At 43.8% G+C, this 144,179-nt stretch overlaps 1 protein-coding gene across 4 annotated transcripts; it reads left to right on the top strand.

Annotated features, from left to right (window-relative positions):
- The first annotated feature begins 44,869 nt into the window (after positions 1-44,869).
- Positions 44,870-107,309, top strand: FAM107B (family with sequence similarity 107 member B). Of its 4 annotated transcripts, XM_075144248.1 has the most exons (5): positions 44,988-45,074; positions 47,033-47,156; positions 97,696-97,879; positions 101,961-102,114; positions 104,118-107,309. In XM_075144248.1, the coding sequence occupies exons 3-5, from the start codon at positions 97,752-97,754 to the stop codon at positions 104,232-104,234; spliced, it is 399 nt and encodes a 132-aa protein (XP_075000349.1). In that variant the 5' UTR covers positions 44,988-45,074; positions 47,033-47,156; positions 97,696-97,751; the 3' UTR covers positions 104,235-107,309. The 4 variants fall into 4 exon arrangements, with proteins under 4 accessions (XP_075000374.1, XP_075000349.1, XP_075000364.1 ...); XM_075144273.1 differs by lacking the exon at positions 47,033-47,156 and having other exon boundaries at positions 44,870-45,074; XM_075144263.1 differs by lacking the exons at positions 47,033-47,156; positions 104,118-107,309 and adding an exon at positions 102,308-102,794 and having other exon boundaries at positions 44,991-45,074.
- Positions 107,310-144,179: the final 36,870 nt, after the last annotated feature.

Here is a 144,179-nt window from a genome sequence, read left to right as displayed (position 1 = left end):
GATCACTTCCCTTGGTTTGTGACACCTTTCTACTCTAATTTGGGCGAGTGGCTGACGTAGGCTATGGAGCCTCACCAAGCCCCATAAAGGTCTATTCAGCAGAAGGACAAGAGTCAATCAACCTGGGGTGCTCCGTTAGCACGGATGGGAAAAGATAATGTGTTTGAATTGGCAATTTATGTTCAAACGCTTCCCAATAACCCCCAGTGTGTTTCCTAAAAAGATTAATTTATATTCTCTCCAAGCCGAGAAGTGTAACCATTTGGGGATAGAAAAGTGTTTCTAAGAAGATAAATCAACTTATAACGGCTATCTGTAGGCTTATTTAATGTGAAGTGGGAATAAGTGCCTGGGGATGTGGAGGGAAGCCTGCGTGACTCGTTCTTTGTGAAAAATTTGTGCAAATACTGTTACTGTGATAAACATGATCTATTTTTGTGTCCTCTATATAGAAAAGTATACGTGTGTCTGCTACGCGCAGGTAGCAGGGAGACCTAGCTCATCCCTCTGCCTGTGTCAGCTCCCATCTTAAATTTCCCCTTCCCTCCGCCCAGAAACTCCAGCGGTACTGCTGCATTGACATCTTCCTGCCAGTTTTTGGATGGATCTCCTCTGCTCTGCCTCTGCCCCACGCTTTTATGCAGAGAAAGCTTTTACAAGGCTGCTCAGTGACAAATTCCTGGCCATATCTCACGGCCTCATTTTGCTTGAGCTGTTTGCCACGTGTAGCACAGCGGGTTAACGTCTCCTCTTTGGCACCGGACTGACTCACTGTTGATTTTTGTGAGCTTTATCCTCCCTTTCTGATTTGGGGAAAATTCATCACAGGGCTGTAAATGTCTTAGAAAAGGGATATAAAGGGATTTCTCTTTTGCACAAATATTAAGCAATACTTTTCATTGTAGCCTCCTGTCTCCTTAACTTCCCAAAGTAATGACACATAGCTTTAATCTCTGCAACTCCTTCTACTCTCTTCATGGCTTTGGCCACTCTATCATTATTAAAAACGTGGCTATTCCAGGCGATTGTCATAAATTGTGTCTTTGGAGAGTGGGATCAGCCCATAGCCAGGAGTTTGTGTATGTCGTTTTGCAAGCACAGAAGCAAATATTGCAGGAAAGGCAGAAACCAGGATAGTAAAAAACATCGAAATCAACAAGTTGAGCCAGGGAATGTGCTGTGTCGTGGCAATGAGTTGGTTGTAGATGAGCTGTCTGAAAATCACAGTCTTTCTGGTGGGTATTTTTTCCTGCGAAATAAAAAGAAGCAAAATTTGATTTTGCCCCAAAGTGGTCCAAAAACAACAGCTTTCAAAATTTTCCACAAACACCCTGCATTCTGCAAGAAACCTGTAAAATGCCAAGTCCCCAGCAAGGTTTTGCTTTCTTTTTCTGTATTTATTATAAGACCAGACATCTTCCCTCCCCTTCATTCAGTTTGTGTCTGCAAACTCTTTCTCGGTTTAGAAAGACACAAAAATTGCTGACCCAGCCTAATCTCAGGGCCACCTTTGAAACCTAGAGGGTAGAAGACTAGGAATGATTTTCTATTTTTGACAAAAAGGATGGAGACTGGAATATGATCCCAAGCTGAGACATTAGAGTTAAGTGTTTGAGTGGCCTTTTTTATCTTGAGGTGGAATTAAAATTTGTTGATGCATCCAGTGCATTTTAATACAATCAAGAGGTTTAGAGACAGCCAAAGTGAGGCTTTTATTTCAACTGGAAAGTGGTTTCTGCCCAAAGAAATTGTGAGAAAATGCTTCTGTAAGGAGACAAAGAGGTTTTCCAGGCAGAAAGTACAAAAGCTGTTTATATGGGCTTCAGCATTTGATCACAAAGCCCAGGGCAAGGCTGGAGTGAGCTTGTGACAAAGCATTCTTGCTTGAGGAAAACCAGCAAGAGGGAGCGAACGACAGGAAGAGATCAGGCACGACCAGTTTGACCAGCTTTAAACCCCCCTAAAATGCCTCCCCTCTTTGTAAAAAGCCTTTCTACCATAAAGATGAGACTTTGCAACGCTGGCATTGCAGCTAACCTCGTAACTCTACCAGCCAAAAAATAAATGAGGTGAGGAGTGAATCCTCTCAAAATCAAAAACCTTCTCCCAATACAATTTGGAGAAATACTATCTATTTCTATACACATATTTGTATATTAAAAACAGGAGGGAGAAGCAAACAAAAGTCCAGGAAATTTCCCAGTGACTTGCTATCGATCTTTTGCAGAAAATGCTCAGATCCCACAGCAATGGGCAACGTACATACAACCCGTAACACATCTGGAAGCTTCTTCTAGAGCTGAAAACCCTGAGCCAAGAACAGCCTCTGGCTCCCACATGCTTTTGGGCTGTGTGACTTGCATTGTTTAAAGAAAAATGTGCCTGCCTTAGACTGGCACCCTAAATAAAAGAGGAGGGGAATCTCTGCTTCTCAAGGCCCTCTGACCTGGGTGAGGGATGGATGGCCGTGTGGTCCAGTAGCTGTCTTCTGACCTTAAGGTGAGGCTGGAGCCTTTGGAGAGGACAACACATGGAAGTCAGTGTTGGTGGCAGACCGCATATGTAGTGCCTTCAGAGCAATTTGTCCCACCGCGAGACTGCATGGTCAGCAGCGTACAAAGGCTGAATGTAAGGATCAAGATGACCACATGGGTCCCAGATGATGGGACAAAGTGCCCCTTAAAAACAGAGGTGTGAGGAGGTGTCGCTGCTGACACCAACTGCTTCTGCAGAAAAGGCGAGGTCAAGTGATACCACAGGACTTCTACTACTCCAAAATGGACTGGAGACCTCCGAGGGGAGGAGGTGGGTGACCAGGTAGACCAGTGCTCATTCTTGTTTGAGACAGCTGGTGGTATTGGTGGTCTCTGGTGGGTATCATGACAAGTCCGTGTGTAGTCCTTAAGCGTTTTGCAAAAGAAGGTAAGGAGCCAGCTGACATACCTGGGAGAAGTCAATGGCTCAGCACTCCTCAAGCCAGGTTCATTTAGGAGCCTGCCTCTGCATTGGGAAGACCATCATTTTTGGTTAGTCTTCAGCCTAGTCCTCAGTTGCTATGAAGGGGTGCAAAACGTTGCAACGGTGGCTAACGTGTAAGTGTACCGATGCTGTTAACTTCTTACAAGCTAATGATCAAAGCAGCAGTCATGGTGTCTCTTCTCTTCTTAACATATTTCTGCCCCCCCCCCCCCATTTCTGCATGTTTTAGGGTTTTGTCAAACTCACTTGTCAAGGCTCATTAGTTTTCCTGATATGAGGCCGAAGTGGAGAGTATTTCCTAAAAATTTTCAAGACTTTTTTGTTGAGGGAAAGAGATGAGAATTTTTTTAGTTTATATCAAGTTTTATATGCATAGAAATAAACTCAGTTACGCCTAGCCCAGTAAATCCAGCCGTATCGTTCATCATGTTGAGAATAGTGTGTTTGTTGTTCATTGATACCCACAACTTAGAGCCAAAAAAGCTCGGCTACGAACCGGGCAGGAGGGGAGGTCATGCAGGTACGATGATATGCAGAGTGCATGGCCCATCCTCAGCATGAAGTGTTCATGGCCCATCCTCAGCATGAAGTGAGTGCCTGATCTAGGCATCTTCAAGCCTACAAAGGCCGATCTCTGGACGGCCAAATGCATGCTTCTGATGGACGCAGCCCGGCCCTCCTGCGAGCTACGCCACCAGCTCCGCTGTTCTCCATGTTCTGACACCTCTCACCTCTTCATCAGGCTGAAGGAAAGCTATGATGGATCAGGGAACTGACTGACAAACTATTATTAGGCCCTGACAGCAATTGTCTGGGGACGTTTTCAGGGATCCCAGTAAAGCCAGTTGTAATCCTGATCAAAGTTCTTACATATGAGTTCATTAAGGTAACCCATACAAACAGTGCCAGTCTGGATGGATTAGAGATACTCAGCTCTCCACCGTTTTGAAGGTAGGAGATTTCAACTGACACCCAGAATGAGACTGTTCCTATGACTTTTGTTAGTCTGTGGCACCGTGGGCAGCACATTCCCACAGGGCCTGAAGCTCAGCTGCAGTGACACCAACTAGCAGTGAACTCCAATGGGGCATCTGCATTTTGGTGATCCAGTGTTCCAGCAGTTCTGTTGGCTGTCATGAAACCCAACTCCAGAGATATTACTGAGCACTTCACTATAGATGTCCAGACTTTATCTGAGTGATGCAGAAAATCCAGAAAACAGCCAGATATGGTTAGGTAGGTTTCCTACCCATCTCTTCATCTTTCCTCCCCTTCTTTGTGGAGAACCATTCAGATGGTGGGGAGCCAATGTAAATGGCTGGTGCTGTGCCTCACCTACTGGGTCCTGGATTAGGGAGACTGGTTTGGCTTTTGTCACCTGTCGTGTTGTCCTTGTGGGCAAATTCAAGTTTGCATGAGCAATTCACAGACTGTTCCAAATTATTTGGAGCTCAGTGTGCTGATGGTCCATGCTGTAAACATGGGATCCAAAGTCACCTTCACGGTGGCACCTTCCTGCCACTCCAAGGAGAGCTTCCATGAAAGGGACACTCGGAGCTTGTGTCTGTGTCAGGCTTCAGGGGTTTGGTCAGGATGAGCCAGAAAGTCCTTTCTCCTCAGGAGGAGTAGTTCTGGCCGTTCTCAGAGGAGGATGTGGACATTTTGAAGGCAGCTGCTAATCTCCAAGCGTTTGTGTGAAAGGGCAGTGGGGTTCCTTTCTGGGATTTAGGAGAGCCTGGGAGCGGAAGCTGGGAAGTGTGGGTGGGTGTGATGTCTCCCGTGGCTTGTCCGGGCTGAAGAAAACCATCTGTCAGATCAAGCGCTCACTGCTGCCCTGGTGGGCAGTTAAAAGATACAGCAGACAGCATGTATGTGAACACCCATCCTCCAGCCTCCCTGTGCATCCCATTATCAACGGCTTTTTCAGGATCCCACAGCTTTCTCCAAGCTTCACTTTTCTCCCTGGAGACTGGGTGGGTTTTGCTCTGTGTCAGGGACCAAAGAGACACGGTCTGAGTTGCAGAGATTTTCTGCCGAGGGGAAACTGCTGTGGCCTGTCCCTGCGCAGCGGTAGCACCTCAGAAAGAGGTGGTGATCGAAGCTGGAAGTCCAGCCAGAGCCATAGTCCTCATATCATGTCTGCTTCCCCTTGAGCTGGGCTTGGAGAGGTGAATTAGGAAGGTTTAGTGATCCTTTGTTCAAACTTAGGGGATGGTGACTCATCTACCACTTACCACATCCTTGGGCTCCCTTTTCAACACGTGTGACCTAGGTGAGGTGTCCCTTCCAGAGTTGGACCACATCTCAGGAACCCACTAGACATGCACATCCTGGCATACAAAATGTAGTCCTGTATCACAGGGAGATGTCCAGGGGCCACCAGGTTGGGATCATTTGCTTTGACCTCTAGGATAGACCTAGAGCTTTTAAAAAAATACTTCTTATTGGGTCTGACAGGGACAGGTGAGTCCAGCACCTCTCCAGTGAGCACTGCCAGGGAATGAGGTGTGACTGCAAGGCTGAATTTATCCAGCCCCAGCTTCCAGCCTCTGAATCTTATCAGGTCTTTGTCCATGAGCCTGAAACACCCCCAAATCTGATCTGGGGAGAGGGGCACAGCCCTCTTCACATGGGGGGAAGAGTGGATGCTGCTACCACATCCCACAGGGCCAAGGAGCAACCCCAATGGAGCAAGGGAATGACTCTGGGAAGAGAAATAAACCTCTCTGATGCCCCCCACCCAGTAAACCCCGTGCAGGCCATATTTTTCTCAGGCATTTCTCTCTCTGACCAGTCTCCTCTCCATCTATTAATTGGCCTGCACTGAACAGCATCAGTTTTATACCCCAGGTTTTGTTTCCAGAACATTTTTTTAACCCTCTTTTTCACATCTTTCTTGACGGGTAGGCACAGAAAGACCTATGACAGGATGACCCTACAGGTCGTCTTAGAAATACGGTGCAGAGGGGCGTTATCACTTTCCTTTCTTTATTGCTCGGTCCTGTAAATCTACAGACCCCATCAGCCTCTGCACGGTGTGTGCAGCTCAGGCCAAGATGCCCTCAGCATTGCTTGGCTGAAGTCTTCAAGGTGGGTTTTGCCAACGCTGCTGAGCTGACCCCCAGCTGCTGTTTCAGAGGCTCCGGTCTTCCTAGGCAAGACTTTTTTTGCCAGGCTGCTTTTCCCAGAGGTGCTAAGCCAAGATTTTGTTTTGTTTCTGAAAAAACAGAGCACGTTCATGTAAATGTTTCACTGCACAGCCTTGCAGCTGTCCTGCTCTGTGCATGGGTACCATCGCACGGTCTGAAGCAGGAAAGCTGAGGGAAGGATTATTTACCCTATAGCCTCTTATAGCTCCATGCTGCATACCAATACAATACACTCACGCGAATGCACAGGGAAGGGATCATCTAGCTCACATCTCAAGCTGAAATAAACTGTTGACAGCCAAAGTGAAGGAAGCCCTCTGTCCAGCGTGATCCTGGGTCTGTCACTAGAAGGTCCACCTCGACTGCAGGTTTGGATTTAACCCACGGTTGTAAGAGGCAGCTGAAGATGCTTCTTCCCCAAGCAGACCACTTCCAACCTCTGTCTCTCTCTGGGGCCAGCTCATGGGGGGCAGAGGGCTCTGCTCCCCGGGGCTCTCCCCTTGTGTCAAACCTCTGCCCAAATTTGCAATGAGTTGCAGCTGTGCTGCAGGAGAGGGATGGAGACGATGAGTGCCTGTTGGATATTTTCCCAAATAACTCTCATATGAGATGGGTGCCACTGAATTTAAACCAGTTGTGGCGGTGGGAAACCAGAGGTGACTTACTAGAGGAGGTGGCTCGGGAGAGGGGAGCTAACCAGCCAAGTCCTGACCTGAGAGACGTGCACCCCGCTGCCAGAACCGTGGTCCGCTCTCAGCCGTATGGTGACTTCTCCGCAGGGCAGTACAGCTGCATGCTCTGCTGGGCCGAGAAGAAACACAGAAAGATCAGCTGTAATTATCAGAGCCCAAATTACACAATGGAATAAGCTGATCATGTAGCTTGTGTCTGTGTCATAGTTGGCATGCGAAGCAAATACACGCATTGCTAAGGATTATGGACCAGAAATGTGGCTATTATAAATCCTCTTATCTATCCCAGAAGGCCCATAAGAAAACCTTTTCTTCTTATCTTGGAAGTGCTGAAATATGTATGAAATGTTACTTGCCCTGTACACCCATAAATATGGCTCTTGCCTATCACCGTGCTTTCATTCAAGACATTATTTCATCCCCTTGGCATGTCATTAACCACGCCGTCCCTTCCTTATCAGCCCAGTCCTAACAGGGAGGAGCGCTCGTGTACTGCTTGTCCTCCTTCATTTTCCAGTCCATTTGGGTTGGGCGCCTGACCCTCTCTCTGAGGTGAGACACAGGGTTTAGTGCTTGCAGCCTCCAGAGTCTTTGCTCCATTGGGAAAGTTTCTCTGGCACCCAAGCCAGGCTAAACCTTTACTTGGCGTAAGCACCAGGGTCATGAGCATCCTCCTTTCTTTTGGAAGGGTCCTTGGACCAGAAGCTGGCATTGAGAAGACATTCACAGCGCTTACTGGGCAGGGAATATGTTACTCCATGTACCTTCTCTCCCAGCTTCTCTTTATTGCCTGAGGCGGCTGCTTTTCTGATAGATATAAAAATGCATTTATTCTGCAAAAATCGGAAAAGTGACAGTCTCTCCTCAGATCCGCCCAGCAGCTCCTGCCTTGCTCTTAACTCCCACCAGCACCGTGATCCCACTGACGGTGGAAGACAAATAACCTGTGAAGCAGTCATAGAAAATAAGGAAGGGAAAAGGTCTTCCCAGCTGAGCAACACACTGGGACTGGGTCACTCTGCCCTGCGATCCCAGGAGGTGCATGGAGAAAGTCATGCAAGACCGGCGGCTGAGTCCTAAAAAGGTTTCACAATAGCTTTTTTGTTTCAAATGCCTAGATGTGCGCTCGCACGTGAGCGGCTTTACCGGGAATGAATCATTCTTTTAGATGTTGTTAAAGCTGCACCTCCAACTACCTTTATATATATACATACATATATATCAACAGGAGTGGGAAGCACAAAGGCATTTCTTGCAATTAACTTTTTGCTGCGAGCTACCAAGATGGCAATGCTGTTAATGATCCTAGACACAACCTAGAGAGGAGATTTTCTTTCCCTGTGATGCCCTGACAAAACCAGCTGGGATATTTGCAGAGGCTGGTGTCTGGTGCAGCATCAGTGCTAGTGCACGGCAGGTACAAAGTGCTAATTTTAATGGATAAATAACAGGGACAGTAAATACTATTGACTTCCTTGATTACTGCTCTGTTTTAGACACTTTGTGGCTGGACACTGCATCTGGCTCTAAGCAGATATTATTTCAGTGGTGCAGTGTAAATTGAAATTTTTGCTTACAGTGAGAACAGGCAGGTGCCTATGGTGCATCCCCACATGCTGCAGTCGCCTCAGGGATGGTCTGAGCTGGAGGCGGTTTCTGCGTATTCGGGAACCCCCGACCGGCTTGTCTCCTGGCTACTTGCCTAGCTGCCCCGTGTGAAGCCACTCATCTTTTGTATCCTTCCTATTGCCCTTCGCTGAACCTTTTCCAATCCTGTTATAAGTATATAAAATGGAAATGTTCTTCAGTTCCCCCATAAAAAGGAAACACTCCATCGGTCTGAGATACTTAAGTCTGATTAAACTTTGTCAGGAGGCAGTGGTGGCCCTATTTAGTGGGAAGCCACATTTGTTTGGATGCCTTGATGTTACATCTACTTCTGATACAGAATGTCACATCTTGCAACTACAAGAAATGCCTCCCTTACTAAAAATTTTGGTATGCTGCAACGAAGAGTCGTGCAATATTGTTCCTTTACCTCAGGTCCCCACTGCATCCTGATCTGTATCTTCCAGGATACCTGGCCTTTATCTGCCCAGGTGCTTCACTGCCTGAAATTTCTGCTTCCTGAAAAAGGGAGATGGTTCTGGAGACAGAGAATCGCTTGTAAGATGACAATGGAGCATTTATAGCATAACCCACTCGTCTATAAGCTCAAACCCAAACTAAACGCCCATGAGGGATCTTGGCAACATTTCCAGAGCCGCTGCCACCGCCTTCAATGTCTGATGAATATTGTTGGTTTTTTTCATTTTCACCAAACACGAAGAATTTTCCATTGAGGCTCTTTCTATGGGGAAGGTTCAAACTGTAGCGAGTTAATGGTGGTGTTGTCAAGGTGGCGAGGCAGCTGTCAGGCAGCTGCTTGGGGATGAAAGATGAGGGGCATGCAAGACCTTTGCCTGCAGGTAGTGTGGCTCCCTCCCTGTCATTTGTCCTTGCGCTGGACACCATCGGCTTTCACCTATTAAAGGCACCGTGGCCAAGAAATGGCACAGCAGGTGAAACCCAGTGTGCTCCAGAGCAGACACAGCAGTGGAAAGCCAGGGAGATAGCAGAAGCTGGTGGAGCCTTCACCCAGCGTGTCCAGCAGCATCACCTGCTCTTCCTCTACATCATTGCCATTGCCACCTCCTCCCCTCCACCCCCATGATTCCACACCTCGCTTGTCTTCCCCCCCCATTCTGCCTCACTGAAGTGGTTTTCCTAAGCAAAAGAAGGGCTTAATTCTTATTTAGTCATATTTCCCCACCGCAAGGTTATAAACAAACCTCCAAGTGGACGTGAACGTTTGCTCCTTGTCCCCCCCACAGTTGCTTTGTGTAGTTTCTGTCAAAACAATGCTGAATAGCAAACTGTTCACTGACCCGTCACTCGAGAGGCTGTTGTTGTCAACAGGTTCTCCATAACCGCCTCATCCATCCTCCCGCTCCATGTGGTGGCTTGGGCGTGTGACAGATTTGCAATCCACACTGCATCTCTAATAAGCCTGTCCTCCCTCTTTGGACGTCAACGGCATCGTTCTGAAAGTCAATCTCAGCCTCTGACCTCTCTGAGCTTCCCTCTTATATTTAATCTGGAAATACTACTCTGAAAGACGAATATGATCTCCTGCCCGCTTTATGCACCGGCAGCTCCTCCCTCGCTTGCCAGCAGCTGGGCGGCATCTCATCATTGCCAGCACCGAGTCCTCCGGGCTGCATCGCTCGCATCGTGTCCATGGCCAGCTCACTGCTGTATTCGCATCCCGAATACACCTGGTGTAGAGCCTGCAGGAAGGCTGTTGGTTTTTTTGCTTGTGGGTAGAAAACTGAGGCATGGAGAGCTGGAAGCGTGGGAGCAGGACAAGGTGAAACCTGGTCTGCAGGTGGACTGCTGAGCCGTGCCATGGTGAGCAAAACACGTTGACGTGATGTGTGATCCACGCTATATTCTTTTGCCGTTGCTGCTGAGAAAGCTCTGCTGACGGTATTTTTGTCTATCTTGATAAGTCGGATGAAATCACACCTTTTTGGGTTTCTTGCTGAATATCTGCCTGGCTGTACTTGCTGCACAAGGTCAAGCTGTCTGTAATGAGGCAAAATAAAGCAAAAAAGGCACTTGGTATTTTAAATACAAGTAAGTGATTTACACCAAGGAAAGGTCTGTGTTGCCAAAGCTGCTCTGAGTTCCCCAGAACAATGTTCATCTTCCAGCCTGGCACCATGAAACATGCTTCCATCACGCACTCAAACCTCTGTCCAGATCTCTCAAACGTCTCCGCCCGCTTTTCCCCTTTTAAAACACATGGATGTTTCTGACGGGGCATTACGCCAAAAGACTTGAAAGTGCTGAGAGAAAAATGTTGATTTCTGCTCGTCTTCAGTTGCACCTCATTCCGGTAATTGCAGACTAGTTTTCACTGTATCTGGCCGCAGTTTTGAAAAGCTGCAAAGCTCCATCCATGTAGCATCTGTTCAGTGCCCAGCACTGATTTATGTCACAGTAGATGGCAAGGTCCATCTGATCTTGCTCAAGACATCTGACAGCTCTGTGTCTGTCCCAGGATAGTCTCTGGTGTTCATCCTAAACTGTCTCCAGACTCACCTCACCTACCTTAGGTGACTCTCTCAGATGGGACAGGTCACCAGCTGGAGGTACCTGTCTCTAGAGCCTACAGGGCAAACCTAGAGTAGACTTGAGGCAGATGAAACTGAGGAGAAGGGGATCCCTCTTGGGCCAGCTTGCCCAAAACTTGTAAGAAGGCTGATGTGGAGCCAGAGACTTGCATTGTCACCTCCACAGTCTTACGGTGACCTTCCATTCCCAGTCCCACCTTCCCCTCGTTCTGCAAAACGCGATGACAAAGCTGTTTCCATCCCATCGAATGCAGCCGTATGTACACTGCTCAGACACCATTGCTAATATAAATCTATTTATGGGAAATACTAGGTTGCTTCTCTGAACTAAACTTTGGGAGATGACGAGTCAGAAGTTTAGCTGTGACCAGATTTTTCCTCCAAATACTGAAGGCATTCACTTCCCAAGGGGGAAAGTCTCAGAAGAAAAAACAATTGTGCCTTTTGCTTTGTTCTGCATTTGGCATCAATGGGATTTTCAAATGAATGGAGTTAGTATTTTAATAAGGAAAAGTTGAATAACTCTAGTAAAACTTTATTTCTCTTCTGAAATGGACAGAGAAGCTTAATGTCTTCAGCTGGAGCATAAGACAGGCAACACTGGCTTTTAGTGTCAAAATTAAATCTTGGATTTTTATCTCCAGCCAGCTCTACCATTCAAATGCTGGGTGGGTTTTGTGAGGTTTCACATGATTTCTGAGCTTCAAATTCTCCATCTCTATTAGCGGCATTATGGGGAAATGATGTCTGACACAGAGCTGTTAGGAGATTTGCTTTCATGCTAGGCATGAATTACAAGACTGTTTGATGAAAGATGTTTTTAATGTAATTCATGTTTCTATTTGTTATTCGTATCATTCAAAATTTTCTGTCTCTTTTTGACAAACAGTTTAATGATTTGCGTTTTCTTTCTTTTTTTCTGCTGTCTCTTGGAAGGAAGAAGACGAAGAAGAAGAGGAGTCACAGAAGGAGCAGGATTTGCCAGTCTTGGAGAATGAGCCCTTACCAGGTATAAGTGACGTGTGGAGCTTGCTTCCTCTCTGTGGTGCAAATTAAAATCTGTCTTTTCTAAATTGGCCTGAGCCGGGATGATAACATGATGACATTCAGATCATGGCAAATGAGAAAGAGAGATATCTGTGATAACAGACCTGGGACTTGTTGCGTGTCTATTAGAGCCTGTCTATCGTCTTGGGATTTTATTTCAGTTTGTTAACACAGTGCTTCTGTGCCTGTATAACAACAGGACAGGCACTTGCAGCTAATGCAATTAAAAATGTCTTTGACCTCATCCCTTGCAAAAGACAGTGATTAAGGGGACGTGCAGTATTTGTTCTCTCCTGCAATCCATACACCGCAGAGGCATGTCCTTGCAGCAGGAATGAAGAGAAATTTAGAATCATAGAATCACAAGAATGGTTTGGGTTGGAAGGGACCTTAAAGGTCATCTAGTCCAACCCCCCTGCCATGGGCAGGGACACCTTCCACTAGACCAGGTTGCTCAAAGCCCCATCCAGCCTTGCCTTGAACACTTCCAGGAATGGGGCATCCACACCTTCTCTGGGCAACCTCTTCCAGTGCCTCACCACCCTCACAGTAAAGAATTTTTTCCTAATATCTAATCTAAATCTACCCTCTTTCAGTTTAAAACTGTTACCCCTCATCCTATCACTGCACACCCTAATAAAGAGTCCCTCCCCATCTTTCCTATAGGCCCCCTTTGAGTACTGAAAGGCTGCTATAAGGTCTCCCTGGAGCCTTCTCTTCTCCAGGCTGAACAACCCCAACTCTCTCAGCCTGTCCTCATATGGGAGGTGCTCCAGCCCCCTGATCATCTTCATGGCCCTCCTCTGGACCCGCTCCAACAGGTCCATGTCTTTCTTGTGTTGGAGGTCCCAGAGCTGGACGCAGGACTGCAGGTGGGGTCTCACCAGAGCAGAGCAGAGGGGCAGAATCACCTCCCTCGACCTGCTGGCCACGCTTCTTGTGATGCAGCCCAGGGTACGGTTGGCCTTCTGGGCTGCGAGCGCACATTGCCAGCTCATATTCAGTTTTTCATCCACTGATACCCCCAAGTCCTTCTCGGCAGGGCTGTTCTCAATCCCTTCATCACCCAGCCTGTATCCATGTTTGGGATTGCCCCAACCCAGGTGCAGGACCTTGCACTTGGCTTTGTTGAACTTCATGAGTTCATGAATTTGTCCATCTCCCCCTTTAAAGAACTTCATTCTCTTCTTGCTTACAAGAAACGATGGGCCATGAAATCTCTCTATAAAGTTTTGAATATGAATCACAGCCAGCCTGAAGGTTGTTCACTCCGGTTTGGTAGAGCTGGCTGTTAAAATCATTGGCAGTTCCCAAAACGTCTGTTAAAAAGGTATCCAGCAGTGTCCTTGCCACTCCAAGCCTGTTTTGGTGGGAATCTCCTCCTTCTCCTACCCTTGCCTGCCCAGACTTGTTTTCGGGAGTCTTGTGCACCTCCTGCTCCCAGACATGCACTGGGGGGAGTGGACAACTGGTATTCCCTAAAAAGAGAAGACTTCAGGCCTGCTAAGAGAGCATCCATCATCAATATTACTGTCACTTATCAGGTCTAGCTGCTGCATCTGCTTTGTAGACTCAAAACTCAGAAGGGTGGTTAATCTGGTCCTGTGAATAACACTGCATCTAGATGAGCGGTGGTTTGGTAAAGCTATATGAACTCTGTTAGTCACACTTGATGTGGCAGCTGGCTGAGTGGAAGGAGGTCTCAGTGAAACACCCTCATCCTGGAGACATGGACTCCACCTGCCAGCAGCGAGAGGGCTGAGATCCTAGACAAGTGTGATCCCAGATGGGTACAGCTCTGAACATCCATATTTCTTGCACGGATGCTTACATCACAGATTCCCATGACCTTTACAAGTGCTGAGCACACGTCCGTGCCGCGGGAGCTCTGCGTGTGAGGTTGGACCCAGAGGTATTATATCTTACCCTTGCGGCTTTCTAGATAAGGTAAAGCAAACAAGAGGTTTCAGCTGTGTAGGGTTTCCTCCTCCTTTCGCTCCCTGCCTGGTTTGTTATGAGCAGAGCAATAAAATAAAATGTTCTCAGCAAACCTGCGGTTATAGATTGAAGTGGGGCCGGCATTTACCATGGGCCCACCCAGAGAGCAAGCGAGAGATCAGAACTGGAAAAGGACCCTGGAAAAAGCTGCCCGTGCATCTATTTGGAGTGTTTAAAATTTTCTGGGCACGTGAATTAATTGCCTGGAAATATCCAGTGCTGGAACGTACGTGAGCTCTAACCTGAACCCCCAGTTTATTTATAACAATACAAGCCCTTGTGTAAATGGTTGTTACCAGCCGCAGATGCTGAGATTTAGGATGCTGGGACTGGAGAGGGGAAAACGCCGCAGCACTGACTGAGCCGGGGCAGGGTCCCCGCTGGACAGAGGCATCCCAGCTCCTCCAGCGGGGCTGCCCGTGCCAGCCGGGGCAGGGCAGCAGGACAAAGCTGCTGAGGGATGGCATTTGCACTGATGCAGCCGTGGAAAAAGTACAGGGAAAAGAAAAGCATAAGAAAAACGCTCTCCCTTCATCCCCAGTCATGTCAGTGCTGAATCTGCAACGTCTGTGCCATGTCCTGGAGGCAGCGTTGTAAGGAAGCATCAATGAAACGAAACGTTTTTACCGATGTAGCTTTTACCCTTCGTCAGTTAGAATCAGTCGCAAGGTTGCTTTTATTTTTGGTGGCAGAGAAATGAAAGTGAACCTCCTGGCTCTTGCATTGGTGATCCAACAGACAAATTAGCGAGCAGAGATGCTCTGAGTAGCACACAGCTCTGGGACTGGTGTGTGAAGAGGCAAGTGGAGATCAATACTGAGCTGAAGAGTTGCCCTCTGGATTGTGAGTTATCTAAATTCTACTAAAGAAAGAACCTGAGCAAGACATTTAATTCTCTGAGCAGAAGAATAGCAAATATTTTCCATGTAAAGTCTGAAAAGTTCAGACATGATTTTGTTATTGTTTTTTAGCATCGCTCACAGGAATGTGTCATTTTTGAAAATGAAAAAACCACATATTTTCCTGGCTTAGAAACAGGACGGCGCCAAAAGAAATGCAAGTTTGTGAAGAAAATACTCTTTAAAAAAAACCAACAACAAAAGAGTTGTTTTTCATAAATATCTGAGCAAAACCCAGTTCAGGATCAGCAAGATGCCAAGAGGAACTGGGAGGAGAGACCGAAGCTCTGGGAACCGCTTTGATGTCCAGCTGCCATCCGCATCTGTCTGCAGATGACTCTGCAGCAGAGAACAGCCTTTCCCCACCGGACCCCCTGCGAGGTGGGACATGATGCTGGTGTGAAGCTGGGAGGAGATGTGCTGGATGGCTCTGAAGCTGCTTTCTGGGCTCTCCATGCTGAGGCAGAGGGAGTTTTCCCCTTTGTACTTCCTTAGACTTACCTCTAGGAAAGGACTAGATTAATTTCTTCCACTGCTGCGATTGCTTGTGACCTGGGACTGGCAAGAAGGGGTTAACTCTGCCTCCAGGCAGTGCCCGTATATTGCTGGGGTGGAAGTGCAGGTCCCAGAAAGCTGTGGAGAAGGGAGGGAGGAATGGAGGAAGCAGCAGCTGGGGTTCATTGCACCCTCAGGCAGAGCCAGGAGGAAGAGGAGAGGCAAGCAAGGGGAGGGGAAGCTCTGCCACAAATTCCTCATCTTAGTGTCTTCTAACCTTGTGACAGGAGGCCTCCTCCATCTTCACATGTTGGGCTCAAGCAGGCTGTCACACCGTTCCTCCTCTTGCTCTCCAGTGACAGGTCCCTCCTTAGCTCTGGGCCATAGCTTAAACATCTGTGGCATAGGGATCCGTGCTAAAGGCTTTGGCGTAAGCCCCGTGCAATGCAAAGAGCAAGTTTCGGCAGCCTTCTCACCACCTTCTCACCACCGCTTTGCAACTGCATCTTCACAAGCCCCATCGTTCGGCACTTCTCCTGGCACAGATGCCAGGAGCAATGCCGGCACCGGCTCTCAATACCACAGGGACGTGGCATGAGGAGAAAGGTAAACTCCACAGACCAGCCGAAAACCATCCATCCCTCCTCCACAAACCTTGAAAGGAAAGCCATAGTAGGAAACCAAGGGAAACGAAGAAAAAAAACAACGTTCTGGCTTCTTGCTAAAGAAAATCCACAGGGTGGCTCCTCTCTTCTTGCTGCCATGGTGTGGTTACCCGCTGCACCACAGCGAACTGGCCGTCGTCCAAGCAAAGCAGAAAGCACATTTCTGAGCAGAAATCAGAGAGTTCGCAGGTAACCGGCAAGTGGATGTAGCTGCGGTAGTTTAAAATATTAAGGACTCCAAGTGGATGTGCCGCTCATCTGTCAGAGGTTACTGCTTCTGCGCTAGGGTTGGAGAACAAAGATGCTTAAATCATCTTATAGTGATAAAGAAGGTGGAAATGCCAACAATGCTGGATGGTGAGCTGCCCAGTAAGACATGGGCGTGTGTTCATTTCTGCTGCCTTTCAGGCCAGCCTGTGCTGCTGGTGGCACTAAAGCAAACATTTGCACCGTTGCAAAATGATTTATTTTAAATGCTTTCCTTAACCCAGGCCAGACTTCCTTCAGTTGCAGCAGGATCAGGCCACAGGTATTTTTAACCAGCGCTGAAACAACTGCATTGTTGCTCAGCTGCAAAATGGACGCGGTTTTCTTGGTTCAGCAGGTTCTGTCCTTCGCTCACGGCTTTCGGCTGCTCGCAGGACTTCTCCATTAAGCCACAACTTCCTTCTTCAGCTACCAGAGGATGAAATATTTTGTCATCTGGAACTTTTTCCTTTTCTGAGATAGCAGCTTACACGAGAAAAGCCTACGCTGGCCACGATGTTTATATCCTTGGCAAAAAAGCTGCTTGAGCAGAAGTGGAGCAGCAGGTTAAAAAATGATAAACGGAGCAGGGTCTAAAACATATTTTGCTGAAGCAACCCACTGGTGCCAAGCAGAGTTCAACCAGATACGAATTTGGGTTTTGCAAACCAGAAAATACCCCACGTTTCAGATTTACCTCCCTTCCACTGCCCCCAAGCACACGTGCAATTTTCTCTGTGCCTGCAAGGGGACGGCGCGACCGATGGCAGAGCCAGTCGTGACCTTGCAACAAAAACGTGAGGCTGTGGGCAGGAAGATCTGGATTCTGTTTCCATCCCTTTTACATAGCACCCACATCTTAGGGTCTGTGTGTGTTTCTCTTTGCAATGCCACCAACAAACGGAAAGCTGAAAAATCACAGGGAATGCTGGAAATAAAGGCGCAGGGTGGGTGTGGGTTTTATTACAAGGAACTCCCTCAACGTGGCTTACCCTCCAGTAACAAAAATTAAGTATTTTTTCGCTCAAAGCATTGGCAGCATCACAGCTACCCTTCCAAACTATAGCCCATTTGTTTACATTGAGATAAAAATAAGAACTTAAAAAAAATCCCTTCCTGCAGTGCAGGATGCAAATATACATAACACACCTTGAATGTAATTTAAAATAACAACCCGTGGCACATGTGACTTGGTCCAAAATACAAACGCCGCGTAACATGTCAGGGCTCAGAAAGCAGATCCCTTCATGTTATTTGCAGGCCAGCTACCCCCTGACCTGACCATCCTGAGAGCAGGAGCCTTTATCATAGCTCATCTCAGGGTGAACAGACGGAGGCAGGGGTTTCCTTGGCAGCCCCACCAGATGCAAGCACTGCCGAGGAGCCGGGGATGTCCCTTTGCAGGGTCCCTTCCCCTGCCCTCGGCGGCTGGCATGGAGAAGGTGCAGGGCATGAAGCACCAGCCAACGCAGGAGCAAACTGCGTTGGGCATCGCTTTTCAAAAAGCAGATGTTTTGCAGTTTCCCTTTGGTGTGGTGATAAGCAAGGAGATGTTGGAGGATTTATCTGTGTTTCTTGAAATGGCCAAGTGGAGCTGGGAATCTGGAGGGATTTCTGGTATTTCCTACTTCCAGACAGGCTAAATATACTCAAGGATGACCTTTATCTCAATATCTTAACCCTACCTCTTCTAATCCTAATGTGAAAAACAAAACAAAGAGATTCCTGGAAATATGGGGTTAAAAAAAAAAGGTGCTGGTCCTTCTTTTTTCCATCTCTGGAAAGGGAACGTGGTCATTAAGGGGTTTGGCAGTTCAGCCTGGTTATTATTTTATTCCATATAAATCCAGAGCTCTTTCATTGTGCTCAGTAAAGCTTTCCTCACCTCCTGCTTTTTTTTATAGAAAATGTAAATCACTTCTTTTTAAATTCCTTTCGGACCACCACAGATCCCCTGCCATCAAAAACGTCTTACTGGAGAATCTAATGCTCTCTGTTAAAATACCAGTATCCATGAAACAGAGTCAGCAAAACTTCTGACCGTTTAAAGCATTTGCTTTTCATCATAAAAATTGTTTCCCAAGGCAAATTCCAGGGGAGCAATCTGTTGTCAGCATGGCCTTTAGGTAGCATTGAACCTTTGGCAGACCTGCTAGATAGAAATCCTCTTCTGGAAGCTCCTCCAAGGAGTTTTCCTCCAGCCTTTTGTACCCCGCAGATTTTTCCTCTCCAGAACTAGGTCTTCCCTGTGCTCAGTGGGGAGATCAGCCACTTTGCCACTACAGACTTGGTCCAGGTATCTATCTCTCACTTTGGGTTCTCCAGCAGCTCCAAGCTAACAGAGTTCTTAGAAGAAGACTTTAAAAAAGAAAAAAATTGTGGTTTTATATTAAAAATATTGCATGCCGTGACATACTTGAAGAAAGTCTGTGTGCAAGGATCCAGATGAACTTTCCTTCTCTGAGTCTCCTTGTGTAAGGAGGGACATTCCTTACATGTGGGAGAGTGGGACTTTGGGCATATTCCTCATGCGTGTCTGCTAGAGGCTGCACCCGGCGATGGCCACATCCCAGCAAACACTCTTTGCTTCTTTCTTACAGCCCGATATCAGTCTTTTATTTCTTCCTCTTATAGTCTCCTTTCTTTTAACTCAAGATGATGAAGTAGTATACATTGAGGAGGTAAATGGAGGTTCTTATAACGTTCAAATTTCTCAAATTCTTCAGTCTTGAGTCCTTTTTTTTTTTGTTGAGAGATACAGGGCTTGTATGGGGCCAGTTATGGCAGGAGAGATATAAAAAGACCAAATTTAAGGTTTTTTAAGTTATCAGCACTTCTAGAAGAGAAATATAATCCTCATGGCTGAAGGGATATGCTTATCTGCTCTTGAAGCCATTGGTTTCGGCCTTATTTGGAGATTGGATACTGGGCTAACTGGACTTCAGATCAGATCAAGTGTAGTGATCCTCACGTTCCTTCTTTCCATTCGTATGCCACATTCTCTGCACTAAACTCCTCCTGATAAGTCGGGTTCGTACCTGTCGTGGTTTAACCTGGCAGCAGCCAAATACCACACAGCCGCTCACTCACCCCCCCCGCCGGGTGGGATGGGGGAGAGAATCAGAAGGGTAAAAGTGAGAAAAACTCGTGGGTTGAGATAAAGACAGTTTAATAGGGAAAGCAAAAGCCGCGCACGCAAGCAAAGCAAAACAAGGAATTCATTCACCACTTCCCATCGGCAGGCAGGTGTTCAGCCATCGCCAGGAAAGCAGGGCTCCATCACGCGTAACGGTGACTTGGGAAGACACACGCCATCACTCCGAACAACCCCCTCCTTCTTCTTCACCCAGCCTTATATGCTGAGCATGACGTCATATGGTATGGAATAGCCTATTGGCCAGCTGGGCCAGCCGCCCTGGCCATGCTCCCTCCCAGCCCCCTGCACATCTGGCAGGGCATGGGAAGATGAAAAGTCCTTGACTAGCGCAAACACTACCTAGCAACAACCAAAACATCAGCGTGTCATCAACATTATTCTCACACTACATCCAAAACACAGCACTATACCAGTTAATAGGAAGAAAATCAACTCCATCCCAGCCAAAACCAGGACAGTACCTACATTGGATCTGGCCCTGCTTCTCTGGTCTTACAGCACCAGCCTCTAAACCCAGCGCCTAAGAAGCAGAGGATGTGTATGGTCTGCAGAGCGGGTATGGAGCATGACCCCAGCCCCAGCCGGGGCTTTAGGGTGCTGCTGGAAAGCAAATTATAGTAACAAGGAGCTATATGCACGCAGTTCAAGGATTTGGCAGCCGCTCTTACCCCAGTCAGTAGAAAAGAACATCATTATCTTCCAAGCTTTGAGTATTGCTTTGCACATTCGGTGGCACTGTGTTTACTGGTCAGCGCTGGTTTTATTTGTGAAAGGGGAGCTGCAAACAAAGCTCCAGCTATCATCTCTGGGAGCGGGGGAGGCTGGATTTCCTGCAGGGAGGAAGCCGGACAGGTGGTGAAAACTTTGGGGAAAGATTTGTTTTGCCAGCTGCGGTGCGGTGGGATACATCCCAAACACCCCACACCGACGGTGCCTGCTGCTTGTCACGCAGCGAGAATAAACCCCAAAGTCTCTCAGGGTTTGTTCCGACTGGAAAGTGCCTCCTTAGTGCCAATAAATTAGTAGAGTATTTCCTGCATCCACTCTGCAGAAAGCGGGGTGTCGGGGAGCGGCAGCACATCTCCTCTTAGGGAAAACCACTGAGATGTTATACAGAGCCCAGCAGTAACGCTGGAAACTACGAAGAGCTGGAGGCTGTGTAACATCTGCAATGTAAGGACTGAGGAGAGCAGAGAGAGATGAGTTTCTATATTTTCTGCTATAGGCAGTATAAAAGCACCCACGCTCCCCAGCACCAAGGCATGCCCTGGGCGTAGGAGCAGTTAGTTAGCCCAGGCAGGGATGAAGGCTCTGGCGGTCAGAGCAGGCAGGACGTCTGCTTGCAGGGCTGCTGCCCCCAGGGGTGAGCATGGACAGGTTAAACGGGTCTGCAAAAAAATTTCATTCTTCCCCTCAACCTTCTGTCCCATTTCAGTGAGGAGAGTGGGAGAGAGGATAAAAGTGACGCCGAGAGGTACCTGCAGGTCATCCAACAGCACTGATGGAGGAGTAAATAAAGAAGCAGTGAATGTAGGTGTTTGGTTTTCCAGCTCATGCAGTGAAAAATGTGTTTTTCCTCAACTGCCTGCTAGAGAAAGGGCTCTCCTTGCTAATGGCTGGAACTGCATGAAGCCCCCCAACCCCAGGCTCCTCCTGGAGCGAGGTAAATGATATGCTTTGTAAAATATGGTCAGACTTCAGTATCAGATTGGCGAAATATGCTTCTGAGGCAGCAGGGTCTTCTCCACGCTAGACTTTGCTGATGTGTTTAAAATAGCTCCTACGCTTCAGCAAAAATGGTTTCCTGCTCTCGCCGAGGCCCCTCCAGTCCGTCTGCTCAGGCTGGCAGAGCCCAACTGCAAGAAGCAACAAGTTGCAGGACCATCTGGCTCCGAAACACCAGTGCCAGGCACAGCACGGTCCAACGCAAAGGAGCAAGAACAGGAGTGATCGCTGTGGCCACCGAGGGTGGTCTGTGGCCACCATGTTCCAGCAGAGCCCATGCAAAGTGTCCACAAAGCACATCTACACCTACTTCCCTGGAGGATACCCCAGGGAGGCAGAAGAGGAGAGGTCATGTCATCCAGGGTAACTTTAGGGTATTAAAGCTCAGAACAAATAAGAATAACACTCAGTGCTGTTGTGATTTGCCCCAGGAAAACCGATCTCCGTGCCACGAGCCCCAGGCCGAGGAGGGACAAGTCAACTCCTCTGTGCGTCTCTCAGCACTGGTGCAGGGATAGATTTGGGCCCAGTTGCCTGCAGGGAACATCAAAAGCTACAAAATAGGACATTTTTTCTGTTTTCAACGTGAGAAGTACTCGCTGTGGCATGTCAAATAGATCCTGACTCTGTGCTGATTTCTATAGTACTCCTCCTACACCTGGCAATAAGGTGAACATCCCAGGCCATTGGAAGGGCAGGGCCACGGGTGGGAGCATGGTCCAAGGATTAGAAGAATAGCCTGGGGACCTGGGTTCAGGTTTTGGTCTGCCGCAGACCCTCTGTATGAACCAAGAGGACAGAATAGGCACACGTGCTTTTTTGTCCAAGAGACGTCTAAGCTTGGTGTCTCCGAAGCACCAGGACACATACAGAAGGCAGATGGGAGGTGAAGCCCAGCATACCTGAACATCACCACCCAATTCATGTCTTACTGGCCCAGTGCTAATGGAAGGCAATGCCGCTTTCCTTGCCAACAGGGATGTGGAGGAAGAAAGACCTGCAAGATTGCAGTAGGAGCACAGGACATAGCTAATGCAAGGAAGCTGAGGGCGTACAATAAATCCGGCCCCGTGGCAACTTATCTGGTGCTTTCTTACATTTCCACTTGGCTTCCTCTCCCGCCCCAACCCGGTTCCCCACCCTCTCACTGAATATCTGATTTCCCAGCTGGTAATCCTCACTCCATCCACACCCCCTCTGAATGTGGTCTAGACACTCTAATTGTATATAATCCTAGAGCTATAGTGAACACCCCACATTAAGCCCTGCAGTTCTGTGCGTGCCGGGGATTCATTTGCACTTGTCTTCGCTGAGCATTCAGAGCATATCTCGTTAAAGAGAACATCGGGGATTAAAAGGTCGGGGCGAGGTGAAGACGAAAACACATCCTTTGCAGCGTGTGATCAACAACACTGCCTCGTACTGATTTTTGCTTATGAAGCGACAAGCGTTGAAGGGAGTCACGATGTTATCTCAGAGCACCTTGTTGTGTCCTTGCTCCGCTCTTTGCATCTCTTGCTCTCCTGCGTACCTTGCGCGCTCTCCTCCGCTACCCAGGAGTGAGGATCTGTGCGCGCTCCGCCGTCTGCAGGAGGGCACGACACTGCCAGAAAGACCTCGATGGTCTCCCTGCACGCCCTGCCTGCCTCGCAGAGGAAGCCATTGGGTCCTTCCCGGATGCAGTTGGACGTTGCATTCTCATTTTCTGCTAGAAATCTTCTAAAATTACAACCTCTTTCCCCTTTTGTCTCCTATCCCTTGCTGATGAGGGGAGTCAGCCTTCAGTAGGGCCCCCCCTAAGCTGCGCTGGGAGACCCGAGGGCTGACCTCTGAAATGACACCCCAGCCTCCGCCGAATTAGCGTTGTCAAGGTGCCGTGTGAGATTCTGGGACAGGCTGTTGCACAGTGAAGACCCGGCTGGTGTTTTTGCTTAACCCAGGCTATTTTTAATCACTCTCAGCAGCGTGCAAGTTTCAAGTTTTGGGAAGTGTGAAAACGAGCTGGATGAAATCAGGAAGGGAACTTATCTGGCTTTGCAGTAAGAGACAGGGGCCAGATGTCTATAGGTTACCGGGAAAAGAGGTTTTGAATGACAAGTGTTTATCTTTCATTGCTCATAAACATTCTTTGTCGGGAGGAGATGGGTGGGGAAGAACTACGTGTTTTTCTATGCTTTGAAGCCTTAGAAAAAGAAAGACACCCTTGCTACGGCAAACACACTTGCGAGATGTGACAGCCACATGCAGCAAGGAAGCACTGGAGCAAGCGGGAGAGTTCCTTGGCAGATCGTGTTGGGGGGTAATGCTGGCTGGTGGCACCCAAAGCACGCAAAGGTTGAAGGGGAACATCATGGAAGTCAGGGAGAGAGGGCTGAGAGGGACCGACCTTGCCTCAAGGCTGGGCTCTTTGGGGTGCGACAGGGAAGGTGTTGGAGTCATTCCATCCAGGTGATGGACCTTTAGGGACCGTCCATAGCAGGAATGACTCAAACACGTCTCCTCCTGCAGAGAGGATGTCCTGGAGGAGATTTATGAAGCAGATAGAGGCTGCCAACAAGGGCTCTTGGTAGCGCTGATCTGTAGTGCAGTGTGATAGGACAGCCAGGGCATGAAAGAGCCAACTCCTTACGCTGCCATGCACAGCTGTTGAAATATTCCTGGTGAGGCCAGGTTTCATTTTTTTTCCTTCCCTTCACTGACTTCTTTTTTTTTTTTTTTTCTCCTCTTTTCTTTACTATACCCAAAGTAAACACATTCTCCGTTCAGACTCCCGCCCTGACACAGCAAGTTGGGCTGGCTTTAATAGCAATCCATGTTTTCAAAGCTCCACGAGATGAAGTGTGAAGGACTTCCAGCCCTGCTTGCAGGCTGACTCCTGGAGGGGTCAGTGGCTGGTGCACGGAGCAATGCGTTTCCTGCCCCGTGGCAGCGAACAAGAGGCGAATGGAGGAAACAGATGTGGAAAATCCCCCCCGCCCCCAGCCTATCGCTCAAAAGCAGCAGAAAGCAGATTCGGGCTCTATTTCAGTGTGGTGGTAATGACTGCTTAGTTTTGCTAACGGAAAAGGGCTGCTGATCCTGATAGTGGGGTTATCATGTTGCCACGCAAACAAGCAAGGGAGGAGGAAAACAGATTTTGTTTTGTTCTCTTGCTATTTTTCTGGCTTACCATCAGTCAGGTAAAACCTTCACAGGGCGCCTCGGTGGGTTTCTCAGATGCAGACAATGGAAACACTCTTCTCGTGTACCACTGACTGCAGTGGCTGGATGTGATGACTGTTACTTGCCTCCCGGCTCCTTGCAATGACAGCTAAAAGGCTACGAGTTAGGTTCAGCCACCTGAAGTGGGCAAAGAAGGTTTTACCTCCAACAGAGGTGAGCGTTCATTGCAGTCCGTCTGTACTGTCAACAGCTCAGCTCACTACAAGGGAATAAATACACCGCTTACAGATAGAGCGATTGCCTAAAGCCTGGGTGCACAAACCCTGAAACACTCATTGAGGTTTCCTCTGAAAAGGAAGTTCGACAGGACTAAGCTTTTTTGCATACAAATTCCTTAAAGACAGGGACTGCACAGCTCTGAGCAGAGGTTTGCTGATGCTCAATAAATAATATCGTGTATGTTATGACTGATGCACATGCTGTTCCTCTCATCCTAATGTGTAATACCTAGCTGGGAAAAGCCATGATGGAAATTCCTGCAATTATTAGCTATACACTTGTATTTAGTCTCGGTTTGTATTGGATCAGGAAAAGAAGTCTGATAAGGGTTTGGGAGAGGGTTTACATTCATCAGAATATTTTATAGTGAATAAAAATACGAGGGAATATACACTGATTTTCTGTGTTTGTCATGTTAGAAGGATGGTGGTGAAGATCACAGCTGCTCCTGTGCAGCCAGGATCCAAGCTCCGCTGTACAGATACAAACTGGGAGACGATCCTAAGGATCCCACTGTCTAGTAAAAGTAAAAGAAAATAATCACCCCATTTTCCCCATGGCAAATTCAGTCAAAGACATCCACAAAATGTAACATCCCTTCATGCAATGCTTACGAGATATACGAGTATCTTGTATCTAAGGGAGCAGGACCCAAAACCTGGGCCAGCTGTTTTGCACAGCTGGAGGAGTCACTTTTACATAGCCAGTTGGCCAAATCTTTGATTACAGGAAAGCCTTGATGCATATTGTGAGTCTTTTGGTTAAATATATGCAAGCGATCCCAAAATAGCTGTGTAGCTCTTACTTTTGGTGAATTTCCCAAAGAAAAACCCGTTAGTTGCTGTAGCCCCAAGCACCTGGAAACCCAGAAGGCTCCCAGCGCATCACTGGTGCAGCCGCCTTCCTCTTCTCCTTGCATTCATCATGGACAGGAGAAGCTTTATAAGCCAAAATGCAAGCACCAGAGCCAACGGAGCTGGGATTGCTGCCTGGCTTAGCCTATCAATCCGATAAATAATTACAAAATGAAGAAAGCTCTGCTGTAGCTATCAAAACCAGTGGAAATTTTATCTTGGATTTCGCAGGAAACTGGATGGGCCCCTTAATCTTCCTTACTTAGGGAGGGGTAGGGGTGGGAAAATACAGCTTTTGTTAAGGAAGAAAAAAATGATTCAGATAATGTGTAGTGTTTTTGTCAGGCCCTTGATTGTTGTTGCCAAGGAAATGTATCCTCTTGGGTCAGGGATAGTGTAATGACAAAATGCAAACAGCTTGATTCATGTTTATAGAGAGACGGAGCCAAAGTCATCCCTGGTGCAACTCGGCCGAAATGCAGAGAGAGATTTGGCTCGTTACCTAACTAACAATTCTGTATTAACATGTTCTCCCAAGCTATTTTTAAAACAACACCTAATTTATTAAAAGGGAAAGTTTAGGAAATGTTTTTTTCATGATTTATTGCTACTTGCCTGCCAGTTGTTCGAATAAGGACTCCACCAGTCTGTTCTTCTTTGCATTTGTATGTGCTAAAACAAATACTCTAGCTTTGGGATTTCGAATCTGCCTCAGCAAGCTTTTAAATCAACAGCAGTAATCCCTTTACCCTTGATTATCACTTACTTCTATGTCTTTTTTACAAGACAAGATTTCTAAAGTAATCAGCGATTATTAAACTCCCATTTGCAACATCGCACTGACTGTGCAATACTTTTATTACAAATTTGCAGTATAAATTACCACTGTAGAACATGGTTACATTTTTAAAGCAATGGGTTGTAATTAAAATACTTATAAAGCTCTCTTGCGCGTTAAGTGTTTTCTCAGCCCCAGCTCATTCCTCATGCCCTCACCCTACATAATGAAGATCAACGGGAGCTTTGCCATACATGTAGGATCACGTACACGGATCCGGGCCGTGATCATGAAATAAGCTCCAGGTCTCTGGGTCTGCACAGGATCCTCTTTGACTTCAGCACAGCCCTAAGCATGATTCAGTCCTTGTTTTGTAGTTTCTGTGCCTCAGCGCTGCTCCTGTGCTGGGTGTCTGCACCCAATGCCTCTTCCTTTGCTCCACAAAGTGGGAAAATAGGAGCACTCGGCTTGCAAAGACAAGGAGTTCGGGAATGCTCAGCCACTTGGCTTTCAGATCAGGGCAGGTTCATGTCCAGCCAAGTTAAAGAAGAGCTCAGATCTCTACGTACCTCTCCTCGTGCTTTGGGGATCCATGCAGCCCTTCATCCCCTAGCAGAGTTTGCAATCGCTTTTTCCAGCAAAGCAAAGGTGACATCGGTTCCTCCTGCTTTTCCAGCAGAACTGGAGAGAAAAGCTGGGCTTCTCCAAAACCAAAATGTGTTTCCAGGGGAAATATATTTTCCAAGAAACTTCTGATGTAAATCTCATAGAAAAAAAAATGTTTCAAGGTTTGCAATACAAAACTGAAAATTATCTGATTCTAACCCAACATTTTTTGATTCTTTGGGTTTACAAAAAGCCCCAAAGATGCCTATAGAGAAACATCCAGTTAGCAGTTACCGGACTGGATTCTTGCCACTCATGTTGAGTATTGATACGGAAACTGTTGGGATGGCTAAATCTTTCTCTAACATGCCAAAGGGGAAGCAAGCTGAGGAAGAAGCGAGGGAGGGCTACGAACAGATTATTCTGAAGAGAGCTTTTAGCTGTGAAATGAACTTGCAGTGCAGTTAGGGGAGAGCCTGGATGCTATCTTTAGGAGCCAGGAAGCAGGAAAGATTAATCTTAATCTTCCAAAAGGCCTCGCCACCCCAGCAGAAAATGATAGACGCTGTTGGAAACTCGACATTCTTCGCTCTAATTGCCACCAAAAACGTCCACAATGTTCTTGAGAAAATTACAACTGGAAGCAAAATTAAAAAAAATCCATAAAATTAATCAATATATACAAAAATAAGCTGAAGACTCTGAGAAGTTCAGTGAGGACTTTTACATCTGCTTCATATGTTATGTGGAAGATGCCCGAGCAGTGCAGAACCTGATGGCAAGTGAAAGTGAAAGATGGGAACGATTCCCCACCAACTCACTGCAGGGCATCTTGGGTTGCAGCATAGTTGATGTTTTACATAGTTTCAGGAACAGGAATGTCACCGCAATCTTTCTTACGGATGAAAGGCATTTATAACCAAAGCGGGGATTTGTTGCTAACCTGTCCTTCACAGATGTCTGCTGTTATTTTTTGCCCGTATAACCCTAACGTTGTATATTTTGAACCTGCTGTTTACTGTTATCTGTTGCACAGAAACACTGGAGAAGCAGAATTCAAACAAATTCAGTTTTAAATAATTTGTGATGCCCTGGAGAGATCTTTATATTAGAGGTTTTGTTTTCGGTTTCAAGAAGCTGTTACATCTTGCAGACATGTAATACCACATTTAAAAAAATAAAAATCCAAGATCAAATTAGGCTGGTCATGGGCAAATTTAACAAAGTTTTTCTATTTCCTGTCAGACACACAGACTGTTCTGCTCAGGAATTTGTGCCTTTCAGTCCACATTTAATTTCATTTGCTGCCTGATTTCTGTTTATAATGCACAAAGCAATATTATTTGCCAGTAATACTTTAAATGCCAGCAATATACTGCAATGTGAGCAGTACAGGAAAGAGGAGAAGGCCTTCCTAAATAAGTTAACTGACTAAACTTCTGTCTTGTTTGGATACTCAGGGAACCACAGGAATGAATTAGAAGTATTCAAGGTTCGCAGTGGAGCCTGACAATTCTGTGTTAAGAAGAGGCTGGGGAATAAAGGTTCTGTTAACTATGTGGTGGTGAGAGGAGGGATTCCTTCAAAAGGGACCTTTTTCCTTCAGTTTTCGGCATTCTTATGATCTGTGACTTTTCTTAATTCTGCGTACACATTCGAATCAAACTGTTGCAGACTACACAGGTAAAAGCAAAGTTCTTGGACCATTGAGCTTATGACTGAATGTTTGTGTCTTCTCGTCTCGAGCAGATCCTTCAAACGCATTGATTCTTTCCCCACGGGGAGTTCAACTTCAGGTTTGATGGTCAAGAGTAAGAGATGAACAAAAAATGGGATAGTTGGACCTCTGAGTCGAGTCTCAAGTATATCATTCTGTCAATTAAACTATGCTACAACCCACACCTAAAAGAAGAGGATATCCTAAATACCATGTAGGAAGCGTAGTGATTGGCAAAGAGCAGATACAAGACAAACAAAAGGAGACAGTTCTTCACACAATATTCAGTTGAGCTGTGGGATGTTTAGGATACCAGCAGTTTATGTGAGTTCATTAATGGACAAATTCATAAAAATCACAGAAATCACTGAAGTTTACTAAAACACAAAGCCACCATCCATGGCTCAGCACATGGCATAGCTTGTTGAGGACTGGGAAAGCACTACAGCTTTGCTCTGCTCCTGCATTCTTCCACACACCTTCACTGGTGACCGTTGTTGGAGACATAAACCAGAAAACAACCGTCATGAGACCAGTTTCATCTTTTTATGACACTTAAATGACAACTAAATCTGAACTTCATTAAACAAAAATACTGCATGCTCCACATCCTCAGAAATGGGAGGTTAAACCAGTGGCATCTTACACAGGACGACTCTCTGTCGTTGGCTCTGCTGCTCCCTTAGGTCGACTGCTTAACAAAGTTACAGTAATTCGGAGCAGAGACACTCACAGTCCAAAGCAATTAGCTCTTAGTCAGGAAGTCCCCCCAATGTCAAGAGCATAAATCTCCCGGCCCACGCAGAGCTTTGCATTCCTGTAGCACATGGGGCCCATTAACGCCCCTTGCAGCCCTTAGGAATGGCAGTGCCGGAGCAGCTCCGCTCCAGTGTCTTTCAGCTGCTACATCTGCCCTGTTTGCCCCTGGTCCTTTTGGGGCTATTTCTGATTTTGTTAGTATGCCAGACACTATCATGATGGCAGATCCCTTGGAAAAGCCTTAGCGGATCTTCTGCACGGACCCCGAGCCAGTGCCAGGTGCTGCAGGAGGGGCTGGTAGCTCTCTTACTTCTCTGGCTTTGAGGACGATCACAGTGTTGAATTGCTGAGTGCTGCCAGCAAACCCTGTAATTTTGACTCATTATGTTCTAATTAAGCAGGATGAGACAGATCTTCAATTTAGTGCTGTTCTTTTTCAACAGGCTGAAGGAGAAATGTCATCTGTCACTGAGCAATGAAGCTCAGAGGACTCAGCAGTGGCCAAGTTAAGATTCATCCTGTTCAGATTAGTTCTTTAGAAGTAAGAGGCTCTTACCACAAAAAAAAAAGTCCTTCCAAACTTCTCATTCTTTTCACCAAAGCTTTTCACCACCATATTTATGAATAAGTCAGGACTACTCTGCAGCTTCAGTGGGGGAAAGTGCTCTGGTACCTGGTCCTGGCTGTCGAGTAGCACTCTTGAATCTAAGAGAGGACATCCATGATGAAGGACCTGCATCAGCAAAACTTTGTGAAAGATAAGTCTCACTCCCTGCCTTGGCCTCATCTCCACACCTCAGCTGTGCTGCAGCATGGAAAGGGAAGCAGGAGCCCAGAGTAGAAGTGCAGACACCTCTTCATATGGCTTCGCTATCAGGTTTCCTTCAACTACATCTGGCCGGGGCTATTTGTTGGAGGCTACACCAGCTAGTTTCTTCTCATGTGATTAGTCTTCTAGGTAGAAGGAAATGGGTTGTAAAAGATGTGCACCTTTTTCTCACATGGAGAAAAATGCATGCATGTGTCCTCCTACTGGAAAAAAGGAGGCAGATATGGCCCCCAGCGTATGCATGGAGTACCTAGACCCATCTGGACTAAGCCTGCCTGAATTTCAAGGTTATTTACAGTTAATGACAGGCATTTTAAGAAACCAACACTAACAAAGCTTTCTTTTGCTCCTCCTCAAGGAGGTGGGATGCATGGGGCAATGCATAATGTGTTTAGGGTTTGAAAAGTTTTATATCATTTTCAGTCTGAAGGGTTTCCTCTGAAGTCTCCGGGCTTTGCCTGAAGGTAATATGTTTTTAGGTAATTGCATAAGATGTGAAGACTATTGGGAGCTTCTTTGCTCAGCGTGAACACCTCCAAAGCCCTAAGCCAACGCTTGGAAGGAGGCAGTCACCTGGAACCTCAACTCAGTCATTTATGGCTTGTCAGGAAGGTTTGGGGGTGCACCATCTGGGACTTCGCCCTGTCTAAACGAAGACCCAGCTGTGACCTCCAGTCTTAATAAGTCCTGTGAGTACTAAGGCAGAGTCAGCCAGACTTCCTAGAGTTGACTCAACATTTTAGATGAGACAACTTCAATCAAAGACATTGGGAAGGAATCACTGGTAGCCTTGCAGGAAGGGCATGCACTGGAGATGCAAGACTTCAGAACCAATTATTTGTTCTGAATTAAGCAAAGTGAGATTTGACATCGGCACCCACATCTTAAGTTAATGCTCTAAATTCTCAGTTCTTGCTATTCTGAGGTGGGAAAAGCTGATTATCGTTTTGTGTGGTTGTTCCCAAAAATGCCATCGTTGTTGAAACACAAATGCCATTGTGTGTTGAAACACATCGTTGTGTGAACATTCCCACAAAAAACCCTCAGCTCAGGTAAATCAGTTTTGTTTTCTTTGTTTCCCAGCAAAAAGCCACCTCACTGGAAAATTTCCAATCTTGTCTAAGCATTATCCTTTTAATTTGCACCCATGGATACATAATTGCAGGTGCGTTTTGTTTTCCAGAACTGGGCACAAATGAAGCAGTGCCTGCAGTTTTGCTAAGCCCTCTGAGAGGCACAAATTATCCTCCTGTACAACCGATGACAGAAAATCAGAGTCATCTGCAGGTGCAAAAGAAGAAAAAAATGAAAAAGGAAGAAAAAAAGTGAAGGCCCTGTCACAGAGCAGGGACCCATGTCTGCCAGGTTCAAATGCATATTCAGAGTGCGAAAGGGCACAGGGAGCGAAAGGAGAAGGCGCGGGTGAGAAAGAGAAGTAGCTTCATCAGCACCGTGAGGAATTTAAAGCCGTGTCAGGAAAGCAGGAAAACAGGAAAGCAAACTGAGAAGATAAAACACAGTGTGGAGGGCTGCATGCTGACTGATGAACTCCTTGCCCTACTGACCAAAGAGACGGGCACAAGAATATCCGATAGCTGAGCCTTTGTGCATACAGCAGTTAAATCAGATTTACTGTCTTTTTTGAGTTTCTTTCATTCTACTAATGAAAGTAGTAGAATTCTACTCATTCTACCACTTTTAATTCGTAGCATTTCTGATGTTGGGAAGCCCAACTCCTGCAGGACTAGCAAGGAATCCATGTACTAGTCCAAGCACATGAGCAGGGATGTGGGATCTGACCTGAACTGTTCAAACCAAAATCAAGGTGGGCAAATCTATGATGGTGTCATTCACACATTCTTCCACACCTGTGCAAGTTTATACAACTTGGACTCATTTTGTTTACAGGTTAGTTATCCCGTGTGAAGGGCACCCCACGCCAAATGGATTAAGGACATAAGAAATGCCTGAATGCTCAGATCAATGGTACAGTTGCAAGTCTTTCTCCACCACCTTCTGGCCACGACCATTGTTTTATCTGGGAGGCCTGCTTGCCTTGCCTGGTGCTGTTGTGCCCCCGGGCAGAGCACCCTTGGCAGCAGTGCATCAGCTCGGTGGATCCCTCCAAGAAGCAGTTGGTCCTCTTGGGGTGCTGTACTAGTTATAGTATCGAGGGATGGGTGAATAACTTTGTTCTTTGACCTTACCCACCACCTTTGTGAGCTGGTAGACCTCAGTCATATCCCTTCTCAGCTGCTTTTTCTCCAAACTGAAGAGTCCCAGCCTTTCCCATCTCTCCTGGAAGGCAGCTGCTCCATTCCCTTGACTTCAGCTGCCTTTCTGTACCTTCTCCGGCTCCCCTAGGTCCTCTGCTGTCTTTGATACATCAAAGCTTTCAGTTCACTGCTGAGATGAATTGTGCTGGTTTTAAGTCCTGCAGAGCCATCTGACTTGTGTGACAAAGCTACACTGTGCGAATTATGACAGTCACAAAATCCTGGTTGATACAATTTGGAGACCAAGAATTATCTCTAACTCATAACATATTGCATATCAGTTATTCCAATAATGAATAAATGTTTTCTCGTTTGTTTGCTTGTTTTAATTTTGCAATCTGTTCATGAACAGTTTGTGAACTTAAATGGTACAAAATCCATGGAAGAAATTATATCCTTGGAGTTATTTGCTGAGCTCTATGTTTGCCATGAGTTTCCTGCCCTTGTTTTAGTTAAGTTCTCATTTTAATTTCTTCAGCATTCCTTGTTTTTAATCGCAACCTGGTGAGAATCCCCTGGAAAGACCTTGCTTGCCGGTTCCTAGCACACAGATCAGCTTGCAGCTGGGTTTAAGTACAGTTGATGAGAAAAGCATTTCATTGTTTCCGTCTAACTACCCCCTTCTCCTTGTTTCCTTCCACTGTGAGCTCTCTAGTTAGCAGATTATTTCTTACAGCAAGAGAGCCATCAGGCCTTTGGTAAGGCTCCAGCTCTGCTAGGAAAGCCGATGGACCGAATAATTCCGGCTCAACCCTTTTCCTCTGTCCTTTCTTGCCACCACTTCAGCACATTCCCATGATCCCAAGTGGATTTGCAGACCTAAGTCCTGTATCCTGTAGTCGGACATAGAGCCCTATCAGGGGATTTCAATATCCAGTAATTTCTTTAGGTGCTGGTTTATTAAGGAAACTGACTGGAACTATTGCATCATATATGAAATACGACAACCTCCTAACCCATATGTGCAATTTATTAATGATGGTTGAGATGAAAGAAGGTAAAGTGACAATACAGATATTCATGCTCTGGAGGTCTGAACCATCTAAAATGTCAGAAGCACTGAAATTTAGTCTGCTTCTGTAGATCTAAATAGCTCAGGATTGTTTTAATTGGGTTATGTATTTAGTTTAAATGAGCATGGGATGACTCTAAGCAGTCGTTGAATAATAAGATTAACAAAGGAGATGGATTGAAACCAGAACCATTTAACTAACACCTCCCAGTCAGGGACTTTTGATTACAGACTTTGGATTTTGCAAAACAAAACTCATCTGGCACACGCTGTCATATACAAACAGGGCTTCAGATTCGGTGCTCGGACTGGTAAAATCATGTTTGTATGCAAGACATGGCAGGTCCTAGGAGAGCTGGTGACACTGGAAGCTTCAGCTTGCTCTCTCTGATCCCCTGATCTCAACAGTCTGTGAAATGAAATGTGCCATGGGCCAAACTTTTGCCAGCCTTTTTCCATTCACTTAATTACTAACAAAATGTGTGTCTCGACTCTGGATGCTGTGAGACCAGGACAATGAGATCAGTGGACAAAACCAAAGGACCATGACTAAACACTACTGAGCTTCCCTCTCCAAAATCCATCCTGCAATACATACACAAACAAAAAAAACACATTGATTTTTCATTCTGTCTCTCTGGGAAGGGACATATGGAAAAACACCGCTCATTATAGGAGATGAATGAAATATCCCTCCACTGCCATTAAATCCAGGGACTACAGATAATGAGATACACACAGGGGAAGACTTGGCCTTACGCCACTTCTCCAGGGCTTAATGCATAGGAGGGCCCCATAAGGTGCCCACAAGGAAGAACAAACTGAGAATCACCCATGTTACAGGGCCTGCCCGGGATAACCAGAAGTCTAACATCAGTTTTTCTAGAAGAATTGGTATCTCCAAAAGAAGTTTTTTTCCGGAAACGTGTTTTTAGACTAAATGGAAATATTTGTCAAAAGTTTTAGGAAGGCATGTGGTTTTTGGTTAATACATGAACAAACCCTGAAAAAATGTTTTATTTTAAACTAAAACAAAATTGTTTTCAAGTTTTCATTTAAATACTTTGCAAGAAAACCAGAAATTATGCCTAAATAGCTCCTTTTATCAGGTCAGAGTCAGCTTGAGTATTGTACGTGCATCAATAAAGACATAAATTTGCAACTCAGTACGACAAGGCAGAGGAGTTTATATAAACTACTGCCAAAACCCCACCCTGTAACTATGTCCATCCAAGCGGTGTGCGTTCCCCTTGTGATTTCCACAGTACAAGGACATTTAGTGTGAGTAAGGATTAAGCGCTTTCTGCAGGGCTGTGACGGTGAGCGAATGCACTGGGAAAACTCCATTCTTCTCTACAGGCAAGATGTTTACTATTTCCCTTCTAGGACTCTATTTTTGTAAAGGTCCGTTTCTGATGTTTTCTAACTACCCTTTATTTCTACAAGACACTAAAGCGAATTACTTCACTTCTATGCTTCCAGGAAAAGCTAGCAGGAAGCTTTTTTGTTTCCTTTTCTTCCTCTTTTGTGCTTATGGGGATTTATTTAATACAGCTGGGAGGCCAGGGCCCCCTGAGATCTATTTGTACGTAACTCTACAACTGACTTGCATTATAAAAGAATGCAAATGCAACACATATTGACTATATGGGTCATGGTGGCACGTCTAGTTCGGGGAAATATTGAAGTTATCTGTAAGTACATATATAAGGGAAGTATACTGTATTTACAGGGTACTTCTGCCTTAGTTAATAGCACAGTAGAAAAGAGCTGATCAAAATCAGAATACAAATGGTATAAATTTGAGGGAATTACAAGGAGATCATCCAGATTTAAATCCTTTGATAAAAGGGGACACAATTTAGCTAGATGAGCGCTGTAGCCGTGTAAATGAGAACAGAGCTTTTTACTGGACCTATTTGTTTCCGTAATTGTTTGTAGTGGGGCAGCCCCACTCACCATTCATTAGCATTCATCCTTTCATCTTTCCTTAAGAAACACTCTGTAGCTTTTTTTGAAGTGAAATCAATGTTTTGATGAATCCTGCTGGAAACCAAAGCAGTATTACAAAGCCAGACTGCATTAAAGGATACTGGCTACTCAGGAGAGGTTAAATCTCACTTTGACTAAGTTCGTAATTTGGAATATTTTTTTCTGGCAGCTAGGAATTGTGGACCTAACTAAAGTTAAGAATCTCTTGCTGATTTTGAGGGGACTTGGGTTAAACCATATTGCTGAGATCCAACACCAGAGAAGCCTGTAGAAGTTTGCCTCCATTGATTGTAGGATCATGTTTCCTGTAAGAAAAATTGTATTAAGGGATAGTGATTACCATTTACAAAACATATTTCTAACCAGTGGTAGCACAGTATCCTCTCCCATGAGAAGACTATTGAGCTTTGCAATTTCTTGCCAAAAGATACTGCCAAAATCTTACATGAATTTAAGGGGAGGCTGGACAGGTTCAAGGGAAAAAGATCTATTGAGTCATTTATAGAAATCTACATCTATTTGTAGAAATGAGCAGAAATCTACATCCAGTTCAGGAAGCTGTGGGTGGCTGGAGGCTGTGATTGGGATATCATGTATGTTTGCCCTTTTCTTGTAGTATTCCCTGGGCATCTACTTTTGTTCACTGCTGGAGATGGGTCTAGGCAGATTTGTAATCTGAACACTGCAGCCACTCTTACGGTCTTTTTATGTCTTCATGCTATGACAGATCAGGAGGAAGTCCAAGAAAAGAGGTTTCCAAGAGGATGATGTGAGGCCCATCCACAGGACAGACAGTGCTTCCTTGGGCTGGCAATGTAGGTTGAGGTTGAGGAAGGATGATCTGCATGTAGTCCCACCGTGTCCTCAGATGAGTGCTCCTCCTTCTACCATCTGACATCCCAATCTAGCTTGGCACAAATTAATGATCTAACGAACAGCACACATAGATGATAGCAGCAATGAGACAGCTTGTTCATTTCCTACCAGAAATGGCAAAATTCACCCAGCAAAATGGAGCTGGGTGAGTAATAAACTTCCCTTAGACAGAAAGAAATGCTGTGGAATAAACATAATCTGGGGTTTTAATGCACAATTAGAATAAGTCATTAATGTTACATTGAATCAACCCTTGGCTTGGGTTCACGGATGACATTCATTAGTTGCTAGATGCACATTTGCCCCTGAATGAAATAAATCCTTCTGTTTCTTCCTATTTATCCAGATGAAAATACAAAGCTGTAAATAAAAGTCATCTATCTACTAGTGCTCAAACATACTTTTTAGATTTGTATAAAGACAATATGCAACTTAACCCTTTCTCCAGTGAAAGAGTGCTCACAAAAGGCGAGGTTCAAGAAAGGCCAGAGCTGAGGCAAAGCTGGACATTGGTGCTGTGATGTGTGTGGAAGGCCACAGAAAGTGATAGCAGTTGTCTTAGTTACTGGAACTTGGAGCAGGTACTGACCCAACAGGAGCACTAACAGGCTCCTTTATTCACCTTTCATTCAGTACGGTAGGATGCTTCCACAACATGAGATATTTTCGTTCATGGAGCTATAAGCTGGACCAACTCATCTCCATCAGCACTGATGTGTTGAACTCATGCTGGAATCCAGGACATAATTTATCTCCCTAACATGCAAAAATGTTAAGATAAGCTTGTTCCTTTTCCATTTGCTCTCTGACATTCCTTGACCTCATAACTGAAATGTCTTTCCTGTATCTTGGTGTGGAGATGAAGCATCTCCCAAGGCTTTCTGTGGCAGACTGGGGAGTCTAAAGCAAGTGACTTACCCAATACATTTCCTAGGGTTGTCACCTGAACGGTCACACACGTGGTTCTTGCCGACAGAAATACTTACAAGTAGTTCCACTGACCGGTGTATGGACATCCAATTTTTAACTCAGTTTGTGGTGAAATAACACCAACATTAACTGGAATGGTGATATGTAATTCTGTTGGAAACCACATGGAAATCAGAAGGAGACTGGCCTGGAAATGCTTAGTTTCACTCCTGAGTATTCGTGTTTACCTTACTTAGGAATAGTTTATCTCATTTCATGTTCACTGGGGAAGCCACTTCTTGAATTGTACTCTCCAATAATTGAAGAGACATGCAGGATTAGATCAGGTTTTATAATGAAGGCAGAGCAGCCCTGAGGCAGATGCTCTTAAGCAGAGCTATAATTTACTGGCAACCTTATCTGAGATATGGTCAGTCAATAAGAAAGCCTCAGAGGACTTCAGGGTAGCCACAGCCTCAATCAACCTGCTGATTTCTTTATAAGGAATGCCAGCTGGTTACTAAACCACAGGGAGCAGATAATAAAAATGAAGAGTTAGGGACAGAATAATGATTTATTTCAAGTGAGAAACCAGGAAAAAAAGTTGAAAATCCATTTCTGTTAACTGCTTATTGCAGTTAATGTTGCTGTCATTACTCTTTGTTATTATTTATATTAGAATTGGTGACTAGAGACTCAGCTGAGATCATAAGCTGATTAAGCTGAAATGGATCTCTTTTGCTCACACTGTGCCTTCACTACCCACTGCTGAAGGCTCTGATAGAGTGTCCCCCATATTTTCTTTCTTGATCATACACGATACGCTGTCACCCGGCTTTGAAGCCATGGTTGGAAGGGCAGGCTATGGCTCTGCTTTCCCCTGGGATGCTAACTCATTTACTTTGTCCTTCAGTTTCTTCCCACAGTTTTCCCCATGTGTCTAGAAGACGAAGACAAGCACTCTCGTGATGAATGACTCACTGAGAAAGAATCAGAGAGACTTTGAACTTATTTTAGCACAACTTCCCCAGGAAGAATGACCCCAGAAGTCCTAGTAGCATGCAGGGCCAGAGAGAAATGCAGGCAGAATTTCACGGTGCAACTGCCTAAGACACGCCTGAGCCAGCCTGAGATGTCACACGCAGATCACAGACCTCAACCAGTTCTGGGGTGGAGACGCACACCCGTGTGCAACCTACCTGTTACTGGGACAGTGAGAACCAGGAGCTCTGACTCCTGTTCCCAGAATTGCTACTAGCCCAGTGTGTTGCCTTGGGTGTCTCTGTCAACTCTACCACTTCTCTAAGTCATCTGCCATCCTGTGGCTTTTTCTGTTTTTCTAGGAATTTATGGAAAACCAGAGCAGCTTGGCTAATATTAAGGATTTCTAAGTGCTCAGCGACTGTTGTAGTATGATAAGCAGGGCTCATCTGCCCATGCAAGGGGACTTGGACACACTTAAAACTATTTGGGCATGCTGTGCATGTACCCAGTGATTTTGCAGAGCTTACATAGAAGGTCTGCGACTTTGAGCTTGCACAAGACTCGCTGCTCTGCACAGTGTGACCTGTGTTCATGGATTTCTGCATAGGAAATGACACATAGAAATACAGGGAACTCAACACCTAGAGGTTAAACTTTCTGCTTTTGGAGGTCAAATGCCAGCAAGTATGACGTGCTTTTTCTTCTCTTTTCCCACTTTATTTTCAGTTGTGGTGATCTCTAAGGCTCCCATTAACTTCAGCTAGGGTTGGCAATTCTCAGAAAATGAAAATCTGTAGTTTTTCATCTCTAAATTAGACATGCTTATATATTCTGGTGATAGACATGCTGGAAATGGCATGGTTATTGATTTCTTACAGTTGTTAGGTTTAACCAACACTTTGAGATCCTGTGATGGAAGATGCTGTAGAGTCTTGATCCATGTGCATGTTCCTCTGCAAGCGTGTATGTGGCCCATGGAAAGTCTTTGGAGTGCAATCATTACTACACGAAAGACAGAAAAAAAGCTACTTGCCACTTGCAATTTGCATGTACTTTATGGTTCAGAGCACGGAGAATATCTGTCTGTCTTTTCTTTCATGGGGGAAAAAGCACTTGATTATTTGCTTTAGTGGGAAACGATACGAGACTGTCTGCTTCTATTGCCGTAAGGCCACCCCGAGTACAGCCTGCTAACAGCCTGTCATCTTTGGTACATAAAACAGCTTGGAAATGGAAAAATTTGCCCAGCCTGCACAACAGTCCAGATGTGTCCTGGCTGGAGGTAGGGACAGACCTCCTCAGAGGCTTTGTCTCACGTTTTTCCGTGTCTCCAGCTATTGCAGCTGTATTTTTATGGACTTTTTTGTGTCATCCCTGGGAAGACAGCTGGGCATGTCTTTATAGGCCCAGTCCAAGCAAAATTCCTTGTGATCTCCACAGGAGCAGGAGCAGTTTCCAAGCCTTCATCAGGCTTTGCTGCTTCATCTCGTCTAGGAAGAAGGCAGAAATGAGGGCTCAGTCTAAACTCCAGGCTGTGGCAACTTTAGCAATGGCTTTAATTAGCTACGGATGAGGCTTTCTGTGTCAGACCTGACTCTAGAGAAGTCAAATGGGGAGGAATTCTGGTATTATTAATCGCAACACCTCAAGGCTTTAACCCTATAGCAGATGCCGGTGACGTGTTGTTTGAGCCTGTTAAAATGTTCTGCATTACGACTCTGAGCCCACCTATTACCATATGTTTGAGGATCTGATTTCCCCAGAAAAGTGCCGCGGAGTGCTATGCACTGTGTATTTGTAATATATGGGATATGTATCGTGTCCACAGATCCTGTGTCCTTCAGGATCAAACTGACACATAGGCTCAGAAGCCTTCATGCCTGCTTCTCTCTGTATGCCAGGGCCAGTGGTACAGTTTACGTCATTAGAATGATGTAAGATTACTACAATGACATGAGAAGGCAAACACAATCTATGGCATATAAGAACTGCAAGATTAGGGGAGAAGGTGGCCAGAAAACCATGATCCAAGCGCAGCTATGATTTTTGACCCAATCTTGTGAGACTTCTAGATTCTAGAGGTCAATATCTAATTTTGTCTGAAGATGCACCTTGTTTAGTGTCTTCTATCTGCAAATTTCAAACTGTGTCAGCAAGGAAGTCACAGTTATTTTTGCTGTTCTACTAGACCAGAAACTGAGGCAAAATGACTTATTTCAGGTTGCCCAGCGAACCACTAGTGGAGGCAATACGAGAAGCTGGGTCTTAAGAGTCCTAGCTGAGGAAACGCAGAACAGCTCTTCAGAGGCCAACCTACAGGCAGGGATAAAATCAGTCTCCAAAAGAGTGATCAAATGAAATTCTGCTGTTGGAAGGTAAATTAAATCCTCCTTTTTTCTGCAGCCTGGGGAATGAGCATGTTTTGGATCCAACTGTGCAGCATTAATCACAATATGGAATATTTGAGCCAAAGGTCAGCCACAGGGGGCCAACTATTAACATATGGGATTTATCTGTCTCCTTCTTCCATAAAGATGCAGCACGCTGGATAATTAAACTTCTGAGTGCCAGCGTGGAGTGTAGTCTGTTTTTTTCCACTGCTCTTTGTGATTCGATCCAGAACCATTTCCTTTCACTGTATGCTCAGAAGGGGAGGAAACAAAGGTGGCATCCTGATCTTCATTATTAATACACAGGAAAACTTGGAGGAAATCCCTTTTATGCCCCTGGCTTTGTGTAAAGAAACCCCTGCAAACTCAAAAGTCATATTGTTCAGCTCCTATATATATTTATACATCTATGTGCATAGCAGATGTTTCTTCAGATACTTAACTGATGTTTCTCCAGAATTATGGTATGGAAAAACCTTCATAGCAACCTGCATGCCAGTTGATTTACTTTGATTAAATTAAAAATCTAGAAAAAAACATGTAAAGTGGCTACATTGGAATAAAGCAAACCACATTCTCCTGTGATGTAAGTCAGTGCTTCTCCATGTTATGTGGAATAAAAATACTGGTATACAGGCAGCGCTCATCTCTTGTTTACAAATGGGAGCAGGTAATGGAGGTAATGGAGAGGCATTTTGCCACTTTGGGTAAAGGAATTACACACAGCTAAAGAATTTCTGAGGAAGGCATCTAGCTGAAGCTTGTCAGGCCGCTGCCTTGTATAACCAGCAGAAGCACTTCCAGAAGCAATTAATCCAATTCTAATACAGACACCTGAGGTAGGAGGCATGAATCTCCCTCTGGAGGTACCTATCTCTCCCCCAGCCTACCTGACCTGCTTAGACGAGACGTCTGCTTTCAGACAGCTAAAATTAAGCAAGGGGAATCCCACAGCAGCTGCCTCTGTACTCCACTTTGTTTCTGCCACAGTAAAATTGTTATTATTATTATTTAAGGTTGTATTATGGTAACACTCAAAGGCCAGGTATGGTACAGGCATGGAGTAAAATGCAATTCCCCACCCCACAAAGAGGACAACTCAAGTAATTAAAGGATGATTTTGCTTTTAATTCTGCAGTTAGGCTGAAAAGAAATACAAACACCAACAGGCAATTAAAATACATAATACTTGATTCATAAGATACCAAAATACCAAACTACATACTACATATGTCCCATGACACTTATACAACAGAATGACTATATACTTTTGGCTATAATGTTAATAAAAAAGGGATTTATCTTGTTAAGTATTTCCAGTGCATCATTCTTTCTGAGAGTTGTTCTAAAGTGCAGCCAGTTTATTCATTTTTTGGATTCCAATACACTGCTTTTCATTTAAAGTAAAATGGTAACGTCTTACATTTATATAGTGCTTTTCAACTAGAAAGATCCCTGAGGCCTTCTCAAGTGCATACTGGAGTTTCAGTACCCACAGTTCTGGAGGAAGAAGGCTTGTCATGAGTAAAATGCAGCTGTGGCCAAATTTCTTTATCGCGTGAACCACGCACTGTAATTTTCATGTGGTCAAGAGGCATGAGGCACATACGATGTGCCTTAAAGAAGGAAGGGGAACACCAGGAACCTGAGTGGCTCACAGATGGGAGACAATACTGACTCCTGATGTGTCCCTGTTCCTCACTTAGGGGCTGGAACTGAGCTGGTCTGACTCACTCTCTCCCCAACCAGGGATTTGGGGTACTTAGCAGCTCTTGCACCAAAAACAGCCAACCCGATGACACAGGCTATCCCTTAAATTACTTGTGAGATGTTTGACTCAGAGCTATCGTTTGACCACTGTCTTGTAGGAAGCACTGGGTAAGGAAGTAAGACTCTAGGATAACAGGTTGAGCTCAGCCATCGCTGGTCCTCAGATGTGTTCTTGGTGAGTCCTTTCAACTTTCTGCCTCTCTCCCAAATCTTCCTCTTTCTCGCTTATGTCCAGCAATAGTTTTCAAGTCTAGATACAACCATGGTAGCTTAGGGGTTGCACAGCACTACAGTCATTTCATGGAGCACAAGCTGATAGCATGTGTGGGGAGGGACTTTGCTAAATCTGCAGCTGGCATAGCCAACAATACCACATAACCACACACTTAAACCGAATGTAACACTGGAACAAAGTAGCAATCACAATAAAAAATGCCTTGATTCCTTTGACAAGCTGTGGCAAGATACCCAGAAAGTTTTGGTAGCTTCAGCAAAGTGTTACATTCCATTTAAAGGTGTGGATGTGCAGGGTCTGCTGGGGAGACGGTGCATGTCGCAGCAAAATAGTTGTCTGAGCTGAGAAAGGGTTGGGAAACACTGATGTAAAGTGTCAGATTTCAGAGCAGGGACAACTGCCTGTGCAGTGTCTAAGGCAACGGAGATAAAAGCTTGATCAGGACTACGAAGTGTCTTTAGAATACAAATGGTTAATGCTTACATACAGAAATGATATGGAGAGGTCCGTAAGGTCAAGAATGCAAAAGATAGGGAAATCCAGCATTCCAGCTGGCCTTGCAGTTCATTTTCTTTCTTTGCTGTTTGCAATTCCCTGGTCATACATCATTTCCCCCTCCCATGCTTCAAATGGGGGGTTGCTCACAGAACAGGGAACTATTCCGTATTTATACTCCCTCATTCATCTAGGCACATCATTGTATTGCATTTAATAAAAAAAAAAAAAAATCAATTTTTATGAGGTTTTTCTCCATACAGTATCCATGGGCTCCACATGCAGAACAACTGTATCTCAGAACACCCCTGTGAAGGAAAGGGCACCTGGGGAATGAGGCTGGCCACAACCAGGTCTGACACTGTGAACATGGACAATACAAATGGGTGCCCAACTTGTGACGCCATTAATGACTTTTTGAGGAGCGTGTAGTATTTTATAACATTTCATTTGTCCACAGCATAGCTCTGGTTGCATATGTTGGTGCTCAGCAACAGACTCAAAGTGAACCAGAACTGATAGTGGCCACCCACACTCTGCATTTCATCAATTTGTTTGGTTTCACCCAGGCTGCCGTTTTTTCCTCGTGAAAGAACAGCCACACACAAAGACCTGAGCAGTCTTTTAGTATGTACCAGCACTCCGGATTTCAGCCGTGCCGCACGGAAAACAGATTTCTCCTTACCCACTCGCTCCCCTTACCATGCTGGGGCAGTGGGTTATTTAGGGCAGATTCGGTGAAAATAGCACCATCTACTGAGCACCCGATATCCTTCCTGCAGGGACTTCTTGGGGTTGGGGGTTTTTTGGAGGGGAAGGGTCTGCCTCCACAGCCCAAGCGACGTTGAATGCTCAGCTCCTTAAGTTACTGAGCTCCTCAAATCAGTCTGAAGCTTTCCATCTCTGGGATGACTCAAGTTGCTTCTGTCACTTTGCTGTGATTCAAGTCATCTGCTCTGACGAAACGCAAAATAATCCTAGTGATAAATGTACAAAAGAAATCGGTTCAATCCAAGTATGTACACCAATGTATAAATACACATGTCATCCCCAAAGGTCTTTCTTTTTTTTGTGTTCATTCCCAAAGTCTGTGCATGCTGTGTTGTGTCCCAGGCTCTCTGTCATGCCGCCATCGCTTATTACTCACTACGAAACAGATTTTGGGGCACGCTGAGGCACGTTTTGACTGGCTGGCCATGGTTTCTTGGCCTCTTACTTGGATGGGTCCGCTCGCAGAGTGGGGACCGTAATTCCTTCGGCGTGACCAGTGGAAATATCCACAGGAGACAGGGCTCCGGGCCACGGAAAGGGAGAAGAAACCACTCGGGGAAAGTTAAACGAAGGCACAGCTGGGAGATTCCTCTTCCACGAAGAGAGGGGTGGCTCTTGCAGGTGAGCGGGGCCACTCAAGAGGACCAACGGCCTCGGCAGGCGTTCGAAAACCGCCCGTGGGCACCCCACACGTGTTGTCCTTCCCGGGGGGGGCGGCCTGGGCCCGGCTGCAGCCCCCCGCCGCCCCGAGGAGGCAGGGCTCCGCGGCGCTCACCTCCGCCTCCACGCACCCCCTTTTTTTTTCCCCCGTTTCTCTCGGGATTTCCACCCAGCCAAGCCCCCCCCCCCCCCCCGGATTTTTCCACGCCTGACAACAAAGGAGGCGGCCGGGCGGCCTCGGCGGTGACTCAGCGGCGGGCCCGCCCCCGGCCCGCCCCGCCGCTCCCCTCAGGCGAGGCCGGGCCGGCTCCGCGCGTGTGGCGGGGCCGCGCCGGCGGGCAGTCAGTCAGTCAGTCAGTCAGTCAGTCAGCGAGCGAGCGGGCAGGCAGGCGGCTGCCGCCCTCCCTCCTTCCCTCCTCCCGCCGGGCGTCTCGGGGTCTCCCTGCCCTCGTCCCCCGCGCTGCCGGGCGGGGAGAGCCGCCCCGGCGAGGTAGGTTTTGTGTCTCCTCACACAAAGGCGCGGCGCTGGCGGGGTGGGACGGGACAGCCGGCGGGTGGCTGAGGGAAGGCGGCTGCCTGTGAGGGTCCGCGGCGTGAGAGGGGGGTGTCCCATCACCGCACCCGCTCCCCGAGCTGTCGGGGTGCCGCTAGCGGGAAGGGCTCTGCGGGGCGGGAGGCGGCGGCGCCCCCGGGCCGTGGGGCTCCTGCGGGAGAGCCCCGTCTCTGCGCCCTCATTCCTGAGGGGAAACCTGGGGAGTTAATCGTGGCTCTGCAAAAAAAAATAAGGGGGGGAGCGAAGTAGAAGGGCGCCCGGGGGGGGGGGGGCTGCGCGGAGCCGCGAGGGAGCTGCCGGTCCCGCCGGCCGGGCGCCCGCCGACCCCCGCGGCCGAGCCGTTAGCTGCTGCTTTGCGGGTTCCCCCCCCGGGTCGCCGGGGCTGCGGAGCCGGGGGGGGGGAGTTTCGGCTTGCCGGTGGGGCAACTTTTATTCTCTGGTGACTTTTTTGCTGCGGTCGGGGCACCCCCGCGGGGTCCGTGGGCTGCAGCCTGGTGGGGCCGCGTGCGTGTGGTGTTGGATAGGAAGAAGAGGTGGAAGAGGAAAAGCAATTCAAAAATATACATATTTTATTTTCTATATGTCCTGCCCTGTTAAATGTGAATTTAGAGCAGCAGAACTTCAAATGTCCAAAGTATGGAGCGTGGCTGTTTCCTTATAAATCTTTAAAAAAAGTAAAAGCCCCGAGGACTTGCGCTGTCTGCCTGTGCTTCCATCCCTCCCGGAGTGGTTCTGTCAAAGTTTCCCTCAAGGGCCCCGAGAGTCCAAATGTCCAGATTTTCCTATGCGTTGGGTTGAAAGGCAGTGCAGCTGGCCAGTGTAACTGCATGGATAAATGTCTTTTGGGGGTTCACAAGGGGAAGAAGGGGTGCAACACAGGAGCTCTGTGTAACTTGTTTGCTTCTTCGGTTGGATTTTTTTCATAGCTTAATGAGTTCTGGCATAAATCGATACTGTGCGAATGCGGTGTACGGCTGTGGCTGGCGTTGGAGCAGAGTCTGGTCCTGTAAGTTCAGGGCATGCTTGTAGCAAGCTCGAGAGAGAGGCAGGGACATGTGAACTTTTTGGGTTTTGCTGAGAATTCACATAGTCAAACAAAAACGCGACAAAATGAGGAAAAGATGCTTCTGTGTGAGCATAACGTGGTCGCTGTGTATAGTTTGTGGTGGGAGTATTGTTGAATAACTAACTCTGGCAGTGGTGCTGTTCTGCGTTGTGGTACGTATACGTGTGTGCTAAATCCTGTAGCACCAATGAGGATATTTAGCTTTCATTGACTTGGCAGAGAAGTAGGAGCATGGAAGAATGTTGTTTAAAAATGGGAATAATTGCTTGTGGATCTTGTAGGCATTTTGAGAGGCATTTAAACTGTCTTTAATCTCCTATGATATGAACAGGATGCTGAGAATCTCTTGCTTTATTGACGGTTGTTTTCCTAGCAGTATATGGACAGACAGCATGTACTGTGAGTGTGATAGCTGCTTGCTTATTGTCAGCGATATTTGCTGAGGAACAATAAACAATTGTTTGCTGGGCTTTATTAAAAAGAACCACAAACGCCCCATATCTCCTACAGCAAAGCCTTTATTGTCTTGAAGCAACTGTGGGCCAATTTCATGCTTGGTGTAGTTCCACTTATGTCAGTGGAGTTTTGCCAGGGATGATTTTGGCAGGTGAAGTGTTACTTGTGTCTTTCAGAGTCCAAAATACTCAGGAGTAATGTTGCCTCCAGCACTTAAGTATTGTTAATTAAAATGGTATGCTGATGCTTCCCAAAAGTAAGGGGTAGAGGTGTGAGAGTCATCTCATCAGGTCTTCTAAATACTTTCCCACTTACTTCTCCTTTCTGCTTCAGATCTTATATCCCTTAATTTACTCTCTTCCTTCTTTTTCAGTCTTGGCATCTTTTTTCTCCCTTCAAAATTAAGAAGTTTCTCTGAACTCCAGCTCACCCTTGAGCATTTAAAGGTTTTGAGACTAACTGTGTTGAACTGCCCTACACCACCACTGCACGGCTAGGTAAGTGAGTGTGGCAGCTGCGGTTTGGAGAGCTTTCTCGCACATGCACACGTCTCTTTTTTACAAGCTGATTTGTGTGGTGGCTATGGTCGGTGCATTTGCTGAAGCGGCAGATTGTTTGACAGAGTCTCGCAGGCTTGAGAGAGACTGAGTGAGTAGACCGGGCTGGGGAAGTCACTGAGTTTTTACTTGTGACATTGAGAAACAACTGGTTTTGAGTATACCCCTTCATAACATCAGTAAGGATTAGAAAATAATATAAAAATGGGAGCAGAAGAAAAATTGGGAAAGATAGAAGCAAATACTCTTGTTTACTAGCTGTGGGAAGAAGAGTGGAACTGTTTAACTAGTAATTGACTTTAACAGAACTTTGGCTCCATCAAAGTTTCAAAAAAAAGATCTTATTGAATAAAACACTTATCTTTTGTATGCAGTTAACAGTATTAAATACACGTGGCCAACTCTAAGGCTGTTCTGGCACTGTGGTAGTTTTAAACAGAAAAAGTTTCAATGCTCAGCTTTGCAGAGTCTGTCTGAGACATTTTTGTATCCAATATCTTTGCACTGTACAACTTTGGATCTATTTGCATCTCGTAAGTAAACAAAAAGAGCATATCAGACACAATTCACAGATGATACTGTTCTGACACTTCTGGAAAAAGCAAGCATCAAAGAGCAAGATACGTGCACTGTCTAACTTTGGAGGGGAAGAAACGTGCTTAATGCTTCTTCAGTGCAGTGATTAGTCTAGAGTTTATTCTGGTTTGACCAGACCTGGTGTGTTCTTGAATATCAGTGGAAGTATGGTTTGCAGCTTAATGTGAATGTTGCAAAGAGCCTGCAACTCTTCCGTATTTACTTAAAGAGCATGTAAATTGGTGTTTTGATGTTTAAATTTAACATAAGCCAATGGAAGGATTTAGCTGTGGAAAGGGAATTAGTCACATGCTCAGCTGAATATAGAGCTGCAAATTTGATAGGAAAAATGTTTTTTGGGAGAAAGATCAATTATCTGGCTAGAACTACATTTCTCAGTGGTACTTCCTCTTTCCATGTCTTGTGTGTTCTTGTCAGGCTTATCTTTGTGCACGCTTCATTTATATTAATCCTCTCAAAACCGTGCTGAAGTAGAAAAGTGGTGCGTCTTTCCAGTGTGGGGAAGACACCTTCCCTTTGCAGATGGGGAATAAAAGCACAAGAAAGTAAATGGGTCATCCATGACTACAGAGGAACTGTGTAGTGATGCAAGAATTTGAACTCATGTCTCCTGAACTATTGGCTAGTATTGAAATGGAAGAACTTGCCCCTGCACAAATGAGTAGGAGAAGAGAAGAGGCATGGTCCAAAAGGCACAGTATGAAAATCAGTTTGGTTACCTGGCTGTGAGGCAATTAGTGGTCGACTGCTCTTCCACCACCAACATGCATGTTGGTCTTTGTTAGACTATGAAAAACAGGAGGTTTTTGTAATGATGAGTGCTTAAACAAACATTCAGCCCACGTATGAGAAAAAAAAATGGTAAGGATCATTTTTCTTCTCCTTTCTACACCTGCCTTTAAATAATGGGTACTGTTTTTAGAGATGGTTCTCTGGATGGATCTTTGGGGAGGTCCTTCATCTGGCCTGTTGTACAGCTGCATGTGAGCAGGTGCCAGCAGAAGGGAAGAGAAGGCTTTGCGGAGCCAGGAGGGTCGTGGTGAGACCAGGGCTGCCTCTTTGTGACCCCAGCAGCCGGGTAGGGTGATGCGAGTGCAGATCCCCACCCTGAGAGACAAGGCTTGTGCTGCTTCTTAAAGGTGGTTTCTAAAGGGGTGGCTGTTCTTCCTTCTGCTGTGCACAGACACTCACATAGCTGACGTTCTTACCCTGGTGCTCTTCTGCTTCAGGGCGTTGGTGCGAATGTTGCACGACAGCAGGGAGCTGCGTGTGGCAATTCTCTTGTGGCAGAAATCTTGTAGTGATTATATGAGCAGGGAGCACAGGCATCTGCAAGAAAAGGAAGGATGTGGTCAAACAGAACCTTTTCTTCCCCGTTCTATGTAACTCAAAAACACCAGAGGGTCCCTGCTACCTCCATGTTTTGTCACACTGGGAAAACTGAAGTTTGAAGTAACACTTCTCGTTACAGCACTGTGTTTGGTAGTTGACTGTTATAATTGCAAAGTCTGTCACAGTTTTAACTTTAGTTTCAAAACATGTTTCGAGCTGGCAGCCTACTTCTTGTGTTTAGGCCAACGCTGTAAGTTTTGTGCAATGAAGGGTAGGAACTCACAGGTGGGAGAGCAGCATTTCCAAGTTCTGTCTATAAAAGAATAAGCCGCAAAGATTTTGGAGCATTGTGTGCAGTGCTCTCTCCCCTGCTCTGTATCACATGTTAAAATAACATTTGAAATCAGTAGTTACTCTAATTTTTTAGCCTGGGTCTATAGCTGAAAGGGCAGGGTTTGTGGTGGCTTGGTGCAGTTTGCTTTCTAGTATAGATCTCACCTGGCTTGGAGTTAATTGAGTCTTCAGCAGGTCATCAGCTTGCTTAGATGAGACGAGGATTCATGATGAGAGCAGGGAGACAAATGCAATAACCTTTGCCTTATTTAGCTTTATTTATCCTAGAAGCAAAACTCCTGGATTTGCTTACATTTTTAAAATTTCTCTGGCAACATGAAGCCAGAAGATTGCCTTTTGTGCAAATACATGCTCTTCTTCAAAGAGAGGAATAGCGCAGTCATTTAGGAACAGGGGATAACTTCCTTTCTTTTAGATGAGATCGATTTCTTTATTTTTACATTTATACTGCAATTTCAGGCAGCGAATGTGCCTCAGGGATGAACTGTAAAACCTCTGTTCGGTCCTTTAGCAAATCTCACCCTCCTACATTTGCTTGCTCCTCTGTATGAGCTGCATTAGAGTCCTGTAGAGAACTGTATTTATGATAATGAAGCATGAAACGTGCTCTTGCTATAAGGGGTGCTTTAATGTCCTGGACAGCAACCTTGCTGCTTTTTGTGGTGGGATTTTTTACTTTGTACCCAGGAATTATTCACCGTTCCTGTAAGCTGGAGAGCTAAAAACCACAAATGCTTCTGAAGGAGAAACTGCCTTCATGTTTGACTTTGATTGAAGCAGTCCCTCCACTTTGCAGTATAGTATATTTTAGGGAGGGGAAACTGAGTCTTGAAACTCTTTGTTATTGTGTAAAGGGAAACCCACATTAAGCTGCTTTTGCTTACTTGAATATTAAGAGTTCTGTCCATCTCAGAAGGACGTTCAGTTCACCATGCCTGTGCCAACTGGTGCTTAGCTAACTCACTGGGTCTGGTGGTGTCTGCTCTGAACGGGAGCCGAACACTGCCATTCAAAGGTATTTCTATAGCGATGGCATTTAGTGGGTCTTTCGGTGGGTTGGTGAGAGGAGGATGATGATGGGAAATAATAGAACGATTCTTTTCATTCCTTGCCTGTATAGTGAATGGGCATTCATAAGACCTCATGTATATACACAGGCTTTTGTTCTGGTGCTAATAATAAATCAAAGTTCACAGCTCTGACTAGTCAAGATGATGCGATGAGAAGTGGGTCAGGACCATTTGTGTGTGCATAACTGCACTCCTAATCTAGGCCAGTGTCTGTGCTGGATGTTTCTAAACAAGCTGAAAAGATTTCAGGGGAGCTGGAGTTTATGCTGTCAGATGGGTGAAGTGCACCTCTAGCTGAGCAGAGCACTTAAGGATGGGGATCAGAATGGATAGTCTTGAGTCGCTTTGCATGTTAATATGACCATAGAGGAAAAACTTTACTGTTTAGTACCTCTGAAGAGCAAGGAGCTTAGTTTGAGCCGGAGGAAATTTTCTTCTTTCTGGCAGGATGAGTTGCTGAGCAGCCCTCCAAATATGTGCACTGCTCTGCTGTTTCAACTGAAATACGTCTCTGTTACCTCAGTTTCCTCTTAAGTGTCATTGGGGAAAAAGATGATGTGCTGAGTATCCCACTGCGTTGCTGCGATGTCCTTCAGACTTGCTGCGGTAGTTGAGCTCCTCAGTGCCCTTCAAGGAAGAGTGAATGCCTGGACTCTCCCTGAGATGCAGTTTGGTTCTTGGCTGTTGGTAGAGGAAGAAAGCCAATTTTCACTGAAGCCACTGAGATTGGGGGGGTTATTTTTGGAGAGAATAGGGAGGAGTTTGATTGGGTTGTGATAGCCTTCGCATTATATTATGATTTTTTTTTTTTCCCCCATCCTAGAGCTTTCTGAGGTAACTTGTCCTTGAAGATGAGCTATGTCATATAACGCAAGCTGTAATACACATGTTGAACTCTCAATAATACCTGGCACATCACCGCTGCCCCTGAAAACAGTCTGGCAGAAATTTACAGCCAGGTTTGGGTGTCTTAAGAGAGTGGAGGAAAGGATGGGGAAAGAGTCGTGATGGTTTGGGGATTTTCTTTGGGTGGGAGGTGGTGTTTTGGTATTTCTAAAAGTAAACCAACGTTTTCCTCCAAGCCTTTGAAGTACCTTTGAGGCTCTCCTTTTATATAACATGCAGAAGCAAACCAGAGCGCTGTGGATTGTAACCGACTTCCCGGTTGTGCTGGCAGTAGGTTTTGCAAGGTGAAGAGATGACCTTTCGTAGGTGGCTGCTAAGGTAAGGGCGAGCAGTAAGCACAGCTTGCCTTGCTGCTCTCCCTCCTTTCTCCTGTGTCCTTCGTTGTAGTGAGCTGCGCAACGACACGCTAACTGATCAGAAATGCTCGGGCGCAGGGAGTCTTTTGTATTCTGGAAGGAAGCCCTGGCTGTGCATGGGATTGTCCTGTGCGTGCTATTTGTTATCCACAGCAACTGTGGGGAGCAGGATGGCTCTTGGGGTGAAGCTGTACCCCATTGACAAGATTTACAAAAATATTTTTCTGAAGTTCCAGCAACTAGAAAGCCAGCCTTGAAGCTCGTTATGAAGACTGTAATTTATGAATGTCCATGCCAGTCAGCCTCAGGTGGAGGATTTAGTTTAAAAGGCTGAAGCACGTGTTACAGATGCCGTTGTATCAAAACACTCTTTTGAGAAAGCTCAAATCTGAATTCTTGGGTCTGTCTTGCTTTCTCTTTAGTTAGTGACTGATGAAACTCAGTGAAAAGAGGGAGAGGTTGGAAGCATCAGCTGGGCATGTGATATGCTACATCCTTTTCGTAATTGTGCAAAACTGCTGTACCTTCAAAGTTTCCTTTATAAAGCCAAGAATTTACTGAATGTGCAATGACTTTGAATTTTTTTGCAATATAGTATGTAAGCAGAATAACATAAGTTTCCTTGCTCGAGGATGTGAGGACAAGTTAGCACATCAAGTTAGAAAATGTGTGCCAACTGTTGTTTTGTTTTCCAGTGTCCTGAGGGCCCTTCCTGCATAGCACTCCTAAAGAAACAGTCTCTGCCCTGAGGAACTTACAATTTAAGTAGGGAAGAGAGAGTGGACATTAGAGACGCAAAAAGGTGAAGCATGGGGGGTTTTTTTTGTGACACCAGCTCAGTTTTTTTGCAAACCTGAAGTAAAAAATTTCCTTGCATCAGAGATCAGTTTTGCACTGAATGCAGCTGCTTTGCTGGAGAGCCAGGTTTTTACTGAAACTTCCAGTGTAGATGTAGCTGTATGTATCCATATAAAGGTGCTTCGTCACTCATGTTTATTGCATTACAGGAACAAATTTTAACACTGTGAGCTGCCCTAGAGGGATCTATATACTTTACAGCTAGTTAAGGTCTACTTTTTCTCTGTAGAAGCACTGAAAAGGCATCTCCTCAACCTTGTTACCTGTTTCCAGGTAACTAATAGGATTAACAGATCCAAGACAACATGTTCCTTTAGCTAAATGTAATCCATTTGCCAGCTTCAGCTGAAAATTATTGCAGGGAGGAGAAGCACAGGTCTATTTAGTAAATGTCATTTTCAAAGGAAACAAAAAAAAATTAGATCGGTACTAGAAAATTTCCACAACTGATGTCACTTTTATTGTGAAATTTTATAGTAGACAACTCTAAAAATGGGGGCCAGTTTGAGATGCAGTCAGAGATCGGTCTGGTTAGTGGTGCTGGTAAACGAACTGGGTGAAGAACTTCAAAAGCGGGGATGGTATTTAAATCCTGGGAGACTTCTTGCATGCTGTAGCAGTGGGCAATATGGGTACCTAAGTAGCTAAATTTTCTGCTCAATTTGTTTGGTCTTTTCCTAATCCACTGCCGTGATTTCCGATGGCTAAGTAGTTCTTCCTTTCTTCAAAGCTGTCACAGTGTTGCTGGCGCGGGATGACTACAGACAGTACCTGCCAGGGAAAGGCTCTCATTTCCGTGGTGCTGAGGTTGTGGTCAGCTCAGTCTGTGATGTACTTAGCTTTGCACCCAGAAGGATGCCCAGGTTTTGTAATGCTATGCTAATTAAGGTCTTGGTGTCTGCTGTACAAAATTCCTAATTGCTGAAGTATCCCAATATCAGATTTCAGTAAAACTGTTTTTTGGAGCCTTTTTTTTTCCTCCCTCAGAACTATGCAAAAAAAAAGATTCTCTAGCACAATACTATCACCTGTTTTACTTTCCTGTGTTTTTTCTGTATTGATGGAAGGCTTTGTTTTAATGCTTAATTCTTTTGACTGCCATCGTCTGGTAGCATACGGGGGAGGGCTGCATTTGTAATGCCTGTTCTGGGCACTGAAAGGAAAGAGTTTAGTAATGAACTTTAAGGTAGAGGAGTGTGTGCTTTCAGAGAGCTTATTCCTTCCACCATTGACTGAAATTGAATTATTGAAGAGTCCCATCAAATTGGGCATAGCATGCATTGATAAAATGGTGCTTCATTAAATGACTGGTCTAACAAATCATTTCGATCTCTTCCTCCCATTTTAGTATTGGATCTTAATCTCCTTATTACAAGTAACATCAGGACTAGTAGAATTAAGTATTAAAGTTTGAGCCAGTGGTGAGTTCATTTACTCCTTTTTTGGCTGTAATGATGAAGAAGCCTCAGCTGATTTCCTGTTCAGGTCTGATGCTTCACAAGACTTGAGATTCATCTTTATTTTATCTCCAGAATCACACTTCGGTTTAGGGTATTTTTTTCTTTCTAATAGGAAGCTGATTAATTGACTGCTAAAACAGCCACAGATGTAGTTAATTTACTTTCTAAGTGCAGATGTTTAGAGTGCTATGAAGTCAGGCAAAGCTTGGATTTAGAAAGACTACACATACTAGTCAACAAGACATCGAATATCAGAGATAACTCACTATTGTAAAAGCAATGAAATAAGGAGCTCCCATTCCTACTGGGTATTTTCCCCCAGGAAGAGGACTAGAAAAAAATCCTGTACTCTAAAATACAACCATTCAGATTCTTAAGATTAAATGTCTTTGTAATCAATGTACTGTTTCTTTCTTCTTTTTTTTTTTTTTTTTTTAAACTGCCATTGTTAAGATGCCATGAACTCAGCTTTGGGTATCATGGTGCGCCAAATGGGAGGCTTAGAAGCGTACTGTTGGAAATGGTATCCCTCAGGAAGGAAGGGATATGAAAGCTCAACAAGCAATTTACAAAAATCACAATCATTCCATTTAATGTGTCTAAACTAGGCAATTTCTGCTTAGAATTTTATAGAGTCATTGTGTATTTGACAAATAAACTGTGTCAGGGTAAACAAATCCTTCCAATATCTATTTAAAGTAGATAAATATTTATTACTGATTGAGAAACAAAGGCTGAATTGACTTGCCTACAGCTATAACTAATTAGTGTAAGGATAGAATTTGAACTTGGGACTTTGAACCAAGAGAAAAACAAACAAGATGAAACATTGCAAACGGAAACATGATGAAAAGATAATATAAACTTTATATTTCAAGCATAAACTCACTACCCCAATATAGAAATCATCTTCCCATAAAGGCCTTTAGGCAAGTAGACAGCCTAAAAAGCTGCTTCTTACTGAAAACAGGATCTGGTTAGACCATGATCATTACCTTACTTGCCAATTTTGTGTGTCTTGCATTACCCCCATTAAGCTTGTTGCTTCTGAGAAAATTCCTAAAGACAAATTGGAATTCAAATTAAATTTTCAAGTCATTGAAGTTCAAATGAGGAGCACCAGGCAAATTACGTTTCATCTTGAAAAGCTGCAACAAAATCATGCTAGAGATTTCCTTTACTTATCTCCCAGATAGATTATTGGTGTGAGTCACCCGAAGCAGTTGTACTAAATGTGGAAACGTAGCTGACTCAAAGACAAGTGATTGGCATCGTTTTATGGGATGTCACTAACTGCGGTTTCATTATATTGCAGTTTTCCCTCTGGCCTGGTCAAATGTTAATTTTCATTACAATTTGGGCTGAGCATAGAATAAACATTTCTTTTTTGCCTTTGGTAAGTCCTCTGGATCACATGACCTTTTGTTTTTTAATGTAAAGGACAATGCATCTTAAAGCACAATGCTCGCTTGCTTCTCTAACTTGCGTGCTGGAAGGGCGGTAGCACTCACACAGTTACTGCACCACTTCAGTATTTGTGCATTTTGGGAGAACAGTTGTCCTGTAACAGGGTTTGGGATTTCCGCCTTTTCTGGAGGTGGAAAGCATTTAATTCGTTGCAGTACCTAGTCATTTCAGTCAATGCATTTGCTTCAACGGATGAATATGAAGAGACAGGGAGTTTTTAGTGGCATTTCTGTATAAACTTGAGGACTTTCAGACTTTCTTAATGATTATTTCTTGTTTCTAAACATGCTCAGTTAAAAGAAAAAGCAAACTTTTCTGGACTGTTAAATGCTTTCTGTAATGGATGCTATTTCAATCGAATTCCTTTGCCTTAACTGTCTTGTGTTTGCTCTGGTACTTGTGATTCATTTGAATGTGAACTAGCCAGCCCTTGACTAATGGAAAACCTAAAGTAAATAAGTGATAGTGCATGCTAGAGAATGGAAAGGTCCTACAGTGAGCCATGGTGCTCTTTAAAACAATTTAAATATCCTTCTGTAAACCAATTGTTGAATGAAGAGTGGATGAATGGAAGTTTAAAAGCTTGAATCATTAAAGTTTAGGATATTTAAAGCTTACACTAGATTTAAATGTTATTACTTTGAAGTCCTTAATGGAAGGGGAGTAGAAGGGCATTTTTAAAAGGGCTTTCTCTATCTTTGCCTAGGGTTTATAATTGAATCTAGGGCTTGGAGTTTGCAGGATCGGTTTGGCATTGGAGCGGGAGTATTGACATACTATTCAAATTAAGGTGGTCAGCTTAAATGATCAGATCTTCCTGTTGTCTTCCTCTCAACTCTCAAACAATTTAGTCTTCACTCTGAATTGTTTTTTTTCTGATGTGCGTGTTTTTCAGGTCTCTTTTATGGGAGGATTGAATTTACAGTGCAATTCCTCTCCCCTTCGCCTGAGTAGTGTTTGTTAAGAACATAAAACTTTTTATCCAGAACCAGCTGTTTTGAAGCTGAAAACCTAACTTCAGAAGTTAAAGGCCCTCGGCTGAAATCCGGCTAAGGTGTACACATATGTGTGCACTAAATAAAAGCAAGCTGCCTTGCAGCTGTTACTCCTGGTGCCACCAGGCTTTCTCTCCTCCCAGCCCTGTTCTGGACTCCATGTGTTGCTTTTCATAGGCAGGGCGTAAAGCACTGAGCGAAGCTGCGTGGCTTCGTACAAGCGTGTATGTATCTTCCAGAGCCAAATGATGATACTGGACTGCAGCTGGGTCTGTGTCTGATTCTACTCTAGGCATGAACAAAATAAGTGACAGAAGTAACGGCAAAGTAGACGGTAACTGGAAAGACTTTTAGTGATATGACTCGTCCTCAACTGGCCTGGGATTAAACTGGGTTTATTCTCATTGCAGCAGGGTTAGACCTTGTTGCATTATCTCGTATAAGACAATTTGTTAAAGGTTAATAGTTTACTTTTTTTTTCCTAAAGTGAAAGACGCTCTAGATTATAGGTGTCAATTATGTAATTGGCAAACGACAGGAAGTTTGTAAAATGACCAAAAGTGATTCTTGCAAGAATCTGAAATTTTAATCATGTTCATCACAATGATGGTGTGTTTTTCCTAATAGAAGAGGTCTTTGTACTTAAAGCTGGAATAGTTTGGGCTTTTGGGGCTTTTTTGTTTGTTTTTTTTGTTTTTTTACCTTTTCTTAAATGTGCCACAGAAGCCAGAGGTATCCTACAAGACACCTACTTTCAGAAGGAATGCAGGCAGGTGGGTACATGAGAGTGGACCTTTTCATCATCATCGTGTTTGATAAATTTTGACCTGATCTCTGGATTGGGGAAGAAAATGGGTCCGATTGTGGCAGTAGACTGGAAAGAAAATGAAATGTGAGATAATTAAAAAAAACAAAACAAAACAAAACAAAACAAAAAAAACAACACCAGAAAATTTGTGGTGTATCTGTTTGTACCATATGTATTTCTGCTACAAATCGAAGCTGTAAACTTTCTAGGTGATCAGCACGAGATAAACTTGTCTGAATCTTTCACACCAGCATCACAAGCTTGAACTCCTCTGTGCTGCATAACTAAATCCCTGTTGTCATCCAGTTCACATGTAGTCAACGTGAGGATCCTCCAGTTTTGCCTTCCATAAACCTTGGTTTTGTTTTCCTGACACTTCATTTCCTGTTGATTCAAATTCTTCGAGTTGTTTTTTTTTAACGTGCTTCCAAGGGCTGTCTCTTGCAACTGTTGTCTATCAGCACTGGAATGAGCCCTGTCAGAGCCTGGACTCCTGGCTGGAGTCTTTCATTACTCAGACACCAGTTTACATGACATTTAGGGGAGCTTCATATCTTGGAGGCTTCAAACCCTTTAAAAATTTGGCTGAAATCAGCCAAAACTTATGAGGAGGGTTGCGAGTGCACACTTAAATTATCATATAAGAAATCTAAGAAGCTCATATAACTTAAATGCCTGACGTGGTCCTATATTTCCTTCTTGGTTATGAAACAGTCTCTCTGGATGTGTTTTTGCAGTTTAGCTTTGCACCAAGGGAACTCCCTGTGGTGGCTCTTGTAGCCCAGCTCTTGCAGTCTGGTTTTGCTAGAGCCATGCTGATTTAACTAAGATGTGGGCATCAGAATAGCGTCCTAGATTCTTCCTACTTTGTGTCTAAGTGCTTTACAACATGGTTGCTACCTTTTTAGAAAGCCTGTTGTGCAAGCAAACCACACCGATTTCCTTCAGCTCTATTTAACTGTCATTTGGTGGGTAGCTGAGATGGGGAACAGTAGATACGCTTTCATTCTCGCTAACTTTCTGACCAATGAACCATGTGAAAATTTTGTAAAGCTGAAGAGAGGGCAAAAAAACCCGTGTATTTCAGTCCCCTCATTTGGTTACAACTATAAAGGCGTAATGTTCATTTATCACTTCCTTTTAGAAGCTTTTTGTACCTGAATGACCTATTCCTGTAATTCAGTGACATGTGCATCGCAAAGTCTTGAAAATTAGAATGGATAGGAAACTCCTGTTATTTCAACTGGTTATATATTTCTAAACTGGCTTCAGGCCTTTGAGTTGAAAGACTAACCATTGAATTCAACATACTGCTGGACTGTATCACAGAAAGATAAGATTTGGTTTTACATGAAGTGGAAACTTAGACACAGTAGTATGAAACTCAGTAAGCCCACAGTGAATATATGTTGCCTGGTTTGGTTTTTTTGTTTGGTTTTTTGGTTTTTTTGTTTTTTTTTACAGTCAAGGATCATATTGTAAAGCAATTTCTTTGTATCCGTGGCCTGTCACATAATGTGGGATCAATCTTTGCTTAAATAGGAAATACTTATTAAGGAAAGCTGCTGCAGACCTGAGCTTGCGTTCTAGCTGTATTATCTCTGCTGGCCAATAACCACATGTTTTATCTGGTATTCTTCCCAGTGCACGAACATGCCTAGTGAGTAACACATGAAAAACAAATATAACAAGGGTTGATACATTTGGCCAGCTTGCAGAGTATAAGCATCTCATTATTTTTTCCTACTTCCTGCCTTTGGTTTTTTATTTGAAACTTGCCTTTTTAATACGGCATTTCCCCTTGACTGCCCAGGTAAGGTTCTTTCCTATTTCATCTGCATGTTAGTCTTTCTATGGGGACGGCTATGTTGAATGATAAATTCAGGTTTTATTTTATTTATTTATTTTAGCAGTAGCTTTTTTATTTGGATCTTGCAGGAAGTTACATAGTTTTTTTTTCTTAAATTTTTTTTTGTACATAAAAGGAGGCTAAGGGCCACGTTCTACTGGGAAAAAAATGAAGGATGTCAGAAGTGTACTACTTACTACTATCAATAAAACTTTAATTAACTAAATGCTCTGTCTGGCCTCTTGCCCATGTAATAAATAAAAATCAGAGAGGCACTCCTAAGTCATTATTACCTGTTATCAAAAATCTTATGTTTCCATTTACATTTCCATCCCACAGTGAAGCTGAAGAAAAACTGGCTACCAAGTCTCCATATGCAAAGAAATCTTGGTTATTCAGGTTATACGGTTCCCTATATTTGCATGTTTGCACTGGTGTCCTAAAGAGTCACCTTTATCAAGCCAATCTGTATTTAAAATCACCTTTGTATATACAGAAAGTATAGATCCCACAGCAGGACTCCTGTTGACTTTGCTTCTAAGGTCTGCCCAGGGTTGTCTCGATTTACCGCAATATGTGGGATGCCACCTGCAGAATTCCTTGGAGAGGAAAACTGTTCAGCAAAGCCTGTGCCTTGCCTCCTCCTATGCCACTAACCTGGTTCCTGTTGATGCGGGGTCTTTCTGCAAGTGCTTCTCAACCCAGTAAGTCTGGATTTAAACCGTCTGAGCGGGTATTGGGCAGCTGGGCTGCCAATGCAGATGGTGGCTCAGCTCGCCTCCTCTGCGAGGTTTTTGCTAGTTCTCAATTTTTTTTGGTGGAGACCAGTAACAGCCTACCCAGCTCTCCAGAAGGGAATGATCCGGTATCAATGCTGCCTGCAAGTGGTTGTCCTTTAGGAGCAGTTATAGTGATGAGTAAGGAGGAGAACACAAATCAGACTGCCTTGCTTTACTTTTTGTTGCCAAATCTCCCGGTTTTTATCACTAATCTTCAGGCTCAGCCAATGAGGTTTAACTGTGGATCCTAACACTGAGCTGATTACGTGGAGATCTGTGGGTGAAACGTTAAGCTGTCAGAAGGGAGACTTGCTATGCTGCCTGAGATGAAGCGGTGTCTTGTTAGATCCCCATCAGGCAGACCGCATGTCACCGTGTCCTTCCAGAGCCCAGCTGTCACGGCGGTCCCCGGACGCCATCCCGTACCGCACGAGGGGAGAGCGCAGGGGCAGCATCCGCACTGTGCTTTAAGTGCTGCCCTGAGACTGCGCTCCCGTCGGCTGCAGGTTTGGTGTGACTCTCCCCAGGTCATCCTCCTGCAGGCCTATGCTGGGGGATTGTGGGGCCCTCTCTCCAAAGGGTCACCCGCATCACCTGCTGCAGGAACCAGTGGGACTGTGCTGAGGTTGCCCTTGCACAATGTGGGTGCTGGCAGCCAGGGACGAACTCCAGGCAGCATTACCCACCGCTGAGCCTGGCCTGAGCTTGCTCCTTGGTTGGCCATTTCCCATAAATTGCAGACACTGTCAGAGAGGCTCCTGGCTCAGCTTTTTGTTGGCGCTGTTGTTGCAAGATTGCATTTTTAGTAGCTGCTTTTCACTATCAAAAAAATTATTTTGCGGTGAACCGGAACTGACTTTTAGGAAGTGCATGTGGAGGATGACTCCCTAAGCCAGGGTGTCTCTCCCAGACCCCTAAAGCAGTTGAGGCTTACTGCACGTTAGCTGCCCTGAGCTGCCTTACAGCTTCTCCATGTCCCAGAGTGGAGTTTGCCACAGCTGACAGCAGCCTCTCATGACAGCCAGCAAAGGATGGGGGAAAGAAAACATCATCCTGAAATCCCACTCCCTACAGACTGAGAGCCCTGGCGACCATGAAGTGGGATTCTCTGTTGAGAGCTGGGACTTCCAGGGCTGCTCCTTGGGGCACAGGAAAATCCATCATTTTCTTCCAGCCCATTTTTTTCATTTCCTGGTTCACCACTCAAGTTAAATTTCCTTTTAAGTGCTATTTACGTTTGCAGCTTTAAAAATGTGGGAAAGGCTCTCTCATGGCAGGCTGTAATATAGTGCTAGTAATTATTTTAGAGATGGCCCCTGCGTTGCCTCTTGCCCTCTCATCTGTCATCAGCTCCCTCCTGCGTTTTGTTTTTGCTTCGCTGCTGACTGTGGCACGGCAAAAAGTGAGCTCATATGGAGCTCAAATTACTGTTGAACCAGTTCGGATCTGTTTAATGGAAACCTTCCTTCTCCAAACCCTTTTGCACTTATTTTACTTAAGTCATAAAACTTCTTCTGTTTGAACTTTATGAAAACAAACCAAAAACCTCTTCTGTGTTAGTTACAAAACACTTTGGTTCCTTTCCCTGTTTTTGTTTTGTATTATTTACTTAACTGCTGCTGGAGTAGCATCTTGGGGTAAAAAGATGCTTCTTAGCCAAACAATTTAAATTTTTCATAAAGGAAGATGTATAACCAAACTCTTTGTGAAATGAGTTAAACATCTATTCCAGCTCAAGCTTTAAATAGGAAGCATGGATCATTTAAAAAGCCAGCAAAATTTGGACATGATAGAGTATGGATGCGATAATACTTTTCAGCAGCTGTGGAAATAAAGGAAAACGTCTGACTGGTTCTGGCAAAAGCTCGCGTAAATTTATAACTTAGGGTGTATGCATATGATCTCATGAGATGGAGTGAATTTTTGCAACCACATGTAACGCTGAGCGGTAAGTGAGCATCAACCCATATTTACAAAATCCTGCTGTAAATGTCTTTTCAATTTTTTTTATTTTTTATTTTTTCCTGAGGCAGAGATGTACTAGAATCTATTGTAGACCTTGTTAAGTAAATTCTAGTCTCCTTTTCTATTCTTGTTTTCCTTTTTGGCTTTCCGTGCTACTGGCTAATCTGTTAGTGATGCTTAAGTTTAAAGGGACCTCAGTTGCACAGTCATTCATGTGGAGAGAAAAAAAAAAAGTAAAAATGTATATACTTCAGAGTTTTTCTCTGAACTGCTTATGTTTCCTCTGTTTTTTGAGATGGTGTGTTATCATCCAAGTTATTTTGGCAGGTTGTGAAAAGCTTTTTAAAATGGTCAGCCTTGCATTTATGCAGGAAAAGCCTTCAGAATTTCAGTGAAGCCACGATCACTGCAGAATCATTTGGGTATGGGTTCTCTCCAGTTGCTGTGTTTGACTTTTACAAGGAACTGTACATGTTTAAAAAAATTTAATAAGAAATAATAAGATATTTTAGCCCTACAGACCCAGTTCTCTGTACACATTCAGTAAATGACTCTTACTGAGATCAATGGTTTCCTGTGTTTTATTAGCGCACCAGTTTCAGCTGGTCCTCTAATCTCACATTTCTTTTTATAACTATTTTATAAGGAAAAGGACCCAATTAAACCAGTTCAGGTTTCTCTGTTACAGTGCTGTTATCCTTGCTCTCATCGTAACATGCCTGTCTTGGCTGTCTGTCTGCGCACTGTGCAAGCCTCTGGCATGTCCCCCTGGAACTTCTGCATTTGCGCTGGAAGCTCCCACAGTCACTTATGCAGCCGTATCTTTTTGACCATTTCTGCCTCCTTTTATTCTGATGTGTACACAAAAGCACACAATCCCCCGTTTGCTTTGTATTTTTTAGCTAAGAGAGACCGAGATTACAAAGTGGTTCCACCTCTCTGTGCGGGACTGCTCTAGACGCTGCAGCCTCCCAAGGTGGAGCTGTGTGCCCCTCGCATCCCCTGTGCAATTACTGACTCCTGTGCCAGCCCCCCAGAGCAGGGCTGATGTAGGGAGGTGGGAAAAGCGAGGGGAGGGGGAAAGCCGCTGGCAGCTGCTGCAGGGCGATTAGGACATCTCTTGCTATGTGATCTAGCAGCCAGGTGGTTTCTGTTGTTGCCAGTAAAGGTGGGGATACAAGGCAGGCAGGACAGAGGGGCCATCCTATATCTGCAGCAGCCATTGCCCAAATGCAAGAGAAAAGGAAGACTTTAGCTCCTGGGGCAGTGTGCCTCTCGAAGAATCATTTTCCACTTCTCCAGGGAAGAATAATGCAGGTGAGCAGAGCCTGAAGACTTTCTGCTGGACATAAGTCTGACATGAATCTGATCCTGCTCTGGGCGCCTGGTGTGTGGTAAAGCAGCACTGCTCTGCTGTTTAACTGGGAACTCAATGAGGTATGGAAGCACCCGCTACGTTGGTGCCTTTGTGTTATTGTACAAGCCTCCTACCGGTGTTGTGATACAGGAGTGAGTCTTGTCCAAGATGAGGTCAGAGGAATGTACTTTAGATTCTCTGTTGGGGATATAAGACTTAAACACTAACTGTAAATTCAAGATTAGCAAAGACCTGTTTCAGGATGGAATGTCCCGTGATTTCTATTTGTCCACTTTGAGATCTTCTTTGAGTATTTTGCTGAATGTATATATGGGGGTAGGTCTTTAGGATTGTGTAGATCAAAACATTAATTTAAACTGGATTAGAAATACATAAAAGTAATGGGAAAAAAATCTTATTTACAAGTAAGTTTAAAATAAATTTGTAGTTTAGCCATAATGAAATATTCAGTCTAACTTAACCTCCTGTACCTCTTCCCCCCATCCCGAACATTTGTGACCTGTTGAAATTTACTGGTTAAGACGTTGGAACCAGTTTTTTTGAGAAAGAAACAAAATTTGACTGTCAAATTCAGAGATATTTTCTTGATTTTTTTTTTCCATTCAATGAATTCAATTAGTTATTTCAATTCAATAAGGAGTTATTCCAAAGCTGAGAAAGTATGAAGAGTCAGGAATATGATTGAGACAGAAAAGGATAACTCTACTAGTTCTAAAATCTGGAATCGGGACCAAAAATAATCAAATTGCTAACTTTAGAAAATGATTAGTTTTATAAATCTGATCTATAAACAAAACGTCTGTTCCTCTTTGTGCCCAGTCTGCTTCAGGTGATTTTATCTAAGTAAATAAAATCAGTTTCACTTTGATGGTTTTGTGAACTTACTCTGCCTTCACTTACGTCTTTTAATACAACCTTGATAGGAATAACAGCTGAAAATGTGTTCACGTAGAACACTAGAACTGAGTCATTTTCCATGTGTAATAAAGAATTTGAATAAGTGTGTGTTATATGTGATCAATTAGTGATGTAATTTGCCTCTTCAGCAAACAAAAGGCTTACGTTACAGCAACTGTTCTACAGAGAATAACTGAAATGTAGAAAATGCTACAAATATTTAACAATCGAGATTTCTGCATAAATAACTTTCATTTTCAGCATCTGTTCATTTCTAGAATGCAAATCAACACCAGTGTTTTCTCCTCTGATGTGTCTTGTTGAATCCTTTTTAGCTGAAGTGAAAAATGGAGGCATGGAATTATTTTGAGCCTGCGTGTACTTTGCTCTTGATGTAAAACATTGAAACCCACAGACTGCAAGCTTTGCATATGCAGAAGTTGCCCCCGGCTGTGCAAGAAGATATTTAGATGTGCAGATCATGAAGAACCTTTGTGGTCTTTCAAGAAAGAACTACCTTGGTTAAGAACAAGTTCAAAAATTGAAGCTTGCTATGATTTCTTTCTTAAATCTAATAGATGACTGGATAAAGGGAATTAGTCATAAAAAGGAAGTCTTAAAACTGGTTTGAATTGGATTTCAAAGGTGAGGGTTATGTTGGTCATTTAAAACTTTGGATTTCTCACCACCACCACAGTCAATAAATGGCAATCTAACAGGAGGTTCTGGGAAGGTGCGGTGTCTGGCCTTATGCAGATTAAAACAGATGCGGTTTGGGATCATATTTAGCATCTGTGGCTGATGACGGAGTAGTACACAAGAGGAGATGACTTGTTCTCACCGGCACGGAATGGTTGTAGATTCAGCTGATATGGACCCATTATTTATGCATGTTTTGGCTAGTCCTTCAATGCTGAGTTAGAGAATGTAGGTCAGCTGCACTGGTGAGGCTCTGGTTTCTGAAAGAAGATTGCCAGTCCTATCCCAGTGCCTCTTTCCAGTACCCTTCGGGCTTTCGGAGTGCCATTTGGAAGGCTTCATTAACAGTCTGCTTCCTGGCTCCCTTCTGCACACAAGACTATTAGTCATCTGATACTCATTTGCCCAAGGGCAGCCATGCAAAAGTTAGCATAAAGGATGGCACCTCTAAGGGAAGCAGAAGGGACGTTTCCTCGAGGACGTGCTTCCCCGCGTCATCTCCAGCATCCTGCAGTGCACGCATGGGTGCACACAGAAGGCGTGGGCAGGAAAGGGATCTACTCCTGCAGTCTCCTGTTTCAGTCACTATGACCCTCTCACATGCCTTTTTGGCTCGCTGGAGGAAAACACATGAAAAATTGCATGTTTGCTCAGTAAATAGAGGCAATAGGTGCCAAGTACATTACGTACTTCCAAAGCTGTAACAATTTCCCCACCACCACCTTTACTATTAATCTGACTATTTGATATCAACAAAATCACAGTAGATTAAATAGCATTTTCAATTCCAACTGGATGCGATTGCTGTAATCATTGTCAGGCAGTATCTGAAGACATTTCTATCTAAATACAACACCTAGCCAATGGGGGAGAGAAAAAGAGACTGCTAATGAGATTATGAAGTAAAATATCGACAAATGACATTCTCTATCCTGGAGACTGGGGAAGGAGGAGAGCAATTTATGCAAAAGGAATAAAAAGAGACCTTGGTTTGCATATTAATTATGGATTAAAATTTGTAACTTAAACAATGGGTTTTAATCTGCTAGCTGAATTGGCGTTTTATAGTTAAAGTTGAACATCCGAAGGGTGGTAGCTCTTCAGCAACTGCAGTGAGCTGGGGTGACTGGTCTAGACCAGGTGGGAAGAATTCACGTGTATTCCATGCTGTTCAATGAAGTTCCTGGAATGGCTTTGGATAGAGCTCTCGATTGCCCTTTGAGGACATGGAACGCATCCTTTTTTTCTCTTTTGAATCCCTTTGAAAGGTGCTTAATAATACACAGGCCTTCTCCGCTGAGAAGTCGAGGATCACTGACAGACAAATTACCAGGGTTATCAAATGAAAACATATTTTAATTTGCTTTGCAATTTAAAACAACAGAATACTTCAGCATCTATAGCATCCACCTTCTGTTAAATTGTTTCAACATCAAAGGGCTTTCACTGAGGATAAGTTTTCTTTTGTTTTACATGGTCCACACTTCATTTTGGATCTTGAATTCTGCATATGGCTGTTTCCTATGATGACATTTTTGTAAAGGACTTGTGCATATTCCTGTTGTTTCTCAGATGCGTCCTTCTGTGCAGGCTTTGGATGGGGGAATGAAGCCATTTAATGCCTCGGTAAAGGGATTTTTCTGTACTTAAGAATAAATCAGTCTTTATTTTAGAAAACATTTGCACAGTGATGGCACCTATTAAGCATAAAATGCTTCTATGATATCCATTGGAAAGAATATGCATGAATAAAAAATGAACTACTGAATCGATACTATTACTTTTCATTCTCTGCTTTCTTAGACTTGCCTGTTGCTTTTATTCTCTTTATTAGCTTTCTATGATGGTGGAGTTTTCCTTTCAAAAGAGGCAACATGGCCCTGTTATTCTCTGTTGCTTTGTTTCATCTGCGGCGCACACAGTAATGTGATAGGGAAGTTGGGAGTTATAATTTCAGAACTTCACATGCAGAGCGTTTGTCTTTAAAAATCCTTCTTTTATCCCTCCCCTACCCCTTGCTTCTGCTTGGGTCTTTTGCCATATCAGCTCTTCCCTGTTACCTCTTTTTATTATTTCGTTTTATGGTATGTTGTACATACTTTGTGAACACAGAGTAAATTGATGGCCTGTGAATCAGAGGCTATTAAAGCATATTCCTGATTAGATGAGGTCTCCCGGCTCTCGCTTATATAAATCTTAAATAATCCAGAGCACTTTAGAAGTAAGTATAGTTTTAATAATAAAACTTACCCTGTGTTAAATTCCTGGAAATCTTGTCTTTGTAACAGGAGTCCCCATCAGGGTTATTAACCTAGGGTTTCAGATGTTCACTAAGGCCAAGTCTTGTTCACTTCTCTTCAGTATTTCTTTACTGATTTAATAAAATAGCATCATTATATCTTTGTTACACCTGGCCTGGACTTGTCTCTTGTGTTCAGAGGGTAGTGGTGATTTACTGTCTTAATTTCAAAATTTCCAAATTTTATGTGAAGTACAGTGGCCAGTGTTCATTGAAGCTGATAAACCTTCCCCAGAGGAAGGCTAGTTTGATAACAACAAAGGAATGAGGATGCTAATGAGAGTCACTGGTTTGGAGAAATGAGTAGGTGTTAATGCCAGGCCATGAATGGAGCATATAATGGACAGGTAGTGAGAGTAACTCTCCAGCACTGACTTCTGTTCACATTGATTTTGTTCCCTTACTCGTTTCATGATCACAAAACTAGATTCTAATTTAGTGCGGATTTTTATCTTCCCCTTCCTTGTCAGTGTGGAGATGGTCACAGCTGGTGGTAGTAATGAGCCCACCAACTGTACAAAGTCAGGGGAGACTGCAGTTCATTGCCGCTGTGCCCAGCCCCATTTAATGAAGCTTTTTGAGAGCATGCAGCAGTAGTGCGTGCATTTTGTGATGATGACAGAGCTTGTTAGGTTCTAAACGCATTTTCTTTCCAGAAGCATGACAGGGTTTTCAGCTTGGTGCTGTGTTTAAGGTTACATCACCATTTCCATTATAAAACCCTTGTTTCCCGTAATGGTGCTGTGCAGCAGCCCTGGTACAAAGTACGTAGTGAAAAAAGGTCTTGTCGAGATTAAGAAAGGAAAAATTTTCAGCCTCTTTTAATGTTATGTTGGAACGGAAGAAAGCCTCCGTGTGTGTGATTAACATGGGTTTAGATGGAGTTTAAGGTTCTTGGAATAAGAGGCACGTCCTTCTCACTGTGGGAACGTGGGGAAGGTTAAAGGTAGAGCAGGGTAGCACTTTTCAGTAGGTAAGGACTGTGAAGTTATCGGCATTGACCTAGAGTAGTAAACACAAATGTTAGCAAGGCCTCTGCAGCGAGTAGGGGGTATGCGTGACTTTATTGCCATTCTGCTAGAGTTAATTGCCCCAGTGCATCGGTAGCTGTGCCAGCCACAGGCTCTGGCTGCAGAGCTGTTTTTCTATATAGTCATTTCTATTAAATGTGATTGTTGATGAAGAGCTCTGGCTCACTTTATTGGGCTTGCTGTTGGAGTGGTGTCTTCTGTTTTGTTGGTAATTGTCTCTAGCTTGGAAGGGAAACTCTTGGATCTCTACTGGTGGCATATTTGTGACTTGTAGTAGACTTTTCTGTGACCTTGGACGACGTGCTTCACAAAAATGTAAGAGGAAATTAATGAAACATCTGACCTTACTTTTTAAGGATCAGACTTTCATTTTTACTTTCTTGACTAAAGTTTCATGAATTCTAAGTTAATCTGAGTTGCAGTGACTTTTGACTAGGGTGAAGCACTATCTTGCCTTTCTTTTTTTTTTTCCCAATTTTAAAAAGTTTCATTTCCTTGATCTGTGAAACTGTAATTCTAGATGGTGCATAAGAGAGTCATTCCTTGCTCATACACTCAGATCTAAACTCATAATAGTTGGAGGCAGTTTGTGGTATTCAGTTAAGGGAAAAGGAAGCCTTGAGTTAATCAACTCTTAGTAAATTAAATCTTAATGGGTGTATTGACAGACTTCTAGCGCTGGCCTTGTGGACTGTCGTAGCAATTCAGCAGCATGCAGTAATATTCATTTCCAAACTGAAAGTCTATTAAAAAAGAAGTGCTGTCTTTGCATGACTTCAATTCTAAATCATCTGTATTAATTTATAATTTCCTATTTTTAATGTAAATTAAATGAATAGTTGATTTAGAGCTAATAAAGCAAATGGTATGTCAGATTTTTGTCAGTGAGAGGGGATCTTCTGGCATTAATGCTAAACAGGCTTATGTCTTATTCAGACTACAACTTTAGTCTGCCAATCAGACTTTGTTTTTTCACATATTTTCTTAATAGTTTGCACATTTGGGGATTGCTTTTTACAAGAATCACTGTAAAAAAATCAAATAGAGGTGATTCATCAAGATCTGTTCTGATTATTAACAAAGGCTATATATATGTGTGAGTATAAATGTATGTACATATGTATCTGTATGTTTATGTGTATGTTTTAAAACAGCAGGCTTCAGGCTTTAACTACATGCAGAATGTAATCACATTGTTTTTTCTTGGCCACATTTGTGGCCCAGAAAGGGACTTGGCCAAGAAATGGACTATTTATTCTCCTTTTAAGTCCACAAATGGACTTAAAAGGAAAATAAATAGATGGAAGCAAGAGAGACACTTGGGATTATAAGGACATCTAATATTCTCTACCAGACTTAGGGTCATCTTCTTCCAATGATGGAAAATTCAAGAGTCTTCTGTTAGAGTTTAAGTAGGCAGGATTTGAAATTACTGCACATCTAGAAGTGTAGTAGATGGTCAAACGCAGAAAGGCTAATCTTACAGGGCTCAACCGGGACTTGCATGACCCGCCTTCAGTTTCCAGTTCTACCTAATTTCTCATATAGCTTTGGGCAAGTAGCTTGATTTCTGTTTGGTTTGTGGTTTTGTTTTTGTTTTTGTTTGTGTTTTTTTTTTGTTTAATGTTTCCCATCTTACAAAATAAGGAAGTTTGATCTCAACTCTACAGAGTGCCATGAAGGTAAATTGGGAAGTGTTCAGTAGATGAATGTTTCCACCTTTAGCCCTGGACAACCGTGATAACCAGTCAGGTGGGGAGAAACATCTCCAGAAAGTGACTCCAGATTTATGCATTTCAGAGCATGAATGAGCAAGTGAATGTGAGTTGAAGGCCTTTTTCTACTCTTTGTGCTTCCTTCCAAGTGTCAGGGAGTCGCTAACCCAGGTTTGCTCCAGCACTTGATCCGAGTGGGTGCACTGCTCTGCTTTTCAGTTGTTGGCTCTATTTCTGCTGTTGTTCCTTCAAGTCACTTGAAAGACTGATGTTTTGATATAAAGCGCATCTTTTTTATATATATTCCCGTAGTGCTACCAACTATAATGACAAAGTATTATAAATTCCATTTTCGAACCTGTGGGGAGGGGGGTGTAGGTCTGTCAAGGGGCACCATCCTGCAAGCTGACTACCTGCGTAAGTGCATCCTCTTAAGTATGCAGTGCAAGGCGATTCAAAAAAGCTCTTAAAACTGGAAAAAAAGCAAAAAGCCGATGTCTAATGAGATGTCTTGTGCCTATTTAAACATATATTTGATTTGAATTAATTTAAATAACTGTGAGAACATGTGCAACCAAAGCCACTTTTCTCAAGACCTAATTGCTTTTAAGTCTTGAAAAACTCATCTTGTGCATGCACGTCTACAATTCTAAACATCTTTAAGATACATGTAGATTAATGAAGTGTCTTGAGAATGCTTGCCTATACATGCACTTAACCTAAATGGATGATGAACTGAATATATGAATGCTTCATTACAGAGAGACAGAGGCGAGTCTAAAGGTTTTAATTTGAATGAAGAAAGCTGGGACTGACTTTCATACGTGTCCAAATTGTGCTCGCATGTCTCCTTGCTAGGAGTCTGCCACGCATTTACAGTCTGATCTCATTCTGCTCCAATGGGAGCAGATGGGGATTCTTGAACTTGGCCCAAATTCCTAGAAAGTCACTGCACTGACATTTTATAAAGGTGTGAGGGGGGGGGGAATTTGGATGGCAGAGGGTGCCATAGCAGAGAATGATACAAGGAATAAGCAGCAACACTTTCCTTCACTTTATTCAACACTGCGGCGATGACTGTGAATATAAAATATTTCAGTGTGGTGGAATAAATGCTTCTCTCCCTTGCCATCTAGGTGCCATATCAAATGGACCCTCTTTGCTTTATTTTTTTTTATTTCCCCCCCAATGTAATTATAATTCTTAATGACACTTTCAAATTGGAACATTCCAATACTTGAGTCTTTCTCTCCTTTCTCCCCAATTCGGATTTAGATGGGAATTTTGGCTACCTTGCAGGTATTTTGACAAGGCCTATGAAGAAGATGGGTCTGGCAGCCACACGCAGGTATTTCCTGTTCCTCTCCCCGCACATGCCTGCCTGTTTCCCCGTGGTCTTAGCATTGCTGCTCCGCTCCGGGGGAATCTGGGAGGGAGCGCTCAAATCCCAAGCGATTTTGAACAAGAAGGTGACTTTGGCTCTGCTACCTGTGGTTATCTAATGGAACAAGCAGAGATGAGTGTATATGTATTATTGTAAATGAAATAGGGGGAAAAAAATTTGAGCTGTTATATTTAGTAATAATAATTTTAAATTTTTCCACATGGAAATGTGATTCTGCCTTTTTTAACAGGCTATTCTCACTTGCAAGCCAGACTGGTAATCCCGTTTGTCCACAGCTTTACTGATTGAGGATTTCTTGCTTTGCTTAAGTGGTTAGAGATTTTGTGAGCAATCTTACAAGCTGGTTAACCCTAATTTAAAACAGTGTTTAAGAAAACAGTGTGTGCTTCTGGTGGAGTAGCTTCTAAATACAAAATTATCTCGCTTCTCTCAAAACATTAAATATTCACACCAGGAAAGGTCTGGTAGCTTTCTCTTAAAATGTGTGGCTTCAGCCTCAGTGCCAGCAAGATTTTGTGTTAGATTGAAATTGCCATATTGTATCAGACTACAGTTCTCTCTTTATTTATTTGATACCTGCTTGTGTGATGGGCTTTTCAAAGGAAAGCTGAGCACATCTTTTGTTCTGGGTAGCATTTGTTTAATATCTGAAAACCTGTGTCTCTGTGTGTGCGTAAAATCACACACTAAGCTGAATCACCGCTTTGGAAAATATTTTCAGTTGGTGAACTTCAATTTTTTGCATTCTCTTTTTTTTTTTTAAAGTTTCAATTTATCAGTTATTTTGTTCCACTGTTCCAGCAAAAAAACAGATATTGTTAATTTATACATTTTAAGTCTCTTGGATCAGATGAAACTGTGTAACAGAAGATTGAAGCAGGAAGGGGAATTATTGCTGGTGAGTGATTAGATGTATGCTGGTTTGCAGTATCTAGCAAGAAAACTGGCAGATGTGTAGGCTGCAAACCTGGTATCTATATAATGCAGACTGTTGGAGTTATTATCCATAATACCCAGCTCCGACTAGCATGGACTAATCGTGCGTGCATCTCTATAGTGTATGAGTCATTTGCTGCTCTCCTGAATGCACAGGTTTCCGTCTCTTACTGACTGCTTCCTTCTTTGGCTTTTTTTATGACAAAATAGCCAGCACTGAAAATGGCTCATGTAGAACCACCTTGTTGATGCGAACGTACTGAGCTGCGTCCTCAAAAATTACGCCGCAGCTTCCAGGCGCCTCTGGCATCGGTACAGTGCTGTGGTCTCTGCTTCAGTGTGCCGTATAAACCATGTGCAGTTTTTACCAGGCACTCGTTCAGCCTAAAGGCACTCCAGGCCTCTATGAAACACAGTGCTGTTTGGCACTGCTGTGTCAGCAGAGCAGTTTAGCAGTACAGCTGAAAGACAACCAAAGAAAATGCAAGGAATAGTCTGTTTTTCAAGCTAAATGTTCAAGCAGCTGCTTTGGAGCAGCAAGCTTGCCGGTTCCTATAAAACCAGTTCTTTGCATGCAGTGGATAATAGTATCCCTTGCTGTTGAATCTCCTTCCTTGTAAGGAGCAGACCTCAGCTGACATTTCTCATGCTTTTTACCCCTGTTTTCAGGCCTGCACATGTGTTTGTAGTGTGTTTTTCTTTTAAACTGTACGATACAGTTCCCATAGTGAGTCTTAATTTAATTCTTGTCTGACAAATGTCCTCTTGTCTGTTTTACACAAAGCATATGCTGACATCCACTCAATTCTTTTCATCAAGTATTTGGCAGTGTAATTATCTATGAAGAGTTGTTCAGACCATGCTGACTTATACCTGCTGAAAGATCTGGCCCACAGTGTGTATTTCTCTCTGGGTTTTGATTTACTCAGCATTTGGAAGATACATACAAATATTGGGGGGGGAAATAATCATCAGTATTTAAAATCTGCAATTGTTTCTTTATTTCGCTCTTAATTATCACGTTAGTTTGCTATATGAAAATAACAAAGGTAATCTGCTCTTGCTGATACACAGATTGTATACAGGATTTAGAAGGGTATGAAAAAATTTCATGTGCTAAATGAAACTTCAAGTTTTTGGTGACTGCGAGGTTAATGGTTCGCTACTGAAAGCTTTATGATTGCTGTCCCTCTTGGAGGGACTGTGCCTTAAGGCATTGCTCGAATAAAGGAGACTCCTTAGATCCTGCATATCTTGTTACTTTGTTCAATGGCAAGTTGGGACCTAATAAGAGATCACCTGGTATTTTTTTAGCCTCTTGCATAGGTTTCAGTAGCAGTTGGTGAGCTGTTAGACTTTCCTAAGTCTGCCCTGGAAATCCCTGGGATGGCTGGCCACAGATCTTTTGTCCAAGATTCAGGTAATGTGCAAGCAAAGAGTTGTGCAGTTCTTGCACCCACGCTCCTGCATACGCTATATGGGATTCAGCTTAAATGGGTTTGTTTACAAATGTCTTGGATCCCTCATTGTGTCACCCGCTTTTCGTGGGACAATTTTGCAATAGGCATTACTGTCCATCTGTCGTTACCTTGTGAGGAAACGAAATTCATGCCATCTTTCACAGTGAATACACCCTGGGAGTTATCTGATCAGTGACCTGTTTTATTGTTGTCTGAGCTTTGCACATCTGCAAGACTTGGCTTTTTTTCTCCCCGTTAACACAGATGCAGAATAGGCAGAAGTTTTTATGAAATGGATGTGACATCTGGGTAGATGGTTGAGAGCTGAGGCTGAATCACTGAATTTTTGGTACTCCGTGTCCATCTTTGCTGTAGCCGCAGTCTGTATTTCACAGTTAGCACGCGACTGAGTGATGGGCAGCACTGGGAATTGAAACTGGGGTGGCTCTCTGACTTCTGAGGTGGTAAACCAACATACTCTAGATGTGATACAGCCACTTCTAGAGATCCAGATACAGAAGCCATAGTAACAGAAGAGCTCAGCATTACTCCAGCTTCGACATCCTTTTTTTCCCGTTTGAACTTTTTTAAGGAACAAGTCGCTGACGCACCAAGTGAACAAACCCGATAGGCAGGGACGAGCTTCCAAGTGAAATTAAAGGCAAGACTTCTGTAACCAATATGAAGAAACGTAGCCCTTCCCCACTTCCATCAGCTGGGGCAGAGCTGGCTGTTGCAGCAACTGGCCGCTCCTTGCCGAAGTGGAGCAGTTGTTTTTATTGCAGCTGCCGATGTGAGACTGGTTGGGTCTTTGGGAGGGCATGAACTGGTGCAGGACACCTCCTGCTTAGCTGGGACAACTGTGCTTGTTGCCTCTCAGAAAATAAGGGCAAGTATGTTGGAGGAGAGCAAGAAAGTCCTGTGAGCGGGCAGCTGTGAGAATTCAAGCCCCGGGATGGAAAGCTGCCAGTGCGGCTCCCTGACCACGACATCTCTAATACGGGTCACGGGGAGACTCGTGCGTTTGTCACTCGAGAGATACCCCGCCTGTCACTTGTACAGAACGGAACGGAGCCACTACAGACTTTCCTTGTTCAGTACTTTAGCCTTTTCTTGGTGATTATGTGATTTACTGAGGATTTTTAATCCCGAGGACCAAATTGTTCAATTTTAGTTTTAATTTTATGTTTTATGGCTTCTAAGACAACGCTTTGCAGGTCTCCATCTCATTAATGCCTTTATTCAGAGTGATGATCCAGGCAGAGGATTAATAATAGAATTTAACATTGTTGCTTTTGATTTGAGAACTGCATGAAGAATGGTGTCAAATTAAAATACTTAGTGTTTTGTGTGTTGCTCTTTGTAGTCTGAACTCTTTTTGTGACAAGTGACATTAATTTTCATACAATTCTGGAGAAAGAAATCTGATACCTATTTTTAATTGCTACTGGTTAGGAATGTGATATGTGTGTAATGCAGGATAGATTGATTAGACTCATTATGACATGAAATGAAAATGTCAGACCACAAAAATAAGCAATAGAGTTGTTGCATTTTTATTACACTTTTGCCTTGGGTTTTGCATAATTGAGAAAGGATCATACACACAAAAAATAATCTTGCCCTGAAAAACAGAACATCAGAGAAGAAAAAAAGACCTCTCAATTATTGGAATAAACTGACTCCCAGGAGATTGAGGAGTATGATTTGTCTGAATAATTGCATGCAAAGAAATATATGGGGAAAAAATAGAAGAAATATGTATTCTGGTTTAGAATCACAATGAGACTGGGCTGCATCTCTTTACAAGCACAAGATTGTTTTCAGGACTGTGGCAGAAGCAATGGAAACATTTCCATACAGATCCTAGTGATGCCATGCCTGGAAGATGTGGAAGGAAAAAAATGTTCTTATTAGTGTGTTATTTTCTTTAAATAAGCTGCAGCGCCTTGTTACAAGAATTGATGCCTTGCTTTAATAATGTAAAACTTTTCTAAGACTAGGATCTGATGTCCAGACCCTTCTCCCTTTACCTTACTCCAGAAGCACCATCAGTAGCACTGTTAGTCCTGAATCCTTCTGTGCTTGTAAGAACTATCCAAGTACTATTTTTGCAAAATGGCACATTTAATGTCTTTCCCTGCCAGCCTCCCCCTTCCTCCCTCCATAGACTCCATCTCTGGTTTTGTGCCCCAGGAGGTTTTGGAGGCAGGGGAGCCAGGAGCTGTCTGCTCCATGGGACTCCCTTCTCTCTTCTGAGCCTGTGACTTTCTGGTGGGAAAACAGAGGGGAAGAGAAGTACGTGCTCCCGTGCCATTGCAAGGGGACTTTGTCAAAAGCTTGTAAAAGCTGGGGGATGGAAAGCAGGCTTGGTCAGAGCGACACTGGAGAGAACAGCGTTCTCTGGGAACGAAGTGGCCTCTTCTGTATGGCAGTGGGAGGGTAGACCTGCTGCCTCTCAGTGCCTGTCATGGAGAGGATGGCCTCGATGAGAGCATTGCAGATTTTCTCATGACCTTGGTGGTCTCCTCCAGATGTGCTAAAAATATCTCCTGCGATGGAGATCTGTTGAGCAGATTTTTTATTTCTGCTATGTTTGACTCTTGCTCTAAGAAAATCATTAATCCTACCTGTTTATGTCTTCTGCTGTCCCTGTGTTAGCAAAGGCTCAGCTCTGTATTCACATAGGAACTAGTCAGCTAGTTTGGTGTTCTGTATATTAATTAGCATTAAAGGCCAACACCTGGAGCTTAAACGAGATGAACAACTGGGTTTAAATAACATCTTGTTTTGGACTGAGATCAAGAATGAAACATTTTGGCCCAAAACCCTCCAATGAAGGAGAAGGTGTCAGGAGTGTGTGGGTGTGCTACAGCTCGCCCTGGGGTGAGGGAAGGGGTGAACGGCCTCTTGAAGTTCCCTCCAGACCAGTTTTCTGTGATTCTGCAAAAATGTGATTACAATGGTTGTTAGCTCTGCAAATTGCTGGAGATAAATTGCTTTCAGCAACTTGTGTGTGTGTTTTATGGCTGTTTTCATCATTTTAGTTGATGCACTCTTGCAGAAGAAGTGTTACGGGTGCATTCATGCAGGTTTCCAGCATCGTGCTACTGTGTGTGAAGGTTAACCGAGGCCATTGCCCTTGCCAGCACTTCTGCATATGTGACTCCATGGAGAACTGTAATATTAATAATTGTACACATTCCCTGAGTGAGCCAGATAAGCTAAGGAAGGTTAATTGTTTTTAGTAGACTGGCTCCAGCTTGCGCCAGCTGAGAGTCTAACCTGATGCTATTTATAGTAGTATTTCATCTGATTGTGTAATCTCAGTGTAAAAATTTGTAATCTCTTGAATGCATGTGTCTGACTCTCCAAGTACACCTGGAATTTCTGAGCTCCTCAATTCTTGGCACACAAGTTGAGCTGCGTATAAAGTGGCCTTTATTTAAGACTGCAGGTACTTAGGTATTTAAAAAACAAAACAAAACAACCCCACAATCCCTCCCCACCCCCAAAAAAACCCTGAAAACAAACAAAAAAACAAAACAAAACAACCCCACAATCCTTCCCCCCCCCCCCAAATCCAGACTGTAAGAATATCAGGTTGATCACCTGGAAACGGGGTATTCTGAAACACTGTCTTCAAATTTTCCACCTATTTAATACTGGGAACTATCTGTTCCAATATATTTTTAAACAAGTGCTCTGGGAACACCAGTGAAAATGTTTCAAGTATTTCCTCACAGACCTATTTTCGTAGAATTTATTCTGAAACTCATCTTTTTTGAAAAACATCTCTGGGCCAGATTTATCCCTGGAGTAATTTTCCTTTATTTTTAATAGCATTGCAGGAAGGGTGAATTTGGCTTGTGTTTTAATTTATAACACAGGAAATATGTACAGCTACAGTACATCTTTGCCCAGGGTATGGTACACAAGGGGAAAACATGCATGATTCTATCAGTACTTTGTTAATTTAATTATAACAACAGATGCAGCATTTAATCTATTTGACTTTTGTTATTGAGTTACTAAATCCTGCTCAAAGAATATTTTTATTTTCCCCAGCTACAGTACTGAGTGAAAAGCCTCACAGCTTCTTGAAATGTTAAGCAGCTTTGCAACTTCCTCTCTCTCTGCATCAATAATCTAATATTTTTGCTGATAGCACTTTGTTTTGAAACTTGGAGATGTAAATCTGTCTTCCTTTCTGCTTGTACCAACACCTATTTCCTTCTGTGTTCGCAGAAAGAAAAATGCCACAAAAGAGACCTTCTTCCTCTTTTCCTCTTTTTTTTTTTTTCCCTTCCCCCCCCCCCCCCCTTTTTAGGTTAGAACATGCTCAAAGTTAATTTAAAAACAGAGCTCTCTCGGAGACGCAGTTTAGGCACATTTATGTTCAGTGGCATTTGGTATGTGTTCAAGAAAGCGCTTCCATTAAAGGCACTTCTCAAATTGGAAACCAGAGTAGTAAACTAGTAAGTGCTTGTGTTTGGTGGCCTGGAAATAACAGAAATATTTCCATTGGTATTTCCAGTGGTGCAGTTTATATTGCCTTCAAACAGAAATCTATGCCTTTTGCTTAACCAGGACGCACAGAAATGAGACATTTCCAGCTGTGCAAGCTGAGCCTGGTGGTGTACGTGGCTGTATCTGTGGTTAGGGAGAGCAGTAATTCTGCTTGAGGGCTTCCTTCGCTCGTGTGGGTGTCCTGGGTCCAGGAGGGCTCTGTCACCTTGGGTGCGGTATCTCTCTCATCGTTGGACTGCTTTTGTCGATCAGTACAAGCACCCTCAAAAATATGTTTATCCCATCCTAATATAAGTGTGATCAGTCGTAGAATCACAGGAGGGTTTGCGTTGGAAGGGACCTTTAAAGTTCATCTAGTCCAACCCTCCTGCAGTGGCCAGGGACATCTTTCACTAGATCAGGTTGCTCAAAGCCCCGTCCAACCTGAACTTGAACACTTCCAGTGATGGCACATCCACAGCTTCTCTGGGCAACCTGTCCCAGTGCCTCACCACCTCATCGTAAAAAATTTCTTCCTTATGTCCAATCTAAACCTACCCTCTTTCAGTTTAAAACTGTTGTCCCTTGTCGCTGTAAGCCCTTGTAAAAGGGCTTTCTCCATCTTTCTTATAAGGCCCCTTTATATATTGAAAGGCTGCTATAAGGTCTCGCCGGAGCCTTCTCTTCTCCAGGCTGAACAACCCCAACTCTCTCAGCCTTTCTTCATAGGAGAGGTGTTCCAGCCTCTGACCGTTTTCATGGCCCTCCTCTGGACCCGCTCCAACAGGTCATTTCCTGGAGGTGCTGTTCTCTTTTTTTCTGTACAGAAAAAGTCTAGATTGGCTTAAACCAGCCGAAAGGACCAGCTTAGCCTGGGTACATGTCTTTTAGATATCACTGTTAGATGAAGTGGATCATTCCCACTTAGTGACTGTGTTTTTGTTCCACCCGTGCCCTGCTCCCGGTGTTTAGCTAGCCACTTCCATGCCAGGAGCTGACTGTTTCTGGCCAGGTTTGGGTGCTTGGGAAGAGGGAGGGGTGGGGGTGCATCCTCTGAGCAGTCAGTACCGGGGATCCGCTGGGCTCCGCAGTGGTTGCACTACTCTTTGGGATTCTACACACAGGACTAAAAAATAGTTTTCACTGTATAGCATTTACTACATAGTAAGTTCATGTAGTGATTGATAAGAAGTTCTGGCTCCTCATTGGATTTCAGATGAAGAAGACTCAGATGTGTTAGACTTGGTGATTCCTTCTCTCCAGTCTTTTGAACAGTTTGGCTTCCAGGTACGAAAGCCCTTTCCTCTCTTCGATTTTTCCAATCATTGGGACTTTCCACAGTTGCATAGTGGTTTAGTCACCTTCCTGCACGGGGAGGAAGGGGTTTTTTTCACCCGTGTGGTGCAGGTAGGAGGGGTAGTTCTTCAGTGCAGCTTCCCTCACGCCGTAGATTGCAGAAGCACATTGCTCTGATTCTTTAGATCACTACTTCAGACCGACAACATTAATGGCACTTGCAGTCATTTTGTTATCTAGACAATTAATCCACAAGGTATTGCACACAATGCGGTGAATAATACAGGAAATGATTAAACTGAGTATTTTCCATGGTTTTACATTGTACAGTATGTGAAGCTGGAAGTAACTAGCATACTGGAGATATTGTAGAAAGCAGTGGCAGGTTTGATTTGTTCAGTATTGCTGTAGTTTATGAAATTAGGGCTGGAATTTCTAACTCTTTTGATTTTTGAAGGGACCTTTCCCACTGCTATTAAAAAGCAGTTTAGGAGTTTAGGCTCCCTGGGCTTCACATAACCCCAGTGGAGGAAGGCAAGTGTCTCTGGGAGCTGCTTGAGAGCGGTGATATTTGACGTTAAGTATTCAGCATAGCTACTTTGATTTGCCCTCTGGATAACGGTGCTAATGCTATAAGGAGCTTGCTTTTCTATTTTAACTACAGCAGTTAAAGGCCTAGAGGTAGGTGACATAGATACTTCTATAAATATGTATGTTTTAATCAAGCCATTGTTTTTAATTAGATAATAATCATAATGGTATAAACAAGGGTTAGAGTGGGATATATAAAAGGTCTTAAGCGAGACAGAAGCAAGTGGTTGATGTCTTCAGTTTTTAGCTGAGGTCTTGGGTAAGATTAATAGAAGGTGTCCAGCTGAACTGCGTTGATTTATCCGATGTAAAGAAGGGGAGAATGAGACATGAGAATTTGAATGAAATTCTTGTTGCCTTGGCCTTCCGTGTGTCTGCCTTAATCATTTAACCTGCCTCTCAAGTCACTTGTTGAAGTAGCTGTCCCATGGGAGTTTTTTGAGAAGGGATATTTAAAAGACACCTTCAGAGGTTTTCTCTAAAATGGATGTCAGCACCCTCTAGCAATGGAAATATCCCCCGCAGGAGATTAAGGATCCTTAAGAACTCTGAAATTGTGCATAAATCTCTTTTCCCCGATAAGAGCCTGTGCTCTAGCCTCTGCAAACTTTTCTGTTTTGACTCTACTGGAAACAACTAAAAAACTTGTTAATCTCCCTACTAGTAAGGCTGGTACTCCTGATGGTGGACAGGCACATTTGCTGGCACGCACTTTAGTAAACCCACTACTGCTGTCTTGCAAAGTTCATCCATTGACTTCAAACTTTTAATGGTCTTTTTTTTTAATCACTGTGTGAATTTAGCTGAACATTGTTTTCCTGGAAGCACGGGTTTTCAGTGATAGTAAATGTTTATGTTGAATAGAAACCATAGGAAAACACTGAGCAGAGTAGGATGCGGATCAAAATTAATTTGCAGACGTATACTTCCTGAATCAAAATCTGCACTCTTGTACAACCACAAAGACTTATTGTTTGTTCCACCAGGCCTCGAGGTGTATGTTTAATTAGGTGCGTTTGCAAGAGGTAAATGGCTCTTCAAAGAGGGTATTTAACCTGAAACTGTGAAGTTGTTAGCATAGCTTACATACAAGATGATGCCGTGTTGGTGGACTCTCATGGCGGTGACTGTCACCCTGTTCAAAGACACATAATATTGCATCTCATGCAGCCCGACTTTGCAGCACACAGGTTAGTGGTCCTGGCAAGTTGAGGTTTGGGGATGAAGGTGGCAACGACATCGTTTTTCGCTGGCAAATCTAAACCAGAGAGTTAAATAAAACGTGAGCAGGATGTTAGCTTTGTGTGAAGGATGACCTGAGGGTCATGTCTCTCTGGAGGGACACAACATTGACTGAGGGCAGTCAAAGGTAAAATTTCCTAAAGTTCTCCTATTTTGTAAGCCCTGAAGCCTGTTGGCTTCCAGGAAGATTTAGGATATAAAATGGGGATAAGGATTCAGCCCTGTGCGTAGGCTGGAAGCTTGTGGAGCATAATGACTCTCTCAAGTGTGTGTGGACAGTGAAGTTGCTCTCCTTTTGATTCTAATTGCTGTTTGTAAAATAAATTACAACATCAGCTCTAATGAAACTCAAATAATAATGATTGAAATCTTGTCATTTCAGCCTTTCGTAACTCCTTCCTCATTACCTGCGTACATCATGAAAGATGAAGAAGCTGGGATTTTTTTTCTGACAATGTCCTTAATAGAGAGATTTCACTTCTCCACTTGCACTTTTTAGTCTGATCTTAATTGTTACTGGGATGGCAACCTTTTCCTACAAATTGTACTTCTTTGTCCGTAGGCTTGAAGTGGTACAATTCTCTGCACTAGTTGTGTTTATGCTAGTAAGCTGTTCCCAGTCTGGAATAACTTTGCTTGATACTGATGCAGATAGACCCGTCTGTTGATTTTCACTCGTACATTGCCCTGGCAGAAGTTACACGATCCCAGCTGACAGTGTCTGGCTCTTCTGGGGGTTTTGCTTCCTTGCAGGGCCTGTTCGCTCACGGGAGTGCAGCACGAGTTGATCACTGCTGTAGAGTTTCTCAAATACAGCTGATTTGGGACTGGCTGGAGCAAGCTGTTGTCTGCTGGAAAGATCCTTAAGATGCACATCTGGTTGAGCTAACACCATGTTCCAACCATGTTTGCCACGTTCAAACATTTACCAGTTGTAATTTGGTGCCATTGGTACCTGTGATGTTGCTGCTCTCAGCAGTGCTGGAAAGGTGTAGGTGAGAGAACAAGAAGTATTGATGACAAATCTGTGCAGGGGAAGGCTCCTGGATGACTTTTGATAGCCTGTTTGCTTTCACAACTGAATGCATTTCAAAACTGTAAATGGATCCTGTTGCTGTCTGGCAGTGGAAAATGCTGCCTTTGTTGTGTTTCTGTGCAGCTTTTCTGATCGTTTTACTGGGATCAATATTAAAGCAGGTGGGACAACATCCTCTGTGCAGGCCGGCTGCTGGGTTCAGCGTAGTGGGTAGGAGTCCTGTGTTTATAACATCGTATATCTCAATGATATGAAAAAAGCTAAGGCTGACTTGTTGCCATCCTTTAATGTGAATGTTTATTAACATTCTCTTGATGAAACGGGACTTAACTGTAGCAAACATTTGCTGTAATCTTAAACACTAATGTATACGGTAAACTCACATTGATGTAGTGGCTGAAGATGCAGTATTTACACCCTGCTGAGCACGGAGACTGTTGCAGAGTACATGCTGTTTTAAAGAGGACAGATTTTGATAAATGGGTCTCTGTCTTACTACTAACATGCTTGAGAAGAACGTGCTGTATTCACCAGTGGGATAGGAAAGCCCTCAGGCTCCCAGCTCTCATTCCGGCTTTTCAATGTGGATCTTCATCTTGGAGTCATTTCTGAGAACGTATTTACTAGTGCAGCTTACAAAAGCATGTGTTTAATATGTCTTTTTTTGCTGTTGAGATGATAAATCCATAGACAAATAACAAAAAAGAAAACACTAGGGACTTTGCTAATAACTTGGGAAGGAAGAAATTCATAAAAATAGGGTTGGAGTGAAAATGGCGTCCGTCCTTCAGGCATAAGAATTGTAAATCCCTGGCCTTTCTTTTGCAGCACCAAAAAGTTCACAGCCTGTGTGTTATTAACTCTAACATCTTTTCTAAATTTTCCTCTGTGTATGTGTTAATCTGTAACTTTTTAGCTTATTTTAAACATAATCAATTTCTTCAAACTTCATTCAGCAGATTACCTACTTGGATTTTGCCTCTTGATTCTAAAACAAGCATTTGTTCAAACATAAAAAAGAGTGCTTAACATGAAATGGCTCCAAAACTTTTGACAAAACGCTGCCTATAATAGAACAAAGCATAGCGTTGTCGTAATTTATGATGTTTCTTACTGATCCGCTTATCCAAAAAAGCGTGTTTTGCTCTCTCAGCATTTGGTATGTGACATGTCGTCTTGTGCTGACAACCACAGCCTGTTCCAGATTAATTTAGGCCTCAGCGACTTGCTCAGTATCACAAATCCAATTTTTGGTAGAGCTGAGAATAGAGCCTCTCTCTTCTGTCGTGACTCGGTTCCTCACTGTAATTACGGGGCAGCTTTCCTGCTGAGTGAGCGAGCCTCTGTTGTGACCAAGCCCATTATAATGAACAGGTCCCACTTTATATTTTGATGAATTCCCCTTGCTCAGTAATTTTTTTGCAGTTTAAAAACATAATTCCTCAGTGAATCATGGCAAAACATGATTGTCTAATTAAAAAAAAGAAGCAGATGTTAATTTTCTGCTTCGGCAATCTGGAATTCTCCACTACTTGTTAAGCAAGCAGGTTGAGAAAGTGATTGTGTTGTAAGACAGTGGACAAGCTGTGGTGGATGTGGGAACTTGAGCAACTTGGGTTAAAATGTTTGAAAGTGTTGTGGAAGGTTGGTTTGTTTTACTCAGATTTATGGGACTAGTAACAGGTCAAGAATTTACAGTAAAGGAGAGGAGCTTCCACCTCCTTTTATTTTTTAGAAAGTGTTCACATTTCCAGACCACCTTTCCTGTAGTGGGACATAACCTGAGGGATCAAGGATGAATGAGATACCTACACAAACACCAATTCCTCTTTCACCCTTGATCACAAAGACAGTTCCTCTCCTTCTAATAAGTCCATAACATCTTTGTAGGTTACGCAGTCATGGAGAAAACTAGTAATTAACTTAGTGATAGAAAACACAAAAGGCATTGCTCGCTGGGATGTGACACGGCGCGATGTGTTCACTGGAGTGCCGAGTATTCACCCATGACTGTTTGTTGGAGTGTCTTCTGATTGCAGAACAGAAGTGTGCTTTTTAAAAAAACATGGGGGTCATATAGGCTCGTTGGAATTTTAATTACAATTTTTCGGTGTTTTTTTTTTTTAAATAGCGCATTTAGCTATTGAAGTAGAGCAGGAAGAGGAGCGCAGAAACACCTCTTGCCATTTCTTCCTCCCTTCTACGAACATCTGAGACAGTAAGATGATATCCTGCTGGGACACTGCATGGTGACATTTTTAAGGAGTCCTTAACATGCAGTTTATTGCCAGCGTATAAAGTTTGTTGGCCTGAAAGTTTCCCTCTTCGGTTGCAGGCCCAGCAGGTGCTAAGAGCCCCCCGCGTTGTCTGTTCAGCAGAGGAACAAAGAACAGGGCTGGCTTCAGGCGTGAAGAGGTGCAGCTGGCAATTGGCGGTTATGATTGCCTATCAATAGGTATTCATCGTATTAATTAAGCTGCTGTTGTTAAATCAGAATTAGGGGACAGCTTTTCAGCCTGCCTGTTGTAAAGTAAGCTGAGTCACCTGCGAAATGGTGTTAATAAGAGAGTTCCAAGGCTTGAGAGAAGGCTTTTTTCAAACCCTTTTCTCTTCAGGCTGACAGCACCGTCTTTCAGAAACATGGCCGTCTGGTTGTCTATATGCGAATGACAAATGGCATTCTCTTCTCTGGAAGCTCTGTACGCTGCTTTCTTGAACCTTGACTAGCAAGAGCCAAGCTGTGACCTAATACTGCTTTTGTTCCTCAGCTGCAGGCATCCAACAACAAAGACTTTCAGCCCCTTTCTTGGCTCTACGTGAGTCTTGTTTTGCAGCCCTTTGGTTTTTGGCTTTTTAAGGTTTTTCTTTTTTTTTTTGAGCACAAAGAGACAGGAATATGCACATTTTATTTTCCTTTATGAGAGCATTGTGAACTAGTGTGTGATTTTTTGGGATGCAGGTGGTTTGTTTTAACAGTTTGATGGAGATCCCTGTGGTGCCTTTTAGGACTACAGAGGGTTTGTTTTGCTTGTTCAACTTATGTACTTAAAAGTTCTTCCAGTTCAAGTTTAAGTCCAGCTCAATTCCACTTCTGTAGCGTATAAATCAAGTGAGCTGTCTTCTCAAAAGCCCTGGAGAAGGATGCGAGGAGCAGAACTGAGCGGTTCTACTAACTCCGGTGGCACGGCTGGCCCCCTTCGTGAGTGCTGCTGAGGAAGGACAGCCTGAAATTTTCCTCCAGGTGGTCTGTCAAGCAGAAAGGTAACAATTGTAGGAAATTCCTTTCCTGCCACCAGCTCACAAGCTCAACAAACAATCCCTTTGTGGAGAGACTGGGGTCATCTCTCTAGTTTCTTATTTTTCTTCGTTAACTACTTGGAATTTGTTGAGCAGTTCCTTTCTGGAGGGATTAGGGAGTGGTGGTCTGTTTCTCCCTTCCTGAACCTCTTCAAGCCTTTCTAAGAAAACCGAAAAAGAAGATGACGTAGAAAACATGCTAGAAACAGTCCCTTGTTACCATACACGACTTAATTTGTTCTGCCAGAGTATAAGCTAAAATCTCCCCAGCGTACATGCTAAGCTTGTTGACTGCTTTTGTTTTAGGTGTTGACATTCTGGGTTCTTCGTTCCAGGGAGCCTAAAAGGCCAAAGGCAACTCAGTTGTGTCAGCAACACATCAATATACTGTTCAGATGGAGGCATGTTTCTTTAGAAAACCACGCCTTTCCATCTGAGAAGCGAGGCAGGCTGTGTTATCCTTTTATGTGCAGGGTACTGGTTGATACTCAGCTCTGCCCTGGTGTCAGAGCTTCGCGAACTATGAGGTTGCAGTAGAAGCTGCTGATTGTAGCTGCTCAGAAAGAGCATGTAAAAAATCGCCAGCTTTGACAGATGTGATCCGGTGTCAACATTTTTTTCACTTTTTGTTTCCTATAAATTCTTGTTTTTCAGAACTCGCATTTCTTCCATCAAACTGTGAGAAGATGATGTTCCACTAAATGCCCTGTGGCGTGTCACGTTCTTTGCAGGACTCCTGTTGGTCACTGTTGCAGTGATTATGTATATGGTGTATGCCCTGCCCCCTATAGCATACATTTCCAGGAGGCTTGTTCTGGCTGATATATGTTCTTACACCCACTTGTTCCTTTTAAACCCATTAGGGCATTGTGCCTTTGGTTAAGGTCACGACTAGGGTGTGGAACAGCCTTCTCTTTAATTTCTGGCTCCACCTCACTTTTGGAAGATCAGGTCATCAGTTTTACTGGTCTCCTTACTTTTGCCTTTTCCTTCAGGTCTTTCTTCCTTGCCTTTGTAGTGGTGTCCTTTTCACCTGAGTTGCAGTGAGGAGCCACATACCTAAAATACATCTCTGCCAGCTGAGAGTGGATAGAACAGGTCTGGGCAAGGAAGGGTGTCTCTTTGTGGACACAGTGCAGACTGGAATGTGGATGTAGTTGCCTGAGCCAAGACTAACTCCTTGAGGTGAAGGTTTTCCTTCTTTCCTGTGAGTAAGCTGGAAGTGTGTTAGCTTGGAGTAGCAATAAGTTTAAGAAAATGATGTCTTTTTGTTTCCTTTTCCCTATTTCTAAGAAAAGATACTCCTCGTGTTAAGAAATCAAAACAGAGGCTGGATGCTTGCTCTGAGCCGTTTGCCACCAAAAAGAGAAGAAAAAAGCAATCTTTACTAGTGCAGATTTTTTTGTCTTTTTTTTTTTTTTTCTTCCTAGGAATGGGATTTCTTCCTAGAAAATGAAGGGAACTTGAGTTGTTGAGTTGGCAGGTAATTGATACATATCTGCCTGGTCTGAAGAAGTGCTTAACTTTTACATAACTACCTACGAATACATTTAGGGAGCTGGCAAGCTGCAGTGGACTGTGTGTTTTTCATTATGTCGGTGTTTTTAAATTTGTTGAAAACGGGCTTCTTTTATGGGTGGTAGAATTCCTTTCAAGTTGTCATTCAGAAACACCCAGAGGGGAGGGGAGGCGTGACAGCTCAGCAGATCGTGCTGTGCGGTAACTGCAGGCAGGATGCTGGTGTGCCCTAAGGAACAGCACGTGGCACGAAGCAAAATCTGGAGGTTCACCAGCCCTGCTATGCTCCGATTGGCAAGACTCTGGGATTTACAGTGATGGTTTAACTTAGGCAGCATGTGAAATACTTAGCTCGCTTGGTCTCATTTTTGCTGCTGTAGCTACTGAATGCATAATTACCTGATTAATGGAGAGATTTTCATCTTCAGACCCCCTTGCAAACACTTATTAATTGCATTTATAGATTTATAAATCTGTGAAATTAGAAGGGATAATTATGATCCTGTAATTTGGTCTCTCCATGCAATTGAACCATTTCTGATTTCCTACCACAAATCTTTTAGTAAATCTATCATTTTCTTCTCCTCGCTTTAAAAGCATGTGCCTTATTTTAGGAATTTGTTTTCTAACCCTGATCTCCAGTCGTTGAAATTTCTCAAACCATTGTCAGGCTTGTTGCTTATAGGAAAATAAGGCTGGTCTTAATCTTCACTTTTTAAAAATCAAATGAGCAGAGCTCTTAGAACTGCCTCAATATAGGGCATGTTCTCCAGTTCATAGATGTTGCTCTTCCATTTGCTTTTTAACATTCTATTTTCTTTATAAATAATAAAACTTTGTTTGCTGTGCCAATCATGTTTACATGGGTGCCAAGTAACCTGCCTCTTCCGTTGCTCCAAAATTTTGTCATATATATTAAAGGTGATTTTACCTTTTTTTGGCTTATATCTGGCATAGACTTCTGCCCAGTTGAATATTTACCAGGATCCTCCATCATCATCATCAGCATCATAGCATCCAGAAGAGTATTTCTGTTCAGGGAGCATGACCTACACTCTTTTGTTCCTGGATCTTGCTTGGCCTCACTGGGACACACGTTACTCTCTCACCTCGCTTGCCAGATCTTAGTAAACAAAATACAGAACAAGTGCAGAAACAACCACCATTGGCGTGTTTCTCTCTTCCCTGGAAGAATCTTGAAGTCTTCTGAACTGGAGTTTAAGAGCATTCAAGATTCACCAGTCTCCTTTTAAGCATCTCAAGTCAGATGCTTGTGATGTTTCCACTCTCCCAATCAATAAGAGGCTGCTGGCTGCTCTGGATTTCCCCCTGTCCTTCAGAAATACACCTCTCTAGTGTTAAAGCTTTTATATTTGAAGAATCACTGTCCTCTAATGCTGATGTTTTCAGAAATAGAATAACTTAGAAGTAAGACTTTATTCTAAAATGCTGTGGGATTTAGTTTGTTTGCTCTTAAGCTTAGTGGTTTTGTATATAAACATGGATGTGGGTCAGCTTTCCCCCTTCTCCCCCCCACTTTTTCTACTCTGTTCCTGTCTGCAGGAAGTCCTTTACCACTGGGTGACACTGTTTGATAGTTCTTAACATTTGCAACAGTGAAGCCCTGAAGAAACTGTCCTCTGACTCTTTGGACTTCTGATTTTGAATCAAGGCTCGGTTTTCATACGAAATCCCCTAGTTTAATGTAGTTAAATTCGATTCAACCAAACCTGCCCTGATTTTTAATTTAGTGGTCCAAACTGGCTGGTCTAAAACACTGATGGTGGACTGTAGTGGCAGGAAGTGTAAACTGATCTTATTTGCTTTTCTAATCTTTAAAAAAGGCGTCATTTCAGACTCACATATGGATCACTGTTGACCCATGTATAATTAAATTGCTAGTTACCTTTTGGGATTAATGTAGTTGCAAACTGTGCTGTGGAATGCATTTCCTAGGAAGCATAATTTCAGTGATCTTCTCCTGCAAGTCATGTTTACTGCAGTGTAATAATTACCCATGTAGTGTATTTGTGAAAGCCAGATATATATTCAGTTGCATGCCTTTGCTAGTCATGATTCATTCCTTTCAAATGAACAACGTTAGATGAGATGGAGGGGAGGGTGTGTGTGCACGATGTGCTGTTGTTTTGCAGGAAGAAAGCAATATAATTACTAAGGGGCTTTTTGATGAGAGGTGTCCAAAACACTGGGTCTTCTCCTTGCCATCGGAATGGCTTTCCACATCCCCAACCCTGTCCAGGGATTTCAGTAATCACAAGGACCTGAGCAAAATGAGTATGGAGAATATAAAGTCCTTAATAAACGTGCAGGACTTTTGGGGAAGAGAAATGATATAAGATGCATAGTCTGCTTTATTTGCCATTAGTCTCAGATTAGAACCATGGTGTTACAGTGGGTTGAGCATAGACCAGTATTTAGGGAAGATGGGCGCTGTTCACAGCGTGCTAGTCTTCACCATGTGTCTTTCTGTCTTTTCCACTGCCTGTATTAAAAATTAGATGCTAAGTAGTTTGTTGCAGTCTATATCTGAGTTTTGCCCATGTCTGCCAAAAAGGGGACCTCATCTCTGCCTGTGCTGGTGAACAAAGGTCTGCATCTCCTTCTTCCTTCCCAATGCTCTTAACAGCCCCCCTTTCGTGGAGACCTCCTGTTGCAGTAGGAAGGAGGGGAGAGGCACTTTCTTTCTCTCTTCTTCCACCTCTAATTACACAGCTGCATCGATACCGCTTCAGCATTTTAACTGAGCGAGAGAAGAAATGCAACTATGTAGACCTGGTACTTTCAGCTGGTTTCAAAGTCGGTGGCAGAGAGCATCATCACAGATCTTTCAGCCCAAGAGAAAATTCTCTTGGATTAATACAAATTCCTGTTCATTGGTCCTTGTGATTTTAGTGGAAGGTGAGACTGTTCTTAAAGCCATTTGTGTCTTTCTGCATCTCTTTTCCAGGTAGACTAGAGACCGAGAAGGACCAGCTCTTCTCGTCACCAGCATTGCTCTTCAGCCCTCAGCCTCTGGGGGGATCTAGGCTCTTCCCTTAGCACCCAAGACTTGACTGTACTTCAAAGCACAGGAACAGAGACTGCCTGTGGTGTTTAAATTGAATGAAAGCCATAAGCAGCTCTTTGCATTTGGGAGAATTGTAACAGTGTGGAGCACTGCCCCAAATCTTGTCCTCTGCTTCCCTTTAGGTGTCAGTGCCAATGCAAACATCTTTCAAATGACCCTCTTTCTTCTGGTTTCTCATCTAGTGGATGTTTTAGCTGTGCTTTGTTGACAGTACACTCTCAGCAGTACTTAAGGGAAGAAAATGAGTGTTAACTGGATTTCCTTGAGATTTTGAGTGGTTTAGTTCATTTTAATATCCTCTAAAGTGACAACAGGAACAGCTGCAGTAGCCAGCAAGCCCTGCTTTTTTCCATATCCTTGACATCACGGAGATTGCTTTGGGCTGCCCTGGTCAAGTGAGCAGCACACTTGTTCCTGAGAAAAGTCTATGTGGTCTATCAGTCTTTTGGCAGCCATGCAGCTAATGAAGCTGCTAACTGATGATACCCGGTGTAAGGAAGGTGCTGTGAGTCAGACTGTTCTGGCATAGTATGGACAGAAGTTGGGATCTGGGCTCTGAAGATTTTAAAGTACAAGAAGCAGCGAGATTGGCCTTGCAGAAGCTCATGGTGATTTCTAAAATGCTCTTCTCTCGTACGTGTGTGAGCTGAGGCACACAGAGATGTAATAACCTGCCCAAGATCAGTAAGGCAAGGCTGGAGCCATAAACAAAAGCCACATGCCTGCCAAAGGATTTAAAAGTCCAATGGTATTCGTTTTGTTTGAAAAACAGAATCATAGAATCATTCAGGTTGGAAAAGATCATCGAGTCCAATCATTAACTCAACACCACCATGCCCACTAAACCATGTCCCTGAGCGCCTCATCTACACGTCTTTTAAATACTTCCAGGGCTGGTGTCTCAACCACTTCCCTGGGCAGCCTGTTCCAAGGCCTGACCACTCTTTCAGTAAAGAAATTTCTCCTAATGTCCAATCTAAACCTCCCTTGGCGCAACTTGAGGCCATTTCCTCTCGTCCTATCGCTGGTTACTTGGGAGAAGAGACTGACCCCCACCTCGCTACAACCTCCTTTCAGAGAGTTGTGGAGAGCGATGAGGTCTCCCCTCAGCCTCCTCTTCTCCAGACTAAACACCCCCAGTTCCCTCAGCCGCTCCCCATCAGACTTGTGCTCCAGGCCCTTCACTAGCTTCGTTGCCCTCCTCTGGACATGCTCCAGCACCTCCATGTCCTTCTTGTAGTGAGGGGCCCAACACTGAACACAGGATTCGAGGTGAGGCCTCACCAGTGCTGAGTACAGGGGCACGATCACCTCCCTGCTCCTGCTGGCCACGCTATTTCTGATACAGGCCAGGATGCCGTTGGCCTTCTTGGCCACCTTCTTGGCACACTGCCGGCTCATGTTCAACCGGCTGTCGAGTAGCACCCCCAGGTGTATGTAGTAAGTAATGTAGTAAATAATCTGGTAACGGGATGATATTCGATGAGCGATCTTCATGGCACAGTAGGTACATGCTGCCCTAAACGTGTTTGATTTTGAGGCAGGTGAAGACACTCTCCTGATCTAGAAGCAAAACTCCTGTAGCTGTGAAGTGGCAGCCTCTTTGAACAAAGCACGAGGGTCTGGGAGGAATTGCAGCTGCCAGGACCTCTCCAGTCCTTCCCTCTCCCTCCCCAGGCAGTCTGGCTGTGTTTTGCCATGATCCAAACCTCGTCATCCCTTTCAGCCGCAAAAGGCGGTATGAATAAGAGCCAAACTCCTTGGACGGTGGCTGGCTTGAGCATCTTGGCTGGGAAGAGTATTTTGTATTCTGTTTTCAGGAACTCTTACTTTGAACTAAAGGGTGAACTGTGGGAAGTTATTAATGATATCTATAATCAAGGATTAATCAAGTAAATCTCTCTAGTCAAGTGCCTCTTACTGCACTGAGAGCATATAGATAAAAACGATAGTGGCGGTGAGCTTTCATGTGCAAACAGTGCTGAGATGGTGCCTGGAAAGCACACTCCGCATTTAAGTAGCTCTTTTGCTTTCCACCTGAGCTGGCTGATGTGAGGTGGTGCTGATCGTGTAACGTCTGAGCAGAGACACGCAGAAGAATTTTTATTCCAATTCCTCTCGAAATCGGAAGGGGGAGAGTAAAACCATATTTCTTCTCAAAGAATGCCTTTGGGTTACTTGTAACAAACCGCAAGTCTACGCGGTAGTTTAAAGAGCTAAAAATGTAAGTCTTAAAAAATAGCGTTTGATGGTTTACAGTACAGCTCAGAACAGATTTTGCAGCTTTTTTGAGAATAAAATCTTACTTCGGGAGGTATTCAGTGCTTGAGCTAATGCTTCTGTGGAAGATATTAATTCAAGAATTTATTAAGGCAAAAAGGAAATCACGTGAATTTAGCTTTAACGTAACATTTGGATCCTGGACTAGTCTATAATTTTAATGTTCATCGGTATTTTTAGGCATTTATTTATCTGCTTTTTAAGGGGCCTCAACTCTGCCTCTGCTTTCACAGCTGGAAATAATTGTGGGAATAATTTGAAGGGTGAAAATGCCGTATATACGTATAATAATATAAATATATGGTGTCTCACAGGAATTTTTGTATTCAGATTCCATATGTAGAGGGTGATTTCTGGTATGAGGAATACCAGATAGAAAATAACTGCAATTCCCTGAATGCCATATAAACACGACATTTTTTTTGGCATGAGCTTCCCTCTCTTGCGGAAGCCATGGGAGCCCTGTTGCAGCAGAAGCTCTGGCAGCTGCTGAATTCTTAACCTGATGTTGTTAAGATCTCCTTTGAATCTGTTAAAAACACTAGTGGCTGGCTATAGCTCTGTTTGCATGCGTGTTTCCACTGTTGCTACCATTAAGGGACTTTAGCTGAAAAAAAAACTCTATAGATAGAATAAGAAATAAATAACATTGGAAGCAAACGTGTCTGTTGGACATGTTCCCCCCCAAATGTAACTTGCATGCTTCTGGCACACCCCGGTTCAGTTGTATCTATTCAGTGTGATCAACTTGAAGAGTCTCTCTCTTCTCTTCTCCCTGAATTTACTTGCGCTCCAAGGAAAATAAATGAGAGAATTGCAGGTATATGACCACTTGGTCTTGGCTCTCCAAGACTGAGGTACCAGTATGGTGCTTCTTGATTGCTCTAAGAGCACCTTTGTATCTGAAAACATTAAACTTCTGTCTGGGAGGGTACTTGGAAGTTATTTTTATACAGAGACATTTTCTTTGTCTAGTGGGATATTGAAATTGCTTTGCAGTTCTGTTTGAGGAGTTAAAATTCCTCTTTCATGCAGGCTCCCCAATTTATTCTTTCTGGATGAAAATCCACATGTACATAAGAAGTCATGGACAAAGTCTGTGAGAGTTGCTCAGGCAGGACAAGATAGGGTAGATAAATGCTTTTGTGCTGCTTGTGCAGCAACAGCTAATTCAGCAAATGCAGGGGGGAAGCACCTGCCAAATTAGTGGGCGTATTAAACTTGAGCCAAGCTCAGCTAAAACATCCCCTGAATCCAAATCTCTTTCCTTTGTTTTGGAGCAAGGTAACAGGGAAACACAGAAATGGATTGTACATTCTTAATTGATCATGTAACAGTAGATTAAAAGGAGCCTCTCGGATGCTCATAAGGCAGTATATTCCTGCTAAGTGATTATTTGGATTATTCATGTCCCACTGTTGCACCTAGTGATGATCTGAAAGCAGCTTTATGGGTTGTGACTTTTGTAGTGATGAGCACTAGAGACTCATGGAATTAATATTTTTTAAATTATTATTGCTTGAACATTGATTAAACTTTGTTTAAGGACTTTTAAGGGATTCTGTCATCGAGCTTGACTGGTTTATTGGTGTGAGCCTGAATCTCAGAATGAAACTCTTGGGGCTACACTGCCAGCTCTGTTCCTGTCTGCCGTTGTGTGGTGAATCTTTTGTGCCTTAGTTTCCTTTTTATGTGAAACTTGCCTGTGCTTTTGTAAATGTTTGCTTTGAAAGGGCGTGGGTAGAAATCACACTATCCTAATTGTATTGTTTGTGTATAACATTACACAGTGACTCCGCAGGACTGGGTTGGTGGCCTCCAGCCAGACTGAGGTTTGCAAAGGGTGTGAGAGGATTCACTGAGTGGGAACAGGGTGCCCTGATTTGCTGGCTCTGTTTGGAAATCCTAGCTGAAATCATTTACAGCTTAATCACACACGGAAAGCATCTTCAGTTCCCGAGAGAGTTTTATTCATTCAAGTTTGCTGCTAGGAGAGTTCATGTTACATTAGGAAACCACGATTCCTGACCTCTGAGTTGAATACATGTTTTTAAAAATAGAGATGGGACAGAAAAAAGAAGAATAAATAGACTTTATTGTAAAGGCTTGCCAAAAGCAAATCTACATGCTGCAAAATATTACATCAAACTTTCTGAGAAATGACTGAATCAAATTGTTTTTCAGGGGCTTGTGTTAGAAAAATAGTACGTTGTTTATGACAGACAGTTGTAGGGTAATTCTGTGTTTTTTATCTTCACCTAAGCAAACAAGAAGACTTGTCTTGAAGAAGCAGCAGGTTATTTTTGACTTTACTTTAACAGAGAGCTGTCAATGATAAATGTCTTCTAGAAGACTTGCAGCCCCATCAGTGCAGCAGAACTGATAGAGGAGTACAGAAAACCAAATATTTACAGAGCAGGTTTGTTTTGGGTGGAGACTGGATATATAACATTTGAGTTGTTTTAGTTGTGATAAGCCTGACATGAACACTGAGGAAGTATGAATCGTGTCCTTATTTATAAAAACAGAAAAAAACTGTAGCTAGTTTATTCAATGTCTATGGTACAGAGAATAGACTTCCACACACTTTTTATTAATGGCATGGTGCTACATGGTATACATTGAGAAGTATGCTGTGGTTTGGGTTTTTAGGGGGGTTGGTTTTTTTTTTATATGGCATGCAATTAAACAGCAAGGGATTTGAGGTATGAGTTCAGTGAAGGGTCACCAAGATGGGCTGGGGGCCGGGGTGCAGGTGCTGTGGTGGAGACTGAGGGAGCTGGACTGGCTCAGCCCGGAGCAGAGGCAGGGTTGGGAGGAACTTACCGAGACGACGGAGCCAGGATCTTCACTGTGATGCATGGCCGGAGGGTGAGAGGCAAAGGGCATGAGTTGAAACAAGAGGTTCATATGGGTGTAAGGAAAAACTTTACCGTGAAGATAGACAAGCAGAGTTGCCCACAGAGGCTATGCAGCCTTGGAGGACTTCAGGACCTTACTGAGTAAAGCCCTGAGCAACTTGGTCTGATCTCATAGCTGTTCCTGCTCTCAGCAAGGGTCTGGATTAGAAATCTTCCAAGTTTCTTCTGACCTCAATTTTCCAGTGATCCTGTATATTTGGTACGTGTCGTGATAGCTGGTTGCTTGATTGAAGCAAGAGGGACTCTGAAGGGGTGATGGGAGAAGTATTTTTATTGCATGATCAAAGTCAGTAAGAGGTTTATGTCATGTACAGCAATATAGTTACATAGTTCTGAACTGTGGGCAATTTTTGTATTAGTTTCAGAGGTCCCTGTGAGAACTAGCATCCCCACAGAGTTCAAAAGCACTCCATATAAACTTGCCTTGAAAAACTAATGCAGGGGCCACCCTGAGAGCGGCTCACACTGGTAAGCTGTTTCTCATCGGATTTGCTCCGTAGAAACTTGGTGTGTGAGATCTAGCACCAATAAAACACAATTCACATCGTCCATTCAAACAAAGAAGCTGAAAGGGTTACGGTGGATCCATTGGACACACTCAAATCCAGAGTGGCTTCCCTGCATCCGCTGAAAACTTAGTCCTGTTGTTTTGCTGCTTCATCTGTAAGTGCACACGCAGCCCAAGCAGAGTGATGGTGATACTATTCAGTGTTAATGTACTGAAGCATTAGTGAAATCTTTCTACAATATCAAGTGGATTTTGAATCAGACCCTCTGAGCAACAATATGAGATTTCTAATGAAACAAAATAGTTTAGGGACTGAACCGAGACTGAACTTAGACGGGTTTTACAGCCCGTGGAGTGAGAGGGGGGGGGAAGGGCTGGTAACAGTAGGATCTAAATTAAGGCGTATATTCAGCTTTTACTGGAAAATACGTGGCAAATCCCAGTGATTCTCTGATTTGTCTCATAGCCCCATACCGTACAGTGTGCAGCATTCAGCTATTCTGCCAGTCAGGCTAACGGAGGTGTCTCGCCTTTTCTTTCATGTCCCATTGATTCATCTCTGTAAATGCACATGCTGTGAGATTTTTTGGGGGGGTCTGTTTGAGCGGCCAATGTTTCATCAAACTGATAATTGCAGCGTGCCAGATTCTGCGTGCAGGTTTCCACGACAGCGAACGGAGGCAGAATTGCTCTGAATGTGCTTTGTTTCAGATGCTGAACTTTTTGTGAGGCTTTTTAATGGAAGAGGGTATGAATGGTCACGTACAAATTATTTGAAAACTATAGTTAACTTGTCAGCTGTTGATTAAAAGTGTTGTGATTTGGTGTATAGATACGTTTTCTATAGCTGGACAGGAAAACGCCGCATTTCCAGATGATATAAATCATCAAGACTTCATTGCCTTTTGATCAGTGGATTTCTGTGGATTTTCATTGGGTGAAATATGGCCTTTTTTCTCATCTATCTGTCCGCTCCAAAATCTGTCCCCCCTCCCAAATTTTTTCTCATCTATCTGTCCGCTCCAAAATCTGTCCCCCCTCCCAACAATTGCAGATCTGGCAATTGCCACATGGAAGCTTTTGCTTGGTACGGTACAGTTCAGGGCTTATCCAGAGAAGGTGTTTTCCCCATAGCTGGCATGATACTGATGGCAGAAAATGAGACTCTGTATGGTTTTGGTACACATTTGTAATATTTAACATAGTCAGTATTTAAAATGTCTTTAGGATCTCAGTATTGCTGACCTAAAAATGCTTCATCTCAGTAGGCTTATTAAAATCAATAGGGCTCTTCACGCGCTTAACCTAGATTATTTGTCTAGTTCTTCTTAAAATGGGGGGAATCTGTGTCTCCAAGTCAATGGATGAAGGCTGTTGGAGGTGACATTGTTGTAAAATTGCCGACTATTTGAAAAGATGCTACTGATGTGTGCTCTGAGAGCCTTTCCTTCCTACAGACAAAATTTATCTAGGAAAAGCATAACTGTTACCAGTGTCATACGTGGCCTTTATGTTTTAATACATCTTTAAAAGGCCTTTCAATGTAGATTTACTGCAGTTTTTCCCCGGTTTTACAGATACTGTGAATAAGGACACTGCACCCAAAGATCCATACTCCATTCCAAGGAAGATTATGGCTGAACCAGACTACATAGATGATGACAATCCTGAATTAATTAGACCTCAGAAATTAATTAATCCTGTGAAGTCATCCCGGAATCATCAAGATCTCCATAGAGAGCTGCTTATGAATCAGAAAAGGTAAGAGTCTAAAAATCACTTGTGCCACCCTCCCACCCTACACACACAGCTTGAGTTTTAGCTTCATCAAAATGACATTTTACCCAAAACCCAGCAGACGCTTTTTTTTGATTTAGATCTTGTAGATGAAAAGTCTCTGATTCTTTCTTTGTGGCATTTATTTCTGTTTGAATTTCAGTTGCTCTGCGAAAGCTTGCTGTAAAAGACTTCTCACTTCATTTTGTGAATACTCGCAAAGGGTCGGTTTCCTGAGGAAGTGGTTCAGTTCTCCCCTTACCACATTTCATATTGGTTACTTGGGCACTGTAATTTGTCTTGAGCTCTTAACTTTATCAAGTATTTGACAAAATTTTGCTATTACCAGCAGAATGATAAAATCTTTGGGTTTCCACCATTCCCAGCACACTGAGTTTATGGGGCCACTTTTAAATCAAAGAAATCCTATATTTTATTTCACATGAAACTGTTCTCTGCTTACTTGATTTTTCTTGCAATGCAGCATGATAGTCTGGTGCCTGCTCCACTGCTGCACAAGTGTTTCTTTGTATGTTATGCAAATGCTGCTTCCTTCATTCTGGGATGGGATGCACAGCTGTTCCTTTTAAAAATGTAAATAACTGGAACTTGATTTTGTCAATTTCAGAGACACAGGCACTTGGCCCAGAGATAGCTGGAGTTCTGTTATGAAATCTCTTCAGCAATGGAGGACTCATTTAGAAAACATATTGAGAAAATAGCCACCAGACCACACAGTGGAGGAAAAGCCACCAAGCCTGTTGAGGATCCTCCATTTAAACAAACAGAAACTAACTACGATATAGATTAGTGATTTGGTGCGTTGAAGCCACCCAAAATAGACTTTCCAAAGGCAAGAGTGTGAGGATCCGCAAAACAGAAGTGGAAGAACAGTATTTCAGAGTGCATTTGAGAACAAAGTTGCTGGTAGCAGCCATTCAGGCTTTTTGAGACCCAGGACCTTGATAAAGGAGAGGAGGAAGCTATTGCTTTGGCTACGCCAGCACAACTGGATTTGTCTATTTGGCAGGAAGAGTCACATTATGAAAGTTTCTCTTTTTTTTTCCCCTCTGGCAAGGTAGTATTTTGAGGGGAGAAGGGGTCTTTTCTATGTGTAATAGCAAAATCGTCACAAATGCTGGGCTTAGATACTTAATTAAATTAATTGCATACACAATACAGCATTTCTTTAGTGATGAAGAAGTAGAAATGTTTTACAGAATGCCAACTGAATTGGAAGAAACTGGCCTAAATAGGTGTTTGTCCTATTTTTCGTTAATGGGATTAAACATCAAAGTCAGTTCCTAGTGCCAAGAAGTTCATAGGCATTGAAAGAAAGATAGTTGAAGTTTCCCGACTTACGATCTTATTCTAAAGGACGTGGAGGCTGCAATAAATTAAGGCTATTTTTTTTTCTTTTAAGTTTGTGAAAGCATAGAGTACTTTTAAATAGTATAGAGTTCTTTTCTTCTAGGAGAATATCCTATTACACAGAGGAGTTGTGCAGCTCTCAATACCCACTCATTGTGATTTCGATTAGCTGCAGCTGTTAATTTTAGATTCTTATTTATTCGTGCAGAAATGAAATACTTTGAGAGTTTTCACGAGCAGAAAAACTGGTATTTTTGAGAAGAGAGTTAGTCTTCTGTGCTTCGTGCCACTGTACTAGCTCTGATATGAGGCTTTTTGGTAGTGTAGATATTACACTTGTGTTCTGCTTTGTTACTGCAAACTGCCATATGTATGGAGGACTTTTAGTGCTCTTATAGAAGTCTGCTTAACATGCACCTTATTTTATTGTGAAGACTCAGTGTAGGCACCAGCAGCTTCACTTTTTGACCAGTCAGCTCTGAACAGCTATTTCTGGATCTTAGAAGATATTAGCCAGTGCTGGTCTGATCATTCTCCATGCCTACTGTGAGCAGTGTCTATTGGGTCTTGAACTGATGTAGTTATTTACTTGCAGAAATGGTAGTTGTTTTGAGCAAAGAAAGCTCCAGGTAGTGGTACCTCAAGGCACTGGTCACTTATCTTAAACTATTTTTACTTATTAGGACTTAACCTCAGCTCTGCAGAGTATTGGTCCTGTCCCTTCCAGAGGTTTTAACCCTATCAGCTCTAACTTGTGTTATAGCACACTTTGCTTACTCTATACAAAGCTTTAGGATTTTTTATTTAACCAGAACAATCACCAGGAGGTGATGCAAGACTCCCAGTTAATCCAGTAGCCGCCTGTTTGTTGCTTTTTCTTCTTACATAGGAGAGTGAAAATAGGACTGATGTTACAGTTGTTCTGTTCCAGATCTGACTACCAACCCCATTTGATTAGACTGAGAGGTCGTATTTACTTGTATCTTCTGTGGGTCCCCGTTATTATAGCTCCAGCACAGCTCAATCACTCTTGTGCCTCTGCTTTCTTACGGTGCAACCTTACTGAAAAAGAGCAGGAATGGGTAATGTTACTTAGCAGGTTGCCTCTGGTTCGTGGCTGTCTTGATTGCTAATTGCCAACATGGAATTTTCCATTGATTCAGCTCTCACTGACGTCGTAGTAGTAGTAGTAGTAGTAGTAGTAGTAGTAGTAGTAGTAGTAGTAAAAAATCACTCCAGCTTTTCTCTGCCTGACTTATATTTTATGTGTTAAAATGTAATTAAAATAGCATGAAACATAAAATATTAACACAATCTTGTAGCTTCTGTTGCATTGAGGCCATGAGATCTATTATGAGAAATAGGGAACAGCATGTGGTGTTGCTAAATATTTGATTTTGCTGTCAGGGTATGTACAGGGATAGTGTGTTGCATAATATATGGAGTCATTCATAGATGTCACCATAAAATGGCATTTTAATGTATTATTGGACATGCTGTCAGATATGCATATTATGGAAGAATTAGGCAACCGCAGATATATAGTAAGTAGGGAAGGGTAAAAATATGCTTTCTGAAAGCTTATTCAGATTATTGCATTTCTTAAAGTTGAAATAAAAAATGTTTGATGTTAAACTTAATGCTGGATGTTTTCACATAATAGTCTTCACAGGGAAGACAACAATAACAAAGGCAAATTCTGGATCTTTCTGCTCTGACTTAAGTGACACTAATAGCTGAATAACGGGGATAACTTCGAATCTTATCATAACAAATTTTGAAAACATCATAGCATAACAGAGGTAAAAGAAATAGCTGCAGTGACAAAAATAAGTAGGAGTGAGTCTCTGTGTGTGCCTGTATAAATAAAGTCATGCATCTTCCCAGAGAGTAAGCTTTCTCATTTTAGAGTAGTTGGCTTGGAAAGCAATTTGTGCTGAACAGACCTGAAACATTCAGTTGATGTAGGAGCTAAAATCCTGCGAGAGGGAGAATCCTCCAGCCTTTGTCTGGTCTCCAAGGTGACTGCAACTTTTTTTATTCTGGATTTTTGTTGTCGTAGCCTCTTTGTGATTTTGTGTGTAGCCTGGGAGCTCTCACTGGAAATAGCTTCGCAGCCAGGCATGGGTAAAGCTCTCACATTTTCAAGGAAGGACAGAATCCACAATTTCCAGGATCAATGTGACAAAATCCAGAGGGAGACCACTTTTTACTTCTGTCCACGCAAACTTCTGTGGGCATAATATCCTGCATAGGACTGTCTGAACACAATCTCTCCGAGTTATCAGCCAGCAGGGGAAGTCTCTTTGTCCAAAATTTGTTTCTAGCTCTGCTGGAGTCTTGATTTATAATGTTTTTTAATCCATTCTTCTGGAATTGAGAGGATAGAGGGAAGACTAAAGGTGAAAGTAAAAATAATGAATTATCCAGGAGAAATACTAGCATGCACGTTAAAGGGAAATATCCTCAGTAATAATATGGCTTAAATTCTAGTTTAGGGTTTTGGCTAGAAACCAGGCAAATGTCTGCACGTTTTTTCCTTTTAATTCATTATTTATATTCCAATGTATCTAAATAGGCAACTACTTGACTTTAGAAAACCTGCCTACAATTCTGTGTGAATTTATGCTAATTAAAACTGATCTCTTTCTTCCCTATTTCCGTGCCCCTACCACTCCTCCCATTTAATTTGAAGGGGTCTTGCACCTCAGAACAAACCAGAGTTACAGAAGGTGATGGAGAAAAGGAAACGAGATCAAGTTATTAAACAACAAAAAGAAGAGGAAGCACAAAAGAAGAAATCAGACCTGGAAATAGAGCTACTGAAACGGCAGCAGAAACTGGAGCAGGTAAGATGGGGAATAACACTACCTTTGCCTCTGAGTTCTACATCTGAGCTGCTCACCTGAGGCTCCCTTTGTAGACAGGAAAGAAGCAGCAGCCGATTTTTGGCACATTTCCTCTGATCAAATGCAGATACCTTTTTTAGGATGAGTCAAATCATGCTCTACTATTACCTATTTGTTGTCACTTACCATATAGGAACCGCATATGGTGTCTGCCTTTGGTCAAATGAATCCTGCACCAGACAACAGGAATGTGTGTGGAGCACTGACCTCATTTAACCACTGAAACTGTGGTGAATTAGTCAACTTTTGTAGTCTATTAAGAGATGATCCACTAAGAATGGCTGTTAGGCTGTAGTGCATCAAAACTGGATGCTTAATGAATTAAAAAATCAATTAATTCTTTCTCCTGGGTTACATAAGAAACTAGATTACTTTAAAAAGAGCTTTTGTAGCCTTAAAACGTGTGAGCCCATTGGCATTTTCAAATGAAGGATAAGATCCTCAAACCCTGAGTATGGAGATGATGTGGAGTTGTTCATCGTGGTGAAGCTTACTGCTAGGGCCAGCCAAACGTCTCCGTGCCTCTTAAGGCACTTCATGTACCTGCGAGAAATATTTCTGCAGTGAAACACCTCATCAAAAAAGTCACTGTGCATCAAGCATTGCGTTTATTTTTAAATAAATGAATGCTTTAAAACAGTATCTCGTGTTTTTCTCAATGGAAATCAATTAAGCCAAATAATTACTCTATTGCAAATGACGTGTAATCCAATCATTATTTAGGTTTTGGGGGGTTTATTATACTTTTTTTTAATTAGGCTTAGAAATATTTTTGGAGGGAGAAAGCTATGGTATTTTTAAGTGTCCTTATCATCCTGTCACTTTTCCGTTCTGCTCGTAAGGGCCCAGCTTCAAATGGTTCAGCTTGTGGGAAGATTTGATTTGAAACTGAGCCATCCAAGGATGTATATAGAATAGAAAATTCTATTAAAAGAGGAAAAGCCTGCCCATTGCAAACAATCTTGTGACTTTGTAAACACCATAGGAATGGCATTAATTGGCAACACAACATGACACTGACGACATGGAGGAACATTGTCATGATTTATTGTAACAAGGCATGTCCCTTGCCAGTGAACCAGAGGCAAAGGAGAGATTATTTAGGTGAGCCGTACGTGGTCCCCATTAATCAGGGAGACCTTGGTCTGTTAAAAAAAAAAGCTCCTTTCAGGAGCTTTTGTTAGTTTTCTAAAGGGTTGTTTCTTCCTTTCTGCCAATTTATCTGCCTTCACTGAGGTTTGCTAAGCAATCCGTATTCTGTGCAATGTGTAAGCCCATACAGTTCTATATGGGCACTGTATAGCCTTGCTCTGTAAAGCAGAGCATCTAACCTCACATGGTAATTTCGAGTGTTTGCATGGGCAGGAGCTCCAGCTGGGTTAAAAATGTCAGTGAATGGGCTCTCAAAAATGAACAAATAAGGGCCAAGGAGGATTTTTATTTTTTTCCTTGCTTTTTGTCATAGACAAAACAGATACACCAAAAGAGGCTCAAGTTAGATACAGAAATCCATACCTAGACACTGAGAAATAAATTCTGGAAGTGTGCTCAGTAGTAGCTGTTCACATGTGTTCTCCCACAAGGCACATTCGTCCTTGTCCTGTTGTAAAAGTTAGAGGAGGGAATTGTTGTTTCTTTAATGAAGATGTCCAAGAACTTCTTCAAAAATGCTTCATCTTGTTCTCGTATTGGGCTTGAAGAGTTTTTGTCCGTCTGGCAAAGGTGGACATCTGGAACGAGCTAGAGCCAAGGATTTGAAAAGATTTATCGTTTATGAGAACAGATACTCCCAAAGAAATGCAAATTTATCTTTTCCATGAGAGCAAGAAAGGAAGCAGTTTAAAGAGTTTTTCATGGCCAGTTATTGAAACTTTTAGGTTTTTGTCTTGTATTTCGATGATCTGTTTTATATACTTTTTTTTAACGTGTGATTCCCTTTTAAGCTGGAACTGGAGCAACAGAAGATACAGGAAGAGCAGGAAAATGCGCCTGAATTTGTCAAAGTCAAGGGCAACTTGAGGAGGACGGTCCAGGAAGCAACAGAAGCACCAGACTCCTAGAGCCAGCGCCTGCTAAGACTTCCAGCTTTCCTGCAGAGAGAGGCTTTTGCAAGTTGTCTCAGATTTGCCCCTCAAGAGGGAAGATAACAGCATCCAGCTGACACTTACTGAAGATGAGATTTTTAATTCCTGGGACGTGTGGATTAAAAAGACAGTACCATAAACAGATCAACTTGCCAAATGCAGACCCGAGATCAATGGATAAGGAGTCTGTTTGTCAGTTCAGTGTCATGGACCAGTCTGACGTGCTTACTCAGAGATTTTAACCAGGGATACTAGAGAAACTCCTTCAGTGTTGCACTGCTTTATCTCTTGTGATCCTAGTTTAGTGGAGATACACAGATTATATTTTGCTTTAAAACAGAACAAAAATCCTCCTGTGATATCTCATGACGCTTTGCTGTGCAGGTAGATTTCCTCCATCTAGACCTAGAGCCTGTGTATATCCCACAATAATTTGTGTTCAGTTGGAATTTTTATCAAATCCAGAAGGATACGAGGTATGTTGATCACTGCTGCCCATCTCCACTAGGATAGGCACATGTGGGCAAGATGAGAATGCTTAAAATTCACCAGCAGTGAAAAGTTAAGCAGCCTTAAAGCCCATTTCTCCCTGTTTGGCATGTAGAATTTGGGCTATGAAAGAGCAGAAATCTGATGATCCTCTCACCAGGGAGAATCCAGAAACTGATTCATCTCTGTCTCTAAACTTACACCATTGTGTACAGGCCTGTGCAGTGCTACCTGTGAATTTACCTCTCAATGCAAAATGACCTGTCTTCTACTTTCTGTGTTTGGAAATCCTACTTACTTTGCTGTTGTGGCCTTTCTCCTCCAAGGACATGCTAATCCGAGTACAGTGTTAACACAGAATTTGGTAGTGTTTAAACTCATTTGCTGGAACTGAAATCAGGAATCTGATCTGCCATCAGTTCCTACTCTTTGCTTGCAGGAACTTGTTGCAGCTCCTGCAACAGAGCAGTGTTTAAGCCAGACCAAATTGATCATTGGAATCTACTGAAATAGAAATTTTTTCCCTGAAGTGAGGCATAAAATGAAATTAATTTCATCCCATCCTTCCTTTAGCCTCAAGAAAGAAGGAAAGTGTGTTACCACTGAGTCTTAGGGTCCAATTCTGTCATCTTCTGCCTTTCCACAAGTTGCCTCTGTGACTTGCCATTAAATAAAACATTGCTCAGCTTGCACAGGGATGGCAGAATCTGATCCTTCATGCTTATGACTACTAGTTATTCAGGAAAGCCTGGGATGAGGAGGGGGGAACAGATTACTCATGTAGGATTATAGAATTGGATTCTTACCTGGTGTGAATGGGTGCAGCTATCTTATCTTCAGAATCTGGGGAGAAATCCTCATCTTCCTTGGTCGGCACAGTCCTAGCTCCCACTGAAACTGTGTTCATCTGTATCGGCTGAGGATCTAATCCTAGTCTTTGCCTTAGGATGCTAAACAAAATAATTTCTACTTTGTAATTACATTGGACATAACTGTTTGAGAACACTTTTTATTAATATCAACAGTGGCGTGTTTGTATTGTAAAGGTGGTGGGGGAGGGTTTGTTGGTTTGTTTTTTTAGTTCCTTTTGCCTTTCCTATAAGTATTGGAAGTTTTAAATACAATTTCAGCATAGCACTGGGAACAAAATGCTCACAATTAGAAATGTTTCCTAGACACAGACTTCAATTTGTCAAGGCCCAGGCATTTTTTATGAGGACATAATCAGATTGAGAGTAAATTGAATTGTGATAAGTGTATTGCCATTGATTTAGACTTGCAGTGTGACTCATGTCTAGAAGATTAAATGTGAAGATGGTCTATCAGACTGTTCAGATCATGGACATACAAAGGACAAAGGCCAAACGTAAGACTCTTCCATGTATTTTCTCAACAAAGGAACACCCTGAGTGCTGCAGGTTCTTCCCTCTCTCCTTCCCTCTTCTGGAAGGAGAGGATCTTCCTTTCTGGCAGCACATTATTCAAACACTTGCACTGATTGAGTTTGTTTCATGTTGTTGAGACAGCACTATATACGAGCCTTCCACGCCACGCTCATGTTTTATCTTAGCCACTCCCAGCCTACCAAACTTCATGCCTCTTGGTTTCCACTCCACAATTAACCTTCTGCTTAGTATGGGAGTGTCTAGAAGTTGGTGAGGAAACCCTCCTCTGGCTTGAGCAGACCATTTCTTCTCAGCCATCTCCCCTTGGTGAGCATGGCAATCCTACCATGCGTGCACATTGAAATGAAGTTGGTGTAGTCCAAATGGCACCGGGGTCGGTGTGGGGGACGAGGACCTGCCTTTGGCTTCAGTGAGTGTGTTGGATTGGGCTCTTCAAGGCTGAAGGCATTCTGCTTTCTCTCCATGTTAGCTTGTGATTCAGGGTAGAGTTTCTCTTTCTGAAACACAGGAGGCCAGAAAACTCCCTTGTACATACAGCGTGAAGTAGATTTTTGTTTTCAGTTGGAATTAATTCTCTGTGTGAACAGAACATCAACAAGTGTGTTAGAACATCTTTGGATTCTGGTCACCCTTTAGTCTAGGAATCCCAGCCACCCTCATGTCGATTTCACAGGCAAAAGCTTGTCTTTAAAGTCAGGATTGGACTAGAATGGGCAACCCTTAAATGGGTGGTCAGCTAGTCACACCACAAGTGTCCTGTGCGGCTATTTAAGTGGGAAACTGCTTGCCAGTGAGTGTAAGCAATTCCTGATCTGCCCTTTAGCTATATGGGTTTTGAAGCAATCCGGCAAATACTTCAGCGATTTGAAAATGGCTCACTTACCACTTTGTACTTTTTAAAAATTCTTGCTTTTGATAGTATAGTAGTAAATTTTTTAGCTTTTTTGTGGCTTTAACCTTCTGTTAATATCTGCACTTGTTTGAGTGTACATATATAAATATATATAAATATAAAAAGGGAGCCTTAATGGATTTGTTTTCATAATTTAATATTTTTTGTATTTGCTCTTGTATAATTGTTTTTAACTAAAGGTATTACGAGAATGAGGGTGGAATACTTAGAACCAAAGTTATGCTTAATAAAATCTACTACATGCTTGGCGTATGCCGTGGTGTCTGTTCATGTCCTGCCAAAAACAGGGGATTTTGCTGCGATATCCAGGTTATTTAAAATCCTGCAATGCAGGGGGAAGTATCAAGATCATGATGACTTTTGGTTCCTTAAAACTGCGCCATCCATGTATGCAAAATTATTGGCAAATTAGTTGGCAGAAAAAGCTTATTGTGTCTCTTAGTCTTACTATCTTTTGAATATTTCTGATGCAGAAAATTTTTCAAAGGACTGTGTAGCTGTACAGCTAGCGCAAGGTGAGGCAGAGCATGAGAGAAAAACTTCTGATGGGAATCAAATAATCAAATAATACCTATCCTGCTAACTTCAAAGTGCAACCAGGCAAAATTCAACCTTGGAATCGTTAGCATTGCAACAGCTCCATCCTAAAAGGGAGTGAGGAAAGAGTAATGAGCCTGGTCCTGCGTTCAGTCCTGCAAAGGTTCTTTTAATTTAGCCAACACTCATGCCTATGGTTCTAGCAGGAAAAACTTGGGCATGTGAAAGAAAGCGCGTGCACAAATGATTTGCTGGGTTAGGGTCAGATTGCTCAGTGCCATTGCTAAGAGCAAAATCCTGCGTCAACAGCAGACACAGAAAATTAGCAGGGGGAGGAAGAGGGCTGGAACAGGTGTGGGTCATCAATTCTCCACGAAGATCCCCAGCTCTTACTGGTGAGCCCTGGTCAGCCGGGGACAGGTGGTGATGGAGGGGGAGCTGGAGAGGAACACGGGGTGAAATGAAGTGGGGGAGGAGGAGAAGAACAGTGAATTCAGAACAGATGTCAGGAAATGCTTTTTCCTTCAGAAACTGCTCAGCATGTGGAATGGGTCCTGGCAGCACTGCTGATGCAATGACGCTGGACCCGCTCCAGGAGCTGTCAAATGTGGGGGAGGTAAGAAAGAACAGAGAGTTAATAAGGGGTGGGTTTCTATGGCCTGATGGAGATACTGCCCTGTGCTCTTCTACCTCAAGCATATCCAAATGTGTTTTGAATTATCCTTTGATATTTAACTCCAGCTCCAGAAAGAAAACAGTGAGGGCATGTGATCTGCTTTTGTAGCATGTCCAGCGGAAAAGATGATCTTCCTTTTGTACACGTTTTTAGGTTGCGTTGAGCTAATACGTTTTGCCACGTGGCTTTGAAAGCACAGGTCTGCTGGGGACTTGGCTTGTGCTCCTGTGGCCATATGCAGATGCGTTGTGTCATGCCATGCTGTGTAGAAGGAAGTACCTTGAGGTCCCTTGGCTGCTGTTACAGGGTCCATGGATGGCCTTCATAACCTAAAATGGCTGATGGCACTTGTGGTGACCAGTTGCACTTAAGAAAATAACTGAGCGAGACAGCTGGAGACAGAACAGCTTCAGCCGTGCGGTTTCCATTGGATCAGAACTGACGTCTTTAGGGTGAAGAACAGGAGGCCAGGTTGGGTTCTCAAGACGTTACAATAGGAAGAGCACAAACACTCTGTGAGATCTGGAGGAGTGGAAATACAAGGTGCCTTTCCTCTCACCCCGCCACTTTAAACTGTTTGTGTTCTACTTGAAATCTTCCATCTGTCAGAGTACAGGTTTGTGGTGCCCTTGTCAATATTAAGGATGACTCTCCTCGATGGAGGTGGTGGAAACCATGGCCTGGGGAAGTATTTAGAGGTGGTAATAGAGCACAGGCATCCTGACTCCCGCTCCAGTGCTTTTTTCCACAGCCCGTCTTTTGGCATTGCTTTAGACCTAGGCAAAGGCTGCGTTGGGTCCACCACGCTGCCTGCATTGCCTCTCCGAGGTTAGACAGGGACCACTTCTATTCTTCTTTGGGTCCATTTGCTGAACCTCAGATAGGTGCATTTGAGCTAATCATCTGCTTTTCACTTATATCGGCTCAGAGGAATCAGCCCTGTGGAGCGCAGTTCCCTTCCTTTCTTTGACTGTCAAGGAGCCTGCAACGCCTGACTGGCAGGGAACGTCACCTACATTGGACTCTGAAGCCGGGCGATTCAAACCCCGCCACCCTCTAAACCACCCGTTCTTTTTCATGGAGTTTTGCTCCCCAGGAAAGATGAGGCACCCGGATACTTTTGGTAAATGTGGCCCTTAATATTTGTGTGGTTCATAAGCTGATAAAGAGCCCGTCTCTCCACTGTGCTCGCCAGCTCTGAGGTTCACCCACGAGGTGTTGGGGGGACATGTGGCCTCTGCAGGGGGCTGGGGAGAAGGGACCTGCCCCAGGCCAAACGCTGGCCAGCGGGAGGGGAGATGGCATCTCCACAGTGGTGGCGAGGGAAGGAGGAGGACGTAAAGCACCTGACAGGGCGCTCCGAGAGCCAGAATCACCCACTACAGCTGTAGTACTTAATTATCTGAGTAATCATTTTTGGAATTAACTTCTATTATGTACCCAAGTCAATCTCTCCGGTGGATGGCATGAGCAATTTAACACAGATTGAGGCTGGCACCGGGAAACTTCAGCCTGATTAGGTGGGAAGAAGAAACGTACTTCTTTCCCGCTCTTCAGCTGTTCAGAAACAAATCTTTCATAATGCAATTGAAATACCAAGTCTGCTTCATTGTGCTCGAAAATTAAAGAGCACCCAGCAAGCCTAAGCCCCTTAGCAGGGTTGACTTGAAGCACGTATCGCTCGGTATAGAAAGGCAAAGGGAGCTCCTGCGGAGCGCTGGATCCCACCTGCTCTGGAGTCGGGGCACGGCAGCCCAGCCCATCTGAAATGGTCTCCCTGGAAAAGGGGTTATGTCCAACAGGATATCTGTCTTTGAACTCTCCTTTGGTAAATGAAGCCTAAAAGATTCTCCCATGAAAAGCTGATCAGGAATTTGCTTTCATCGGTAGCAGCAGGAAAAGAGAGAGACCCTTTAAACTTACCCTGTCAAACCTGGAAGGCTCTTCATCACTGCAGTCACGGACCTTAAGGAGTAATTTTCCCTGATGTACAATTTCAGCACTCATCTTCATCCAGCTTTATTTCTGTGCTAATCGTTTAGGTGAATTCTCCTCCGTACAATTTCAGGGTACCGCCTTCACGAGCTGAGCTCAGCAAAAAAGTGGCTTTTGGAAATCGAAGCACAGTGGGCCCTATACTTCACAACTGCTGGTTTGTTAGGGAAATTTGCCTCTCATTTCTAATACAAATCGAATTAGCTCATTAAATACCAAGGAGTAAATTCTCTTCAAAACACAGATCTTGCATTTTTTTTGTCATTTTCTTATTGCAAGGGAGTTGCTTCTGTTTTGCACCAAGAACTCTGTTCCCTGCGTATTAGGAAATCGTGCTGATAGCCAGACCAGCGGTGAACTGCAAACTACCTACAGCTTTAAAAGCCCCTCTGCGGGCAGTCCCGCTCAATCCTGATGCTGAAGAGCAGGGATTGCTGTCTGGGGAGGGAAAAGGAGGTGCTGAAACAGAGGAATAAACAGCGGGAAGGTGAGTCCCTGACTGACGAAGGTTTCCACCCTGCACCCAAGGTTAAACGGCAAGCCTGAGGATGATGCAGAGCCTGCGCACGGCGTAGTGTGTTCCTGCAATCACATCTAATGCACCTTATGTCTTTTTTTTTCCTCCTGAAACCTCATTGTGCTTTTGATTCTTTTCCTATTGTTTCCTTTCACCCCAAGCTCTTGCTACCTATTCAGGCCTCCCTGCCCTCAGATTATTTCCCAGGGCTGGTTTGTAATGAAAGGCATTTAATTAGTGAGGAATCCTTGGGATGGATCCTAAAATGGGTGTTTGAGGCTGACGACTGCACTGCCGCGCAGAATGAAGGGAAACCCAGCCCGAACCCTCAACATGTGGGGAGTGGAAATAAGGAATACTCTGTATGCAGGGGGAAAGAGCAGATAGGAATAAAAATTCAGAGTGGATGTCTGATAGAGCATAATCCAGCAACTGGTATAGTTGTATGGAAGTTTTTCTCTCAGAGCCCCACTTAAAAAGAAGGGCCATGATGATAAAAGCCCGATGGGGGTGAGAAGAAGGATGGAAGAAGTACTTTCCATGATTAGCAAGAAGCCTAAAATGCATAGAAGCAATCGCAGGGCAAAGCCAAATTGTCCCACTAAAGGCGATAAAAAGCTTCTCTGAATTATTTGCCGTGCAGGTTACTTATCCCCCCTTCGCTAGGCTGCAGCGCGGGGGCTGCCAGGGGCTGTTGGGATGCGACGGGTCCCCGCGGGGCCCGATCCCGCGGGGCCGGATCGGGCCCGGATCCCGCAGCCCCACGCTGAACTCGCACACGCTGCTGCCATCTCCTGGGCAAAGCGGTGCGGAGCGGGGGTCGTACCGGGCTGGAGGGTTTTACCCGGCGGGGTGGCCCTGCGAAAGCTTTTCCTCCTTCCCCCTCCAAAGCTTTCCTGCGAAAACACGGCGGTGCTGAGCTCTTGAGGCTTGCTGCGTTGTAAACTGGTGCTTTCGTGGGGAAATGCACGATTACTTAGGGGTTGTTGTTACGCAAATGTTCTATTGCGCTGAGACATCTGGCTAAAAAGCCCTGAGTGTGTTTGAAGATCTCGGTGGTTCAGGAGCTGGATTCACGAAGGGGTTTTTGGTGTTAAAATGCTCAGGCTGGTTTGCCGTGGGGAGGTCTGTGATGGCTGTTGTGGAGTCTCCAGGGCCATTTTGCTCTGGCAGATCACTGCAGATGATGTTTTGGAGGTGTGATAAGCCCAAATGTGCCAGGGTTGTGGCTAGGACAGCCTTCTCCAGCTAAGCGACATTTACCCTAAGCGACATTTGCAACCACTGTTGTACTCTGGGGTGGTTGCAGAGGATTTACGTACTGCTGCGACTCCAGCAAAGGAGCACCACCTCTCTGTGCCCCATTCCCACTGGCTACCCCACCAGCCGTGGTGTGTGTCCTGCTGCCACTGTGGGCAGCATCGCTGTGCTCTTCATGGCCTGGCAGACCTTCCCCTTCCCGGCAGGACAGGGACCCTGGCCAGACCCTCGCTCTGCCCCAGGGAAGCGGTGCGATGGGACACTGCCTGAACGCAGGTGTCAGGATCCTCCGTTCCTATGTATCCTGCCCATCTCTCTGCAGTTTCCATCCTGGTCTCCAGACCTTCAACTTCTCTCTCTCTTCACCGGTTCAAAATCCCCTCTTTGCTTTCTAAAACAAAATAATTTCCCGCTTCCCCATCCTCGCGCTCCATCCTCTCGGCTGACAGCAGACTCCTCCTGTTGCTATGACAACGAGCAGCAGCCCGGCCAAATTGGCCAGACCCTGCCGCCCCTCCCTGCCCGCACCCAAACCACCTCCCTGTGCGCGAACACGCTGGCTGCCTCCTCAGGTCTTCACCACCTGCCTACAAGGGGGATGCTCCATTCGGGGGGGCTGCTGGCCCTCTGCACCCCCCCATCTGCCCCCTTCTCCCTCTGTGCACGCCCATGCAGGCCCACACGCATGATATGGACCACATTTACTGTCCCACACACCCTCCGAGCCAAAACACCACTGTTTTGGCCAAAAAAAACCCCATGCAGATTAAAAAATGAATACATGAAAAAGGGAGAATTGTTTTGAAATACGGTGAAAAAGATGTGTCCAGGGCTGTATCCTGGCCTGGTCTGAAAGCTGGAAGGCATGTCTAGCACAAAAGTTCAGGGGAAAAAAAAAAAAAATTATAAAGCAAAGTCACTAGGTGTCCCTGTCCTGTGGTCTGAGCCTCAAGTCCAGCCCATGGAGTATCTGCTGGTGGTGGGTAAAGCCTCTCTGTTACTGCAAGCTGGATGTAGGGTGCTGCGGGCAGAGCTTGCTGTTCCTGCGAGAGCACGAAAACCAGCCCTGGCCACCCTTGAGCTCCTGGGGACCCTGCTAAACCCAGCAGCAAGCAGGTATTCGTGGTGGCCTTTCTACCGTGGATTGTGAGCTCCACTTAAAAGTCCTTTCTCCAAGCCTTTCGACAGCAGCAGACTGGACGATGCAGGTGGGAAACGGCGAGTTCTCCTCCGGCACGAAAAGCGTGGCACCAAGCTCCTCTTCCCTGCTGAGCTCCTTTCCTTGGGCAGGCTGCTGCCCCCGGGGCTCACCACGAGGACTTCTGACTGCCGTGCTGAAGAAGACCTAGGACAGCCTCTAGGGCTAATGCCAGACTGGTGGGATATCAGGAACCATGTCCTCTGCCATCTCATTACCTCAGGATATCAAAGTGCTCCAGCTGTCATTTTACCTGTAGCATTTTCCATGCCAGGCTCCAGGTCAGGGGAAATTTGGGGGTTCCACAAAACAAACATTAAATCATGTATTTTCCTCTGGTGGGCTAGCGAGCCTCAGGAGCTGCTCTCCTCCAGCACAGTCTGGGTTTGTACGATGAGCAAGATGCCTAGACGCAGCCAAAGAGTCCTGCTGAGAGTGTGTTCCCAAAAAGTACTCTTGTGTGCATTTTTAAGTTCTCCAGCCCCTTGACATTTGTATCTCATCCTCACTAACTGAAGGGAAATCACTTCAAAACCAGCAAATTAAAAAGCAAGCTAGAATACTTATGGCAGTTTCTGCTCCTTGTAGCAATGAAGTGTTTTTGCAGTCCTGCCTGCAGCTGGAACTGCGTATCAGCTACTGATATTTTGGGGGCTTTTGTGGCCTCAACCACAATATAAATGTGGTTCTTTATATACGTAGTTTTGGATTAAAGAGCTGTTCTTTCAGTTCATGTTGGATTGCTCATTTCAAGAACTGCCTTGTTCCAAAGCTACTGATCTTTTCTTTTTTAAAATAGCTTTTAGGTGCACAATGCTTTTGGCTCAGTGTACAGATGGGCTTTTCACACGGCCTGGTTTTGATAATTGGGAAAAGGCTCGAGACAAATTTGAGATGCTACTGCTACTCTTCCATCAGGAGGAAGCATATGTTCTTCCTGTGACCACAGGGGATGGTGCCCCTTTGTGCCGAGTTTTCCATCCTCCAAGGTTGAAGCGGGGATATCTTTAATGAAGCTGGTAAGTGCTATGGGTTCTCTTGCCAGACAGAGTTTTGCTCCCATAAATGGAGAACCTCAGCTGCTCTTTTTTGCTGCAGGCTCAGAGGTGTGCTCTGTGCCTCTAAGCGGGCTCAGCTGAAATCCATGGCAAGTCCAGGCTGTGCCATCCTGACAGCAGCAAGCTGGCCCAGATGTTCTTGTCCTTACTTTGGCTGATCATCCAACCTGCTGCTTCCCAGTTGAATCTCCAGCTCCAGTTGCGCTGGCCTGCCTTCCCCAACGTTGGGATGTCCCAGAGGCAGGGGCAAAAGCAGCTGGCCAAGGAGTGACATGGTCTGCTACACAGAAGATATCCCTTGACCCAAGCTGACTTACCGAGAGAAATGGAAGAAAACCCAGCAGCAGGTCACCTCGACACCAGCAATCCTGCATCACCTATATTTGCTCTAGAGAAGAATCATTCTTTCTTTGAGCCCATCCAAATAAGTATGTACAAGGGATCCTGGCTTTCCACCTGTCATTTCAAGGGCTTTTGGAGGAAGACGTCAAAATTTTGTAAGAGCATCCTTGTTTTCCAAATAGCCTGAGTCTCTTTGTTCCTCGCTAGTCCAAGGAGTGCCCGTCTGATCTCACAACAAAGCACTGGAGAATCACCTGTTCATGTAGATGAAGCGTTGGGACCCATTTGGTCCCATGCACCGTTTCCCATACAATCCCCCATAAACCCACGCTACTGTTCTTGATTAGGGTGATCTTGGGCTTCCTCTTCTACCAATCCATGATTTATTCCTTTGTCAATCGATGATTTATTCCTCTAAAGCTTTCATTCCAACTCCAGTCAGACTAAACTGAAAATACTAGTGGTGCAGGATTTTACAATTTGGACATTAGCAGAGACTTCCAAATTTGGGGTGTTTTTTCAGAAAGAATCGGACAGAATCTGCCTCCATCCAGTGACTACCCAAATGAGTTTTATACTCTCTAATACCACAAATCACAAAAGAAGGACCCTTCCGATAATGCCAGGCTACATTCGGTTGTGGCTTTCTGAGGCCGTGTGTTTTTTCAGTTCCCAGTTTTTAACTCGTCATGATATGTAGGGTTGTTACTAGGAACGTGAGAGGGGGTTAAGCCTCAATAGCTCATACGCCTTTTTCGTCCTCTTGCTGCAAGGTTTCAGACCTGAGCAACGTTTCAGAAGAGCTGTTTTACAGGTCCTTGTCAACTAGCATGTGTCAAAGAAGTTCTCCCAATTCTGCTTGTTCTCTCTTTGAGTTGGATTTGTGCAATCATGCATTCGGGAAAAGTTAAGGGGTTTTCATCAGCAGTTATGGTAACTCGTAAAGACTTTAGCAAAATTCTGGATTCTGGGCTGAGATTGTGGTTGGATTTTGTTACCACTGAGTTCATATGCAGCAACGATGGCATCCCGATGCTTGGGCTGAGTTAAAATTGAAGATATTTGGAATGTCTAAGCGTCCAAATAAGAGGAGAACATCTAAGAAAACACATAGTTAAGCGATGCTATTCAGTGAAGGCATTTTGTACGTACAACTCCTTCAAAGCAGCTGTCTTCATAAAGGCCAGTATTCAGCCAAGGAACTTTCAAAAATCACTCGTTCTCTTGAAAATGTAATGATTATCCCAAATGTAGCAAGAAAGGGACTAGAAGACATGCATGATCCTTCTTCCAGCCATAACTGACTGGTTGTTGTATTTCACTTCTTGTGATGCAGGATTTAGCTCATGGAAAGAGCTAAATTTCAGTTCAAAATTATCTCACCTGATATTTAAGTTCAGAAGTATTTGCACTGCAGGCAATGCGAATGTCCGTGTTTTTCAGAAGTTGCTAGGAGCAGTGCTGGAGATGTTTGCAGATGGTGCTGAGCGCACATGTAGCTCCAGCACTCTCCATTGTGTTTAAACGTGGCTTGAGTCCACGGTCGTTCAAGCACGGCTGGTGCAGCGTGAGGTTTTGTGTGTGTGCCAGGGGAAAACTGCCTCAAGATAATTCATCAAGAAAAACAAAGTAGAGGCCACTGTTTGGATCATCTCATATATGTAGTTTGTTCTTTTCCTTTGTGCTAAAAAAATGCTTTAATGAGTGGCTTTATGTCATGAACAGCCACTTTAACAGTTTCTTCTGTTAAAAATTCAGTGTTCCTTTTTATGTATTTTAACATTTCTCTTTTGTAAGGAGGGTTGAAGAAACACGGTGTTTAGCCTCATACAAAGTTGTTAATACTCCTGCAAATCTACAAATGTCACATTCCCAGAAGTCCATTGCTTTAATCGCATATTGCTGTACCAAATAATATTGTGACCTATGTATTTTATTATTTTTAGATCTTAGCTTTCAACCTAGTTCTTTGTGCAGCTCTGTTTTATTTTCTCTCAATTAGCTGTGTTCAGATTTGGTTACATCCCTCTCCTCACATATTTTCTCCGTTGGTTACCTGGAGCATCAGTCACTGTGAATGCAAAGTTGCACAGGCCATCTCCAAATCACGCATGTAGCCTCCTAGTGTCATCCCTTATTGCTGTCACATGAAATCAATGGAAAGAGGAAGCCTGATCCTGTGTCCTGAATGGGGAACAAAGCCAAGAAGCTCCTGGGTTTTATTCTTGGCGTTATTTCTAGCTCACTGTGTGGTCCTGGCCTCCTCCTTGAGGCTCCGATTCATCCAACCATTGCAGCTCTTTGCTCCCGTTGAGACTCTGAACAGCCCACTGAGTTCAGTAGGAAGCCAACAGACTAAATGCTTCTGTGTTTGGGTCTTAGTCTTCTGGTATCGAGTGTTCTGGTGTCAGTATGTTGTGTATATCACATACCCAGAATGAAAAAAAAAGGAATGTGCATGAAAAATGGAGGTGAATATACTTGCATCTGGGTTTCTCATTGCCGTTTGTAATAGTTTAGAAGGCAAAAATTAATGAGGTGTAATTAAAACAAAAATGCAGCATGAGAACGCGAGTCCAGATCACCAATTAAGCTGATGTCTTGTCTCAACAACGAGAAGATAGATGCCATGTCGGCTGATGTATTGTTTATATAGGTGCAGACCTGCGGAGTTAACATCTGTTCTATCACCCTATGTTAAAAAACCAAAGAGACGCTGATGTTGTGTGGAGTGGGTGCTTCAGGGAGTGGGTGGCAAAAAACAGGTTACACAGAGGTCCTGCAGGTCCCAGCTGCTCCTGGGATCCTTCCAGACATGTGCAAAGAAAGTGGGTTCCTCAAGCAAGAAAGCTTCAGACTTGTTCCTGCACCCGGAGCTTTTCCCTCTGCCTTGCTCTTTGCCTGGACAGAAAAATGAGCCACCTTCAGGTATGATTTAAAGCTGGTCGTGGTGATTTAGGGATGGAAATCCCCTTACTTTTTAACACGATTTGTCTGCCTCTAAGTGCCACTTTGGAAATATATTCCCTGGTGATTAAAATTTATGAGAATTGATGAGGTAGTCTAGAGGAAGGAAAACGGTGTTCAATATTCACTACTTTCTGAGTTTTGGAAGGTTGCCTGGGAATATTTCTAAATTTCAGAAGCTTTCTGAGAAAAATCTGTGAAACTGAAAAGCAAGAGGAGAGTTCAAGTGACATGGGTTATTTCTGTGCCTAGCTAATGATTCCTTTCTGGAAAATCAAACCATAACATGACACTAGGTGAGATGCATATCATTCCCTCCCCATCTTCTGGAGGAGCCAGAGCAAGACCTATCGTCAGATACCCCAATCTCATGGTCCTTCCTGTGGGCCTCATCTTGACTTATCCCATCTGTGGTCATGGGTTTGTAGCATAATTCAGGTTGGAAGGGACCTCTGGGTGTCTCTGATGCACCCTAAAAGCAGGGCCAGCTTAGGGAAGGTCACTCACGGCCTCATCCAGCTGAGTTTCTAATATCTCCAAGGGTGGAGGTTTCACAATCTCTCGGAGCAGCCTGCTCCGGTGCCTCATCACCCTTCAGTTTGGTACCTCTCTTGCTTTTCTGGATTCCCCTTTTGAGCTTGTTGAGTTAAGAACATTGGCAGATTTGGGTTGCCTAGACATTGGTATCTAGTCCCATTTTAAGTGCCAGTGGGGCTGTCACCTCAGGTAATACCCACTCGCAGGGTTGTGTGGGGGCTAGGGGTGGGGATGGCTGGAGGTTACATGGCAGCCCAGACCAAGAAAATATTCCTGGTGGAGACCTCCCTGCTCTTGGGCTGCACCTGTGGAAAGCACCAGCAGTGCTCAGCAGTCCCTGTAGTGCCGTCCTTCTGCAGCACTGCTGCCGCGGCAGGGCACCCCGGGCTCACCGGCGGAGGTACGGCTTGGGATACCGTGGGGCTTTCTCTGGGCCATGGCCTGAGGAGCAACACCAGCAGGAGGTGGCACGATCTTCAAAGGAGAAAGCAACTCAAATGTGTCTGCAGGTAGTGGATACTGGTGTCTTGGCATCGCACGGGTGCTTAAGGCGCGCGACAGGAGAGCGTGGAGACCTGCTCCGGTGGCCAGCTGTGGAGTCAAAGTGGTATGGCATCTGGAGTCAAAGTGGTATGGCATCTGGAGTCAAAGCGGTACGGCATCTGGAGTCAAAGCGGTACGGCATCTTCTGTGTCTGCAGCCAGCCCAAAGCGTCTGTGGCCTCGGAGCTTGCCAGCCTCTCTGTGCCCAGCAAGGATCAAACCTCCTTCCCCTGGCAGATGAGCTGTGCTGCCTGGGGCACACGGGTAACGCTGAGCTGGGCTTCGGTCCCTGGAGAGCTGGAGTAAGGGCTCGCAGTGCCGCCTGTGTGGGATGAAGGGGAGGAAGATGCTGCCGGTCCATCATGCCGTGAATCGGCAGAGCTGCAGTAGTGGCGTTACATTGATTTTGGCTTTTCAACTGGTTGAAGCTCTGGTCCGTTATGACTGGAATATCGTGTAATTGCTGGAACTACAACCTGAGCAGGACGTGACAATCAAAATCTCTTTGCAAGGAGTTCTAGAGATTTAATGTATATGAAATATCTTCTGTCAGTGTTATAAGAATACAGATATTTAATGTATAATGTTAAATTTATAACACGACCAAGGGTTTATCCTCTGATAGGTGACATCCTCAGCTGTATGGAGGGCTGACGGTGTGGAGCATGACGAATAGTGAAATGAGCTGCAGGGGACAACCACAGTCAGGCAAGCCATAAATTTAAGCTCTTTATTCTCTGCTGAGACCAACCTACATTGATTACATAAAAATGTGATATAGGTGCATAATCTATCTGAAAAGGAGGGGGTGACAATGCTAGGATTTCCCCCCACAGAGCCTCTGTTTTTTCTGCTGGAGAGCATTGCAACAGACACAAACATTAGCATTTTCTGCTTCACAAGGCAACTGCTGGATGGGGAATTTTTCACCCAATAGTGTGAAAATAAAAAATGTTTGACAGAGGCAGAGTCTGAATGGCATGTGTCAACAATCAAAGGCACCAGCCTGCATCTGGGGTTTACAAAATGCTGTAGCACACTGAAGTTTTTCTAAACAACCGCCCTGAAGTTTGAATTCTTGAGCTTCCAGATTTCTCAAGGCCCAAAGGCGCTAAAGAAAAAAAAACGATGTACAAACAGAATTTTAAATAAAGCTCTCTCCAGAGAGGAAACTAAAAAAGAATAAGACTTTGCTCCTGTAAGGGAGAAAAAGAACTGAACACACAGGTCCTTTGTTGCATTAGACCGTCGAACTCATCTACACGATGCTCTCATTTCCAGTGGCTTTGACTCCGGGTGGCTAACACCAGGAAGAAACAATGAACTGACTTTATCAGTCAGCTTTATTTTGAGGGAGGCTTCTAGGAACTAGAAATCCTGCCTGAACCATAAGGGTTTTATTTTTGTGAAGCAACAAAACAAAGCCTGGAGGAAGGACTCCCTGTGGAGTTAGTCAATGGAGCAGCTCCTTCCACGCTAGCACGGCCTGCGTGTTTGGCACTGGGCGGAAGACCCATCCCAAAGAGCTGTCAGTCTGCCGGAATTCAGAAACAATTAGAGGATTTGAAACGCTCTGTACATTGGACACTAAAGCTCTTGCTTAGTTATGTAAATCTCAGACTTGATGTGAATGCCCAATTTGTTAGTGACCTGGGTCGGGACCTTTAATTCCTATCAAAATCACTGGAACATGGCCATGCATCTAATGTCACCATCTAGAAGGACATTTAACCTTGGGAGAGACCACCTGTGTTTGTCTTCAGAGAGATGCAATCAAGTAAGGGTCTTCAGTTGGGTTTGATCCCTGAAAATCTTCCAAGACACCTTTCCCTTTCCGTTGACTACACAAGGGGTTTGGATACCTTAAGAGGATTTTTCATTAGGAGCAAATGTATGGTACCTGGTTTCATACATCTGGCACCTGCTGCTCATTTCTGGATGGAGACTTGAAGGACATGCTTACGGTCAAGATACTTCAACAGAAATCTAGCAGACATCCGAGGATAATCCTGCACCACCGAACCTAGGTGGGATGGAGCTTACTGCAAGAGATACTCTTGACTACATGTAAACTTTGAGTAGGGAAAATAAAAGTCCAAGGAGTCTATAAGGGAAAAACTTCTCCACAACAAGAAGTTACTGGTGCCTAAGTGAATTTTGCAGAGAAACTTGCTTGTTTCGGCACACTAAGACATTGAACCATTTAAAGATTTTTTGTGAGTTTCTGGCTCAGTGGAGGTCTTATGAATGGGTAAAAAGAATGAGAAAAAATGAAGGGAAGAGGAGAAAAAGCTGCTGCTACCTCAAAGTACTCTAGGTTTAAATAGCTCCTTATGCATTTTGATCCCCGACAAATAAAAGAGCACATACTCTTGGGAAAAAAAATGTAAGGAATTGTTTTCCAGGAAAACCCTTTTAGGGATGATTTGCATGCTAGAGGGAGGAAGTAATCTCAGCTGTGCAATTCCTATGGTATTTCAAAAATTACTCGAGATGTACCTGTGCTCTAATGACTCCCAGGACTATAAAGCAGAGTGAAAGGAATAAGGCATGAGCCTGAGTACGTTCCTCTGGGAAATTCGTTGTCCTGTGGTGAGCAAGAAGCCTTTAACCCTTGGAAAATGCCTCCTACAGACTGCAGATGTGAAAAATGTTCCCTGCACGGTGGTTGTCATGTGAGAGCTAACAATAAATGGGGTCATATTGCACCCCACGTCGTTACAGAAGACTGGTCTAATTGTTGCTGAAAATAATTTCCTTCTGGCCTGGGATTAAAAATTACTTAAATCTGAGCAGAGGATCCCACTGGGAATCCCCCATCGTTGGTAGGGAGATGCCAGTGATTTTTTATATCTCTCTTCCTGCATCTCATGTCCAGGGGAGAAGGAAAGGACCGGCCGCTGCCCTTCAGCCGCCCTTACCTGGGATTTGGTCCTGCCAGGCTGTTGCAGGCTGTCTGGGGGTACAGCAGGCACCAGCAACCAGCTCTTCTTAATTCTCCTGCCAGCAACAGCAAAATCAAAGACCTGAAGTTATTGGCCCCAAACATTCAAAACGTCAAATGAGAATTAAAAAACTCATGAAACAAGCCTTAAAACACTCAATATGATCGTTTTATTTTCTACCTACAATCTGTCTACAGCTTTGGGGGACAGAAGCTTATGTTTTAACGTGATGGATAAGCTGCCCATCCAGTCAGGTAAGGTCAGGAGGCAGGACTGTTAACAAATATGCCACATCTTTCTAAATACCAAAGTTTTGTAGTGCTGTTGGTGAAGAATAGGGAGAAGCATCTCTGGAGGGCCTTCCTCCATCGTGCTGCATTTCTAGGGAGCTCCTGACATTCCATTCCTTTCTGCTTCACCATGGTGGTATCTGAACAACTTCTCGTTGAGCCTAAAGCACATGAGTAAGATCTGTCAAAACTGATTACAGCTTTACTGCTGCTGAGACACTGTAATGTCAATTCTTCTTACATTTAGCTTTTCAATAGCCCCACTCTGAATTCAGATGTTTGCTGTAATTTAATAAAATACTCTAACAAATATATTTGTGTCAAACAGAAGTGTCCTCAGTGGTAAGTAATAAAACACTTAATCCAGCTGCAGAAGCATGAAGTGTAATATTTCCTGTAATCATTTCCTTTTCTGTGTCGCAAGATGACCTTAAAATCTCACAGAATGCATCGAGCTCCAGTACTGGAACAGTTCTGATTTACTCTTCATCACTTAATGAGCATTTTTTTCTTCTCTGGTCTCCGATCTGAAAGGAGAAGATATAAAAGAATAAGTACCGTGTCTATGGCAGCACTGAATGATCTCAGCTACACATTGCTCAGTTTGTTTTAAGTAATTTAACACTTTCTTTTTTCTTGATTTGATTTTTTTAAATGCCAAAAAATCTGGAATGGCAATTTAAAAAATTGTTCTCATTTGAAGAGAATATATTTTGCTTTGATTTTTAATTCATTTACGAAACAAATATAATCTTATGGAATAGAGCAAGAATCTCTTTCCTCCTACTGCTTTTTTTCCTCCTTCTTCTTCTTTTATCCCAAATTATTGCAGAATATCTATTATTTACTGGGACTCCAGATCCTGGAGGAGCACTTTATGTTTCACCCTACAGCTTGTGGAAAGACTGGAAGGGTTTTGGGTGTCTTCCCCCTGAACTTCGGATTGGTAGTGAGTAGGAGAGCTTTCCTTTCTTGACGTTTCTTCCCTGGGGCTTTTGGGCACGAGAAAAACTTCAATTAGGAGCTGCAAATAGTAAGCACACCAGGGTCAGCGAAGTGCACCTCGGAAAGGTGTGAACATCCAAACACCGCCGCTCCAGCTTGGTGTTATTAATGACTGCTACCGAGAGAGGGGGCTGTATAATGTACTGTTGTGGTTTATTTCTTTGTCTGGTGCACAGAAATTTCTTTTCTTTCTATGCTGTGGCAGATCCTTTCCCAGGTCCTCGTTCATTTACACAACCGTTTAAAATACATATATTTAAAAAGCGAAAAATGAGCGTAAGGAAAAAAAAAACCCCAGAGGGACACATTGACTAGCTAAACTTCAAAGCCATTCCTTCCCCGCTGCCTCCTGTGTCTACACATTTCTCAGTTATGAAACGCCGGTGTTTCATTTAACTTGCTGCCCCTAGCACAGCATGACCTTCCCGGGTTTATTCTGGATGGAAGGAAGAAACTGCGTCTCAAGGGAGCGCAACGGGCACCGCGGCTGCTGGGGGAGGAGGCTGAGGAGTCAAAGCTTGGCCATGGGTTCGCGGTGCGGGCTCCTGTCCCAGGCAATGCCCAGCACTTGGCTTTTCTCAGACACCCTGCTTGCCCCTTCCAAGCACACAGGTTCGCCATCCACCACAGACGGGACTCACCAGGAGGCAGCAGAGACTTGGGAGGTCCACACCGAGTGGCAGGGTTTGCAACGAGGAAGGTATCAGTCGTTTCTCAGTGGGCCCCTTCTCTTGCCACCGAGATGTTGGAACTGTCAAGATGTAGTGAAGCTGATCAGAGGATTTCTGGCAAGCTGGAAAGAAGATAAAAACAGAGGTATAGTGGGAAATCAACCTCTCTACTGTTTTTATGGCTATTGCACATTGAATCTTATTCAGCAAGAGTTGGTAAAGGGTGAAGGAGATGGCAGAGCCTTGGGTTTCTACAAAAGCTGCATGTTCTGTGTTTTTGATATCCCCCATCTTGCTGAAGTTGGTTCCTAGGGGTCAGAATTTGGTTAGGGTCAGCACTTGGACAAGTGAGATCGAGGAAGCTCCTTGAGACTGGCAAGAAATGAAGGGGATGTGACCTGGGCATCTGGGGACACTTCTTAGAAAGGCATCATGGCCTTGGAAAGCAAGAATCTAACTCTGACACCAACTTCTGCAGTTTCCGGAGCAGCAGTAACGCCTCTTCTGGATAACGGATCTGCTTGCCAAAGCAGAATTCGATGTGCCTGAAAATTGGCACAGAAAATCCTGAGGCTGTTGTGCCCAAACAAACGTAAGCTGGGTCGTTGTGCTTCAGGCATGCAACCGATACACGAGATAAAAGGAGAGGGTCAGGTTTCCTCCCCTGACTTATTGCTTATGGCCAGATCTACAGCACCGTTTAAGCATCTAATTCCAATTTCCAGTGATTAGGTCCTGGGTTTAGATTTGGTGAGAGGAAAAGGCACTGGCGCAGCCAGATTTTTGAGTCGTAGGGAGGACGAACAGCCAGCAATCAGATCATTCTCTGGAGTGTGAAAGAGCCAGGTGCTGGTCCCTCCTCTGCTTCGCTTGAAATTTGCATTGAACTCGAGGCTCCTGCCTCCCCAGGGACTTACCTGCCTCTTGGGCATTTAGAGATGTCGTAAGCTGTGTCTGTCTTTGCTGGCGTTTACCCACTTCCTATGATAATTGAGATAATGGAGGAAGAGAAAATAAATGAGAAAACTTGGGAGGGGCAGCAAATGTAAGGCATTATAGAAGTATTATATGTATTTTAAAAGGTGTAAATGATCTAAAGGCCCAATACTTAAAATTCCAGCTAATAATATGCCCTCATTTATTCTTAAAGAAAATTCAGGGCTAGATTTTCAACTGATATAGTCTATTCTGTTGCCAAATTTTTAAAAATTAATTATGCGGATCATCACTTTGTAAAGAATGGGTTGGCAGCATGACACCAACTAGAGCTTTAAGGCTGAGCTTATTATTCAAGCCACTGTCTTCTGACAGATGTAGAGGTTCAGCTTAAAACCTGATTTTGTGGCTCTTTCTTTGGGTTCCTGGTGGTTGGGTAGAGTGGCCGGCAAGAACAACAGCTGGTTTACCTTGACATAGCTTTAAAGATTTTAGCTTAACTATACTGTTGTGTATCAGCAGAAGATCTTAGCTGTGGTATTCAGTTTTCTTCTTTTATTTTCATCTGCTCCCGTGAGATTTGGAGAGGTGTTGGTCCTCTGCAGGTAGGACACTTTTTCTTAAAATATTAGAATAATTCCTCAAGATCCAACAGAGTCTGGCGTAATTTCAATCACAGCATCCGAGTGGAATTTGATCTATACAGACTCTGTGGATCTGTTCATTTCTCTGCCCTGATTAAACAGACACATCAGCACGTCTCTATTCTCAGTCACAGACTCCTTGGAGTTCATACCTCAGAAACGTTAATTACTCTGGTGCTCGACTCTGGGAAGCCCCTTTTTCATGTTCTCCAAATCGCGCTTCCTCTTGGCGGTGCCCTTGAACGGCTGGGAAACCAGCACGTCTCTGCAAGTGTGCTCAGAGCAAAGGTCTGGGGAGGGACCGTGTTCTTCTGCTGGTGCATTGCCCTTACTGCTTCTGGAGGGGAGCAGATTGGGGGGAAAATCATCTCTACAGACAAGAAGGCAGCCAGCAATATGCCCTTCACTCTTTGTACTGCAATATATTATTTGAAAATGAAACACACGTTTAATTGGTGTTGAGGCTTGTGAAATAATTTGTCTTCCCTGAATCTGACCACTTTTTTTTATCAGCCAGGCTGATGTATAACTACCCCCAGACATCTGATGCTGACAGCTACTCAGATAAACCTATTTAGATGTGCAAAGATGAGTAGTATATGAAATACGATAGTACTTGGTCATTTCAGCATTTTTTCAGGTGAAAAATTAGTGAAGTATAAAGAGCACGTGTGCTGTCTCCTTTCCTGCACACACAGACGTGCAGAGCCACCCACCCTCATGTGCCTCTTCTGGGCACAGCCCAGCAGTAAAATTCATGCAGATTTTTTTTGTATATAACATACAAAGCGATCTTTTAAGTCTAATTTGTGACTTCACTGTATTTGGTTAAGAGAGAAAAGCTTTAGCTGCAATATTTGTAATATAGCCCAATTCTCTGGAAAATCAGAACCCTTTCATTTGGACAGTTGTGGAGGGATTGGACCTGGCTGGGTCCATAACTGCAAACACCCAGGTATTAGGTGCATGGTCTGGAAGGGTCCTTGAGCAGCCGCTCTCTGGCTGCTCACATCCGTCCCAAGTCACAAAATATCAGATATTTTCAGGAGACTTCTGAACACCAGATCAAAAAGTACAAGCAGAGAGCGAGAGGAAGGAAGAGTTTTGTCAGCTTTCTGCAGCTGTATTTATAAGTGGAATTTTTGGATATACTGATGTTTAAGTAGCCCTTTTTGAAACTTGTTTTGCAGTTGCCAGGAGAAATGAAAAAGAAGAAAAAAATTTTTTTCACATTACCTTTCCAACAAAAAATGGGAAAAAAAAGATCGTGTTAAGCAATCTGAAATTCCAGCCCTGAATTCCCCTTTGAAATGAGCTGTTGTTTGCGATGGGAGATGACGCAAATGAGCTTTTGCCCCGCTCAACAATGGAATGAGCTATTCAAATTATTTGGCAGAATTTAAAACATAGCCCTCACCTTTCTCACCAACTCTTGAGCTGTTGAGTTTGACATTTTCCCACTAGGAGACACGTTCGTGGAAAGAAGTCAGGGATTTTTAAAAGGCTTGAGAAATAGAAATAATAGCAAGGAATATGTTTTCTACCTGGCTTGACTTTATGAACCAATGGGTGGGTGGTTCCTACACCCAGGCTGAATTACGGGAGGCTTCCCCCGGCTCGGGCTTGCCTGCTGCCTGCAGCCTCACGGCCCCGGTGTCGAGGGCCGGGGCCAGGGCTAGGGAAAAGGTGCAAGGTCAAATCTAGGGGAGGTAAGAAGTCATCCTCTGCAGACACCGCTCTCCCAAAAGAGACGCTACCTATTTTAAGCCCCTCTGACCACCGATGCAGGAGCAGGGGGCTTTGCTGTAGCTAAGAGTAATCCCCCGTAAGTGCACCGCTGGGAATAAACTTCATGGCTGGAAGTGGAAGTAGGAAAAAATCTTGCCTTGTCTTTAAATATGTCATCATGTAGCACCCGGCTGTTCTGGAGACAAGAAGAGAAAATAAGACCTCCAATTCCATGTGCCCAGAGGTGTCGTCTCTCTCCGGCAGAAATAGTCCTCCCTCTCCTGTCAAAGTAACTGTAGGATTTTCCAGCAGGCTCCTGTGATCCCGTACAAACCTACCTCTGCACATCGCCCCGGTGCCGGTTACCCCAGGGCCACCCTTGTGATCAGCCATTCAGACACTCACCCTGTGCTCTGCGAAAGGAGACGCGCCGGGGCAGAAGGAAGAAAAAAAAAAAGCCCTAATTGACAGGAGTGGAAAAACCCAATTACAGAGATGAAAGAGGCAGGCCAGGCATATGTTTCTTGGCTTTGGATCATCAGACCTGCCAGTTCTCATTATTTTCTAGCAAGCCTCACTCTCTCCCGAGAAGGGGCTCTGGCAGTATATGGCCTTTTGGAGAAACGTCGTGCCTGCCTGACTCACCTGAGCCCCTGCTAGCAAAGCACCTGGTGGCAGAAGCAGCAACGTAGGTGCATCGTGACTGCAAGAAAAATAATGGATTAAAGGTAGACCAGAGAAAGGAGGAGGAAACAAGGAGACGAAGGGGGGAAAAAAAGCATGTCCCAGGAGAATAAACTAATCAAAACCATGGCGTTAAATAAAACAAAGCATCTCCCATTAATAATTGAGCAAGCACGCCAGCGCGCTGCATGCGCCGTGGGTATCTCATTTGTCTGAAGAATGGAAGGAGCAAAGGGGAGCGAAGCAGGTATGAGAGTCATCATTTCCCTGTGTCTCTAATGAGCACTGCTGCTTTCTTTTTTTCCCAACACCTCCTCCCCCATTACGCTCCCTTTTTCCCTCTCCTATTTGTCATCTGCGAACATCTTACTCTTAAGAGGGCACCGGCGTGGTGTCAGGTCTGAAGGAGGCAGCAGAGCTGCTTTGTCCTTGGGCGCTATTCAGGACTCGTCCCTTGATTAGGAGATTTCTCCGAAAGGAGAGGAGGGCTCGGTGTGCTGCAGCTTTGTGATCCTGGACACTGGTCCAAGCGTCTGATACACACAGAGACTGTATTTTCTTTAGGTGGAGAGACACAGGGATGGGTATGTAAATACCTAGCTCCTGCACACAGCATATAAAATACAGCTTTGAAACATTAACTGGGAGAAATCAGGCATTTTAAATTGGGAGAGGGCAGGGTCGGCGTTTTAACCCAATCTGATCCCTGTCATCTGCGCTGATAGAATGTTTTCTTGTGTGATTGACTCTCATTTTCATGCAGAGCAATGCGTGAGACTGGGTTGGTAGCTCATGGTGCCTTGCCTTGCTTGCTGCAGCCGTGGGTGATTGCAAAGACAGCAAATGGGGTTAAATCCTGTGGCTAAAGGGGCCAAACACAGCCCTTCAGAGCTGTATCCCTAGGACAGCTCCCTACATGAAGGGTTTCATGATGGATGGTGGCACACATGTCCCTCGTTCCTGGGATGCCTTCTTAGGAAACTGCTCCCCGCAGCTCTGTTTAGTCTGTCTTTTTTGATACATCTGTGTTTTATTTGTCATAGGAACTGCCAGAGCTTACATGAAAGAAAGGTTAATCTCGTTAGAGTCTGCCGTTTCAGTGCTGTCCTTTGCTTTGGCACAACCCCAAATATGCACCAGGCAGGGGCATGCAGAGGCAGCGTGTGTGAGAACACCGTGTGAGAACACCGTCCCTCTGGAGAAGACCACCTCTGCTGGGGGGCGACCTTGGGCTCTCCCCCCTGGGAGGAAAACAGAGGACTAGACAGGATTCACCAAATATTTCCCCACAGCAGCAGGCTCATCTTTTAGCTATACACTAATATGTTTTTTGGAAAACAGCCTTTTCATTCCTGGGAATAGGTGCCACACAGAGCAATCCTTTATTTGGCCAAAGCAAGTTGCTCCCAACAGATGTGTCTACAGCTGTCTTCTCCATCAATACAGCAACAAACGGTCTGCACTTCTGAACCAGGCCTGAATTTGAATGGCCTGGTGAGCTCTTGTTGCTTTCTGAACGTCCCCGTGGTGCTGTATGACCACTGTGACAACCTCTTGTCCCTGCCGTGCAAATCTCTAGATTTTGGTGGTGTCACTCTTGCAGGCAGATGCATTGCTGTCTGCTACCCTTATGGCCATGCCATTCTGACACAACGTATATGTGCAGTGGTATCACCCCAGCTCAGCAAGTCCCCGGGATGCAAATCATAGCAGGCTGGGAGAGGGTCAGGGGAGCACCTCTGTGTGTCAGCCCTGTCCTTGCACTTACTCCTTTTGAAGAGGAAGATTATTTCTGCTACATAGTCTTACATGAAAAATACCTTGTGAAGGATCTTAGGCTATGAAACAAAAGCGGTTTCTCCTCATACAGTAACAAGGAATAAGCTGCAAATGTATTTTAACTGAGCTTAGTGTATTTTAGAAAGAGTTGCAGTAGACCTGACCCTAAACCCATTGGAGTCAGTGCAGAGACTCCTTGTCCTCCTCCTTCTGCAGAGTTTCGGCCAGACCCGGTGCTCCCAAACCGTCCTTCCACTGAGGCAGATCAGGGGTACCTCAAAGGAAACCGCTGAGCGGATACCGGTCTGGAGGAGCAGTCGGAGAACCAGCATCACTTGCTACTCAGTCGCTCACCTGATCTGCCCCTGACAGGGCTCGGGGGGGATTTATCCCTGCATCACTCCGTGTCCTCTCTGCTCGGGTCAATCTAGAGCGCCTAACCAAGAAGGGGAACTCAGCACTGTTTATAAACATCCCCATCTGAAGGGATGAAAAAGATCCAAAAAAAGCCCATCTCCATTCAGGTTCCTGTTTGGGTTTCCAGAGTCTGAAAGCTGATCTGTTGCCCCAGGCCTCCTGCCTGGTCAACAGAGAGGAATAGGAAACTCCTGACATCTACCACCCAGGAGGGCTCCGCCTGCCATGCGGGGCAACCCACCTCTCCCTCCACAGTGCAGGAAGCCCAGGGCCACCCAAGATGCCCACAGCTGGCTGCAGAAATACAGATGGTGGTGAAGAACAAAGCTGAGAAGGGAGCTGGGGCTTCTGACTCCTCCTAGTGCTGTTGACCAGGCTGTGCTGCTGCTCAGGGAGGCAGGACTGTGCCCTGTTTTCTCTCCAGCTTCCTTTCCGAAGCCATTTCGCAAGGCGGCCACCATCGCCTTTCCCAACCAACAAAGGAGCGGCCACACACCAGGACCAACTTTCAGACAGGGAGGACGTGGGTAGATACAGGAACGCTGTGGACCCATACTGCTCTGGGCAAGATAAAGAAGCTGTTGTGCAATGGCATGTTGAATAAGGACGGGAGTTTTGGGAATGTTTCTACGAACAGCTTAGAAATCCCCTAAACTTCCAGCCACACAGATGGGGATCCAATAGCCCTTTTTGGGCCCTGGAAATGGAGCTATTCCTATTTCAGTTTACATAAATAGAAGCAAAACTAGGTCTGTACATTGCTCCCAAAGGACAGAGTGGCATTTTCAAGATGGTAATGTGTACAAAAGTAGCACGCAGAGACCCTAGCAAGGATCAAAGCCTTGCTTTGGTAAGATGCAGACTCTTCAAAAACCCTGTAGTCTAAAGCTCCATCCACGTTAGCCGTTTGCTTCAGAGCCTTAGTGAGATTTTGAAGTGAATCCCCCAGCAGCAGTCCCCAGGCAGGGTTTGGTTTGATTTTCAGAGTGGTTTTGGTGCGCATGGATTGGATTCCTTCTGGAGGACACACAAGCTCTGCTACCACTGCTAATGCTCTCCATCTCCTCATGGAGGCATACGGGTCCAATGAGACAAATGATTGCCCTTCAGATATCCTGAAAACACCTGTGGGGTGTGGGGACATTCAGCGCAAGGCACTGGACTAAACTGAATCCCCCTGAACAGCCCACAGCAGAGTTGCAGGGGTTTCATCACCGACAGCTTCCATCTCCTGATATCCCACCAGTCCAAAATACTTGACAGTGAAGATGAAGCCTTAAGTGAAAAAGGATGCTAATTAGGACCTAAATGCCTGAATTGCTTCTGATAAGGGAATATAGGTGTTTTCTGATTACACCCTTCTGTACTGATCAGCAGCTGCCTAGAACCAGAGAAGACCCTGTGCTTCGCACACGGGAAAAGAGCCCATACTCTTCAGTGAGTCCCAAATTCTTGGTTTACAGTCCTTCTGAAAGGTATGTGGGTGGAAGTGAGCCAAAGGAAGTTTTCAGTTTAAAGGAACTCCGATAGGAAATGGCTAAACTACCTGCAGTGGTGTGTAACCTATCACTGGAATCAATTGCACTAGCAGAGAAATTCTGTTAAAAATCAGTTCTGCATTAAAAAGGACTCTGGGGAATCCAGGGAACTATTATTTGGACTGGAATAGTTATTCACTGTACCTGTGCAAGTATGTCTGTTTACTAATGTATCATCTGATGGGTGTATTTGACTTCCACACCAGGAAAGTCAGCTGAAACTGTAATACAAAATAATCACTGGACACATGAATAAATATATTAGGGGAATAGGCATGACTTTTGTAGAGAGAAATCATGCATCACAGATGTGCCAGAGCTCTTTGGGGGTCTCAGGGAGGATGTGTTTAGGGTACAGAATAGCTAAATTATGGGACTTCTTGCCAAAGGATGATCTTGAAAATTCACAAGGGTTCAAAGACAAATTAGACAAGTTGATGGAAGCAAAATCCATTAAAGACTCTTAAATACAAAGACACTGAGTCTGAGTCCGGAAGGCCTTAAGCCACAGATTTCTGCACCTGGGGAAAGTATACAGGGATCTCTCACAACCCTCTCAGTGTCCTACCCTTGTCCTCTTCTATGGAAAACTCTTGGTCACTGTCAAGGAGAGCACTGGGCTGGACTCTCCTTTGGTCTTCACCCATGTACCCATCCTTATGCTTTTATTGCACAGTGCTCAGGGGTCATCTTCAAAATGACTGAGCAGTACATTTTAAATGAGTGATGGAAATATGTCTTCTCAAAACACCAGCAAAACTGTGGCAGTCCTAACAAGTTATCAGGGAATCCAAAGTTAGAATGGGTTTGAAAAGAAGCTGGACAAATTCATGGCAAATACATCCATCCTGTACTATTAAACACGATGGCCCAGAAGCAGCATGAGACTTGGAAGTGCTTGTGCCACTGGTGGTTAGAAGCTCTGTGGAGGTGCCAAGGGTAAGGATCACACAGTTTCTTATCTCCTCTTTTAATATCCAGTATTAACTGTTGTAAAAAACTACATCAGCTGAACTTTGGTCCAAACTATTAGGGCTATTGAAACGTCTCATGTCCATTTCAGCAGACCACATTAGAGAACGTTATCTTAGCCCTCATTGCTGCAGGAGCCCGTGAAGGTAGTTGCTGTGATGGCCATCCCATGAAAACCTACTTTTATCAACTCCAAGCCCTTATCGTGCAGGGGAACAACTCCAGCCCAAATATGCAGGCAGGGGAATGATGCGTTGGCATAGATGCTGGTGATTATTGACTCCCTGAACATGGTAAGCCCGGTGTAGCAGAAGCCTGAGCCTTCAGCTTAAGCTGAACTACTAAGCTATCAGCTCTCTAGCTGATACAGAGCCAACCTCCTCCAGCCAGCTCGCCTCCAAAGCACTCGGTGCGCAACCTTCTCTAGGAAGGAAGGACCACACCACAAAGGAAATTTTGCTCAAACTGAGCCTGAAACACTGAGAACAATTTTTCCCTTAGCACACATTTCTGCAAGCTGCACAAAATTCTGTAATCGCTAGACAGCAAGAGCAAAACCAGATCTTGTTGCGAAGGAAGCCTGTTTTAAAAATGCCTTCACATTATGAAGATACTACTGCATTATAAAGCCAGAATATTCAGCATTTCTCTAAAGGCATTTTTCCCCAGGCAATCACCTTTAACTCCAGCTTCCATCCCTGCATCCCCAGCTTCCCTAATCTGTAAGGGAGTGTTGATGAAGTATAGGTTTTTCAGTAGGAAATCTTCGATTCACTGAGTTGTAAGAAAAAGTCCTTTTATTTCCATGAAAAGCAGATAGCAAATTTGCTTTAAAACCTTTATTTCCCTAGGAAAATGGACAGGGGGAAAGTCCATGGTCTGCCTGGAGGTCAGCTCTGTAGAAAGCGGTGGTATGGAAATGGAACTGAATGGAAACAGAAGATTTTATTGTTTTCATATTTGCAGCACTGCAAACCTCATTACAGTAGTAAAATAATGCATTTTTTCTAATCAAAAGGAGCATTATATGACCTACTGGAATTGAGAGGAAATTAAATATATGTTTAAGTGCTATTTTTAATATTTAAAAGGCTTGCTGGGAAATGTATGGCATTCTCTTTTCTTATGACTGACATTTCTAAAAAGGATGCTGGGATTCCTATGAGAGTAAAATACCTTCAGTCTATATAGCAAGTGTCAGAAGTGTATGTCTCAGTCCTGATATATTTTTGATTCCACAACCATGTGTTCATAATATGTCAGACATGCTAAGAAGTTGCTGAAAAATATGTTGACGGAAGAAATACGAGTTGAACTCCTGTAAAGCCCCTCCAGAATACCAATGAGTAGACTGATCCATCAGAAATATCCACAAAGACCTGGTGTATTAAAAACCCCTGTTGCTGCAAATTGTATGACTAACATAGCTGTCAGATTCTTGTCTTTATCTCTCTCCCTTTCTGAAATCATAGTTTAAAACACAGATTTTCTCAGTTATCTGCCCCCAAAAGGCAATCCAATAATATTTTGCACTCCAGAAGTCGTTTCAGTCGGAGGAACTCAAAGCACCTTACAAATAATCCCCAGGCATTGGATGAAATCAATAGACCTACTCTGAAGTGGACAAGAACGATTTAGGATTGAAGTCCAAAGACACCCAGCAATTTCACCGCAAAGCTGTTGACTCCTGGGCTCTTGTCGTCTCCTACCTTCCCTGTTAACAGGGGAGCAGTAAGAAAACATTAACATCAGCAAAGCAGAGAAGATGTGATGCAGTTGTCACCTACGGCTCAGTGGTGACATTCTGCACTAGTTAAAGGTAATTCATAAAGGAAGAAAGTAACGGGGATTTTTCCCTGTGGTTTGCTTCTCTCCATGCATAAAAAGAAATCTGGAAGTTCTTTTGTCTTGCTTAGCCTCAAAAAGATGCCCTTTTTTATTGTCATCTTAATACATTAAGAAAGTACTTCTGTTCTTTGATTTTGGAAAGTGACTCAGCAATCTCTGATGCGTATTATAAACTTTTTTCAACATTTATTAAAAATAAATAGGGACATAATGACATTCTAGCAAAGGCTTTTTTTGAGCAATTTTTTCCCCAGGTGTATGAAAGACAATTAATGGAATCACACAGAAAAATAAGGCAGAAATCCTGAGCCTGGTGGCGATCTTTGTGTTCAGTATATTGGATTTCTGTAGTGTTTTAAAAAGTTAAAAATCATCTCCCCTCTTAGGCATTTCATTTGCTTGTTCTCTGATGTCAATTTTCCAGTCTTTTAAAGACATTTTAATAAAATGCAAGTTTTAGGAGTCTATAATTTCTAGCTAAAAAGACAAGACTTTGTTCTAAACTCTTCAATTGTGGTTGGAAAAGGGCTCCTTGGCCTCTTTTTAATTAATTCTCCTGGGAATGTCTCTGGACTTCCCTGGTTTCAGCACTAATCAAGAACATCCAATGCACCATTGTTTCTGTGCAGTCTCCAACTCAACACAAGTCATGACGAATCGGCGTTTTTTTAAAGTCCTTTTTGATTCCCAGACCAAGAATCTGAACTTCCATACTGTCAGATCTATGCCCTTACAAAAACATCAAAGAGGACCAAGAATTAAGAGGATTTTAAAAAAAAATCATAAATAAGAAGGCAAGGTGTTTTTACTATATCTCCTGGATGTTACTTCTGTGCATTAACTCACTTCTCTGAGCTTTCCTCTTTGATCTGGAGAACTATGGAAACTCTTCCTTCTTTCTTTAAGTCAGCTGAAGTTCTCACTCAGGGCAAACTGTCTTAAACGTCACTGAAAAAATAATGCAAATTCCCAGGACTCCAACTTATTCATTCAAAGCAAACCGTTGGAACAAGAAGCAATGGTTCTTATCAGCACTTCTGGTCAATATTATCTCACATCTTATTTGCGGAGCAAGCAAATTCTTGTCCAGGTAAAGTTGTGATGCCAAGACCGATACCAGCCATCATGAACTGTTCGTGGGTCGATGCTCAGTGTTGACCCAAATTTAAGATCCTAGCCATGATGCTTCTGTCAGCATGAAGTCTCCCTTTGGTGAGTTGGCAATGAGGAGCTTCACAAAGAACTATGCTTTAAGCTAAGGTCTGAATTCAGCCGATACAGATCTTGTACAGCAGCAATGGAAGACATCCCATCCATACAAGGTATGACAAGATTAATAAAAGAGAGAAACGAGGGATTAAGGCAGGTTACAACAGACAATAGGAAATGTTCTCATGTTGTATATGTTTGACTGCTTCTGTCTTACCTGTAATTAGGTCATAAACTTGTCAGTACGGAGACTGTATGTGTTGGCAACAGAACAAATAGGTCCCATTTTTTTACAATGAAGCCTTAAACTGCTGCAACCTCTGGAGATCTTGCAATATAACCAATAATATTAAAAGAAAGATTAACGTGAGGGAATTTGAACAGTAATGGAGGTAAGAAAAAGCTGTGCAGAGTTTCAAAGGTGAGATCTGAAAGCTGAGAAGGAAATTAATCATTATTACTGTTGTTATGATTCATTTATATTGGGCCATAAGTGCATGTGTCAAATCTGTGAAGCGGAAGTCAGAAGAATCAATATTTTCTTATTGCGTTTATGTATTTTTGTCAAAGCCTCATAAATTGCTACCATTTTTGGAATCAGATTTTGAACTTCATGCCAAATCCAGCTGTTGTGCATTTCTAATAGAAAGCATCGCTGCCATTTATTGTTAGGCATAAAATTGAGAAGCTAACCATAAAAGGATGCTCAGCACTGTAACTCTGACAAATCCATCTCAATGAAGGCTGTTATCTAGGGATATATAAATATTGAATGGGGAGATGCTTGTTTCCTTTCAGCACATTCTCCTGGATAATCCATTTGGCATCACAATATCAAAAGCTTTATTTTATATATTAAATAGATTTGTTTCTTTGGTCCCTACTCACTCTGCCTGTGGTTTGCCTTCCCATTAAACTAGTTGTGTTTCAATTGCAGGCGCCACGGGTAGGAGAGTGAGTTATTAAAATACACCAGACTCTCAGAGATCTCTCCCAGCCTGCCACTTGCTCATACGAGCTGCCACTGTTTAAACCAGCTTTTCTAATTACTGCTGGGCTCCGGGTACGAGGGGATAGGACAGTTAGCCACCGAGGTGCTCAGAGGATGTCCCGCGATTGCCATGGGTGGGACCCGTGTAAGGAGAACGAACATCAGGAGATGTAGGGAAATCATTAATTCACGTGCCTGAAACACCAGCAGACGATATCCATCCAACAGCCGTGTGCATCTGAAGCCCTCCTCCTTATGGAAAAGCACGTATTTAGATTAAATACGTCAGACTTTCTCAGGGGATGAAGAGATTATGTGAAGACGGGATGGGGGGACCACTGTGCTATAAATAGCAGACTCCTTGAGTATGTCAAGGGATCACTAACTGATTTACCGTGTGGACAGGCACAGGAGAAAGCTGCACAGAGAGTCCTGTTATTCACAGCCAGTCATCCTGCACGAGGCTCCGGCTTAGGCAGTCTTCTTTCCTCCACCTAATTTGGTTGCCAAGTATAGAGCTGAAAAAGGAAGAGGGAGAAAAATTTCAAACTTTTGAATGAGATTATATGACACCGTTGCCCATCAGAACAAAGTCTGTCTTCAGCTGATGAGTCAAGGGGTCCCTGCTGCCCTCTGTTCCTACAAGTAGTGCCAAACATCCATTTGATGACTTTTGGTGCTAATACTTTCCTCCTGAATTCTCAAATCCCTTTCAGCCTCACAGTCTGCTTTGCCGAGAGGAAAGTTTCATTTTGAAGGTCAGCAATATTGCCTTTATTTATGTGTATAAAATTAACCCGAGAATGTGCCTTCCCTATCCACTTCCCAACACATGAATTTAGGGTAGCATTATGATGTTCAGTATCAGCCCTTGCACAAACACAGTGCAAGGAAGAAATGCAGAACAGAAACGTACATGACAGTGAGATGGAAAATAAGGGTTTTAATGGTTTAAGCCACAAACGGCCACTTCATGTTTCATAATTCTTGCAGAATCTGAAGACTTCAGAAGACTTTTGTAAGTACAGATGTCCCAGTAAACCCTAGAAGGTGGGCAAAAAATAAAGAAGAGGCATAAAGAAGAGTGATCTGTGAGTCTGAAGACTCGAGTCTTATTTCTGGCTTCTTAGTTGAAAATTTCTGTGAATAAGATATTCCATTTCTCTTTTCTGTGTTTCTCCTTCCCCTCCTGCAGTTTGTGTAGCCTAATTTGCAAACTCCTGGGCCTAAGCTCTTTGAGACAACTTGGTGTCCTCCCGCAGGGAAGTGCAGCACCCAGAAAGCATCACCTCTTGACTGTGTGGTGACTTTGGAAGCCATTATAAATTAGGAATATTAGCAATAGGCTGCATATGCTATAAGTTTTAAGGTGACACTATTTTGCAAATGTTTAAACAGATGTACCAGTATTTTTACTGTCTGACCATCTGTAAAGCCAGGTGTCCAAATCACGTGACTTAGGAAGACTAAAATAGAGGCATATATAGCTAATACATTTGGAAGCTGATGAACTCACTTTAACTCTCAAGCACACAACTGTATGGCAGTTCTGAAGTGAGATGTCTTGGATGGTCTAGAAAAATTGTATTTCTATACAAAGGTAAGCATTTGTTAGTAAGCTGGAGAGAGCCACACAGAGGGCCACTGGGATGGTTAGGGGGCTGGAGCACATGGTATAGAGAGGCAAAGGGAACCGGGCTTGGTTAACTTGGAAGAGATAAGCAAGGGTGTAACAGCAGATTTCTGATACTTGGAAGGACTTATTCGGAAGACAAAGCGAGACTCTTCTCAGAGATGCAATGGTCACATGCTGGATGGAAGAAAGTTCTCAGACTTTCAAAACTCAACTGGCTGCAGCCCTGAGCAACGTGATCTAATTACCTCTCAAGGTCCCTTCAACCTAAATTGTCCTGTAGGTCTGTGCTTTTGTGATATAGAGCTCCTCTTTCTATTTCTGAAGGGGTATGTATGATGCTTATTTCTCACACACAGATGGTTCTGGCTGCCAGAATAACTAAGTACCTTAAAATGCTTATTATGCCTCACAGCTCCTGATGGGATGTGGCAGTGTCATTATTTCATTAGGAAAATGAGGAACTCATGTCAACCTCTTTTCAGAAGGGGAATTCATTTCAACCGCCTTTAGCCTTTAGTTAGGAGTCTGATTGAATGGCAGCTTCAGCAGTGACTCCACGCAAGCCTTCCCTACGCAAAATCGCCCCTTCAACCAGAACTGAGAGTAGGAGGTGCTTCAGGGCTGGGAGAGGTACCTGAGTTATCTTTGCACCCTGGACAAAAATTGCTGAGTGGGGAATAATAGACTTATTCATGGACTTGTCTCATTAACTGCTACCAATTATCGGAAGATGGCTGGGACTACTGTTTCTGCCCTGTGGCATTGGGGAGTGAATTCCACCTTGTATTATTGATGTATTTATGAAAGCATCTTCCAAGGTTATGCCAAATTCTGCACATTTTCCCACTCTTTGTGAAATTCTTGTGATATTAAAACATTGGTATTGGTACTTGTTAGTGGGGGATTATCCATCCTCCAGAGCTCCTATGTGCTGGACACATAAGTGGGGTGTTAGTGGAGGGGTTTTTTGTTGTTTTTTTCAGCCTGGCAGAAGCATCAGGAGATGATTACTTCTAGGCACATCTTTTGAGGATGGACTCTTTAAATTTGGCAGATTTAAATCGCTGCAGCCCTAAATCTACCATAGTGTAATTAACTCTAGCTTCACTGCATCTATCCCTCTTCATTCTGGGAACCAGCTGCTTCCCCTGGGCTACTGTCAGGGAAATTGTAATTGTGTGAGAATTAGAACATGGTAAGACATCCTGTGTGTTGGTAAAGCACTTTAGCCCATGTCATGTAAAACTATGAAAAATGTTTGTGGATCTTCCCTTTTTTTGAATGACATTAAGAAAATTCCCTGGGAAGCTCTCGCTTACAATGAGATGTGGACAGTGTAGGGAAGACGCTGATGTGAGTCAGTCCTTATATGTGGCTCTAAGCAAGTCATATAGAGATGACTTTCAAAGGCATTTTATATATATTTTTATGAATCAGACCATTCTCAGGAAGTTATGAGATGAAAACAAAGGAGGAATAACAGTCAGTGACTCAGGCGAGTGGAGACCCCAGATTTCCTCCTTCCACAGCAAGACCTCCAAACCTTGCTGTCCCATCTGTCCAGCCAACACCCATAGAAAATGCACAGGCTACACCATGCTCTGTGGTTTATCCTCTATTTATGACCCATCATTGGGTGGGCAGTACTTGGTAACCTTATGTGAGAGCTCATTTCAGCCTCACACATTCATTGTGTGTGTTTTTCTTTCATTCTCATTCTTTAAGCCTGCACTTGCTGATAATAATGAGGATAGTAATTCCACCAGTGAAATTTATTGAACTGATAGAAATACAACTAGATTAAGATGGAATTTTATAAGAGATCTTGTAGAACAAAATAATGCAGGAAGAAAAGGACTGATGGAAAAATAACATTTTAAATTATGCTAGTGCCATTAAAATCCTAGACCACCTAATTTCCATTTTTCTTTGCATGCCCTCAGTATGCCAATAGATGTATTTCTGCAGTAATTATGTCTATGGGCTGACATGGGGATAGTAGAGTCAAGTACGTTCAGAGCAAAACAGCTGAGCTCTTTGAACTTGCATGAAGGTTTTGCAATGGGCAAGCCATCCATTTGGCCAAATACGAAGATGCTGTCCTAACACCTCTGCTCAGAGGAAGCTAGTTTGTGTGCTCTCTCAGAGCTTGGGTGTCGGGGGAATGGCCAACAGCAAAATCCAGTTGTCCAGTGGAGTTGTGGTGTTCGTATCCAGCTGATGTCACTCTGAAGAATTGTCCCTTTCTTACACAGACTTGGAAAATTTATCTTCTGTTGTCCAGCAAATCAGGTGAGGTTGGAATAAATCCATCACTTGGGGCTATTTTCCCTTTCTGCTGTGCTCTTGCAGCTCTCCTCTAATCCACGTGCTGGCCTGAGAGGGCGATTCAGCCAGCTGTAGAGGAAGAAAGGACAGCCAGCTGGTCAGAAATACATCAGCCCTTCTGATCAGATTTCAGGTGAAACCCATCTGGAAGGCTTTGCTAGAGAAGGCAGTTTGGTTTTCGCTGGAGTAACTTAATGAGAGATTCTTAACTTAACCCAGCTAAGGATCCTGCTTCTAAAATATGGGTGAAATAGGGTGAAAAATATGCATAAGCAAGAGAGATTTGTGCTGCCTGTGCATTGTGTTGTCTGGGGAGATAAGTCTATGCCATGGTCATTTAGGCAATACCTCAAGGTATGGGAAAAGGGTCACTTTGGTCTCCCTTGGCATTTGAGACTTACAAGTTCCCTGGAGGTTCAGAGACCCTGACGGGGTGAGATTTTCATTACTCTCAGGCAAAATCCAGCTTTCAATTAACAGTTGTGCTACAGAATTGGAGGAGACATATAGGAAAAATGCCTGGGGTAGGAATTTGGCCAAGTGACTTAATGATCTCATTGAAACTAGCCTATTCTTTTTCCTGAACAGTGGAACTGTTTGGCAGTGAGTTCTTTCAGTTGCAGAGCAAGCCTCGCTGTCAGCAGAGAGCCCTTTAGCTGGAGCAGCAATTTGTACATCACAAGGAATGGTGTACACCGTTGGTGATGTTGGGATAATACCCTCAGAAACAGCCTCCCTGCATCCGCTTCCAGCTGAAGCACACTTTACTGTCACACACACAAGCAAAAGGACAAGCACAGAGTTAGTCTACGCGCAGGCTCACCCAAACCTCCCAAGCGTACCTAATAGGAAAAAATAAAATCAAATCCCAAACCAGATTTTGAAGGACCCAGCTCCAAAAGCAGACTCCTGGAGGTGCCTGCAGCTTTGGCATAAAACTTAGCTCCCAATCTGCTGATCCTTCCAAAATCGTGGTGTGCAACACGGTCTGAATTGATATCTGCATGCCGATCTATACATGCTCTTAGGAACTAGGAAGGGCAGTTCCGCTCTGCAGATATAGGGCATGACTCATTCGCTAATTAGAAGGGACACCGAGAGTGTGTGAAATTTTATTGCACTGCATACTTCCATTTGTGGGTCAGGCATGATCAGCAGACCATGAGACTTAGCAGCTTGGGAACATGTTACAATTAATGATGAAATACAGCTGCATTCATTTGTAATTTGTAATCTGTTATTATCTAGTAGGGGCAGAGGTTTTGTAAATACATGATAAGAATTTCACACAAAAGGCATTTTCAACAACATGAACTTTAAACTGCTTGCAGTATTTTGCTTATGAATGTTTTTCAGGGCTGAACTCTTCTTGGGGGGGAAGCATCATCCTGGAAATGTGAATCCTGTTCTTAATCCGAAGAGCTTTGCTTCTGTTTCTCCATCTTCTCTAGTAGATGACTCCTATGAAATGAGCATAAAACATCTTACGAGAATGGCAATGTTTCCGTGGTTGTGCAGGGAGTGTACCCGCTGAAAGGCAAGGGAAAATCAGGGGTGTCAGGCTCTGTTTGTGCCCAGGGCAGTGTTTAAACACAGTTCAGTCTTTAAATTCCATAATTGAAAATTAGTATCTGAACACCAAAATTCCTTCCCCTTCTCTTTCCTTTTCCCTTGCCCCTTCCCCTTCCTCTTCCCCTTCCCATTCCTCATTTCCTTCCTGTATTTGTTTAACTGAGTCCCATTAATATTGGTAGGAGTTGCACATAAATAAAGAGAAAATGAACTGTGTTTCTTATTAATATTCCTGGCGAAAGTCTTCTCCCTACCAGGGCAGACAAGCTTAACACTGAGCTCAGGAGTTAATAAATGACAAAATGAGGATAGCTTTGTTAATCCTAACTCTGACCCTTTTCACATATGCACTCTCACTATCTTTTAAAAAATGTGCTTTCAATGTGCAGTGTAGCGGATTTGCATTTCTTCAAATCTTTTTCATTCAGTGTATGAAATTCAATGTATTTATGCCTCAACTAAAAATAAAATCAACAGTTCCCCTGCACTGAAAATAGGGATTTTTCCATATAACCTTTGTGGAGCTTCTCAGTATGATAATTGAACATCTCACAAATGCTATTTCTTCTATCCTAAAACAATCCTCTGAGTTTGAGAAGTATCATTCCTACTATGCTAGCAGGGAATTGAGGCACAGAACGAATAAAAAATACTTCCTTGAAGTCACACTTCAAATGTGTTGGACAGATAAGAATTAAACATGCTTTGCCTTCCTCATGAATCTGGCTTCAGTCATTAAGCATTGTACGACAGAGCTCAGACCACTCATCACACAGCTTGATCCTGCTGGCCTAAGAAAAAACCTGCATGGGCTAGGAATCCTAAAAAAGAGGGGAGGCAGAGATCAAAGAGGCAACCAGGATTTTCTTTTACATGCCTCTAGAGGTTTTGATTTCCCTTCATCAACTGTATATGGACACTTAATTTAGAAGAACAGCTTCACTGGCACCTAAAATGCAGATGCAACGCAGATACCTGCATTAGATAACATGGATTCCATTCTTTGCTGTCAAGACATAGACTGAAAATTCCTGTTCTGAGTCATTATTTCTACCCCATGCTCCATGTCTGACTTTGAGGAAAGTGGCTCAGAATCATCTCACTTAATGAATGACATTTACTTAATGTCCTTGAGGTCTGCGCCTCTTGAGACAGTTCTGGGAGGAAATTAATCTTCCCTTAGATCTAGATTGCCCTCTGGACGTGTCTCTCTGTCCAGCGACAACAAAGTGAGCAAAGTTGCTGTTTTAGGATCATAGTGGGGCTCTCATTTCAGCTAAGAAGAGAAACTCTAAAATCTACCAGGATAGAAATAACATGTACAATGTCTACGCAACATGGGTTCAAACACCTTGCCATCTTCCTGCATTGCGATCCCACTCTGGCCAGAATGGTTTTGCTCCACAAAAATCACATGTCAGACAGAAAGATCACTTATGAGCTCCGTGTAATAAGGGACTGTCCACTATCACAGACATTTTGTGTGTGAGTCACCTTTCATTACCCAGTGCATGATGCGACTCAAGGCACAGAGCAGCCTGCTGCAGAAATTGAGTTTGGTCACACCTTTACGCAATGCCAAGGAAATTGTGCCTCTTCTTGGCCATCACACCCAAGCCTGTGTTGTGGACTTGGTGACAGCAGTTCAGCACTTCATTGCTCCTATTTTAACTGGTGTGACTTCGGTGGTGGTGTAACTGTCTAAAACTGGGACAAGGTGATGGAAAACAAAGGGCTGCAATTTCAAAGGGTGTCCGTGAGCCAATTAATTAGTCTTCTTAGAAAAGTTGTGCTAAGAAAATAGGTCAGTTGCTTCTCTCATTTATACCATTGTAGGCTCTTGACTCCAATGGACCAGAATTGATTTTTCAGCAGCTAAGTCTCAGGACTGCTGTCTGTCTGAAGTGCTGCTCCCACTATCGACGTGAAGTCCGCCTTTGCAATGGTTTACACCCCTTGAAATGATTTGAAAGAGGCTGTGTGAAGTCAATAAAGAACAGACCATTTTTTCTCTGCACATATCCTGTTTTAGTACCAAGAGAAAAAAAATTACTCTGCAGACAAAAGGAACATATATGGCCATTGAAAAGATAAAGTCTTGCCTTAAAGCAGGTATTATTGTTTCTTTCAGGGTAATGAGACCTCTCTGTGAGCACTAATAAAAGCTGCAATATGTGAACCTAACTCTTTTTGTACCTGTAACAAAAAACATGTATATCTTAAAAGGTTATGTGGGCATAAAAAAAATCCAGTATAGAAGCCACTTGAAAGTCAAGGTAACCTCATGAGAA

Source organism: Calonectris borealis, chromosome 1 (assembly GCF_964195595.1).
Source record: "Calonectris borealis chromosome 1, bCalBor7.hap1.2, whole genome shotgun sequence".
NCBI classification, from domain to species: domain Eukaryota; kingdom Metazoa; phylum Chordata; class Aves; order Procellariiformes; family Procellariidae; genus Calonectris; species Calonectris borealis.
This window is presented reverse-complemented; position numbering and strand designations above follow the sequence as displayed.

Excerpts from the sequence above, each read along its gene's own strand:
- FAM107B (XM_075144273.1), top strand. The coding sequence starts at position 97,752 with ATGGCTGAACCAGACTACATAGATGATGACAATCCTGAATTAATTAGA. Across the intron at positions 97,880-101,960 it reads CTGCTTATGAATCAGAAAAG|GGGTCTTGCACCTCAGAACA; the intron begins GTAAGAGTCTAA and ends TTTAATTTGAAG. Across the intron at positions 102,115-104,117 it reads GGCAGCAGAAACTGGAGCAG|CTGGAACTGGAGCAACAGAA; the intron begins GTAAGATGGGGA and ends TTCCCTTTTAAG.